This window comes from Oreochromis aureus, linkage group 5 (genome assembly GCF_013358895.1).
Source record: "Oreochromis aureus strain Israel breed Guangdong linkage group 5, ZZ_aureus, whole genome shotgun sequence".
In the NCBI taxonomy this organism is placed as follows: Eukaryota; Metazoa; Chordata; class Actinopteri; order Cichliformes; family Cichlidae; genus Oreochromis; species Oreochromis aureus.
Window position 1 is genome coordinate 27,916,809 of NC_052946.1, and position 144,179 is coordinate 28,060,987.

General features: G+C 38.2%; 1 protein-coding gene across 1 annotated transcript; it reads right to left on the reverse strand.

Moving 5' to 3' along the window:
* Positions 1–4,039: 4,039 nt before the first annotated feature.
* On the reverse strand, positions 4,040–83,476 carry grip2b (glutamate receptor interacting protein 2b). The gene is made up of 25 exons (XM_039612666.1): positions 83,290–83,476; positions 53,361–53,438; positions 50,733–50,868; positions 50,408–50,553; positions 48,982–49,068; positions 48,032–48,107; positions 44,454–44,599; positions 43,844–43,991; positions 42,479–42,648; positions 38,235–38,390; positions 37,617–37,769; positions 37,338–37,524; positions 31,593–31,738; positions 30,197–30,277; positions 26,962–27,025; positions 25,822–25,967; positions 24,758–24,902; positions 13,533–13,672; positions 12,745–12,939; positions 12,443–12,599; positions 10,253–10,367; positions 8,363–8,576; positions 8,001–8,209; positions 6,467–6,613; positions 4,040–6,213 (listed from the first exon to the last, which is right to left on the reverse strand). Exons 1-25 carry the CDS (start codon positions 83,474–83,476, stop codon positions 6,055–6,057), a joined length of 3,588 nt encoding a protein of 1,195 aa, XP_039468600.1. The 3' UTR covers positions 4,040–6,054.
* Positions 83,477–144,179: the final 60,703 nt, after the last annotated feature.

Genomic DNA, 144,179 nt, shown 5'->3' on the forward strand with positions numbered 1-144,179 from the left:
TTAAAAAAATAATAGGGACAAAGACTGGAGACACTGACATTTCCTACTTTTGAAATGTGCAGCAAGACATCATTTTCTCAGTTTCAAGTCATAATTAAGCTGACTGCAATGAAGAAGTCAGTGTTTGTGTTTATCATTGAGCTAAATAGGTTAACTGGCTAGATATCAGAGAAGAAATTTAAGTTAGCTCATCAACAACTGTTATTAAATAGGCCAGTAAGCTAACAAGATATCTTACTGACCCATTGTATAGTTCTCAGCAACAAGCCTACTTATAGCTGGTCAGTTTAAGTAGGCTTGTTGCTGCTCACTTATTGTGGCAAGTGGTGAATAAAATAGCTATAAATAGCTAATACACTGGTTTGTTATGGGTAGTTTTGCTGTCACATTTGTATTTGTTATTTATGTATAACTAATGGTTAGCTTGGTAGGTGCTATAGTTTGCTAGTTGTAACAACTTGCTAGTATTTAGCTAACATTATTTATCTGTTACTGGTAAAGTTCTGATTTGTTGAGTTGACAAGAGGTGACAAGATAATGTAGCTTCCTTGCAGCCATTGAATGTTTTGCTCCCCACACTTGCTGCAGCTGAGGTTCTCCAATTTAGACACTACATGTTAAAAAAACAAAACAAAATGCACACAAAAAATAAAAATAAAGAGCTGAAAGGTCGTCCTGGCTACAGACACTAATAGAAAGGTGTAAGGGGGAAGGGATAGCTCAGTAGGTAGAGTGGTGGCCCCATGATCGGAAGGTCGGGGGTTCGATTCCCCTGAACAGCTACCCTGAGGTACCCCTGAGCAAGGTACCGTCCCTACTGCTCCCTGGGCGCCCAAAGGCTGACCACTGCTTCACTGAGTGAATGGGTTAAATGCAGAGAGGAATTTCCCCATGGGGATCAATAAAGTACACTTTCTTTCTTAATGTAACACAAATATTTGACTGTAGTCTACCAACCAAAATCATGAGTACATGACTGGCTTACGTTGCACATTGACAACCCGTGCGGCAGAAAAAGCAGGATGTGCTCTCTCCCCTACAGGAACTTTTTATAGAAGCATAAAGTAATTACCCAGTAACATTTACCTAGTTTGGCTTTTCTTACTGCTCAATAGCTATGAACTAGCATCCTCTGGTCAGAAGGTGAATCGCCCTTTATTAAAGCTGTATGACAAGTTTAACCATGTTTACATGGTATATTTGTGAGTGATTGAGCAGGCGCGGGCATGTGAAAGGGCTTTACTTTAGCTGATGATGTAATATATGGTGGATTATATAATAACTTATCTAATGTACTGAAATCGCTTAATGGGTTCAGGGGAGTAACGCCAACAAGCTAGTCTAATAAAATGTGGTACACTACCATTAAATCTTCACATTAACATTTTTATTTTCCTCAAAAACGAATCCATAGAAATGTAATAATCTTTATTGTAAATTAAACATAAATTAAAATTTTACCAGAGGTAGGAATATGACTTCTGGATTGTCAATGACTGAATGTTTGTCATTGCTGCATTTCTAACAAGTTAACTATAAAAGCACAGGGAATTATATTAAACATTTTTTGTATTATAAACTTATCCGGGGAACAGTTGTTACGGTTCTGGATTGGGCTTTAAACTGACATTTGACTCAGAAATGCATAGGGAGTATACATGGCCACATACATACATAAAAGAAAAAACAAACAAACAAAAAAACAATTCAGAAGGCTTTTCTCAGCATTTTCATTTTTTGTTGCTTTACAAAAGTTTGTTCCATTGTACATGAAAATACTTACAGTGCATGGTATTCAACAGTGTGCTTTATATTCAGCAGTAAGTGCTTGGAGAGAAGTAAATGTCCCTTTTTTGTATGTGTGTTGAGTTTACACTATTTTAAGCCTTATCCGGTTTTTGGAAATAAAAATGTAAAGGCCCACAATCCTGGAAAACCTCACTACTGTACAATGAAATGTACACAAATTAGTTTACACACACACACACACACACACACACACACACACACACACACACACACACACACACACACACACACACACACACACACCTCTGAAACAGTGTATGCCCAGAAGTAGTGGATATTTTTTGCACATACATGTATTAGACAGAGAAACGTTGACAAATAGAAGCTTTCTGCAGTCATGTTCACATATGTTTTGTTATTCACACACCCATACAGACATGGAAATTCTTATAGGGTGCCGCTGGATTCTGTTCCATAACAACATAAGAAAATGGTAGGAACAGGGGTTGTGACTGTCTCAAAGTTTAGGTTTTTTTCAGTCTTGTTGAGAACAAATGCTGTTCTATTACTCACTCATAATAAAATCCCTATACTGACAATGTATCCATCATATACTCCATATACTTTTGTTCACCATAATTCATGCTAATATGTGCACATACACAACTGTGCAAAGGATGTTTAGATTGGTTTTTTCTCAAAAAGAATGATGCCAGTTAGCTTAAAGTGTAAACGATTGGTGCTGTTTTGGTGGAAAATGGTAGCAAAACCAGAGACTGATTTTAGTTTTATTCTGTTTACTGCAATTTATTTAAGTGAACTGCTACTTCGTAGAATTTAAGCACCTACTTTTGCACAGCACATACATACACTGCCAAGATCAGTAGGAGGGAACAAGAGCCAGCCCAATTTCAGTTAATCCAAAGATAATTGGAGCAAATACATTTTTGGCAGGAATAAGAAAAAATCATGAGAAATTAGGGGCCTGAAGGAAATTGAATTAATGTCTGGGGTTGTAAAACTTGAAGACTTGTAAGTTCTAAAGTTTCTGTGTGAAGGCTATTTCAGTGCTCTGGCTACTTTGAGCATTCTGACTGCTGTTAGTTGGACGCACGCACACTGCCCTTCATTATAAAATCAACCACCCTGAAATTTAGTTTTAGGGAAAGTCAAACCCAAAACAGGTTAGTATGATGGCTGATGAGTGACAGCTTATGTTGACACAAAGAAGAATAAATTAAATAAATAAATACATTGCAGCTGTGCAAGATGATGCTAGAGCTAGGACTAGCTGTGTTAAATATTCATGGTGCACCACTCCAAACTAAAAAAAAAAAAAATGCTACTTGTTGTGCTTCTGACCTGATGTACTGCCTTTGGCCTTGGACACTGACGCCTCATTCATTAATGAGGCGTCAGTGGTGTAAAAATACAGATTGTGTGTCTAACCACATTGCAGGTGTAAGGTTCTAGTTGGTTGTCTCTTGAATTAGAAATCAACATTCCCTTAGCAATAGAAGTAGAAATATAGTAGAAATATTAGGGCTTTAAAACAATCGCACAACTAAGATCAGCTTTAGTTCAAGAAGGGATCTGTAAGATGTGACAAGGTTGCTAATCAAAAGTTACCAGGGGAGGCTTTAGGAAGAAGAGAAAGGTTTACTATTTTCCTAGTAGTCAGCATTATGTGAATTGATTAGAATCTTGCACTAATGAGCTGTCAGTCAAGGTAACCACAACACTTTATATGTGAAGGTTAATAGTGGGAAAACCAGCTCTCAGTCCTTGACATAACATTTGGCACATAACTCTGTTCTAACTAATGTTTGTTCTCAGCTCAATCTTGGATCCATGGTGAAATTGCAAATGAGCACACACAAGTAGTCAGGAATGCTCACAGTGCTTCAAAGGGTGCTGACCATTAAAGGATAGTGGCTCAATTTAACTCAGGCCGAACTCTGGAAATTTCCAATTGCACCTTGGAATAGAATCTGCTGATACACTCACATACAAATTACACATTATAAACAGACATCCATGAAAGACACAACAAAATGGCTTGATAACAAATGCATACACACACACACACACACACACACACACACACACACACACACACACACACACACACACACACACACACACACACTGCACGGTTTCATTTCCTTTGTTATCAGAGCCTTTTGTGTAAAAATGTGTGTGTCGGAAATTTGTCCATAGTCTGGCTTCACCAGCAACCTAGTGTAGTAGGTCTGATAGCATATGATGCTATTGACTTTGTTCATAATCTTTGTGCAAAAGGGTGAGTGTTACCAATAAATCCAAACAGCAGTAGTGCTCTATAGCTATTATTTGAATGAACTGTGTATCCTAGTTTAAAAGGCTATTAAATTAAAAGCCACAACAAAGATAATGTTACTTCTTTATGACTTGTTGCTTGTTGTTCCCACTACCTTAACATCTATTCAACTGCATAAATGATCCATGACAGTGAGACTCTTCAATAATTGAATCATCCTCAAGGACCACATAGGGTTTAGTGGTGAGGCTGCAGATCAGCAAGCAACTGTATACCACTTCCTTATTAGATGTGTAGAAGAAATAAAGATTATATAATAAAAAAGAAAACAAATAAATTGAATATTATCAAATATTCCAGTTTGGTAATATTCCAGTTCTGGAACAACTGTGTTTTGTCTCTTCTGTAAAATATGGCGGCACGACACTTGGGCATTACTGAAGAAGACCTATAGCCATAAATACTGATCTCATGCTGGACAAATGAAAACACCATGATTCATACTTATAGGTGATACGCCAATGGAAAATTAGGAATGTTCTAATTCCTATAGATCCTCCTAAATCACACTTGTCATTGTGTTGACACTGCCTGCTAGTGGGAACTGCTTTATTCACTGCTTAGGCATTTTTCTCCAAGAATGGTCCCAGTGGCTCACAGTGTATATTAGTTTTGAGGTTGCTGGTAAGTGAAAGGATCCTTTTATTGTTAGTTTATATAAATCAGACTTAACATTTTAAAATTAAACTAGCTGCTAGTAAATTTATTCTGCGGCACACATCCTTACACAAATATGCCATTAAAGACAAACAGATGTTACATTAAATCACTCTGAACCTCAAATCTAATAATTTTGCGATTTGAAATGAATTTGAAATGCTACTGTTGTTTGACATTGTAGTCTTGCAATGAAATATGATGAGGTGAACCCAGTGATCTCAGACAACTATTGATATAGTGGATAATGTCATAACATTTGGCACATTTCAAATGCAGGTAGATGTTCTTCGTTTGGCAATACAGTTTGTTCTGGGGCACAGCCACATGCCATCTGCTCCTTTATGGTGTAGCAAAAGCCGTGATTGGTCAATTCCACTTAAGACGCCATTTTTCATTGGGAGCGGAAATTACACCCTTCCCTCCTTTCGCTTTCATTTTATGATACCTTAAAACAAAATAACAGTTTGGCAGTTGTGATGGCATCACTGATGACATCATCATAAATCAGTGTTGTGATGTCACCGAAGTGACATAATAATGTGCAGCAGGATCCAATAGAGGTCTGCCTTGAAAAAAAGAGCTATACTTGATCACTCCAGAATTTTGTTTTTTCTTGGTAATGTCAAGTGAGCAGCAGTGTCTGAGCAGAATCTTAGCAGCATTATGAAATTCTACAATGGCTACATTTTTTATAGACACACTCCCATTATGAACTGTTTGTTCCGTTTTCTGTTAGTACTTAGTAACCTTCCGTGAAACAAATGGAAACTCCAAACTGAGAATTTTTCTCCAGTAAAATCACTTACAATATTGTATAAGGCAGATCTCTCAGGTGCAAGTACTGCAGGTTCATGGGAGCATATGGCCTTGCAATAAAAACTGAAATAATCTTACCCGTATTGCAGGTTAAAATGAGTAAAAATGGCTATTTAAAGTGCCGAGTAAGTCATTGTTGAAGTTGAAACAACACTGTGAGTCCAGCCAGTTATCGGGAGAGCATTTGGTGTGTTTTTCTGTATTGTGGTGATGCTTTCATACAGACCATACTGTATAAAAGCAGTTCAACCCAGTGTAAATGGGATGGGGAGACTGTGTGAGCATGCAAGTGTTAGGATGTGTGTTCCAGCAGGAGTCTCTGTATTTAAACAGAAATACAGCAAGCCGGTGGAGTGTGTGAGTGAGTGTGTGTCTGTGTTTTTGGGCCAGTTCCACTAGATATTAGTTTATGCTTCATCACCAGTTACAATATGTCTTCTGTATGTTTTGTGCACGTGTATGTATTTGTGTTACAGGTCAAGTGCGTGGTCTAAAGTGTTGTTATTGTCCTCTGGGTCATCATTGGCAAGTGGGTTGCGGCTGATGACCAGTTCCAGTCTGTCTCCTGCTTCTGTGATGAGAGGTACAGCCAGACAACAGTCAAAGTCTCTCGTCCTTACATGGTTCACCTGAATACAGTCAAAAAGATGAAGCCAATGGTTAGTAGTAATTTGCACAACTGTTGACATTTTCAATTTAGCAAACAAAAAAAGAGGGGAATGTGAAGATAACTACATGTAAGCATAACAAAACATGATGCAAAGAATTTTTCCAAATGCTGAGGATAGAGTGAGATTTTTTTTTCTTCACAACAAAAAACTATATTAGAATTAGGGATGCAATGATGGGCAGTACACTAATTATTATCATCATCATCATCACCTGCAGGATCCTGTCATAGGGTCTAAGCCCGGCTCTGTCAGCAGGGCCATCAGGTCTGATCATGTTGACATAAACACCTTTTTCCAAGAAACCATCTGACACGCTAAAGCCAAAGTCATCACTCTCTGGGTCCTTTATCACTGTTACCTAGTGACAGAACACAAGGATGTGAGGTTGAGTAATAAAATTTAATTTGCTAGTATCTTGTGCTCCTAATCAAGACAACAGAACAAAAAGACCATTCACATGTCGACCTGTCTGATGAAACTGTCTCAAAATATCTGTTGTGTCACTGCAGGAACAATAAGTTTCTCTGTAGATGGGAATAACACTTGTAACCATGATAACTGCACACAAACATAAAGAAAGCTGCGCAACACATGAAATTTAGACAAAGAAATGTCACTGATAAATAAACAGATTCAAATTTATTTAATCAAAGTACAAAAATTTGTCTAAATTAAAATTTTTGTATGCAGATTAAAACCAAACCAACATCAGATGCTAAAATAAACAGATTTTTAGCCTGATATCCAGATGCAATTCTAACTGGTTTAAGATCCCAAGCAGAATAAAAATGCTCATTAAACAGGACGGCCAGAATAAATGCACACAAACTGACATTTCAGCTTACTTTAGGGTGGAATAAACTATTTTGTAAACTGATCCAAATAAATATTTTACCATGTAAACATTTTAACCTGATTGCTTCCTGGTTGTGTATTCTCAGCTGAAAGTTTATTTGTAATACAAGGTCCTAAAGAATAAACGGAAAAAACAATTATGACAATTGTGCTGATAATAGACGTCTTTCTTCAGTGAGCTGCCATGCATGTGCCACAAAGCAGGAACCAAAAGCCGAATAAATGGACAAAGCCATATAATATAATGAACAACTGTAAGATAAGGTCTTTATTATTGGTAATGCAATCCAGATTGTTTGCTGTACCTTTTGGTTACAAAAGCAAAGAGGCAGCAGCATTATGACAGTCATCTGAAATGTTGTATGATCGATTAACGAGGCAGGACTTGTGATGTATTTTCTCTCTATGGATAAAACATGTATTTCTCATTCTGGCTCTGAGCTGTACATGTTTCACTAAGCCCTCGTCTCCTCAAATTGTGATTGTAAATTCGTGGAAGGCTGAACTACATGTAGTCACTTGCATAACAGTTGCCCAGGGAGGCTGGGTATTTATACTGTATTACATAATACTCTGCACTGTAAAAAAGAACATTTCAAACCTCATAAGAGTAAACTAGAACTCACTATGCATGTTAGCTAGAAGGGGGGTATTATTAAAATTATTAGTAATGAGAGTGTTTTTACTTCTATGTCAAGTCAAAATGTGTACTTTAAAGTTTGGAACAGATACCAGTGCATACAAACTTTAACAGGAATATCAGCTTGAATGGTTACATTAATATTTTTGGTTGAATTCTAATTATCTACTGCAAGTTTACCTAATATTCTCAATATTTCATCCTAACCCACATCAAAAAACATATTTTGTCCAGTTCTCTCTGAACTCACTTTGTGAAGCTCTAGTGGTGTTGGTGACAGAATACCCTGCATCTCCTCTTTGATCCGACGGGACTCCCATGTCCTCTCTGATACTCTCAGTGAGGCCTTTGACTTGGGCTCGTGGTGCAGGAGAGGGGATTGGATATCTTGGTGAATGTGGACCCCTTGTTGTAGGTGCAATTCCTGGTTGAAATGGGCCTCCTCGTGCAGATGGGGGCCTGAGTGGCAAACATATTGCAAGTAAGTGTTTTTCACCAACTGTTTAACAAGTAATCCTTCTATACATGGTATAAAACCATATGTAAAATTATACTTTATTTATTTAAAATTTGGAAGCAACCACCCTTGGTTCTGTCATATCAGTGACTAACCTTGGTGAAGTTGAGCCTCTTCATGCAGGTGGGCTTCCTCGTGAAGATGGGCACCCTGATGGAGGTGTGTTCCCTGGTGGTGCAAGTTGCCTTGATGCAGGAGAGAATTTCGCCGCAATGGGCTCATCCTGCTGTGGGTCAGTATGGGCTCAGATGGAGGCTTGTTGACACCATCTACACCAAGACTGATGGCTGTGCCTGTCATGATGGATGCCTGCAACAAATTGAAACAAGTTGAGTTACCACTTTGTAACCAACCATTTGGAAACATTGAGTGCTTGCCAATGTGATTGTTTGACAAACATTCATACGTTCAGCACAATCTGTTACTGGTTTAAATACTATTGGTCAGACTGGGCAGCAACACCTCATCCCCCGTCATAATGAACACTGGTGCTCCACAGGGGTGTGTACTGAGGCCTCTTCTGTACTCACTCTACATCTACGACTGCACGGCCACTAACAACTCCAACATCATTTTGAAGTATGCGGATGACACTACAGTGGTGGGTCTTATCACCAAAGGTGATGAGACGGCTTACAGGGAGGAGGTCAGCGCCCTGACCCACTGGTGCCGAGACAACCATCTCACCCTCAACGTCGCAAAGACAAAGGAGTTGATAGTGGACTTCCGGCGGTGCAGAGAAGCACACATCCCCATCACCATCAACAGAGCTGCTGTGGAGTGAGTGAGCAGCTTCCGTTTCCTAGGTGTACATCTGGTGGAGGATCTCACATGGTCAGTACAAATAAACAAAACAGTGAAGAAGGTGCAGTAGCGCCTCTTCTTTCTCAGGAGACTGAAAAGATTCGGCATGAGCTCCCGCATCCTCGAGACCTTCTACCGCTGTGCCATTGAGCGCATCCTCACAGGATGCATCACCACCTGGTATGGCAACAGCACCGCTTACAACCGCAAAGCGCTCCAGAGAGTGGTGCGGTGTGCCGAAAGGATAATTGGAGGTGTGCTTCCCTCCCTCCAGGACATCTACAGGAAGCGGTGCCTGAGGAAAGTTGGGAGGATCATCAAAGAATCCAGTCACCCCAGCCATAAACTGTTCAGACTACTTCAATCAGGCAGGAGATACTGCAGTATCCAGTCCCGAACCAGCAGACTGAGAGACAGCTTTTTCCACCAGGCCATCAGACTGCTGAACACTTCATAGACACCTCACCTTTACTGTACATAAATGCCACTTGTTTTGCACAATATCCAATTGATTAATCCAAATTGCCACATAGGTGTGAATGTGAGCGCGAATGGTTGTCTGTCTTTGTGTACCCCACCTCTCGCCCTATGACAGCTGGGATAGGCTCCAGCGCCTGCGTTATTGTTCTTATGTTATTGTATTTTGCACACCTCTGTCGCTTGTGAAGCTTGCACACAAGAATTCGCATGTTCAAGCACTCGCATGTGCTGTACCAGTGTACCTGTACATGTGATGTGACAATAAAAGTGATTTGATTTGCTATTACATCAATGAGTGTACATAAAGGTGGATTTATAATGCTATGTTGAGGGGTTATACGTAGCAGAACTAAAATGCCTGCAATCATATCCACTAAAGCCTTGCTTTAGTCTTTACATGCTGCTCTTCAGTATAAAAGACAAATTAGCTATGAAGTGTATATACAGATACTGTATGAACAGATATCCACATCAGGCAAATAAACATGCTGTACATTAAAGTAAACTGCAGATTAAACATGATGTTTACAACTATTAAAATATGAGGGTTCATAAAAACCTACGACAAAACTGTTGTTAAAACCCTTTGACTCAAGTGTAAATCCACTTAGGTGAGCATTGTATGCTGATTAAGTCCGGTATTCATCTTTGATGCCAATTTTACACTTGAGGTCAGACAGTTGTGAAAAATACTAACTAACCTCTATTTCTCTTAGTAGTTCTGACTGGCCACAGGTCTCCAGGTCCTCCAGAGCTTGACACCAGAAACTGTCTTCTGGATCCAATAGAATGCCATCTGGTTGCTGGCCAATAAATCTGCCACACAAAAACAGACACACACACACACACAAATAAAACAAGTTTCCGCACCCATTTTGCTGGATTTTCTCTGTTGCTGGGTACTATAAAAGGGGAAAACCATGCAAAGCAAGACAAACATATTTAAGCTTTATCTTCATGGATCTGCCTTTTGATCACACTTTGTGTATTGTGCAAAATTTATTTTTCTCTTAAATATTTAATTATTTTAATTATAATTATTATAATTATAATATTTATTTATCTAAAGTGCAGAGAATAGTTGGCTACATGACATGCAGTGTGCCTGATTTAGCACTTTAACTTTCACTTACAAAAAGGCGTTAAGGACACAGAATCTGTACACACACTGTCTGTATCTGTCATGGTTAAACCGAACAAAAGTAATCATTTAACCCAGAATGTCCCCAACTAACACGATTAATTCACTTTCATTGTTTTACTGATTTTTCTTTTTTCCTCGAAAATCCCTTTCTCTCGCTGTACACCCTCAGAAGTGTTATGTAACTTTAACATGCTGATAAGCCTTAGCCTTCTGACTCATCACAGCTATACACAGAGATACACAAAGACACAGGTACTACAGATTCACAGTAGCACTGACTTCATGACTCAATCTCTGCAATGAGGTGTACCCTTCGCCATGAGCTCTTGGTGCTGATACTGGCACAGTAAAATAGTGTTAAAGATAAAATCCTTTCCTACAGAAAATAAGCTCATGCATTTTGAAGATCTATAGCTGTGAAATATATCATACCATTCCACACCATACCATAGCACTGTATTCATAAAACAGCTTTAGAAACATCAACAGGGCTGTTCAATACCACCAAACATAAAAGACAAACACGGGCCAAAGGGTAAAAGATACAGAAAACAAAACATCTTTAGAGTATATAAAAAGTAGATTGAAATCACAGTCAATTTCACACTGTGTCAAAGGCCAGGGACTAAAAGTGAAGGAGCCTGTCTGAGCTGTATTGGCAAATCATTCCACAATATAATAATTAATATAGAACTGACATCACAAAAGCAATCACCCCAAGGAGCTTTATATTGTCAGGTAAAAACCCTACAATGAAACAAAGAAAACTCGAGCAATCTGATGATCCCTATGAGCAACCACTTGGCATCACTGGGAGGGAAAAACCTCTGGCAGAACCAGGCTCAGGGAAGCACAGTCACCATTGAGCAGTCCAAGGTAAACAACCGTTAATTTAAACCTTTGTAATATACACTTTGTACCTGAACAGATAGCTAACCTATTAAATAAGCCCCTAAGTTCTGAAATTGTGGCTCTTTGTACAGATGTATTAAAAAAAAAACATTTACAATGTATTTCATTTACTTAGAATTAATTTCGCTCTAAAATAAAGCAGGGCCAAATGTAAACTAAACATTTTAACATTAACAAATATAAATGAAATGTAAAACTTTACAGCTACCTTTAACTAATGATTAACAGACTATAAACTGACATTATTACCAACACTAGCACACTATTGTTTGCTTTGAAGTGTAAAAGTAACAAAAAAAGAGCATTAAGCCGCATTAATTAAAATATCAGTTAACAGTTAAAGCAACCTGTATGATGGCTGCATTGTGCTCATTGGAAAGCTCATCAGCAGATTAATAAAAACATATTATTCATGTTTGTTTTGGGATTTTTTTAACTATTATTTTATTAAAAATACTATAACTAGATAAAAATAAAAGTACTGGTGACTACTTGTGCTTCCCCTCAGCCTCCTAGTAGATGCACCCATGGTATACATTTGAATGTTCACAAATTTTGAGAAAACCTTGAGGTCAAGCTCAGATCACCTTGACCTTGAGGTCAAGGTCACCCCATCATTTCTTTTTACAGCTGAGGGATAAAAAAACACACACACACAAATAAACTGTACAATCAAGTGAGTGCAGACAGCCTACAATGGCCCTTAGTCAATAAGTCAACATTTATATGGATTTTTATACATAAAAAAGGTGATATCAAAAGAAAAGTGTATGATACACAAAAAAAAGACAGTCACAACGAACAGCTTTGTAGCTAAAACTAAATTCAGACCTACCCTGGTGGTTTGTCCCAGTCATCCTCACTGAAGCCTCCGTCACTAAACGGGTAGTTCTTCCGACGTCCAGGAGGAGGCGTGGTACTTCGTTGCTGCTTGGCACTACGCCACTCATGCGGGTGGAGAGCGATACCAGCTGCTTGATGGGTGTATGTACCTACAAGAGGATAGATCAAATGACCAAATACAAGAAAGAGTGCTTTTAAATTCCTTCTTTGGTAAGTGATTTTCATTAACATATTTCGTACAGGGTTAAGACATCCTGACATTTCACTTTCTACACACGCTCAAACGCAGCTTACCCTGGCTCCCATAGCCTGCATCCAGCCCTGAGCCATCCCATGACTCCATAGCAGAGTCAACGCTGGGTATTGTTGTGGAGTAGAGCTCTGATAGCTTGTTGGTTTGTTGGCTGTCTGTCAAATCGTCCTCCTCAGGGTCACTGATCTCATTTTCTGTTGTGTCCTCTACATCTGCTGCCTTCCTGTCTTCTATGTCTTGAAGAAAAAAAAGAGGCCAATTTAATTTAAAGGTTAACTCTAATTGTTAACTTGGTAAAATACATACGTGAAACTTTTACTACATGTATACTTTTCAACATTAAATGCTTATAAGAGACAAAATGAAACTTGAACTGGTTAACCTACTGACCTCTTCTCTGCATTTACCTATAAACAGGTTTTAAATCAGACCTATTAGGATATGAGTTGCAAACAGCTAACCTGTTACATACCACTTATAAAGTACAAATATTGTATGCATGTTTTAAACAACAGGGTTTCCATATCTTTGCCCCGCAAAAGCTGTATTGCTGTATTACTTTCCTATTTTCACCTCCTGCACAGGAACTGAAATCATCTGATTCTACGCAAGGTTTTTGTTCTATTCACCTGGTGTGCAGATAACGGAAGAACCTTTGTAATGCAAGTAACATGTTATTTGTAACTGTGATTACTAAATTTAGCACAGTAACGTGTTACATTACTGCAGTACTGAAAAATGTAATGTGGCAACGGTAACGCGTTAGCCAACACTGCACACAAAAGACAGATTTAAAATGCATCTTACTGTTACTAGTTTATATACTTACTGTCAAGCTGTTTTTTTATTTTGAGAGTGACCGTCTCTCCAGCCATCTGCAGCAAGTGGATGGCTTCGCTCAGCGGCTTCCCTTTCAGGCTGACACTGTTGATAGCCAAGATCCGATCACCTACATGTATAGCCCCTGTCCTACATAGGTAACGAGATACACAAAGGTACAGAAAGTAGAAATTTGTATTTATTCCCACACAGGAAAAGTAAAAAATGTTAAATCTGACACATCATTATTCAAGAAGATTGTTAATAAGCCTAAAAAAGGACTCTAGAGGGGTCCGAATAGTATTAAACCATTAAATATCTACCAAACAATTTATTTGTGAAAATATATTTTGACCTCTAGTGCACCATGTTAGTATTTTTAAATAATACTGCAAAATACACTAATATAAAAACTTCTCATTTTTTACAAAATCAAAGATCAATTTACAAAACAGCAGCTGCAGTGTTTACAAATATTACTGCTACTGGTTTATTTTTAATTACAATTTTTCCAACTAACACAGATTTTTGCCAATTCTGATTTTCTAAAAAATTTAACTGACAGCATGTACAAACAAAAATTAATCTTATCAGGACACACACCCATTTTTGCTTTTCCAGTTATCTCTATAATTTTCCTCATAACTGCTTTGCTAATATAGAGGCAAGACACTTGTCCTATGTTAGCTTCTTTAACATGTCCATATCAATTGGGTGAAGATGATTTAAGTGTCTGACTAGATTTTTTGTTGCCATTTTTGTGTGTGTGTGTGTTTCTGTCACGGTTCTGGGTCAGTGTTGACCCAGCTTTTTGAGTTTCTTATATTTTGGTTTAATTTTGTATTATGGATTGTTTTCTTATTCTCTTGTAGTGCTGATGATGATGATGATGATGATGATGATTATTTAGAGTTTCATGTTTCTGTTTATTCGTGTTTTAGGAATTGTGGTCATGTATTGTTTGAGTTCCATGTGTTATATTCTGCCTCTCAGTCTGCGTCCTTGTTTAGTGGTTTATGGTTTCCTGTTTTGTTTTGAAGGAGTGTGCCTCATGTTAGTGTGTGCAGCTTTGTTCCCCCTGTCTCGTCGGCCCTGATCTCTCCCAGCTGTGTCTGCCTTCTGTTGCCCATTCCCTCATTACTACCCCGTGTATTTAAGCCCTGTGTTTTCCCGTACCCGGTGTCGCGTCGTCACCATCAGATTATGCCTGTGTGTTTCCGTGTCAGTGTTTCAGTAGTTTCATGTCAGTACCATTGCTCAGTTAATGTTTTGTTTTCTGCCAGCGAATAAAGCTGTGGTTTTCTGTTGACATTTGGCTTCACGAGTCCTGCGTTTGGATCCTCACCTCCACCTGCCGCACACAGAGCCCTGACAGTTTCCCCCTGTGGTTTTCTTTGGAGAACCTTTGTGTCTTCACTCACAGCGAAGAGATTCCATGCTAACGACATGTTAGCATATGGCTATAACTGTGGCCGTGACTATTTGCCTGTGGTGTTGTGGAAAGTGTGTGAAATGGATTGGCTTTAAACTGGACATATATGAGGCTGACTGTTGAATCTCAGTATGAGACAATTATAATCTAACAGAGGGCAGGCGACTGGATAGTGACACTGGAGCTGCACCACAGTTGTGTTGCTCATGGCTATATTCATATTTTAGGAAGGCTTTCTGACCTGTATTTTATTATTTTATACTTGGATAAGAACAAGCAATTAAAGCTAGAGAAAAAGAAAAGCAAATTTGTATTTACCTTGGCTCCATGGTTTTCAAACTACTGTAGGGCACATGATTGGATAGAAAAAAAAATATAACAATGGTCTGCAGTGATACAGTGTTACTACAGTGATACAGAGTTTCTATAGATAAGATCTTAATCTTTTATGTTCATACAAAACTAAGATAAGATAAAGTAAGGGAAAACTAAGATAAACCACCATATGACTGGACTAAGGTCAGAACAAGGTGAAAAGAATAACACTGCCTCCCTTGAATATCATTAAAACTTTCACTTTCTTGTAAAGCCCTATAAGAAAGGAAAAACTGTCTTTTATATTTCAGCCTAATTTGAGGAAGATATTATTCATTTTGAGGTCTCACACACAGGCTCATGAAAGCATATACTAAACGTACACGTTAAACACTTTTTGAGAAAGCCTAGCATAGCATATAAGGTTTTCTAAGGATGTAGGGATGGTGTTCTTGTGCTCATACTAAGCACTCCTTCAAAGTTGATGCCAAAGAGCTTGATTTTGGTTTTGTCTTACCAAATAACCTTCTCCCAAGTCTTCTCTGAATCATTTAGATTCAGATTTAGGTTCACTGGCAAACATAAGATGGGCCTATACATGTGCCTTTTTGCTGCAGTCCATTACAGCATAGTGTGTTACCAAATGTCTTCTTGGTGACTGTGGTCCCAACTGCCTTTAGGTCATTAACAAGCTCCTCCCATGTAGTTTTGGGCTGATCCACCACTTTTCTCATAATCATCCTCCCAATTTGATGTAAGATCTTGCATGGAGCTCCAGACCAAAGGTGACTTATGGTCATTTTATATTTCTTACATTTCAGAATTGGTACACAACTCACTTTTGCCCAGGTTGCAACAAGGCAGAGCCAAACCCAACCCAATCATAACCTAGGCTTATCACCAACTCTGTTTTCTGATAAGGATGAGCTTAAATCCTGGAGAACAACACCTATCCTTGCCAACCTCACCAGTGGATGGATCCATCTGTGAGCCTGTGCTTCCTTGATGGTGTTACTTGGCTATCTATTGACTCAATGAACAAATGTTTTTATCAGGATTTTGCTATAATCTATAACCTGGCATCCCCATTCATCTTGGGAATACATTTTATAATCACAGCTCTATTAACCCTGCACAAATCAGAAAAGCCATACTCTGCTCCTGGGAAGGAGTGTTTAGCTGTGATTTGAGTTCTTGAACCTTTCAGATCTTATGCAAAGGGCCTCCATGTAACTATATATACAGTATATATAGATTACAACAGCCTCAAGTGGCTAATGTTTCGTCCTGATCCCATTGGCCGACTAGCCTGCTGGTCTTTGACTCCAAAAGTTTGACCCTTTCCTCCTCATTCCCACAGATTTTTTGCCAGAGTGCAGCATCATTGGTAGTTTATATTGCCATACTGTGCCTCCATTTTTACTGACAGATCGTGCACATATTAAACAAATGCAGTTAGATGACCAAGTCACTGCCCAGCTGTCCAGAAATCTAGGAACAGACCCATGTGCAGACATGAATGGAAACAGTTCCTCATCATCTTTCGTTTACCATGGTCTACTCTCCTATAAAGACCCAAAGCACAGATGTGGGTTGCATCAATTGAAATACCTTAAACACTGCATGGTACCTTGCTCAGTTACTATCATGACCACCCCACTGCACGTCACCGTGGTATTTCCCAAACACTCGTAAAACTGTAGTCGAGGTTTTTGTGGCCAGAAATGGCAGCGGATATCAAATTTTATGTTGCTTCCTGTTCAGTCTGTCAGGTTATTAAATCAAGGTAGGTTTTGTTGACAATTTCTCCAAGTAGATTAAGGTGTGTGTGGTTAGAGGGGCAAGAGCACAGGTGGCAGCCAGTAAGTTTGTCAGTGAAGTATTCACCAGACACAGTGCCCCTACCTGTCTTAGAAGCTCGCCATTTGTGACTGAGCCGTTTGAGCATGTCAGCTCCACCCTAGGATCCATGCATTACAGCCTATGACCCTCAGACTAAAACTGTATTATAAGCTTATGTTGGAATTTTATGACAATCAAACTTCATAGAATAAGTTTCTTTCCCAGATCTGCTTTGTATTGCATATAGCTCCTCCTCCTTCATGGATGGATACATAGTGTCATATCCAGAAACTCTTAGTGTCATGATCCTGGGTCCTTTTGACCCAGCGTTTTGTGTTTTTCTATTGTGATTTTGGTTCTGTTCTTCCTCTGTTTAGTGTTTATTCAGTTCTGCCCAAGTGTTCCTGTGTTTAGTCCGCGTTTCTTAGTCTGTGTCCTTGCTTGTGTAGTTCCTGTTTTATTGTGAAGGTCTGTGTCTGATGTCAGTGTGTTCTGTTTACGTTTTCCCTGCCTCGTCAGTTGTGATGTCTTCCAGGTGTGTTCCCCTCCTGTTTCCCTTCCCTGATTCCTGGCGTGTGTATTTATAGTGTGGGTTAGCTTGTCCGCGTTGCTGTTTCGTCTGTGTTATTCCCCTCCATTTTCCTGCGTATTCTGGCCGCATTATTCTCCCTGCATCTCCGTTTCATGTTTCAAGGTTTCAGGTTTGTTTTGCTTAGCTTTTCCCAGTTTAGTTCATTCTTAGGTTTTGGGTTTTCGCCCACCTCTTCTCCGTTTGTGTCACCCTTTGGTTATTAAAGCTCGCTCACCACTTAAGCAGTCTGCATCTTGGGTCCTTATCTACACTCCACACGTCTGCCACATCGGACGTGACAGCACGAAACAGCCAACACATGGATCCAGCAGACTTACCCGGGAGAGCGATCTGATGCGAGTCCAACGCCTGGTCGAGTGGATAACCCACACCTCGAATATGAGAGCTAGGATCGTGGGGATAAATGGCATTGAGGAGATCCTCAAAGGAAATCCCTATCTCCGCCAGGTCAGAGGATGTTCGGACTTATTGGCCAACTTGTATGAAGCCCGGGAGGCGGCGCGAGCTTGGGAAATATCGGGCGTCCAGCAGCAACAGCCAACAGCCACCCCGAGCAGCCGCGTCAGCCTCACCTGCCGGATGCGAAGTTTACCCGCCTGTCGGTGCCGGCTGCGGGAAGAACGTCGATCGCGCCGCCGGCGCGCCGCCCCACAGCCGGACATTCGGACTTCTACATCGTCGGCTGTGGTGGGTGAGGACTCTTTTTCCGTTATGGATTGTGGAACTGTTTGTTCTGGGGCAGTGTTTTGTGCTGCAGATAGCAATGTAAACAGCTTATCGCCTGCTCAGCCATTCTTAGCTCAGTTAGCTGCCCAGCTGCCACTCTCAGCTCAGTTAGCTGCCACGCAGCCGCTCTCCACTCAGTCTCCAGTGTCAGTCGCTCACTCACCGTCTACTCAGTCTCCGGTGCCACACTCTGCTCAGTCTCCCGTGCCACACTCTGCTCAGTCTCCGTGCCACACTCTGCTCAGTCTCCGTGCCACACTCTGCTCAGTCTCCGTGCCACACTCTGCTCAGTCTCCGTGCCACACTCTGCTCAGTCTCCGTGCCACACTCTGCTCAGTCTCCGGTGCCACACTCTGCTCAGTCTCCGTGCCACACTCTGCTCAGTCTCCGGTGCCACACTCTGCTCAGTCTCCAGAGCTCCCAGCTTCACCCTCAGTGCAGTCTCCAGAGCTCCCAGCTTCACCCTCAGTGCAGTCTCCAGAGCTCCCAGCTTCACCCTCAGTGCAGTCTCCAGAGCTCCCAGCTTCACCCTCAGTGCAGTCTCCAGAGCTCCCAGCTTCACCCTCAGTGCAGTTTCCAGTGCTCCCAGCTTCACCCTCAGTGCAGTCTCCAGTGCCGCCTGTAGTTCAGTCTCCAGTGCCTCCAGTGTCGCCTGTAGTTCAGTCTCCAGTGCCTCCAGTGTCGCCTGTAGTTCAGTCTCCAGTGCCTCCAGTGTCGCCTGTAGTTCAGTCTCCAGTGCCTCCAGTGTCGCCTGTAGTTCAGTCTCCAGTGCCTCCAGTGTCGCCTGTAGTTCAGTCTCCAGTGCCTCCAGTGTCGCCTGTAGTTCAGTCTCCAGTGCCTCCAGTGTCGCCTGTAGTTCAGTCTCCAGTGCCTCCAGTGTCGCCTGTAGTTCAGTCTCCAGTGCCTCCAGTGTCGCCTGTAGTTCAGTCTCCAGTGCCTCCAGTGTCGCCTGTAGTTCAGTCTCCAGTGCCCCCAGTGTCGCCTGTAGTTCAGTCTCCAGTGCCGCCTGTAGTCCAGGCCCCAGTGCCGCCTGTAGTCCAGGCCCCAGTGCCGCCTGTAGTCCAGGCCCCAGTGCCGCCTGTAGTCCAGGCCCCAGTGCCGCCTGTAGTCCAGGCCCCAGTGCCGCCTGTAGTCCAGGCCCCAGTGCCTCCAGTGTCACCGTTACTTGTAGTTCAGGCCCCAGGGCCACCTGGTTCACCCGTTCACTCCACGCAGGGAGGAAGTCTTACGTCTTCTCAGTGTACTTTTCAGGGGTTAGCCGCCGTTGGTACAGTTTGCCACCCAGGGCTCCCCCAGAGGCTAGGTGTCAGGCCCCAGCTAATTCTGGACCCTGCAGCTTTTAAGCAGCCCCTGAGTACCACCTCATGTCAGCGTTGCCTGGGCAGGGCCAGTGCTCTGGGCAGTGCCAGTTGCTTTCATGTGTGCTAGTGGCCTCCATGGCTGCTGGCTTAGTGATGGCTTCTGCTGGAGGGTCCGTGGGACCGCTCCGGCCTTCGTCTCGTGTCTCCGCTGGAGGGTCCGAGGGACTGCTCCGGCCTTCGCCTCTAGTCTCCGCTGGAGGGTCCGAGGGACCGCTCCGGCCTTCGCCTCGTGTCTCCGCTGGAGGTCCGAGGGACCGCTCCGGCCTTCGCCTCGTGTCTCCGCTGGAGGGTCCGAGGGACCGCCCGCCCGCCGTCATCAGTCTTCGCTGGAGGATCCGAGGGACCCGCCCAGCCTGCAGCGCCCGGCTTCCACGCCGCCAGCTGCAGCGCCTCCGGCTTCCACGCCGCCGCCAGCTGCAGCGCCTCCGTCTCGGCTTCCACGCCGCCGCCAGCTGCAGCGCCTCCGTCTCGGCTTCCACGCCGCCGACAGCTGCAGCGCTTCCGTCTCCGGCTTCCACGCCAGCTACAGCCTCTTCATTCACGCCAGCTGCAGCGCCACCGCCTCCAGCTTCCACGCCAGCTACAGCCTCTTCATTCACGCCAGCTGCAGCGCCACCGCCTCCGGCTTCCACGCCGCCGCCTGCACCGCCTCCGGCTTCCACGCCAGCTGCCGCCTCTTCATTCACGCCAGCTGCAGCGCCTCCGTCTCCGGCTTCCACGTCAGCTGCCGCCTCTTCATTCACGCCAGCTGCAGCGCCTCCGTCTCCGGCTTCCACGCCGCCGCCAGCTGCAGCCTCACCATCCTCGCCAGCGGCAGCCTCACCATCTACGCCGCCGCCTGCAGCGCCTCTGTCTCTTACGCCGCCGCCTGCAGCGCCTCCGTCTCCCACGCCGCCGCCTGCAGTGCCTTCGTCTCCGGCGTCCACGCCGTCGCCTGCAGTGCCTTCGTCTCCGGCGTCCACGCCGTCGCCTGCAGTGCCTTCGTCTCCGGCGTCCACGCCGTCGCCTGCAGCCTCATCCGCTACGCCAGCTGCAGTCTCCGAGTCTTCAGCGTCGCCTGCTGCAGCCCCGTCTGGTCCAGCCTCCGTGTCTTCAGCCCCGTCTGGTCCAGCCTCCGTGTCTTCAGCCCCGTCTGGTCCAGCCTCCGTGTCTTCAGCCCCGTCTGGTCCAGCCTCCGTGTCTTCAGCCCCGTCTGGTCCAGCCTCCGTGTCTTCGCCTCCAGCTAACCGGCCACTTTCCAGGCCGCTGGCCAGGCGCCATCACCGTCGTGGGCGGCCCCCAGACTCCCTTCGCCTGGGTCCCCACCGTTGCCGTCCTCACGGCCGGCCCCCTGAACTGTCCGGGCTCCTGTGTTGTCGGCCCCCGGGCCGGCCCCCTGAACGGTGCCCACGTCGCCGCCGCTGCCGTCCTCATGGCCGTCCCCCTGAACTGTGTCCACGTTGCCGTCCTCACGGCCGGCCCCCTGAGGTGTTCTGATTTGGACTGTTTTCTTGAGCTCTGGTGTGTTTCTTTTCTTTTGGTTTTGGGACTCGTGTTTTGTTTTTTGCTGTCTAGTGCACCTGTTTTGTTTTGCTCCGAGCCCTCCGTCCTGGACCCCCGCCGCCCGCCCTGGTCGGGTTTTCTGTTTTTCTGGCGGTTTTGTTTTTCTTGTTGGGCTGTCTGGGGCCAGCCTTCGAGGGGGGGGTACTGTCATGATCCTGGGTCCTTTTGACCCAGCGTTTTGTGTTTTTCTATTGTGATTTTGGTTCTGTTCTTCCTCTGTTTAGTGTTTATTCAGTTCTGCCCAAGTGTTCCTGTGTTTAGTCCGCGTTTCTTAGTCTGTGTCCTTGCTTGTGTAGTTCCGGTTTTATTGTGAAGGTCTGTGTCTGATGTCAGTGTGTTCTGTTTACGTTTTCCCCTGCCTCGTCAGTTGTGATGTCTTCCAGGTGTGTTCCCCTCCTGTTTCCCTTCCCCTGATTCCTGGCGTGTGTATTTATAGTGTGGGTTAGCTTGTCCGCGTTGCTGTTTCGTCTGTGTTATTCCCCTCCATTTTCCTGCGTATTCTGGCCGCATTATTCTCCCTGCATCTCCGTTTCATGTTTCAAGGTTTCAGGTTTGTTTTTGCTTAGCTTTTCCCAGTTTAGTTCATTCTTAGGTTTTGGGTTTTCGCCCACCTCTTCTCCGTTTGTGTCACCCTTTGGTTATTAAAGCTCGCTCACCACTTAAGCAGTCTGCATCTTGGGTCCTTATCTACACTCCACACGTCTGCCACATCGGACGTGACACTTAGAGCCTTCCTGCTGGAAGCCCATGACAAATTTGAACTTTTACAAAGTTTTGTATCCTCTTATGTCTGGCATAAAACTAATACAGCATTTTATAAAAAGAAGATCAAAGTCAAACAAGATGGTGTTAGTGTGATGGTCTGGGGCTGCTTTATTGCTTCAGGACTTGAATGACTTGCCGTAATTGATGAAACCATGAATTCTGCACTATTCCAGAAAATCTTCATGGAGAATGTCTAGCCATCAGTTCGTGTCCTAAAGGGCGGCAATGATCCAAAACACACCAGCAAGTCTAGCGCTGGACGGCTCAAATAAATAAATAATTAAATTTAAAAAAAAGAGTTTTAGAGTGGCCTAGTCAGACTTTTAAATCTGACTGAGAATCTTTGACGTGATCTTAAACAAGCCATTCATGGTCAAAAACCCTCCAATGGGGCTGAGTTACAGTAAAATAATTCTGAAGAGTGACTTGAGAGACTCATTGTCAGTTAAACGAAATGCATGAAATCAGTTCTTGCTGCCAAGAGTGGCACAACCAGGTGCAAGGGGCAATTACTTTTTTCACATAAGGTCGGGTAGGTTGGATAGCCTTTTTATTTAATAAATAATATCATCATTTAAAAACTATTTTGTATTTGTGTAGTATTAAATTGAGTGAAATATGTGCTATAAATATAAATATGCCAAAATTAATTACATTTTTTTAAAAGCACTGTAGATGACTTGTAGAAAGAGGACTGCCAAAAAGTTAAACTTAGTGCTACTTGCAGAAAATCATGTGCCACTAAAAAACAATATCTGGAAGAATGCATTTTCTTTCTTGGTGAACAGTATGTACGCACACAGATAAGGTAGACCTAAGTTATAATGGTCCTAGTTTGTGCCTGGCCCCTACGTCCTTTGGTGGTTGAACAAAATTAAATCACTTGACCGAAAAGAAAAGGAGAAAAACTGGGTCGGTGTAAGATGTAGCACTGTGGTTATCGTATGTATTCCTGCACTTTTATCTGTGTCAAGCTGCACCAAGTTTATTTGTAGAGTGCTTTTAGCCAACAGGTCTGAGTGCTTTATCGACAACAGTTTAGAATGGGAAATAGAACAATTACATCACAGACTCAGAGAAATGGGGTCACAGTGTGTGTGTATTTGGAAGTGGGAAAGTAGTATGTTGCCTCTGTGGGCGTAGTTTGATGGAATAACACGTGAGCCTGTTATAAAAGCTGAAGGTGCTGTGTGGTGGAGTGGATGTAAGCTGAATTTACCAATGGATGTTTATGACTCAGGGAAAACATTATGTCATCTTTCTCTCAGTCTTGCTTTGGACACTAGCTACCATCTCGTGTTCAGAATATCACATCTGTCATTACTCTGTGTCAAATGGCACTTGCTGGACATTCAGCTTCTGGTGTAGAATCTGGAAAATGGATGGATGGAAGGAAGGAATATAGGCTTGACAAAAATATCAACACATGAAAATTGGAGATGCACTGATTGTTTGGTTTATATCTAACTGGCTCGGACCAATGACTGGTGGATCGGCAACTGATATATCCAATTCTGTGTTGATGTGACACAGTTGATATTAACCATTGCAGAAATGTAAATACATGTCACATTGACGTATACTTCAACAACAGTAATTGTTCTGCTTGTTAGCAATATGCTGTGCAAACATGCAGTGAGCTTTAATTGTATGTGGCTGCCTTATGCTAACACAGTATCCTGTTATCTGCCAGTGGACATGTGTGCATTTCTGGTTCATGTTTTCTTCTATCTCATCCCTGTGTCTCCTGTGAGAGTCTGTCATGTTCTCTGTGTATGTTTCCTCGGTCATGTCTGTATCTCGGTAATGTCTCGTCTCCATTTACTGTCCCCATGTTCCTCTCCTTGTGTTTCATCCCTCTCGCTCCCTCGTCCTCTGTGTATCTTAGTTGTATCGGGGTCTTTCGTCCCCCTGTTTGTTTATCCCCGTCTCTGTGTCAAGCCCAGGTGTCTTAGTCTATGTCTCTGTGTGCTTCCTGTTATATTTTGACAGTCTCTCGTCCCGTGTTCAGTGTGTTTAGTTTAGCTTCCCTTGTGTTGTTATGTTTATTCATCCCAGCTGTGTTCCCATGTGTTTCCATCGCCCTAATCATCCCCGTCTGTGTACTCTGTGTCAGTTTTCCTTTGTTCCTTGTCAGATTGTCTGTTTAATCTTCTGTGTTCCAGGTTTTATGATTTCCACATTTCTTATTTCCATGTTTCTCTTCTCTTTTTCCAGTTCAGTTAGAGTTTATGGTTTCCTTTGCCTTTGTTTTTGTACCGTTACCAGTCAATAAATTGGCTCGCTTTTGGTTAATTCCCATTTCACGCCTCGTTCTGTCTGCATTTGGGTCATCACCTCAAACTCCAAAAGTCTGCAGCCATGGAGCATGAGTCACCTTTCTTTTGGAGTTGCTTTTTTTGTTAAAATAACTACATTTGGTTAATGTAAAATAAAGCGAGCTTCAATGCTGGTACTGTTGTTTTTTTAGTTACAGAGCAACACAGACATGTAAAACATGATAGACATAGTGAGATATTCAATTCATTTTCATTTCATCAGTTTTTTAGATTTGGATTTATACAAAAATGCTCTATCCAGAAATCTAGGGAATTTCATTTAGAGCTACAAAATGGCAACCTAGAATTCCCAGAAGAGATTTTGTGTGTCTGAGTATGTACCTTTCTGCAAGGCCTCTCTTAGTTAGGCCTGATATAGTGATGGGGTCAAAAGGCTCCTCAGTGCCAGAGATGGTGATACCCAGAGGGCCTCCGTACCGCTTCAGTTCCACTGTGTATATGATGCTGCCTGACGTCTCCTGCTCATCTGATACACACAAACACACATACACGCAGTCACACACACAGAGACACACACACATTAATCTAGTGTTTCAAGTCTGAGGAGTACATTATACCGTCTGATGGATGCTTCTTATCTGATGCACACGCACACAAAACACTTCAGGTCACTAAGTAATACTGGATCACATTACCTGCTCGCTGGAAATGCGCACACACACAAACACACTTGATTCCAGAAGTAGGTCAAAACGCTTCTTGAGACTACACTGGTAGGCAAGACAGTTTCCATGGTAACCAGGGAAAAGACTGCCTTGTCATCATATAGCATGCACACATGTTATTTCCTCCTTGTGTGTGTTTGTGCCTGATGACTACAGTCTCATAATTTACCCTCATTACACAGTCCCTAACTTAGTCTGTGTGTGTGTGTGTGTTTACGTCACATTATATAACTTAAATGTGTTTATGTGTATAGATAAACACAAGGTGTAAGCTGTAAGACTGTTAAAGTGTGAATATGTGACCATGCACAAAGGTCCTTAGATGGATTAGAACTCTAGGCTGCTGCTTGTTGTTTCCAGTACCCATAATAGGTCACCGCACAGAAGAACACAATTTTTCTATATAAAATTATACTATATTGTATAAACATGTTGGATTTATGTTGTAATTTATAATACATTCTTTATTGTCTCACATAGGATTTGCCTGTTTCCATTTTCAAATAGCTTCAACAGTGCTTTTATGAAGACCATTTTAGTTGTGTAGGTGTCCCAGAGTTTTGGACAATAGTGCCACCTTGTGGTCAAACCCCATTAGTACAGCTTTCTTTTTTCTGACGGCAACTGAAATAATAAACTAAAGAAAACCTAAAACAATAGCTTAACTCAGGTCAGAGCTCTGTCCCTCAAATATAGAAATAACTATATTCACAAAAGTACCTGAGTTGTCTTCATCTTTACGTATTTTTAATTTGACGAGTTCCTCACACTGCTGGAGGATCTGCTCTGCATCATCTTTGGAACAGTTTTCAAGTCTGATGTTGTCAATAGCCAGCAGCTTATCTCCAGGCTCCAGTGTTCCTGTTCTGGTGGTGAGAGAGTGAAAGAACAGAGAGTGACAAAGAAAAAAGTCAAAGCATTTGAAACTTTTGTAGATATTAATCAAACGCTGAAGTAAAAACACTTATGTTACTAAGTTGAACTCTATCATTTCAAATTTAAAAGGGCTCAGTGGAATTCTAAAAAAAAGGTGTAACTTTATGAGTGTATGATATGACATGTCTTGCTCCTCAATATATTAGTTGGAAAATAAATACAACACCCATAAACCCACCCACCTAGAAAAAAAAAAACTGTGTTGAGCTGGCTGGTTTTAGTGGTCCTTGCTATGTAAGTCTCCAAAACTCTATATAATTTTTATTGTTAGAAAATAGTAGTGCTCACTCTTATTACTTACTTATTAAACAAACTTATTAAGCTGCTCATTAACACAAAAATCTGAGCCCATCCACAAGGCAACAACACAGTGCACTTAAGTATATAAATATAGTCAAAATGATCCCTTTAGTATTAAATGGCCATCATTTAAACATAGCCTGAGTATAAGATCTACTTCTTTATGACTGCAGTGTACCTGTCTTCTGATGTTAGAAAGGTGTTTGATACTATCGTGTTAATATGGACCAAAAACTTCGTCCAGTGTCCAGCACGTTGCTGAATATAGGACACAAAGGATTAAGGCAAGGGGGTCTATGTTAAAGCTCATATCACTGTAATTGTGTATTACTGTGAACAAGAGAAACACACATGACTAGTAAAGTCTGGTGTCCTAGTTCTTAGTGTGCAATTTACTCTAAGATTAAAAACAAAACAAAATTGCCCAGAAGGTGATACATTGTAACAAGTGTCATAAAACACAATTAAAAAGTGAACTATAATATGGATATAAATTCAAAAACAAAAAAACCCAGAACAAAATGAAATTGAAAAGAAATTTTTTTTAAGGTGGCAGAAAACACCCCCCCAAAACAAAACATGCAGTCCTTACAAAGGAATATAACACTAGTCCCTATAAAATACCTGTGAGCCATGCTCCCCTTCTTGATGTCAGAAATGATAAGAGGCTCTCCTGGCTTCTTACTGGCTGTTAAGGTAGATGAAACCATAATAAGATTTAGCAGGAACAGCAGCAACAACATCAAAATATAACATGTCAGTTAACAAATAAAAATAAAAACAACAACAACAATGATAATAATAATAATAATGATAACAATAATCAGTTCAATATAAATAGTAACATTAAGGTTGTATATTCATCCATCCATCCTCTAATATCACCTCAGGACAAAGTGCCTGCATGCAGATTTGTGTCAATAGCCAAGACTCAGGGAAGAATTGCAATAAGCCAAGAAGAATTGCAATAAGACTGCTATATGTGCAATTCTTCTTCTGACGAAGTTGTGTTTTTGTATTTTCCTACTCAGTTGTATATAGTATTTGTATTTCTATTTTATTCTATTGTATATATTATTCTATTCTATTTTATTCTATTGTACATAGTATTTTATTTTATTTTATTTTATTGCATTCCAGTGTTTTCTAATTTCTGCTACATAACTTTGCACTTTTGCTGTAACAAAACAAATTTCCCACCTGTGGGACTAATAAAGGCCATCTTATCTTATCTTAACATTTTGGGTTCCCTGCTCTCTGAGGGTAAGCCCAGCTAGCTGTGAATATTTTCTGTTCAGAAGGTGGCACCATTGCACCATTCTCTTGTCTCAAATGCGGCCAAGGAACAACGTGCTTTATACCATTTTATATAAACCATACATCAGAATTGTGACAATATAACTTAATTTGAGGTTATTATCATTAGTCATTTAGATGGTGACAACTATAACACATCGCTACAATGTCACTGAAGAACAAGGGAGTAATTAAATTTAAAAAATCCTGCGTTTCAGGGCTGAAAATGACCAGAGGTAAGACAATTGGTTTGATTTGGACATTTGATATACATGATAGCTCTAACATCCTGTCTCTTTAGCCAGGAAAGTTGAAATAAGGACAAAAATATTTTTATGCGCTTAGACTCTCTATAGTTACACCATAGTATACTCTCAGTTATCCTGTAGGACTGGTTTGCAGAAATAATTTGAGAGAGCTACACTGTTTCTGCAGTGCTTATGTCTTCAGCTATTTTCCTTACACGATATATATACAGCACTTTTAAATGCAAATGTGTGGCAGGGATATGAAATGTTGCTTGGTATCAGCAAACATCAGAGACAGGCATAGTAGACATGTGCAGATACACACAAGGTGCACACAATGTTTTTAGCATTGATGTCTAATGTAAGAAGGGATAGAGAGAAAATAAGAGAGACTAAAAGAAAATGAGTACATTCACAGTTGCATCTCCTTCAGTATCCCCCCCCCACCCCACCCCAATCATGTTGAGTGGACAAAGGGGGCATGTGGATCTGGCAATGCCAAAAAGATACACAAAACCAGGTTTTCTCTGAGGATTTGATGACAGCATTTTTACAGGCAGTCAAGACAATCTTTAGGAGCCAGATATCACACCTCGATTTAGTATTGACTCCAAGATACAGACAATGATTTACATTAACATTAAAAAATATATAACATATTAAGTTAAGGCCCCAAATCCTAGACATAAAAATTGCATATTTTCTTTAAATAAATTCAACATAGTGGACAAGAAAAAAAATAGGCATTGCCTGCTTGTTTTCTTCCACACAACCTCCAGCAAAATTGCTGGGGCCCAGCCGTCTTCAATTATCTTCTCTTTAAATATTTAAAAATGTGTCAGGTTCAGTAGTTCTCCTGTCACTGAGCTAATGCTACTTAAAATAAGCGTGGAACACTACAATATACCCACATTCAAGGCTAGGTATAATTAAACACTGAATGTAGGTCATTCCCAGTGAAGAGTGAAGACTGTGCTATAAAGCTTTACAGATACAGTTAGCGTGTGATGAATTACTTTCTCAATAACCACTTTTGACTGGCAGAATAATTCCAAGTCTGCAGGGTAAACGCTCAAGTGTGTGCTTTTATTTTTGATTACAAATATTTATTGCAACATTATACTGTATACACCACATGACCACTGATCATTGCACCCATGTGTTCTTTTTGAACATCAATTTTGGAAAGGCTCTATGGATTCTGCAACATAACTTTACTCCTATTTATTTAACACACAGTGAGGTTGACCACTGATGTTAGCGGGTAGCGCTCAGCTCATAGCCAGTATTTTTGTTCATCTCATAGCATATTTAATGATGCTGAGAAATGTATTTCACAAAAACTAGAAAAATTAACCCTGACCTTGTGCACTCGAATTCAAACTAACATCAACCTACGAACTGCTGCCACAAAGTTTAGCTTCAATTTCTTTTCTTTATTGCAGCGGCACTAGGCTAATCAGTAATTCAGATGTCCTTTTACAGTTCCCTGCAGGGGATTCCCAGACGCTCCAGGTCAGATGAGATATATAATTTCTCCAGTGAGTTCTGGGTCTACACTTGGATCTCCTCCAAGCCTGGAGAATCTCTAAAGGAAGGTGCCTAGGAGGCATCCTTATTAAATCCCCGAACTACCTCAGAGGACATCTTTTGATGAAAAGGAGAACTAGTTCTACTGCGAGCCCCCTTAAAATTTTGGAACCTGTCCCCTAATGCAGGGCTATATATTAGGCTGTGAACATAGACAAACAACAGGTGAGCAGTCATTCATGCTATTCTGCTTTGAAGTCCATCTAATAATTGCATGCATAGTTATTGCATAGCAGTGTGGTGTCTGAACCCAACAGATCTATGGAGAAAACTGATTTTGATCACTTAGGATCTCTTTCTTTTGGTCACCACTTAAAGCTCATGATCATAGAAGTTGGAAGATACAGGAGATGGAATCCAAAGTATACCTTTTCCTCTCAACTGTCTCTTCTCCACAATGCCACCATTGAGGTGAAGTTCAAAGGTTAGTCAAAAAACATCACTGTAGAGATTTTGTGTAGATTTTCCTCAGTTGAAACTAAGTGACTTAGCTCTAACTGAAAAAATGCTGGACACACAGCGTGATGCCAGTGGCACCAGAAAGACAAACAATATCTATACCATTTAATAAACATTGTTGGAATTTATAGCTTAGCTTCTCTGCAGACTTTGTTATCATAAAAAATGCATGTGGGTGGTCGAATGAATTTTAAACATTCTGCCAGCAGCTGTTCAAAACAAAAAGTGGATCACATGAAAAATGTTTCAAGTGTGTGTGTTCCTACCACTGATGGTGAGCCCCAGTTCCACTCCTCTTTTCTTCGGCAGTTTGACATGGAAAGTACCACTGCTTGGCACCACTGATTCTGCAACAGAAACACAGACACTTAAGCATAACCAGAGAAACAAGTAATGTAAAAAGAAACAGATAATAACTCTTCTACATGGCAAACGGGGACTGTAAATCCTCATTGTTTGCCTACAGGAGTAAATACTAATTCTACCAGTCAAACACCTTTAAAACTGTAAGCACAGCAACCACGTAAGGCTGTCTGACTCCTTACTTGGATCTGTTTCTTACTTTAGAGTTTGTTTCACTCACCAAGAAAAGGTAATTTAATTTCCTGAACAGCTTGTGCATGAAAGCAGACAACAAAACAGATCTACTCAAAGTAGTTAAAAAGGAAAACAAACTAACAATCAAGCAAACATAAACCAATATAAATATAACACTTGGTGAATACGTACCACCCAAATTTAGGGTTATTATCAGTAGATCTAATAAATCTATTCTTTTTAATTTATAGAGTTAGTTATGAGCATCCTTTACTTCGAAATTATCTGCTGGTCATATAACTCAATGAGTGAAAAAGCTACTATTAATAACTGCAGAGACCTCAATCAAACACTTAAATTGTTTGAAAATTCCCAGTGACTACCTAAACTGCACAGTACTTCATTTTTTTATAAGGACTTTTTACACTTACAGGTGTAAAAGTAGATGCCTGGATGTATAATTCCATTATACTACACATTTATTTTTTACCAAGTCTTTGAATGATTATTATGAACAACAACAAAAAAAACCAAAAAAACAAAAATGACTTTTTGAATAATTGTATCAAAGTTAAAAACAAAAGCAGGTCATTCAGCCTTCACTTATTAGAATGATTAAATTATAGTACTGAACAGATTCCCTTCAAAACAAGCACTACACTGTATTTATTTAATGTAATTTGATTCTTAAAAAATAATCTTGGATTGATTTAATCCTAATCCGAGTTTAACATTTTCCAAAATGGAATCTGTTGAGACTTTTCTTCTACAGAGAAATCAGAAATAAAGACCCTGAATGAACTCAGAGTACTTTCCACAGGAGTTGACAGCATGTCAATGGTGCCATGCTCTGCAGTGAAGAGCTGTATTTATTCTGTCTAATCCTGCCTTTGCTAACACAAAAGCTCGCAGCACAGGAATCTCACCAGTATATCCAGTCTGTGAAAATGAGATTATATGTGCTTTTTAAACAAAGGTATGTTTTAAATGGGAGCTATTAACGAACACAAAGGTGTCTTTCTATTCTGTGAAAACGTTTTTCAGGCTTCACAAATTAGCAAGGAATATGTATGGTGCATGTATGACACGGTATAAGGTATAAAACTTTTTGCTAAGTTTACAAACCTGCTACATCAAACTCTATTTCCAGTGTGACCTTATTGGTCAATGCAGCATCTCGGAGGAGCTGATTGGCTTCCTCGAGTGTTCCGTCTTCTGTGGGGATTCCATTGATCGACAGAAGACGGTCTCCTACCTGCAGCAGGCCACACCTACGAGAAAATCAAGATGCTTTAGTGACTGAAAAAGCAATGCTTCCATGCTTGACAGGTTGAAGAGAAAAAAGTGGAAAAAACAAAACAAAAACTCTACAGCCCTCATTTTATTTTACCAGTGCAGCAAAGTGTGTAATAGTTTCTCCCTTATCTACAACTTCCAGTAAGGGTTTTGTTTTAAAATGATTTATTTTTTTCAGTTTTCTGTGATGCTCTCAGGATGTAAAAAAAACTCTTATAAAACTGCAGAAAGACTAAAAAGCAACAAATAAACAACACATTTTCTCTTTGATTTGTCATTCACATGCACATGCATTGTGCTGAGAAAGTTGGTAGTATTAACTAATAACCAGTGTGAATTTGAATGAGGTTTTCTTGCTTTTAAATCAAAACTCATAAATTCTGGTTTCACACTGAATGGATTTAAAGTACACTGTGGACTGTTGGATTAGATATGAAGAAGTAGTCCACAGAGTACTCTGACAGAAACTTTGCAAAGACACAAACAATGGTAACAAAAAATCTATCTCACCTACAAGAGGGCTAAATGTATTTAGTGATTTTCATGGGATAAAGCTCAGAATTAGGGTTGGGGTTAATATAATGATTAATATAAACATAAATGTAAAAGTAAAGATTTAAAATTTCTGGTCCTGTTCCTATATATATCACAAGAAAAGGATACATACAAGCATGTAGTACGACTCTACATATAATTAATTTCCCTGTGTTTCATATCGATGTATCATCAACAATGAGATTAAAAACAAAGTATATGTTTTCATAAGGCCTTTTCTTGATAGACTGTAATCACTATTAGGACTGACATCTTACTGGGTTTTAAAAGGAAGAGAGGTTTTTTCAATGGAGAGGAAACCTACTGGAGTGGTTTCAACTAAACTTAAGTTCTCCAGTTATTTGTTTACGAGGACGATCCACTGGAGCGCGAGACAAAGGTTTCAAGAACTTTCCAAACATCAGCTCACTCAGGCAGTACACCACACTCAGCATTATGTTCACACAAGCTGTCAGATCCTGCTGCCTGAAATAAAGCCTGTTTGTCTCGCTATTGTCTGTGCCTGTTTAATATGATTACCTCCAGGGTCAAACTGGTCCCAAGGGGAGAATAAAAATTCAAGCATTTATGTTTGCTAACTGTCAGTAGCTGCCCTATCTAGATTTCTCCCCCCCCCAATTCGTTTTACAGACAGATGACAGGAGAGTAAGCTTATGACTCCCCACTGTGTTAAATTTCACATTATTTTTAGATACTGTGGCTTTTATGCTGCTGTTTAGCTATTATTTCCAAAATACACCAACCCTGGCTGCTCATTAAATAGATGACTGTTGGAATTAAATCAAAGCACATTACCTGTGACTATTAAATTCAGGAATCATGTGCCTTTTCTGTTGATATATTATCCTGTGATATTATTAATATTCCACTGTTTTTTTCAGAATTAAAGCAATTCCAGCTTTCTTGTTTTTCAAGGATCTGGAAGGAAAAACTTGATGAAAAGATCCCTGTCTGTGAGTCAGAACCGTGCAGCAGAAAACAGCAGTGGGGTTTCAGTGGGTTTCCTGAAACACAGCGAAGTAAACCTATAATACTCCAGCCTAACAGAATAAGATAGCTCATGCAGTGAGCTTCAGAAGCAATTAAAAACAAATGCAATGTGTGGCTATGAAAAGCAAAGGAAGGCAAATATTTGAGTAGCTTAAACGTGTGACTTTGAAACACAAAACTGGCTATACATCTAAACAATAGCAACATTGAGTGTTCTGGGTAACTTTTGTTAACAAAAATACAAAAGCTGCTAGTATATTTTATGGATTAAGGGTGAAACGTCAACTCTTAGAATTGGCCCACTGTCATGTTCCTTTTTGCAATGAAATTATTACAACAGTTATCCACTTCTGCACCAAGGTGACATCTGACAGAAGAAAATGAAGATGAGATGTTTTTGTCTCAGTTTAATTCGGCCTCACTGTAATGTAGTTGGTGCCCTATAGATTTCCAGGCCATCTAGGTTTTCCTTTTATGTGACACAGATGCACAAATGAGGCACTGTATCTTCCATTAAGCCACGAGTGGGTGACTTGTATTAATATACAGCCAGACATCTTCATTATGATTTACCGAGGATAAAATGGTCTGCCATAGCTCTCATTCCTGTTGTTCTTTCTCCTCCATTTCCCGTTAATTGTTCAAGAAGCCCAAGTCCTTTCTTCGCTTTCGTTGTCTCATTTTTTCATCCTGTTTGGTGCAGCCCCATGACTGCCTCACTGTCGTGTTACTTTACACTAATAATTTAATTTTCATCTTCTAACCTTAACTGAAGCCAAATGATAAAAGTTACTTTAACAACGACTAGTCATGTTTATAATCCCAGGCAAACTTACATCATCAGAACTGTAAATGTGCAGAACTAAACAAGTTAAAATGGGATTAGGATACAAACAGTTGTTTTGTCAGACTCATGCTGCTTCTAAATTTGGCACAATATCAAGTTTCAATTATTACAGTGAACATCCACCTTCAAACTGCTGTTTGATAACTGACCCATTTTTGTGTGGCTGTCTGTGTAACATTTACTTTACTGTGTTTTTTTCTGTTTTTAGTGCTCTCTGTTTGCTCATCACTATGCAATCTTCCATTGTAATAGTTCACTGTGCACTTGAAATTTGAAAGTAAGACAAAAATTAGAGTATTTTTATTATATATTAAAAACATATAAAATACACTCCACCTTACATACATCTGTATGTATGGAGTTCTCATGGTGGTTTGTGGAGTACACAGGCAGATAAAGTGGCTCACTGCTGTATTAACATTACTCTCTATGCCATTATCATTTTGGGGGAAAAGGGCCAAATAAGGCAAGAAATTACTGGAGCATAAGTAGGTTTGTGCTTTTTGAATCTTTTATTAATAGTCAGATTTTTTTTGCCCCCTTCCTTTTTCAAAAATAAAATAAACAAATGTAGAAACCTTTAGTGCTACAATATACACATTTTAAATTATGGTAAATGGTCTACCATTTACAAAACAAATCTTCCAGCATTAGCAGCACCAAAGGAAAATAATTACAGGTTAAAACCTTAAAAAGAGCTCCACAGACCACTGCTGCACAAATTGTATAGTTTTAAAGGCTATAAGTTGTGGATAAGTGTAATTCGGGGTGGTGTAAAGGGGGTTATTTGGATTCACACTGCCAAGCGGAAAGAAAGGTATTTATTGATTCCTCCAGAGTGGGCAAAGGGAAGCTAGCTAATTAGTGTTGTTAGTGTGGGCGCTAATGGAGTAGGGAGTGTGGCCTCAGGGTGCCGAAACACACCCAGCACTTACAGAAGCTGTTAATATGATGGAAACATCAACATCAATCAGTGGACACGGACATAAGCACAGCATCATGATGCAGACACGACTGAGAATTCATACAGAGACTTAAATGAAGTTGTGAACAAATTACTGAGAAACAGCAAACACAAGCATGCAGAAGACTGTGGGCACGGACACACTTGCATGTCAGTATTCACAAAAAAACTCTACCTACACTCATGCACAGAAATTCTTCCAAACATTTAAACACCCACACATAATACAGAGCCAAGAAGAGCTGTTAATACACCAAAACATCAGTCTAACACACCCACCCACACTAACACTGACATTCAAATACACACAGGGAAGCTAAGTAAAGCTCTGTTAATGCAGCATTAAAGTCAGCATTTGTCCTCAAACAAACAGAAAGCCATTCGTACAGTTGTTGTACAACTCTAGAGAAATTACACAAATACAGTGAACATCCTGTTACTGAGTTTTTAAATTACACATCTATATTTTACTACACTGTAAACGTGAGGAAAGGTCAGATTTGTCCGTGTGTATTTTATAGGAAGTAGAGTTCAAAGGGTACTTTGACATTGCCACCAATGTTTCTACCATATTTGCTCCAGTTTCCACAGAGACAAGCAACAGTTAGTCTTTGAAATATCATGTGGAAATCTCAAAGCAGTATAGGAGTGATAATATATGGTGCATATAAGTCACATAGTTAATGAATACACATCTAAATTATACTATATTTGCACATTTTGCATCTTGCACATGTCTTCGTCCTGTCTCGTCTACAATATCCGGACAATAACTTGAACCTGGTATTCAATACCTACCCGACAATCCACTTTGTATTGTCTCTGTCCTGTCTTTATTTATCGTACATTTAGTATTGTATAGTTATCATTATAGTATTGTATAGCATTGTATAGTTAGTAATTAGTGCCTTTTTATCCCTTAATTTTCCCTTAATTTTACAGAAATTTAGCATGTTATTTATTTGTAAATCCTAGTTTTATATCGCTTGGAGATATATCTTTTATACACTTATAAATGCACCATGGGGGGCTTGGGGTGAAACAGCATTTCGGTACCTGTATACTGTGTATACTGTGTATTGACAATAAAGCTCTTGAATCTTGAATCTAAAATAGTCATAATAAGGTAAGAGGGTGTGTTGAAGGGTGGTGCCTTGAAATAGACACGACATCTGAAATAGGGTGGCGTGGTGATACAGTGCTTAGCACTGTCACCTCACAGCAAGAAGGTTCCCAGTAGGGCTCTTTCTGTGTAGATTTTGCATGCTCTCCCTGGGGCTGTGTGGGTTTCTTCTGGCTACTCTGGTTTCTTTCCACAGTCTAAAGACATGCAATTTGGTTAACTTGTAATTTTAAATTGCCCACGGGTGTGAGGTACGGTGCTTGAAGTTGATGGAATAAAAGGAATGTCTGTATGTATGGTTAAAGTGTGACTTGTAATTAGAAGCACTGAGGAATCACTAAGACTAAGAAAGCACAATATAAATTCAAGTACTTGCATAGTCCAACTACTGCTGTATTTTCAGATCTCAGACATAACTGTGCTTATGGCATATTTATATTTACTGTAGGGTCACTTTTACTCAAATTCACAAGATGAGACAATGTGAGATGTTATAGTTTTTTTCACACACAGGATTGTTGCTTAAAGGAATGAATTATTTGAAGAGTCCTCTTTCCACCATGTTTGTATATACTGTGTGTCATGCCTCTTATAGACAATGAGGTTGAAAACACTTGTACAAAGGATACACCTGTGCACCTTCTATATATCCCTTCTGACAAGCCACTTCTGTCCTCTCTTTTCCAGATACATTTTGGAATTGAAACATCCTTCAGTGTAGCATACTAAAATTGATTTTTGGGTCAATGATAAGACAGAGAATGGAAGTGACTCAGAGGCACAAATTAGCGACACAAGAAAAGCCTGTGACTATATATCCACAAAAGACTGACTAAAGACACAGACACAGGTGGAAACATGGCCAGCTGGGAACACTTCACCAGAAATGAAAACAATGACGGTGGGGCAGTGAATCACAAAGGAGGGAAACAAAAACAAGACTTTTGACGTTGTAGTGCCAAAATAAAAAGAATAAAAAAGTCAGACTAAATTTGATATTGTAGTGAAAAAGCTACAGATGACAGTTATTGTAGTTTAGATTTAATTTATGCTACAAACGTGCCTCTGTATGACTGGGTCAACATGCACGCTCACCTCTCTGCAGAGCTGTCAGGCTCTATGAATCGAATAAGTGGTGGTGCTGACAGCGTTTCGGTGGCAAATATTCCTCCCTGTAGTTGTACACCAAAGCCGTTCAGTGGGTCACCTGTTAAGACAACCTCACTGGTCTCTACATGAACCACCTGACCACCTGGACCCACCGAACTGGAGGCCAGGGACACTAAAAACACACAGACACATAGATTACAGTTAGTTTCATCCCTTCTGGGAAATTAGATCCATCATGCAGAGACACAGGGAGATGGAACCTACAGGAGCTCTTATGCTCTTTCTTTCTCTGCCGTCGTTTGAGCAGTGAATTACGGGGACTCATGGGAACAGTGGGCCTGGGTAACGTGCTCGAGCTCTGGCTGCTGGGCCCAGAAGTGGTTGTAGAGGCAGGAGAGAAACTGGCTGATACAAGAGCTGCAAAAAAAGAGTGAGGGGAAAAAAAAGTTTATTTTCAATATTGCAATACATGAACAATAACTTGGACTTTTAAGAATGAAATTAAAAGACCAAAGAAGTAGATGCTAATACATCTCTTTCACAAAGAGTCAGAGAGCACATGATAAATACCGCAAACATGGACATGTCAGGTAAAATTTTATTTCTTGTTTGGTGCTTTATTTTCACAGCATGGCGGCTGAGTAGTACCTTACAGCTGTTGTCTCACAGCTGTAAGGTACTGGGTTTACATTCTACTGGGCAGCATACATTTGATTTCTCATTTACCCTTTCACAGACATTGCCTGCCATCATCAACAAGCCAAGTACCATTTGGCAATGTACGGACCAAACTCCTAATGCATACAGCTTAATTTAGACTTCTACTAAAAATTTATGGCTATACTTATGTAGTACCAAGTTGTGTTGTTTTTGTGTTCTTACACTTGCAGTAGTCAAGGTTGTTGATTGTGTTGTTGTTAGAGGTGGTCCACGATTTATTGAGGGTGGAACTTGTGTTGCAGAGAGTGGAGTTTGGAGGGGGACAGTAATTAACACAGGGGTCCCAGGAGTGGGGATGGTCCGACTTCTGAACCTTGACTGCAAAACACATGCAATGAAACATGAGCATTGAACTTTAATACTTCTAAAATCAATGGCTAGGTGTAGGCTAAACCAACTCTTACATAATTTTAACCTTAATAAAATTCAAATGTCTGAACCTAAATTAAAAGTTCCTAAATTTTGTGTACATGTAGCATTGCTCTTCCTATGCTATCAGCCCACTAAATGGCTTCTATCAGGCTAAATCATTGTCACAGATATAGGTAGGAGGCACCCTACCATGTCTGCTATTTGCCAAGAAGGTGAGTTATCATCCATTCTGATCACTGATAAGGAGAAATTGATGCAGATGTTACATAATTGCAATTTATAAAATTGTTAGTTAGAGATTTGGACATAATAACTCATCTATAACCTATATAATAGGTATATCTCTCTTTATGGCAGTCTTCCTGTTATGTGTGTAGCTTGTCTTGCCCCGTGTCTCATCCAAATATGATCACACAAAGCACACATCCCATGAACTTCATGTAATTTTGATTGCCATGGGCTGTCACAGACAGTATCTGTATATTTTTCATATTAAAACCATTCTAACTGCTTGCTGTTTAGCTAGTTAGCTGCACATTATCTACTTTTTCTGAATGGATTGAATCTTTTAGGTTGATACTGATTGACGTGTCGTTAGACCTCAGTGTTTTCTTCACAGAGATCTTGTAACTCTCACCTCACCTTGCCGCTCACCCTGGACCAATTTGCTTTGACCCTACCAGGGGCAAAACGACCCTACATCATAGCCACTCGGGTCACCACTGCACATAATAGTTCAAATGTCACCAGCAAATTTTCTCACTATCCACTTAAACCCTATATATGTTTGTCTGTGAAAATCCCAGGTGATCTGTAGTTTCTGAAATACTAGGAGCAGGCATCGTCTGGCACTGACAACTATGTCATATTCAAAATCACTTAAATCACCTTTCTGTCACATTCTGAAGCCTGCTTTGAACTTCAGCAGGTTGTCTTGGCTACATCTATATCCCTCAAAGCATTCAGTTGCTGTTTGGTTGATTAGATATTTGTGTTAATAAGCACTTCAACAGATGTACCCAGCAAAGTGGGCTGTGAGTATCTAAGGCAGTGATCACATTACTGTTCAGCTTGATTCATTCATTTATCAGTTAATCTCTACAACAAATTTCATCTGAACTGTGATTAAAAGAGATATAAAACTTTTCGGGTTACTAACACGCACATGCCAACCAATCAGGTGAACATATTTCCAAAAATACCTATTATATGAGAACATATAATTCAATACCTTACTGTATTGCATTTAATCCAAACTAATTTCATTGTCACTTAATTAGGTCCATGAAAAAGTGGCTCTAAGCTACATTCAGCTGCTCCCTTTGTCACAAGTGGTGACCACAACAGGTGGCTCCACATGTTTGATTTGGCATAATCAGATGCCAGATGCCCTTCCTGACGCAGCGACAAAGACAAGTTGTGTTGGGAATTGAATCAGTGACTATTTGCTTGTCAAGTGAATGGGTTACCCATTACACTATGGAGAAAGAAAAAAAATGAGTTGACTGTGTTATCTGCTAAAAATGTGCATTCTTCAGTTTTGGGGGAAAAACTCTTTTGAGGAAACTCCCACTGAGAACTTAATGATACAATCGCGGCTGACAACCTGACAATCTACACAGCTTTGTGTGTAATTCCCCTTTACGCTAGTGTATCTAAACTCTGAAGTTTATCCGAAGCTACTCTGCGCTGCCACAGCCATCCAGCTGAGCTTTTGTTTCCTCGACGTGTGAGGCCTCTTATCTAAACTACTCTGATGGCAGGACGTGTGAGGAGCGGAAGTGTTGGGCAACCTCGGGGTGAGATCTGTGAAATGAGGAAACATTTTTTCATCTAATCCTCCTTGGGTAAAAATGAAGTCATTATGTCCAGTGAAACACACCGGAGAGACGGTCCTCCTGACAAGGAACGGCAGCAGTAACACACACTGTAAATGCCCACAGACAGCAGACACATAACAAAGTCACTTTGAAATCACACTTATGCTCATTTACACATGATATATTATGAGAAGATACACAAAACATGAGAACATTCTAAGACACATTTGTGTCTAGATTCACCAAACGTAATCTATGTGGCAAGAAAACCGACTGAAATATAACTCACACACACAACTGCAAAACCTTTAATCAGAGTGTCTATTAATAAGGCAGCTGCAAGCTGGCTTTAAGGTCTGCTGCAAGGCCATCAGTATCCTAATGAGCTGTGTTCATTTCCTAACACACACACAAATGCACACATGTACACACAAGGGCGGTCACAAAACTGTGATTAGAAGAAGGAAAGAATAAATTTAGCTTCTTGCAGACAAATGAGATGAGATGGTGACCTTTTGAGTGAATAAGTGTGTTTGTGTGTGCTGTGTTCACACGTGTGACTCCAAGAATGTTATTAAAAATTTGTCTTTTTGTCACTTTAAAATAATACCAGAACACAACAGAACTGTAAAAGAGAAAAAGAGCGAAGAGGAACACTAGAAAGTAATTTCAAAATGGAAGGAGATGAACATTTCTGAGATGAGGTACGTGTAGCGAATAAGAGAAGTCAAAGGCGGAGATTAACAGTAGAGAAGAGAGGAGAGGAAAAGGACAAGGGATAGGAGGAGGTTGCAAGCTGTAAGCAGTTTTTGACAGCTGGAAGAGAGGTGTAGTGACTTTAATTAAATCCCATCTTGCCTTTACACTACCTGTCACTCTATTTCTCATTCATGTGCCATTTCTCTTTTCAGCATTCACTTTTTCTGCTGTTTTCATGCTGAGAGCGATCTTCCAACACGCAAAAATTTCTATTGAAAATAGACTAATAGAAAGGTTTTAGTTTAGTTCAAGTCTAGAATATCTAGTTTTTCTTCTCCGTCTTAAAGCCGTTGCTTTAATCCCGTCTCTGTCATCCTCTCCTGGGAATCTCTAATCGACCGAAACACATTAAAGATTTTCTTCTAACAAAAAAGATTTTTTTTAAAAAGGTTTTGGGGAAAAACAAAATAAAACTATACAGCGTCTACAAGTAGAGGATCGTGTTGACTGTGATGAGTTTCTATTTATTCACAATATTCATTGTGTGAGTGTGATGTGTACACTTGTCATACTTAAGCAGCCTCAGCTGCAAGCATTAACATATGAACATATTATAAAAAAACTAGTTACTGGAATCAGGATTTCCCCTCTAAATCCATTGGCACTAATTCTGTCACAGATGAGAAGCCATCACTTGGCTATGGGTGAGCTAATTAGGAACAAAGTTGCCATTACAGCCAAATTATCCCTCAAGTGGAGTTGTATTTCAAAAAAGAGGCTGAAAGACACCGGAATGAATGGGATTTTTTTTTTTTTTGCCACTCGGATTTGCTAAATATGCATGGGGTGACTTAATTGTGGCGAAGACTAAACAAACTCTCCTTGGTGGTTTTTACTCTGCTTTTATTTTGGAATCCGACTTAATAGTTGCCAAATCAGAGCTGACCAGGAATTAATTACACAGTTGGTCATTGTTCTTCAATAATTAGCATTTGTCATGCTAATATTACAAATACTGCCATCTAACTATGTTTCCTGCTGTTAAATGTCAGTATAACAAGCTCTGGCAAAAAATTTCAGTTTAATTTCATAAACATGTATGCAACAAAAAAAAAAACAAAGCAAGTGAATTTGAAAATAAATAAATAAATATAATCATTATGTGATTCTGAAACTCTGGCTCAAAAGGTATACTACACATGAAGAGTGATGAACAAAGCTGTGCATGGGTAGAAAGACAATTTAACAATTTTAGGAGTCATACCTATTCAAATAAGAGCAATGCAGCAGGCTGAAAAGATGGCAGCATCAGCCATCATAGTAGAGGCTTGAGCCCGCAAACAGAGTTGATTCATCATGATTTAACAAGGTTGTTCCATAATTACCAGTGGCTTTTTTGTTTTACTTTTACCCCGATGACAGATAAAATATTGACAGATAAAACTGTAAAATTTTGATTAATAAAATAACCAAAGAGTTTACTGTGAATCTGGTGGTCCTAGCTGTTACACTCACCTGTGTCATGCTGTTTTCCAGTTAGCCTCGTTTGATGCGAGGGAAGAATTTCTAATTTAACCAGTTCTGTTGTGCTTGCTATTAATTGTGTTGCCTCCAGAACCGTACAGTGCTCTGTTGATGTCCCATCTATAGACAGCAGGTGATCCCCAGCATGCAGTGCTCCACATCTAATACAAAAGAGACAAAGAGAGAATAAGCACAAAATGTTATCACCACAATACACTGGATAAATAAACAGAACACAAATAGCTTCCATTCTGTTTCAGAAAAGCTTTTTTTTTGTTCTTTTGCCAACAGTATATAAGCTACCCACATTAATCTGCTTAGCTCACAACGGCATGCTGCAGTGCTGGTCAGAATGATATCGCTGCTCTTCACACAGGGGTTAGATTTTACAAACTGACTTTGCAATCATGTTGGAATGAATAGTGGCAGAGCATAGACCTCTGCAGTCAACTTGTCCTGTTGACTGAGGTTATTTTAGTGCTCATTTCAGCACTGACACAGAGTTCAAGTGCTTCATGTATATTTTAGAGGTAGACTGGAGCTGAAAGCAATATCCCGTCTTCTGCTGTCTGTGTAAGTTATAAGGTTGGACACAGTCTATGTGTGTTTATCTGTGTCTTTCTTACACAGAGAAGATATGCTGTAAACATAAATGTAACCACTGCAAATCTGTAATCCAACAGCAGAATCAAATTAAATCTTGAAGGAGAAACTATAAAGTCAACCATTTTTCAACAAAAGAAATATACAGCTGACAGATGTTTGCAAAAGTGTAAACTATATATTATTGTGCACTAGCCCTGTTCTCAAGAAAATATTTTTTATAGCATTTCAATACATAATATTCTTTTAATGGTAAGTTTGCATCAAACAAACCAACCAGACAGACAGACAAAATGAGGAAACAGTTCTGCAGAGTGAAAACTGTCCATGAAGTACTTACTGTGGTATTAAACTGTACTGTGCTACAATGTTGTCTTAATATCTGAAAGCATCTCAGAGCTTCTTTCATCATCTGTTGTAGTTTGACAGATAATAGAACAAAATTCACTCAGAACTTAAAGGGTAAATCTAGGCAAAACTACAACTGGCATGTATGCAAACACATACGTGCCAGTTGTGTTTCTAAGAATATTAACTCTGTTTAGTAAAAAATTACAATTAGCCAGCATGTTTAAATGTGACACCAAGGGTTCTCTTACATATGATAAGTTAGACTGAGGCTGGTTGCACTAATTTCACTGTCTAGTGCATCACAGCTCCCACACCAAAGGACACTTCCTGTGGGTCTGTAAGACATCAGTGGGTTTCAAAAACTGAGAATGCCTGGAGAATGAGTAGCATGTAGACACATACCTGTCCACCACGCTGCCAGGTTTAACCCGGTCGATGACAATGACCTGTTTGTTTTGATGATTGGCTGATGTCAGCGTGATGCCTAGTGTTGCTCCTGGAGACTTGGCTATTTCCACTAACAGTGGACCAGATGCATTTGCCAGTGTGTCTGAACGGGAAAGAATGAAGTTATTTTAATAATTTGACCTTTTACTGCTTGCTGTTTCTTACAGTCTTAAAATGATCTTAGAGTAATCTAGCAAAGTACAAATACCTTTAAATATCTGCTTCACCAAGAACAGCACAGTGAAAAAGTTTAAGAGCATATATGTCCTTCAAAACATAACCAGACATGATTAGCAGGGGATTCTTTGCAGTGCTTTTCGGGCAAGTTAAACTGAGCTGTTTTACCCAGAAAAAAGGCAGACGTTAGCCTGAGGCGGCAGAAAATGCCAACACATCAACAGCAATCACAACAACAAAAGAATCAACCCCCCAAAACCATTTTTTAATTTCACTGGCATTTGAGAAGAAAGAAATTTTGCCGCAAGCTTTAATTTGTGTCTCTCTCTGTTATTTTGGCTTTTTTTTTTTTTTTTGCATATGTCTGTGTGTCTACGTGTGGACTCACCCATGATAGTTACATCGTACTCAATTTGGAACAGGGCTTCCTGGCCACATTGAGCCAACATGCTGAGGGCATCGCTGTGGTTTGCGTTGTGTAGTGGCACACCATCCACACTGAGGAGACGATCGCCAGGGCGCAGGGTACCTTCTCTGCACGCAGACACACACACACACACACATCCAAAAAAAAAATGACATTGATACAGTGATTACAGAAGACAGGGATTGGAAATTAGAATTTGCATTTAGTTCCAGCTTTCTTCCTTCCAAAAAACTGTAGCGTGTTTCATTTCAACACATCAACAGTTTATTGTCCTTCTTCACTATTCCTTTTACCATCAGTATTTCAATCATTGACTTCAGATTTGCCTATTTTGTGCGGCTAGGAAAATATTGCAAAAGCAAGCATATAATGTCTGTTAAAAATGACAAAATATCAAATGCCAAACCTTCCCTTTTTTTCCTAACATATTCTGTGTTCTTCATTCCTTCCACTCAGCCCTGTTTCTTCTTTTAACATCTTAGTTCTTCATCTTGCTCATTTCCTTTCTGCCCAGCTAGATCCAAGCCTCTTTCTTCTCCCAGCTTTCACTTCCGCAATACTGTCTTGTGATCTCATCATCCTCTTTTCTCTCCTCTTATCTATCTGAGACTTGCAGTAAAAATTCACCTTCATTTCAAATCGAGGACACACATGGAAACAGCATGAAATGTCTTCAGCATTTAAAATGTTGGTCTGTTTTCAGTGCGTGGTTAAAAAAGAAACAACAACAAAAAACAAACAAACAAAAAACACTTTTACAGACAGATCCTCTGTGTTTTTAGAGACACTCAGGAGGACTGTTCAGGCAATTTTTTACTTCCACAAAAATGGATATGTAACATTTTGAATTTTTAATGCACCGCGCCGCATTAGAGCACTGATAGATGCTTTATGCTGATGTCAGAGTGTGAGTAACACTGAGCTGTAATCATACCAGCCAGATGTCTTCAAACAGGATGCTGATTGCCCTGAAGCTTTTCAACATGATGCAAGCTAAGCTATAACCCAAAGGCTCTATTGTGGCAGGAATTACTCCATGTGACAGGAGTATTTCTTGACAGATTTACACATTTTTCATCGGTTTTGAATATTGGTGCAGAATAACATACGTAGTACATACAGGGTGTTGGATAAGCACATGAAAAGGTACAATACCAACAGGTGATTCTGGGAAAATTTCAGGGAATTTAAAATTTAAAGGTTCTACCATATGTTGATTGAAACAAATAAGCTTTTAGAACTTGACTGATATTTAACCTGTTTTTAGACCTGCAGGGTATCTTTCTATCTGTATCTGACAATGAAGTGAAAGCAGTTTCTTTGTGGTCCTGTAAAAAAACACAATGGATCTCTAACACTTTCAGAGAAGGCACTTTAATTCCCACTGGGTAATTCTAAAAATGTAGACACTCCTGGGACTGTATGGTGCTGTGGATTAAGTTTTTTTTTTCCAATTGGCATATAAATGGGATATAAAACAGCATGAATATCTCATTCGTTTCCCCAGGACTGACCCACATTTTGAAGACGATTTTCTTTAGAACGGTATTAGATGAGCTTCAGGGTGAAATAACTCAATAGTAAGAATTTAATCTTTAATCTTTGTCCTGGTCTGCCAGTTCTGTCTGTGAACTAGTGAAGGTTCAGTCAGTCTGTAAGGCTGTGTAATGTGTGATTATTTGGTGAAGGTTTACACTTCTGTATATACAAATGACCAATTTGGCAACATCATTATATATCTGGTGGGTCGGCAGTCGCTTTGACAAATCTAAGATGGATTTACAGCCACAATCAAGCCCTTATGAATCAAACGAAAGCGTAAAATGTCTTAATCAGTAGAAAGATGAGGCATTAAGTACTCAAGCTTAGTATTTTGGCACTTTTGCATCTGCTTTAAATATTGCTGCAGAGCAATTTCAAAACAGGACCTGTCAGAATAAAAATAGCAACTTACAGTTCGAATTTCTAGGAGGAAATGATTGCAGCTGCTAAGTGATCAGAGAAGAAGGTTATATTCCAATGTTTTGTTGATCAGGGACAGCTGAGTCAATCATATTCTTCAAAATTGGAAATTTTGGGTGCTGAAGTTTGCCTAATGCTAGTGTTGATGTGTGACAAACAGATGTAAGATATTGCTTTAATGCAAACCTCTAAAACAGGCTCAGTGCTCCTTATTGTGAAATAAATGGCATTTCTATTTTGTGTTTTAATGATGGTGGGTGACAGCAGATCACTCTTAAAGCTCAGTGATTCACTTGTAATCACATAATTTTCACATTCAATCCATTCGTTGAACTGAAGTCCTTTGAAGCACACCGAGTGAAAAACTAAACTGCTTTTCTTTTGTCTTTTTTTAATGACTTTTGTGCTTTTAACTTTAAAAATGGTTTGAAAGAAAACTTCACAAACAAACCTCCACCAGAATATATGAGGTCTGGCTTTCTATAAATGGTGGACTTTCTTTGGCCATCACAGTTATGGATATCTGTATATCTATATCTATATCCATTTTAAATATGGAAATTTGTTTTATTTCTAAAACAATATTATTTACACCATTTCTAGATGGTTTAATTATTACTGTGTGAGATCATTTAAACAGTAGCAAAGCTGACATTTATATGAAAATGTCATGTATTATGACTTAAACATCAAGCCTGAGACAGACACATGATGACAACATTAAAGGGATACGATGATTCATGCCATTGCAGCTATGAGTAACACATAACTGTCGACATACCAGTGAGGGTCACTGGAAATGACACCATTATCCTTGGGGTCTATTCGCATGAAGGCACAGACAAATCTCCCAGACTCCCGACGGGAATGGGTTGAGCTGTGCTGCTGTTAGTTTACACTCAATGGAGGCCACTTCTTGTCTGGCTTTTATTTCTCCCAGACATTGTTTTTATGGGAAGACATTGCCCTTTTCACCTTCCAAAAAGACTAAATAATCTCTATTTCTGGGTCTCACTGCATGTGTTTTCTTATGTTTGTTTAGATATGTCAGTGTAACTGTGCTGGAGTATTTGCATTTACACATATTGATGCATATGTGTGAATGCAAATGCATTAAGGGAATAAGCGAAAATCCAACATGGCTGGTCTTAATGAGTTCTTCCACCATTATGCACCGCCAGTTTAAATGCACCTTCTTTGTAATTCTGTCTGAGGGATAAGATACTGTTCTCAGAAAGGATATTCTGTTATTTGGTGTGTTTTGTAGGTATTGGAGAACACTGTCTAACGAGACAGCATAAAGTCTCCCATAGGTGCTCAACTGACTTTAAAGCAAGTGCCTACAGAGACCATAGAATGCATTTCATATATTTTTATACTTATCAAGCCATTCAGTGACCCCTCAGGCTGAATAGGGGCTATCATCAATTACACCAAGTGTATTGGCTTGCAGTGACACTGCAAACCCAAACCATGCTCACTGGAGCACTTGCTGTAACACAAAAGGTTCAGCTTTTTCCTTTAACTCATCACCTACATGTGTGCCAGTTATGCTTGTTTAATCATGCATTCAGTACCTGTCTGCAGGGCCTCCTGGCCTGACATAGGTGACCACTAAAGGGCGTGATTTGTGCCAGTCCTCATGGGTACCGCCTGTAAGAGGAGCAGGGCAAAGCTGTTTACACTAAATTCTGGAGACACATTACAAAGAAATACCACATTAGCTTATGTTTTAGTTATTTATTTATCTACATTGTAGTAAATAAAAATGTGATACAGCATTGCAGCCAGGAGGTAGTTTTATCCTTATCCTAAAATGCTTTTAAGGTATCATTTGTTGAGAAAATCTAAGAATAAAATGTAAACTTCAGATCTTTAAATACAAATTTAGATGAACCAACAAAAACAAAGCAAGGGGAGTGATGTTGTCTTTCATTTTTTCCTTTTAGCACAAAAGTGATATTCCTTTAACCTCTTAAGACCCGAACTCTTTCATGGCATGCATTTTTAATTTCTCTTTGCTATTTGAGCTGATTGGGACCTGATGAATGTAAGAACAGAGAATTACGTGATTTTTTTTTTTTTACCTCATTTTTGTTTCTGAGAAAAATGAGATCCACAAATGAGGACATTTGCTTTAAATTTCGATAGAACAGTGCCAGTATAATGTCCTCATAAGTGGATATTTTGGTCTAGACAACCCAAAATGTGATGTCCACATATGTGGATGCCAGGTCCTAGGAGGTTATCATTAACAAAGTAGAGAAACACTGCCAAACTACAACCATCACAAGAGTTCAAAAATATTCCTCTCAGTAGAATGAGTAGTATGATTAACTAATTTATTCCTATATTTATTAAGCATAGACAAAATTCATTTCTAATAAACATGGGAACAGCTACTGTACAATATATTGGAACAGTTCAATGTAGTGTAGATGACACCATTTCAGTAAGATGTTACTCCTAACTAAGTGCATAACCATAAAAAACATACAGTAATGGGCTTTCTTTAAGTGACAGATACCTCTCATGACGAAACCAAAACTGTTCCCTTCTTTGTGCAAACAGATGTCAATTGTCTTTGATATAACCCCTGAGGTGCTGTCTGGTGCTTTGAGTAAAGACACACAGAAACACAGAGAGAGAGAAAGAAAGAGAGAATTGAGGGATTAATCCGGCACAATTAAAATGTATCAGCATAACCTGAAGTTTACATCATGACATTAGAGCACTGATATTTAATGTAGACCAATTAAACAATAATAATTACTTGAATGCTCTTCAATTACAACACTACAAAACAAAACAGAAACACTCCTGTATTAAACTATGCGTAGTATTTGAGTGTCAATTCAGGATTCCCTTAAATTTCTATACTTAAAAACTACACTATCGTAAAATTAAATATCCTAAAATGAAAATAATGTTTTGAAGAGAGATGTTGAAGGTTCAAACATCCATCAGTGTTGTTTTCTGAGGCAAATCTATTCAGCTAGCCATAGCCTATCAAAATACAACATTGTACGGCTCAATTTGGTTGAAAAATGAAAGGTGAAAAGTTGTCTTCTCAGCATATTAAAAATAATCTAGTTAAATGCCATTCCCATAGAGCATTTTTCCTTTTAAATATTAAAACCCCCTCATTTGTATCATCTATATATCTTCATGTAGACTTTGTTTTTAATTGGGTTATGTCACATTGTGTGCTGCACTGTGAGTATAGTTGAGCAGGCCTCTTGGGAGTCTGTAGGGCCCATTGGTAGTGTAACGTTTGGCACTGCTTTCTTGTAAGAAGATCCTTGGTTTGTATTGTGCTGTTTAGAGAGGTGTTGAAGAGGAAAAGTATCCTTTTTACTTTTCTAACCAATTTAAATGATAGCTTGTCTTTTTGTGGGAATCTTTTCATTTAGTTTTTTTATAGGATGGACATGTTCAAATGAAATTATTTTCCCTGTGTGTGTTTCCTCAGCATGTGCTGTAGATACAATAAAATAGATGAGTGTAATAGATCCAGCAGTATAAATATTGTTCAGATGACACAGGACAAAGTTTTATAACGTTAAATAATCTAAAGCTATAAAATGACTATCAGTAAATCCCTATGATTGATAAGTACAGTAAAGACAGGACACCGTGCCAAGAGTTTAATCATTTAAATGAATGAAGGAGCTGTCTCTTGGCAAGTAAACAAATGTATCAATATCTAGCGCCAATGTTCAGTATCAATGAAGAAGTAGTATATACTATACATAGTGAGACCTTGGTGCGAGTTTTGTGTGTACCTAGCTGTCATTTACATTTACTCTTCTATTCAGAGTTACAGTATTCATTCCAGTAACCGGCAATTTCTAATGTGATATTGGATAGGACCTTACTGACATCACTAACTCATATCTTAACGACTTTAAAAATCATGTAGAAACAACCAGCCTAGCTGAACAAATACATACCTGTGGGGGGCAGTTCATACTCCACCTCCAGCAGAACCCTCTCTCCTACATTTTTCAATAAGCTGATTATCTCTTCGTGCCGCAGTTTGGTCAGATTGATCCCATTCACGGATTTGATGTAGTCCCCAACATTTAACTGGTCACTCCTGCATAAAGAAGGGACAAAAGCATGTAAAGGCTTGCACAAATGAGAAAGGCTTTAACCACATGTTTCTTTTTCCTTTTATTAAATGACCCATTTATGGTACAGAATATTGCTGAATATCAAGACAGTCTGAATCTATGTATTCATCCTCATCTTTGAGGTTGACTGTGTTTCACTCACCTGGCTGCCAGTCCTCCAGGTCGTAAGTTTGATACACGTGGTTTTCCATCCTTATCAGTTCCTCCTGAGATGGTGAGGCCCAGTGTGCTGCCTTCTTTCTTCACCAGCTCCACCATAGTCACCCCCCGCAGAGCTTCTAACCAAACACACACACACACATAAAAACGATACACACACAATACAGGCAGAGGGAAGGACATACCAATATACACACAGGGATGTGTACACAGACATATGTAGCCACACTCAAACATACAAAATACAGGAGAGGAATAAGTGGTTAGTGTCTGTTCATTCATTCCAATTCCTGGATTAAAGCTTTAATAGTTTCTAAAAGATAAAAAAAAAACTAAGACAATTGTTCCTGTTTGTCCTTGAGTGAGACACTGATCTTGTGTTGGCTTAAAAGAGCTGAAATGACTTAAACGTAATGTGAATTTCAGACAAGATAAGAATGAGATAATGATAATTAGGAGTGCCCTTTGTCTCTTGTTGTCACTCCACTTGAAGAGTTCCTGGCAGGGATGAAAAGGTCTTTAAAGGTTAAAGTACACCAGCAGAAAACAGAAGTTTGAATCAATTTTCTCTTCCAGCTGAGAAATTAACAAAAGTAATCAACACTGCACCTAATATACTTTGCTGCTAAAAAGTTATATTTTACAGAATCTGCAACTCTAACTGTCCTTTTTAAACAAACAAACAAATCAACAAGCAAACAAGCAAACAAACAAACAATTTAGTAAGTATACTTATTTGAAAAAACTGTCCACAATATACTACATTTTCTTGACCAATAATGTACTTTCATTAACTTTGAAATAGCTGTTATGTACAGTTAAAACTCTAATGAATCCACTGAAAGGAACTTGTGATAACAAGGATCAAGGATTGGTGGACCACTCTGACTCTTTCAACATGAAGACAAAAGAACTGTGTAATGCAGAAGAACTACTTAATGCAATATTCCCTAAACCCCTCAATAGACTACTCCATGAACCAAAGAAACACATCATTCATGAGAATTACATCAAAATTCTAACACTTATTAAAAAACCATTTTTAGAGTGAGTTGAAGTTGTGTGATTTTTTTCGGTATTCTAAAAGATATAAGGCCAATTGAGTTTGGTTAAGTCATGATGGGAGTAATTATTATTGATAAAAAAAATGGCACGAGTAAGAAAAATGTAAGACTTTCTAGGTTCATGAAAAGGCTAAGGAATTTGGTTCAAAACAGCCAGGGGAATCTTGGAAGATGAGTAAGCCTTTACCGAAGTAATAAGTAAACTAAAACCCCAGAGCTGTCATGACATGGAGTTGCCTTCCCATTTGTCTGTTTGTATCATTACCATTTACATAGACCACGAGCGTACAGAAGCATTCCCATACACACAAACACATCAACACACAAGCAGATGAGATAAAGCTTTTGTGTGATAGATGGCTAGATTAGGTACATCCCTCAGGCAACACTCAGGATCAGTGAAGTGCTTCACACCACAGTTATCTCTGATAGGCATTACGCAGCATATACAGGGACATGCACATTATCAGCAGAAAGGCACTCATTCATTCATTAGTCCTTGTGCTATTCACATTTGCATAAAAGCAACGCTTTTCCAAATGTAGTCTGGATGACGTGAACATTTTCTGAAGTGAATCCATCACTAAATTATTATTTTTTTTCTGCAGAGGTGCAGAACTGAGTATGTTGGAATTCATAAAGTTTTGATCTTGTAGAAAGATTTTTATACTGCACAAAAGAAAACTTGGAGAATGATTGATGTACTACAGAGAAATGGGAGGAATATTATTGTACATGTAATAATGATGAGATAAACAGAAACACTTAAAATACAATAATAATAACAATGATTTTAAAATTAAAATTAAAAATAAAAAAAATCTTAATTTTTAAAGCAAGCAAAGTGACCTAAGTTCTAGAAATGTAGCTGACTTATGTACAAATTGATAAAGATGTGACCTAAAAGATGATCAGGAAGAAGTCAAAGATACATAGCACAGAATAATAATAATAATAGACCTATTTAAAAATTCACGGGGAAACAAGCAGAAAACAATTCTTTTTTTAAAGATTCCTTAAGCCTAGAAGAAGTTAATGAAAAGATGATGAAAATATAACTGAAGAAAGGCTCTCAACCTTTCATGAGCCATAAATTACAGTTTTCATTCATGTTGTAAATTATAGTGTATTGTTGGGTAATCATCAATAATGAGGAGGTTATAAAACAGCTAAAAAACTAAGGGGAAAAAAAAATCAGTATTAGTCATCAGCTCAACTAAATGTGTAGTTTTGGACCACTTTGGTTAGTCATGACTCAGATATAAATGCGTGCTTTCTAGAAAAGCAGGCAACAAATACTTACAAAGCTTTCTTCTGTAACATGTTTACTTTAGAAGACCAAGTTTAATTGTGACCATTGGTAATTTCCAAGAAATACATTTTTTTTTAAAGCATTGGCTACTTGCTACATCCCTTTAAACAGAATTTTCAGGATTTACCTTAAAAAACACAGACAGAGAACGAGAGAGAAAGTTACAGACAGAAAATTACACATACACAGAAATTTATAGGTATGTAGGTAGTGGTAGTTGGTGTTGGGCACTTACCAGGTATGCTGTGTCTTCTTGAGGCCATGGTATGCTCTGGTCCAGAGATATCCTTAGTTTTCCCATATGGTCCATCATCTAAAGAGAAAAGAGACACATAATTGAACTTTAGTATTTTTAAATTTATTTTGGAACAGTTAAAGCTTCAATATTTTGACTGTGACAAGGCAAAAATGATTAGTTTATATGAACCCGAGGATGAATTATCAGGTTTGCTTGGGGTGTACTGTACGTATGGCTATCTGACTCAACAGAAAGTCCTCAACACAAATAATGAAGGAAACCACAAATGAATAACTACATAAAAGACTAAAAAATGCCATTTATTAACAGTGCTTATATACTGTAAGCATACACCTAAAGACCTATTTAGCAAAGCAATCATGCTAACACTGTCGGCACCTTTTTAGCTCACTTTCAACACCGGAATCACATTTCATATCTTAACTGACTGTGGTGTCCTCCCAAACTTCTCGCATGTGATACTGAATATATGAAATTTGTAGCAACATAATAATACCCCTGCACAGTAGTTTATGATGACCATAAGATGATCATAAAGCTCTTTTGTTTTTGATTTGGACTTTGTTATTCGGATATATCATTTCATTCACACTCTCATTCACGCATGTACACAGCTTCCACAAATTGTATTGCTTGTCAGTGATGGTATTGTAGAGTAATGGTTTCTGCTCCCAGTTTCAGTTGACACTGGTCTGAGCATATCTGATGATGATTCTGAGAGGTACAACAAAAATTTCTGATAGCTAATCCATGACTGAGAATGTAAAGACAAGCCTGCAGCACTGCATCTGTTACTTCTATCAATCTTTTTTTCCTCAAGGATCAAAGGGGTTTCATGCCCCAACTGAACAGATGCAAACACAGTTGGCCTTCCTGCCTTTAGAGCTGCAAATGTTCTCTAAATGCTTCTTCGGGGGAATTTTCTCTCTTGTAAGAGTTTTTCTTTTTTTAAAGAAATGCTGTGTAAAATGTTGAAAAAAAAAAACACCCCACATTTGTAATCTCCTTACCACAACTGCAGTTGCATCAGTTTTGCACACTACTGTGTGAAGATTACACGTAAGGGAGATTTTCCAGTTACCTACACACTGTCACTTTAACTAACTTTAAGTAGGTTGACACATTGGCAAATACCCAGAAGAGCTGTTGAAGGAAGTCTCCTGCCAGGTTGGACAATGAAACAGAGGCCAACACTATATGTCACATTTGGGGGAACAGATGTCCTGCTTTATAGTCTGTGGCAGAGACTTTCTGGCAAATATCTAGAAGACATTTAATATTTTATTTTTTCTTCTTCTCAGATCACCACAGCTTTCTAAAGGTGTGCTTTTTTGTTGCTAAATTAAAAGCACAGGAGGGAATCTTGTATACAAACTTAAATTAAATGTCACAATGCCTGCCTGTCTACATACTTGCAGTAACCACTTTCCTTTAATTGGGAGGTTCTGCCAATAAAGAAAGTGCTTTTTGAATACAATATCAATGACGTGATCATGAAAATGAACCAGTTGCACAGCCGCAGTTTCCAGTTGTAATTCCTGTCTAGCTAACAAAGATAATAGTAATTCTGCCTGTAGGTGGTGTCAATGTGCTCTATCTACAAGTGAGCCACCCGCTGACAGCGTGACTGCAACTTTTCTTTTTTCTACATATCTGCAAAATTAATTTGGCTCTGCATGAATTGTTCAGGACTGTCTTTCTGCTTTTTATGAAGAAGAACAAAGAGGGGCAAAAAAACCCCAGATATTATTGCAGATATAACTAAATATCACTGAATATATGTATTTGATGAATCATAATGTCCTTTTGGCACTAGTATGACACAATAATGCAAATAAATCGAAGCTGCTCTTTTCTTTTCTACCATAGAACAAATATAGAGCTTTTGTGTAAGGAATCATTAATTTGTTTACTATAAATCTGCTTTTCCTTTTGAATCTATTATTGAGTACAATTATATTAATGCACATATTTTAAGGACTCATCTATGATATATTAAGGATATTAAGTATTTTGCTAACCCACACTCTTTAACTTAGTTTGACAGCAGCTGCGACAGCAGAGCTGAGCTTGTTGTTGTTGTTGTGACTCTGAAGGGAGAGGATGTGTCCTACTTTACAACCTCTGCTCCATCAGAGGGATGGGATAGGTTTAACAATTCATAAAGCACTTCCCAGTTACTCTAATTCAGAAGTTGCATTAAAACCAGGGACAATTATGCCACAGCTTAAACATAAATGTCTTAGCTAATCTTCCAAAATAAATGCATATTTGTAATGCTGTTCCAGAGCAACATTTTAAATCAGCTTACTACCATTAGCAGAGTAAGCAGTTAAAAAAGATTTGTAACAGTACCAAAGGAACTGCAAAAGTTAGCTGGCCGATTGTGTGACATATTACTTTAACAGCCAAAATTAACAAGGCATTTGCTTTCTATATTTTACTAATTTACTAACATATTTTACTAATATGTCAAGAAATCCCTGTATGTTGTCAGTCTTCACACTGGGCAGGTCTAATGCTAGGGGTCAGAGTAAGTGCTGTAAGTTTTATTTTAATCATCAGAGGCAAAAGTAACATCATGTTCAGACAGCTCAGAAGGTAATCTATATTCAATTCCACCAGGATCAACACATTTTTTCTTGTTTTTTTTGCTGTTGTCACTACATGTTCCTGAATTTATTGACATTCTATGATCTCTAGTTGCCACATTGCTGCATTGCTGCTAGTGTCTTCCTGTGTGGTAGCGAGTTTCCTGTGACATCTACCTTCCCTGATACTGACAGGACTAAAAATAGTGCCAAGTAGGAGCAGATACACATGTGAGGTAGAAGGATATAAGTACACATTTTTAATCACTACAAGTGTACGCCTGTGAGCGCAGAAACTCCATTCATATTTAAAAGAATTAAAATCTATACATTGGTCTGGTGCTTTGCACAGTTGACTAATGGCTCATTCAGTTTACACCATGAAAGAGCAGAAAGGTTAGGTCAGCATATGAGTTGATGTTTTTTTTAATGTGATTGTCTGTTTTTGAGCTTGCCTATCTATCCTTTTACTGTGTCTAAATATCATAATTAGTTACAATGTTTATGTTGTTTATTCAACATATGCATAACTCCTTCACTGTCAAGGTTTTGGCCTTTAAACAAATTGGTGAATTAAATTTTATTGCATAAAACTTCATTGTGTCTTTAACCTTAATTAATGTGTCACTTGCATTTATGTAAAGCACAATTACAAAAATCAATATTGCCACACAACATAAAAATATTTTAAAAATCCATGGTAGCATATTTAAAGTGAAGCTTATAGTTTTACCTTTATCGACCATTTGATGTCTTTACAAGAAACAGTTCAGCAATATGTAAAGTGATATCCTCTAACAATTTCCATACATGACACAATTTCCTGCCTTCTAACAATTTCAAATATGCAGTGCTGTCCCACTGGAAATGCTTAGAAATCAGTTCTCTTCCCAGCAGTAAAAGTTAAAAGGAGGCCATTGTTGTTGTGTCTCAGAGTCTAGAGATCTTCACAGAGGTGTAATAAGTTTAATAATTCATAAGTTGTGGATTCAATTTAGCTTTAAACTGCTTTCATAAGTTATATGGCTGGCTGTTCCTGCTGTGGGGCTGTCACAAGTATAATGGACCCTAAAGGCTGCTCATCAACACACACACACACACACACACACACACACACACACACACAGACATAAAAAATAGTCCTTCCACAAACTAACATGTGTGACCCTCTGCAGCAGAAAGTGATGCATACATAAAAAAAACAAATACAAAAATGATTCAGCCTCAAAATGTATATGGATATGCCTACATATGCACCTAAATATGTGCATGAAAACAAAAGTCAAGCATGCAAGAAAATACAAACGAACACTTGCAAAGACATCAGGAATGCTTTCAGCAACTTGGCCATCTCTGCCGCACTGACTGGATGTAAGACAAACTGATTTAGTCACAACTTAGCCCCTCGAGCACTATGAATCTGCAGCTCTCATCCTCCAAACCCACATATCTCCAGTGCCAGAGTTTGTGTGACTGAGGTATCAGTTCACTACAAACTTGTTTGTCATAACCGGCATTTGGAAGCATAGCACATCATCTGCTAGCAATACTAGTCTTTTTCAGTGGATATATCATCTTCACACTGACACTTTTTCTTTTTAAAACCTCTTTGCTGCCTCTCTTCTCGGTTCCCCAACACTTTCTGATAAATTAGTGTCTCCTAGTGAATAATTTGAATGTGATTAGGCTAATGACTGCCGGCACTGTCAGCTCACCGAACAGGTTGAGTTACAGAAGAGGCGTCAGGCCAGATTTCCTCCTGCAGCAGAAGCACTGGCATAATGCTTACAGCATGAGCATCTTTTCAAGCAGAGACAGTAATGACTTTAGCATGTGCTAGGCAGGTTTTACAGAACAAAGGATGGATGTCATTGGACAAATACAAAGTAATTTTTATACAACAGGTTTAAAGTTCAGATTCATTGCTCTGTAGCAATAATGGAACAACTGTTAAATGTATGTTTTGACATAAAAATGGAAAGGAATGAATTACTTTAAATGCTTATTATTTTCCAAACAAAACTAAACAGCTGAACAGAAACTGCAATATCTGTATGTTGTTACAGTTACAGTAGATGTAGTATGCCAACATTTCTTGTCAGCTAAATGTTCACTCAGAATTTACTGCACATGCAATATGCTACTGTATGTGACGTGTGCATGTGTGTGCCCCACAACAGATGTTACATGTTTAGCGTTGCTTTCATTTTGATTAACATAACTTTTTTTTAAAAACTAAAAGAAGTGAAAAACTCATAGTGATGCATTTTTAATGCATGTATTCACTCACTGTTGGCTGTGTGAGCTGATGAAAAAGTGAGTGACCAAAATAGTGACAATATAGCCTACAGCTCTGTGCTATTCAGAATGAAAACTGAACAAGACACTGATTTCTGTGCCACCCTAAATTAAATTCGAGCCTCAGCCTGGCCACCACCACAAAATTCTGGCATCTCCATTGCAAATAAATGAATGAATAAATTAAAGGAAACAGAAAAAAAGAATTAAAAATAGGATGCTGTTTAAATGTTAGCCTATGAGTTGTATGTCTGCTACTCAAAATTCCACTGTTGTGTAAGTGTGAACAAATAACAGACTATATGATACCTTGATACACAAATAATTGTACGTTTTGGTGCGCACACACAGACACAGACACAAAGTAGCACATTGCATGTATGCATGCATCTATGATATATTTTAAGTGTTTTATGGGGTTGTAGGTCAAAAAATTTACCTCTCAGCTTTAAAGCATCCTGCTTTATACAGAAACACCTTCTAGACTTTTGCAGGTATTTCTGTTTGTGAAGGTGTCTTTATATGTATGCATGCATTCATGAAAGGAATACAAACAGACACTTTTCTGGAGAACCTTGCACGATTCTTAAAATCAAAAATTCTAAAATTCACAGATCTGGTTCATTTTGTCACTGCACAAATTATGTATAAAGCAATGAATAACCTGCTTCCTGACAATATTCTAAAACTGTTTTCTAAAAGGGAACAGGGATACAATTTGAGGGGGGAATTAAATTTAAAACATCCTTGTATCCGTACAACATTAAAAAGTTTTTGCATCTCTGTGTGTGGAGTGAAGCTGTGGAACAGACTAAGTAAAGATATGAAGCAATGTCCGAGCATGGCGCAGTTTAAAAAGCGGTTTAAGGATATGGTTTTTACAGGGTACAGGGAGGAGGTAGAGATTTGATAGGGTATTCTTGTCCAATATTTTCATGTGTGCGGGTGCACGGGTATGTTGGTATGGGTATATATATCTGTAGGTTGTGTATCCTTTGAGGTGTTACTGGGGTTATTGAAAATGTGTATATGTGTGTATGTGTATATACGTATGTATGGATAGATAGAAACACACATATATATATATATATATATATATATATATATATATATATATATATATATATATATATATATATATATATATGTGTGTGTGTGTGTATATATATAAAAATTAATAAATAAATAAAAAAAAAATTACACATAACATATAATGTAATTGCAAGGAGGTATTCTGTAGTCTATTGATTACTACATAGTGGAAAATGGGTGGGATTAAATAAGCTTATGCTTCTTCCTGCTCCTTTTTGAACATGAAAGTTATTTGTAGTTGTGGTTGCTCGTTTTTCCTTTTGTTTTGCTTTGTTTATTTGTCTCTTTGAATTCTATGTTGTTGTACTTTTTCAACATGTTCAAAATAAAGATTCAATCAATCAATCAATCAATCAATCCCCTAAAGCTTTTACTCAGCCTCTCAGACTACTGCATATATGCAAATATTTATTCTTGATAAGGATCTTTTTTTTGTAATTTATACAACACTTTTTTCTGTTTTGTTGCATTTTGATGCTTATAACTTTTGAAAGTGATAAATTTAGCATTAAATCAAACTATTAGAATATTTCCTAAGATCAATTTTAAAAAAGAATTTAGAATAAAAATTGATTTTGTCCTACTAATGAAAATATGTTCATTTGAATTAATTTTACACTCCTAAATTTAACTGGAGTTCTTATGTAACAAATTATTGCATCAATGTGGCATGGGAGAAAGTTGCTCCAAAGGCATTTTTGAAGCCCAGGTTTCTTTGACAGCAGCATTCAGCTTATCTATACTATTCTTGACTCAAGGGTCAAGAGAACGGGAGAGAATGGATACAAATATATAAATATATATACGTAACGGATATATATCTGTTCTCTTCCAGTTACCCTTGTCAGTATCACGGGGGGGCTGGAGCCTATCCCAGCTATCATAGGGTGAGAGACTGGGTATACTCTGGGACAGACAAACATTCGCACTCACATTCACACCTATGGGCAATTTAGAATGACCAAATATAAATATACTCAGATCAGGAACATGGTAATAACATATAGTTTTTAACACTGAAGACAGGTACCAAGTCATGCTGAAAAAAGGGAATCGGAAACTTGTCAGAGGATGGAGGCATGAAGTGCTCTAAAATCAAACAACCACAGCAAGCACCTCAAATCATCATGTCTGTGGAAATTTCACACTAGACTTAAAACAACTTTGATTTTATACTTCTTCACTCTTCCTCCAGATTCTAAGATCTTGATTTCAAAATGAAATGTAAAATTTACTTTTATCTGTACAGAGGACTCTTGACAAGTAGGCAACAGTCCAGTTCTTATTCTCCAGTCTCTGGTTCAGGAGTGGCTTTCAGAGACTATAGTTTAACATATAGTTTGAACCAATATGGAAATATAGTTACTGCTGAAATGACCCAGATGCAGATAAAAGAGTTGCCCAGTTTTAAACTAGATGTATGAAAGTCTTTGATCTGCAAATTGTGGATATTTGCATTTCAAATGGTGACTCTTCCTAACAGTCGTGCAAGTCATCAGTGTCACATGAATCAAGTTTTGAATTAGCAGAAAACACTTGAGAATATGGTGTCAAGATAGCAATGCAAAAAGTTAATTGGAAAGTAGCAAAGGTTTTGAGCAAAACAATATTGGGGTATTTTTCATGTGTCAATACACCAAGCCGATATTTAGCTTACACAACTAATCCTCTACCTCTCAACTACAGATCAAATCAATGTTGAGCTTCTAATCTGAATTTGATAAGTTGATATTTACTGACAAGCATAGCACTAAAATGAATACATATCATGTCAAGAGTACCATAAACATTGCAGATAAGAAAGACCCATCAGAAAGAGGAAGAGACAGAGCCTGGGGTAGTGTAGAAAAATGTATTCATAGATTTGCACACACAGCCATCCCCCCGAATGATCATACTCTGACCTACAGTTTGAAAGCACATAATTAGGAAAACACCTTCTAACACACAATCTTAGTTTCTTACCATTTCTTTCTTTCTTTAACAGTCACACAAAAACACTCAGTGGTATATAACAGTACTTACTAGAGACACAACACCCCAACATCTTAATCATAGATATACATACAAACATACATGTGGACTCAAGTACACACAGAGTGATTTCTCCAAATGTGACAACAAAGTGGATGCATGGGTGAATCTACATGTTATCTCACTGTGCTTATTATTATACACATACATATACACAGCAGAGCCTCTTATTGGTGAGTTGATGTCACTCATTTAAAGGCAATTCTGTAGAGATCCATCACTGAATATAGAGAGACAAAGGGCTTTGTAACTGCAATAAACTAAGTGAACTTTGTATGTTTTCACCCCTGGCTTTCATTTGTAGTCATGAAAAAGTGAATCATTTCCATAACAAGAGCAAATTTGCATAGGCAAATATTTGTGACTAGTTGCAGTCTGACCGTAGAGATTTAAGAATTCATCAAAATCTGTAAGCTGAAATGAATGAAAATCTGTCACTGACAATATGTTTGGAAGAACACATCAATGTCAAGAATGTAGCAGCACTGTACACAATAGTAAATATTAACATAATAAGGTTTTATTTATGATGTTTTTCCTGGACTAATATGCATAATACACTTGAATGAGCTGAAACTACTGGAGTGCGCTGTGATTGCAGTGAGCAGCTGCCAGGTACAATGTTTGTATGAAAGTGGAAGAAGGCTTCATGTGAAAAGAATGCACCACTACTCAGCCAGGCTTCTCAGGGTTCATAAAAGAGAACACAAGATGCAATTGAAAAGAAGTGAACAGAGTAACTCAGCCTATTCATTTTGTTGAATAAGAAATTAAAGCAAGTACACTATTATAATCATCTGCTATTCACTAAACCACCAAGTAGGCGTCACAAAACAAATGAACGAGCGTGCTGCTGAAGTGTTCGGAAAAAGAGATACACCTGTTTGTTCAATGCAGGAAGACTGGAAGAATAAAAATGAGAAGAAAAAGACAGAAGAAAAACTCATGAGTATATGCATATTTTTAAGCAAACTTTCATAAACTAGCAATGACACTTTAACTTTATCTTAATTTTGATTTGCAAGAAAAGCAAAATGCAACGGAAATCCAGGAAATAGTCATTCACATCGTCTATATGTCTGCCATAATTATTTCTAGATTCCTTAGTGTGACCGACAGGTAATGGGAGACTAACTCAAGATAGCCATTATCCATGTATAAAGGCCCTGCCCTGACATTAACTGAACAGTGTCTTGCTGTGAGGGCGCAATGAGTCACTATACATCTATAGAATAATCTTAATATGATGGTGTAGTGTATGTGTGTAGTACCTGTATAACCAGAAACATACAGCTTAACCTTTAAAATTACCCAACAAAGATCTCTTTTAACCTTTCTTCAGACTTCTCAAATTCCAAGTCTGGAAGAGAGCTGTGCAGCCTTTAAATTGTGTTGTGTTACTCTAGACCATTAGTGGTAATGTTACTAAATATGTTTGCTTGTTTAGGTCACACAACCTTGAAATTGTTACTGCCCTTTAATGATCATAACAACAACAAATGACAGTGTATCTGAAGAAATAACATACATTTTTCCTCTGTTACATCAAGTTTCAGTGTCATACAAACACCATAAAAATCAATGACCCGGTCACTGGTATATCTTTGTTTCACATGCACTGTAGGGCTATTTTGATTTTTTTGTAGTGGACCCTGATTGAGTCATTATAAAGAATTGATATCTTCAATAGGAATGAATGGAGATGACAGGTAAGAAGAACACAGAGAAAGACTAAAACATCATTTGTTCTGGTCTTATCATGAAAATTGTTCACAATCTGCTTCTTAGGTCTGATGACATTATCCATTTCCGGGTCCAAACTCTTCTCGGTTACCAAATTAAACAAACACTGTGGTATCACTGAGAGTTAAAAATGGTCCAAATTCTGTCATCTCCAATGAATGGTCAGTGTGGCTGTTCTCCCAGGTGTTACAATGCAGCCCAACGCCCAACAATGTTGGTTGCTAGCTTCTATCTAAATACCATGTTCTCACTGAAGGATTTCTAAAATAAAACTCCCAGTGTTTGTAGGTTAGGCTAGCTGAAATATAATGTTGTGCTACCTGGTGGCTAGCTACAGAGGTATGGTTAGGGTACTATAAACGTATTAGCACAGTGAAGATGGGGAATTAGGGTTAACTTTTTAAGTTAACATGTGGATACCCAATGGGCAGAGACAAAAGCAATCAAATGGAAGGTAAAAGATGTTGAAAAAAAACCCCAAACGTCAGTTAAGAGAACATCTGAGATCCATCCACAATCTCAGCCATGTGAGGGTGATTCTTTGGTCAAATATTTGGTGCCACACCATTGGCTGCAGTTAAATCGTAACATTTTAAGAACTAAGCCTAAAGATCTATGTGTTTATATTACATTAAATTCCATTACATTTACTTCATTTAGAATTCCTTTTAGAGAATTTATAGAATAGAACTCTTTTTCCAGTATACTACACTATTAACATACATTTCCATTCACAATATATGTGTTAAAGTAGCTGATAGAAAATGGTATGGTAGCCAGTTTAGAACCACTACAAAGTGTGTGTGTGTGTGTGTGTGTGTGTGTGTGTGTGTGTGTGTGTGTGTGTGTGTGTGTAGGGTGTGCGTGTGTGTCTTTGTGACATGCATAGACACACACAGGCTCTGGGTTTTTGAATACTAACGCATCTGATTGCTGCCATTATGATGCTGAATGAAATTGAAGATGTGTAATTAGCTATTGTTCGTGACAAAGCTAGTACACAGATGGATAAAAAAGAGACAGAAAAAAAACAAAAACAAAAACTACAAAATACCGCACATATGAACAGTAACCCCCCCACCCACCCACTCACTCACTCAGTAAATATTAAACAGACGGGGGAAAAAATGGCAAAAATTGTGTGTTGTACATGTGCACACACAGTTATCCTGACCTGTACACATACAGGTTCTGTCACCTCTTGCACAATTTTTTACACCCACTCTCCAAACACACTCTCTCTCTCACACACACACAGTTGCACTGAGTAGATGTCTCACCCACACATACTGAGTGTCTATGGAAGGAACAAGCAGTAATTAGGGTGGTTAATAGCTTGTCTGTTGTGGTAATTGCTGCCTGTATGGATCTGGTTGGAGGGTAGAATAGGGGTGCAGCAGAGGGGTCTCATCAACACTTTAGTTCTAATGATCTCATGTCTCTCTCTCTGTGTGTCACCTCTTTATCTCTTTCTTGCCAAGCTAAACTCTTGCTAAAGTTTATCTGTGACAAACTTTCTAAAGCAGATGACACAGAATATTCATCAGTACAGCATCCATCTGAAATAGACAGTTAACCAAAAGATGTTCTTTTTTGGGTATTTATATTTATTATAATGACCGAAACTGCTATAACATAATTTGTTCCTATAATATTGTTTTACTCTCCCAGAGTAAAATGCTTCACTGCTCACAGCCTCTCTTTTTTTTGCCTCATCAGAAACAAAACATATTTTTAAGGACATCAAGAACAGTGCTATAAGGGCAAAAAAATGTTGTTTTTTAAAGATCTGTAATTGCAAAAAAAAAAGGACATTTCTTCAAGATATGAAGAAAATCAATTCAAAAAGTAGAGCTGATATAAGTTATGTAAAGGAAAAATGGCTGGCTTTCACTTCAAATATGCCACACAAAAATACTGAATATTGTGCTGAAATGTTACTTTATATCATGGCCTCACTGTTAAGCACAGGCACTGTGATACAGAAGTTTATCTCTGTGGGTTTTAGTCATAGTGAAATGATTAATAAACAGGTGTTTTACAAATTAAGTCCAGAACAACATTATCTGCCTGTCAGACAGTTCTGATACACATGTTGCAAATAAAGATGTATCAACATATTCTTAAAATCAAAACCAATATGTACAATATGTGCTCTGAATGATACAAGAGTGAAAGTTTAGCATTCTCATGACAGATAGCTTTACTGGTATTGTTATTTAACAATAAAGCTTAGAAAGGCAGGAGATATAAAAGACAGAAATAAGAAATTTGAAGTCAAATATTATGTAGTAAAAAACGGAGCCACTCAGATTCAGGTTGTACAAATAGGACTTTTTAACGATAAGAAACGCCAAAATTAAATTTACTGCTTATGATTTCCCAACCAAATTGTAAGATTTTAACATTAGTACCTCCAGCAATGTGGAGAATATTGGATATTGCAAAGAAAATATTAAGTTACTGAGTTAGGAGGATTTTGTACACCGTCATGAAAATGGCAAAAAGCAATTCCATGACTGAACTAAAGATTATTGTAGTTACTGAAATTACAAGCAGGCATCTCCTTACTTCTTGCTGTGTTGAGCTGCACACCGACACTGTGATAATGCCAGTGCATAGCTGATGTTAATTAATGTAGAATAAAGTCCAAGTATAGAAGTCTTCCCTCAAATGTTTGGTAACTTTCTGAGCTGATTATAGTAACAGGCTGTGTGGTCCATTCATTCAACAGTCATCCTGAACTGTTCAGAGGATGCAAGGAGTCTTTGATCTAATTGCTTTGTTTAGTTCCTTGGCGTGCCTGTTTTGTCCATGAACAGCGGGCATTTGCGACCCTGACAGGTTAACAAATCACTAAACCCACTGATGTCTACACATCCTTTAACCACCGAAACATTCACATCACATGCTTTGCTTCTTCACATAGCATGTACACTTACTTGCATTGGAATGAATGTGGGCACTGAAGGTAAACGGTGATAGGGGTTAAAGGCCTTGTGACATCATGAGAGAAAATTGCCAGAAACTATAAAACAGTGATGGCAAACTAATTTTACGTGCAGCCCACTTTGCTCTTAAGTGGGCTGAACCAGTGAAACTACCTGATAAATGTGGAAAATCAGAAAAAAGTTTGTACAAAATATACAGTTTTTGTTCATGTACAGAAAATGTTAGCTTTTTGTTGATGTTTGTTTTGTGAGGGGTGGGGGAGAGACAGGGCGGTGGTCTTTATCAACAGGAAAAGCTAACTGTAAAACACATGAAAATACAGTTTGAGATTCAAAATCTATATCCTTTGATATTTTCCAATGCCATCTGGTGGGCTGGACCAGAGTCTTTGCCAGGCCAATTCTGCCTTATATTTGACACTCCTGCTCTAAAAGCTTTATCACCACACACTCTGAAAAACACTGCTGAAAAAATGTACTCCACATCAAGTCAGGTCATCTGATTATTGCCATAAAAATACATTAAAAAAAAACTACATTGTTGCACGAGATTTGCACTTCAACTATAAGACACATTAAACGTCACCAAATCCACCATAATAGGAGGCAAACTTCCCTAAAAACATGACAAACAAAAGTACTGTTGGATTTCAACAAAGACAGAAAAATCTCACAGATGAAGAAAATCAGGCACAAGGAGAAATCAGCTTGGCAGTTGTAGGGCAGGAAAAAGATGTCAAAAACACCTTTGAAGTTACAGTTTTGTTTCTTGTGCCAACACATCTCTGTAGCAGATTCAAACTGATGTTCAGTTAACTAAGTTGAGTTGGTTTTATCAGAGGACCGGCAAAGGGAGAGAAAGAGAAGAGTGATGAAAATGAGAAATAACTGGGTGTTGTGATGAGAAAGACAGTCCCGTCATTAATTAGTCACATGGTTTGATCCCCCGCACACGCTGCCGTGATGCACCTGGAGTGCTTGTAAGCTGCTTGAGGTAAGAGCATTATCTAACTGTCTAAAAATGTAAATGACAGGGAAGAGAACGTAATGTGTTAAAGACACAGTAAGAAATGTGCTGTTCTGTCGCTGAAAATATTCAAAAGCAGTTTTCTATTTTCATAATTAGTGTTATTAATTACAAATGATCAGTCTGAACAATTATACATTCAGTAGTCCCTTTACTAAGTCTACCTTGTTAGTACCGGGTTGGGCCCTTTTTCCCTTCAAAACGGCCTTAATTCTTTGTCGCATAGATTTGACCAGGTGCTAAAAACATCCCAGAACCTTTTTCAGCATTATACTGGCAGGACTAACAAAAGATTTTGGTCTGTATTTACATTACACTGCCATTCCACCACATCCCAAAAATGCTCAGTTTGACCGTGGAGACCATTACGAGACACACTGTGTCCATAAAGATGGTCAATAGTACTCAGGTAAGCTTAAACAATCCACAAATGGTACTAAAGGAGCCAATGTTTACCAAGAAAATATCCCCCATATTATCTGAATGTTTTAGCAGAAAGCTGGAAACTGTGTTTCCAGTCTTCTGTTGTCCAATATCAGTGAGACTGCTGGAACAGTTGCCTTAGTTTCCTGTTCTTGGATGACAGGAGTGGCAGTTGGTGTGGTCTTGTGCTGCTGTAATGCATCTACTTCAAGGTTCCCATCTTGTACATACAGAGATGCTTTTCTGCATGCGTCGGTTTTTCCCCATTTTGATTCTTGGTTTGAACTTAAGCAAGTCATCCTGACCATGTTGACATGTCTAAATGTGTTAATTCCATGTCATATGCAGACTTGATATTTGCATTATCTAATGCAAATGTCTAATCGTGCTCTTTATAGTTGCACAGGTGTACTTATTAACAGAGGCCAGTGAGTGCAGATTGCCACTGAGCACTCATGTCTGCATTCTGTTTAGCTGCATTATCGTCATGCTTGTAATCACAGAACAGATGTCCTGCCAGAGGAGTACAGTTACAACTTGCTGAGGAAAATGCAGTTTGTAGGAAACAACAGAGAAATATGAATGCAACATGCAAAGCTGATAATAATGTCTGACATACTCACTGCCTCACAACTGTCACTATTAACAGAGGTGGGAAGTAACAAAGTACACATATATTTTCATTGTACTTAAATAGAATTTTCAGGTAACTTGTGCATTTTTTTTTTACTTTTATATCCCACGTTTTCATATATGGGTTGTTAAGTTTAACGCATTTGAGGAGACTTATTATTTTATGTCACTGAATACCTTCTGGATATCAACTCGATTTGAATCTAAATGGAGGGAACAATAAAACTTAGAAGACAACCTTGGTGATCCTTATTGCAGACTAAAGGCAAAAACATATAATTATGGACCAGAATGAATAAAATTTCTGGTGCTACAAAAGAGGAGCAAGCACAAAGGGAATCATCCTTTGTCCAAGTTGGACTGCCTAAAACATAAGTCTGATCCTTTCCATGTTCAGTCTGAAGGTGCAGGCATGAATTAAAATTTGTCTCCACAGCACACAAATGCCTATGAGTCCTCCTCTCCTCCCCTACATAAAACATGATTAGGAAAAATGGGACTATCCATCTCAGCCACTATATTAAAGCTGGTGGGGCCTTTGTAATATTTAATGGATTAATTCAAAGTGCATGAAAATGCATCAATTTGTTGGAAGACGTACTTACATAATAATCACCATATATTTATGAGGACGATATTCTTTTTTTCCCAATAAATAAACTCAAAAAATGAATGACTGGACCTTTAACATGATGATGCTGATTAAATTCACTCACTTAATTCTACCTACAAAATGCTTTATACTGCTTAGAGGTTGAAAATACCAAAGAGCAGTGAATTTCAGAGCAGCAGCACAAGTTGGCTCATCACAGCCTGCATACAAAATCCACACAATGGAAATTATTATGACTTATTTTTAAGGGACTTTTTCCCCACACTCCACTACTACAGCTGATTTTGGGGTTCCTCACCAAATCCTGACTATACATATTTTCATTTTTAGATGTGGAGGCAAACTTACCCACTTGCAATGTAGGCAACAACCTGTGCTCTTTTTTTTTAGCTTTACTTGAATAAAGAAGTTGAAAGAGTACTTTAACTTTCACCAATGTATTTTTAAGACAAGTATCTTTACCTCCCCTGAACTGAAGAATGTTTGTACCTTTGCCAACTCTGAATATTAAATTATCAGTGTGGTCAAAGCTGTCGCCAGAAAGCCAATGTGGTGATAAAGCTCTCATCATACATTTATTGTCTATTTCTGCTTTATATCCTTATCCCTTCAGCAATGATGAGATTAAATCAGCCCCACAAAACAGTGCAAACAGCATAAAGAAGTGAAAAACTGTCTATTTGGTAATATTCTAAGAGACATATGAGAACTACAGTATCAAACTACTTAAAAAAAATAAATTAAAATGTTTTTTTTGTCACAGTCTTTTAAAATATGCAGTGTTAGGGAACTTAACTTTTCCGTTTTAATCTTCTGTAATAATGAATCTAAATTACAGTAATAGCTCAAAGCATGCAGTGAAATACGGAACCTCTACTGTGTCTGTATCTACATAAAACTAAAAGAAATAAAAGCACCTTTGTGAGTCTCACTGCATTGTTATCATCTTGGTTAGTCTCTGAGGCCATTTCACAGAATATATCTCCCACTATGTTCATTCGTGCATGAAATAGGATGGTGCTCACCTTATTAATACTCCTGATGCATCTCGTTAACTTTACTACGCTAATGTACTGTATGTTGTAGAGGAACAGAATCAGAAATGTGTTATGCTGATATCATGGTTGCTAGTTTTGTTTCTTGGCTATGACACCATGTGGAATACTTCAGATTGAATCAATAGCACATAATGTTATAAAACAATATGATACTTTTTCCAAAAGCATTTATACCACTTTGTCATGTAGCACCAGTAATCTGCAAAAGTGTTCTATTGCTGATTAAGTGGTGATCAATTGGTGACTGTAGGTATGAATATGGGCATAAATAGTTGTCTGATGTGTTCGTCCTGCAGTAGACTCATGACCTGTTCAGGATGTATCCTGCCTCTTGCTCATGACAACTGTGATAGGATCCAGCAACCCTATGACCATGAATTGGAGAAATGGTTTAAAAAATCTGCATCGATGCATTCGCTTTATTGTTGTTGTTGTTGTTTTTTTTCCTGAGCAGGAACCTGACCTCATACAATAGATGTTGATGCATCTTCACTTATCCAAACGTTTTCCACTTTAAAGGGCAAAAAAGTGCACATACAGTATATAAACAGGATGGATTGGCAGACAGCAGTTTGAGTCACACATCTTATTGGGATCTTTTATTTATCTATTTATTTATTTTATTGAAACTACTTAAGTTTAAGCAATAAAACCTACTTAGTTTGGTTTAGGTAATACAAAATACTTGGATTGGTTAAGTCAATTTAGTTGAAATATGTTAGTTTAAAAATTGATAATATATCAGTTTCAAAGTCATGCTAACTCCAAAAAAACTTCATATTTTGGGTCTATGTACACTGATTGTTTTTAGGGATACCTTAACAAAGGGGCTCAGTTGCACCTGTTCAAATTGTTTTTTGGGGGTTTTTTTGTTCCAAGCTTATTTTTCACTATAAGCATCCCATTGGATTAATTCAATATGGCAGAGAGTTATGGACTAGACTATGGACCCTACCAATCAAGCTAATTAACCAGTGGTAGTGTTCACCGATACCTTCCTGGCTCTAACCTCTTCTCCAAATGTGGTCAAATCAGATTCAATAAGTGCTATACATAAGACTTTAAAATGATACTTCACAAAACAGCTACAGCCATCTTATTATACAGTCTATGGTTAACACATATTAACCATGATGAAGAACCAAATCTTATCTTTGCTCTGCATCATACAATTAGTATATGTGAACATGATCGTTTAAGGTATACATGAATTCACAAAGTAGTCCTGATAATAACAATCATGGTTTTTCTTCCATTCATGGTGAGAATACCACAACACCTAATACAAAAGCATAAATCTGAGACAAGAAAACGGTGACCAAAGATAATAAGAAAAGAAAAAAAAGAAACACTCCCATCAAATGTGACAAGCATTGTTGTTTGAAATGAGAATAAATAAATAGAAAAAAAACACATACAAAAAACTATATCAATAGAAAACATGAACAAAGCTGAACATAGAAAAGAGCGCCACCTACAGAAAACTGTTTTTATTATACGAATTCCCAAACAACAGGATGCATCATGGAATTATTGAATGGGAGGCAATTCCTGGGAAATGTAGTTCAATCAGCACAACAATGCCACCGATAAATAAATAACAAAGAATACAAATTGCAAAACTGTTGAACACTCAATAAAATAATTTCCCTCTTGGGCTCCACACTCACCGACACTGTTTGCCCCAACGTCCCTTCTCAAGCCACAAAACATGACGGCAGACATTGAGTTTTCCTTATTAGTGTACCATCCACAGAAAAGGCAGAAAGAGACAAACAGAAGCGAAAAGATAAGAGGACAGAGAAAAGAAGAGACAGAGGGAGAGATGTGGACTGCCGCGCGCTCAGGGAACACAGAGGCGATGATAAGAGATGACTGGCGCTTACGTTACGACCACTCAAGCCCCAAGAGGGAGGGGGTGGGGGAGAGAGAGGTACACAATGTGAAGGGTGGAAGAGAGAGAGAGAGAGAGAGTAGGATGAGCTTAGGGAAAAAGTGAGCGAGTATTAAGGCGCAAAAAAAGGAGAAGGAGATTTTGAGAGCCTGTGTGGGAGAGTGAGCAACAAAGAGATAAAATAAGGTGAGAAGGAAAGAGAGTGAAAAACAATTCATTCTATTATAGAAAAGCCAGGAGAGAGTATGAGTTTAGTGACTCTGCCTATTCATCCACATATATTTCAAAGGTGGGTGAAATAAAATAAAACCCTGTTTTAGATTTAGAGTTCTTTCTCTGAGTTAGCTTGGTTCCTGTAATTGCCTAATTTTATAGACCATGTCATATTTTTGACACAGTTTAGGACAGTAATACATTGTTTAGTAACACATTTAAGATTAGTTATGGCTTTTCTGAGACACTCAATAAGATCTTTGTGAACCTGTAAAAAAGCTCTAGGTGATCAGGCAATAATTTAGGAGTGGGGTACTGGTGCAAGGATACAAGCTATTTGTTCTTTGATAATTTGTTGCTGGTCTATTTGTTACTGCAGCTTGTCTCAGTCATCCTTCAGGTCTTTGACAGGTTACATTCCACCAGAGAGGAATCAGATACCTGGAGAGCCATTTAATATTCATGATCTCAGCACGACTTTATATTTTGAATTATTTTTGAAACACAACTACTAGAAAACTTAATTTTACTAATGAAGTGTTTCAGTGTTTGACATTATATTGCCTCCCAAAAGGAAGAGAAGCTTCCCCAGCCTTTAAATAGCACCCCTATCAACTTACATCTCTAAATGTTAATGCCTGGGGTGCGTCTCAGCAAATCAAGTTAGCTGGGTAATTCTTCCAACAGAAGAATTAAGAATTAAGTATCTTGGGGTCTTGCTCACAAGTGATGGGAAAAAGGAGCGGGAGAACGAGAGATGCAATGATGCGGACGCTGTACCGGTCCCTTACCTATGGCCACGAGCTGTGGAAAGTGGCCCAAAGAACGAGACTGCAGATACGAGCGGCGGAAATGAGCTTCCTCCGAAGGGTGACTGGCCTCTCTCTTAGAGATAGGGTGATAAGTTCAGCCATCCGGGAGGGGCTCAGAGTAGAGTCACTGCTCCTCCACATCGAAAGGAGCCAGTTGAGGTGGTTCAGGCATCTGATAAGGATGCCCCTGGGTGAGGTGATCTGGGCATATCCCACCAAGAGGAGGCCCCGGGGCAGACCCGGGACATGCTGGAGAGAGCTTGTATCTCTTGGCTGGCCTGGGAACGCCTCGGTGTTCCCCTGGATAAGCTGGAGGAGGTGGCTTGGGAGAGGGAGGTCTGGGTTTCTCTGCTTAGGCCGCTGCCCCCGCGACTGGGCCGCGGAACAAGATGGATGGATTCTTCCAACAGTCTATCATGCACTCTTAACTTACTTTTTTTTCTGAGTGAGTTTTACCACACATGATCTTCCCGCAGAAGAAAGAAAATTATGTCAACTAATGTCAACTGATTTTAAAGGCATTAATAAAGCAAAATCAAATTATTTTGTTATTTTATCTACAATGTCATGTTGAGGAGAGACAGTTGTATCGTGAATATTTGTTTTGTGGACATAGATATAAAAACATATGTGGATGTAACAAAGCCAGGTAAAGAGAAAGAACATACAATAGTTTAAACAGGTAGGGATATTCTTCTAATGAAAAGTGCTGAGTATAACACAGCAAATAAAGTAACATGCTACTGTAGTCACATTACATTTTTCTGTAACTCACAATTGTAGTGCTGTACTTTGTAATCTCATGACAGTTACCTATCAGACAACCAATGCTGTTAATTGTGTTACAAAGGTTCTTCAATTATCCACTGAGAGGAAAAACAGTCAATTAAGGTTATTTTTTTTCCCCTGAACTACAATCAGATGACTTCAGTTCCTCTGGAGGTAGAATGAAAGTAGCAAAGTAGTCTACAATGTTTAGGATTGAAGACATTAATATTACTTTCATTAAAGGACAGCTGGCAGATGGTAGCACAGCATGGGCCAAAAAGAACTATCCTCCACCCTACGACTCAACCTCTGCCAAACAGCCAAAGCTTGATTTTCAACAGGTACCAAAAGCAGTGATATGCAGTGAGACATGTGGCACTGAACCCTTCATTTCTAACTATGCCTGTTTCCACAGCAGAATCACTGTGGCCACAACATACTAGAGATGGCACGATACCACTTTTTTATGTCCGATACCGATATCATAAATTTGGATATCTGCCGATACCGATATGAATCCGATATAGTGTGTTTTTTAATCAATAAAACTGTTTTTTTAATATCTTGCTGCATTTTGTATAAGTTCATACTCAAGTTGAAATAAACAACAACACTAAAGCTATTCTGTTATACCTGTATGTAAAAAATACATTGCACCCAAAATATTTCATAGTTCAGCAACACTGATCAATCTAATAAACTTAAACCTACTCCATCCTCCCTATTCTGGTATTTTAAAGAGTACTTAGCAGAAATATTAAGCAACCTAACTAATAGGGTTGCAAACTCCCAGCAAAAAAAATAGGGAACCACCCCCCACCCTCCACCTCATGATGCTTAATCGACATAATCAACTTTAATTTGATGCAGTGTGAAAAAAATGCACAGAAATAAATTATTTTTCAAGAATAATTAAATAGATTCAACATCTTTCTTCTACAGAATTGCAGACTGCACAGATGGTACCTTCCCAAAGGAAAAAGTACTATAGCTTACTAGGGTATATTAGACTTAACAGTTACTATATACAGTAATGGACTTCTATACATTTTACATCAGATTAAAACTTTGGGTGTAAGATTCAGATAATTATTTATTAAAAGTTAGACATTTTAAATGAGAATAAGAAAGAAAAGTCTTTGTGCCCCTTTTCCTGTTAATGCCCCTATCGGCCCCCTGGCTAAACTTTGCTAGATCCGCCCCTGCACAGTTACCAGCCGTCAGCTACGTAGAAAAGGATCCTGGTCTAGGAAGTAATATTAAATACATTCTAACAACAGCTTATCAAGGTTAAACGTGCTGCTGTTGTTCAGCCGCTGGTTTCCTCTTTCTGGTGCAAAGTGGGCCAAAAACAAAGAAGAGAGACGGACTTGCGACAGAAAAGCCGATCAGCTGATCATTGAGGAGTTTCATGAAGTAGCGGCAGGAGAGGGAGAGAGAGAGAGGCAGACGCTCCATATATCGGTGGTTAAGCTTAACGCAGGTACGCTTTACAAACATTCAGAGATGAACTTACACACTTGCTTTACTTCTCTCTGGGATAACTTCCTCGGAGATGAATTGCTGGATTGCTAGCGAGGCTACAAATACACACAGCCGCTCTATCATGTGAGCACACTGCTCTGACTGCTACGGTTATGAGCCGAGTTACGCCGTGTCGCAAGTTTTGTGAGGTGCTTTTTTGATATTTAATGGATCGGATTACATTTTTTATTTTTCGCCGATATCCGATCCAGTAATTTACGTCAGTATCGGACCGATACCGATACCTAATATCGGATCGGTCCATCTCTACAACATACTATGTAATATTTGAAGAATTTAAGAAACATCTTGTGGTTTTCCTCACCAAGAAAGAGCATTGACTCAGTGTGTGGGACTACGCCTTAAGCTTTATATTTTTAACTGGTAAATATGTGGCATTGTGCAAACAGGGATGACAACAAGCAGTGTGTAGTGTTAATATGCAAGAAAGTGTGGACTAAAAGTCAGAGTTACATACAGGGAGGTAAAAATATTTGAGAGCAGTGAGTTTGTGTGGAGGTATAAAAGAGGTGAGCAGTGATTAGAGTGAAACAGCAAGAAAGGACTCCTTCCAGACATCCCACTTCTCCTTCCTCTCTTTTACACTCATATTTTTGTGATACTTCCAAAAAGTCAAAACACTCAACAAGATTAACTTGCTAAATAACTCAAATTATAAACTATCAAAAATCTAACTGAGAAAAACATGCCCAAAATTTGTTGTTTAGGATTACGTGTTAGTTACTGCATTCATGTTTGGTTCAGTTTGTAGAAAGACAGGCACCAAACAATTAGAAAAAAATGTGCAGATATGTTAAATTTCCTCAGGCTTTTTCTAACTTCTGAGTTAATGAAAAGAAAAACTTTATCAAATAGAAATACGAGTGCTTAGGCAATGAGTTATTTACTGAGAGAATCTAAGCTAAATAATAGTGAATAATTAATAAATGAAATATAAAGGGTCCCATATCAGTTTATTGTTACCTCGTATGTATGTTTTTACATACGAGGTTATGTATAGTTGTATATGTTATAGTCCCTTTTCTCAGATCATTTATCTATCTCCTTTTTTCCCTTCCAATCGTCTCATTTTCCTTCTCCTTTCTCCAGCTCTCCAGCTATCTGCCTGAAGGTTATTTTCTTTTCCTGCTGTCTACAGTCATCAAAGCAATGCAGGGAAACACACACACATACAGTAAATACAAGCATATTTGGAATGGTTTTACATACATGCATTCACAAATGCTCTGAATGCACAAAAAACATGGATGAATTTGCTGGCTGAGTGAGGGGGGTAGACACTAATAACTGTAGTTATTGCTCTCTCTCTCTCTCTCTCCCTCATGGCTAGTTAGTTGTGAAGGTTGCACGCCCTGAACAGCGTGACCTAGATTCATCCAAAACAGCTCAACCACACATCTTTACATCAGCAGAGGTTCTGAGTCACATTGCTCAGTCTAGTCTAGCTACAAATCACTCAGCACTCGATGCCAGCAAGACACACAACTGTGCACATTTTGTTCCTAGAACAGTTAACCTGGTGGATTATATAACATGCTAACTTCACCATATATACTTTGAGCTTGCTGCTTTGACATCTCCAGCAATGTTGGAACAATACAGAGCTGTTCCAGGTTTGGTTCCATGACCATAAACTGAAATTGCATGGCTCCTCCTGGTTCTAAGTTTTAGCAACGAATTTCCAAATCTGTCACACTAAGAGGCACACAGGATCCTACAATGTGTAGAGCTTTCAGCATCTCAAGGCAGCTTTCATCTTGCGACTGTGGAGCTTCTTAACTTTTAACTACCTCAGAAAACATCGCCATCTATATATGGCAGATTAGGCCTTCCCTGAATTTTTGCACTCTGTCGTCTCCAGAGACGAAGAGCTGCATAGAGCCCCAGTCAAACCTTGCCAACCCTGCTTTTGGTTACCACTGACACTCCAGTTGTTCTAAACTGCATTGCTCCTCCTCAACATAAAAAAAATAAAAATAAACAAAAAACACTGGGCTCAAACGCCTGCCTTGTTCTGCTCATCATCCACTCCAGTGTTGCCCACCAGTGGTTTCAGCCCTTTTACACATTCTTAAGTAATTGCATACACTTTCAAGTAACAATTTTGTCTTTAGCTCTACATCTATAGAAACTTCATTTGTACTTCTGAAGCTTCATCCATGTACAATACATTTCTAGAAACATGGCTTGAGATTAACCCTCTAATCTTAACTGCAAGATTTTGAAGTCATAACTACTCTGTAATACTGTGCTTGTCACAACACACAAGACTGAATGTTAAGACTTGTTTTCCACTCTATGTTTCATTTTGATGAGCCATTACGTCATGTGTTTTTTTTATGTAAAAATGTTTGTGCCAAAAGTCAGAAGTAGAAACTTTGGTGAAGAACCTTACCCTTGTATTCTGTAACAGATAAGCAAGTCCCATCTTTTTCTATTTGTTTGAAGAAACTCATAAAACCATACCATGAAGTATGGTTGCACACAAGCTGTCAGACAAGGTTGAAGTCACAGGGATAACATGATTGTGTTCTTTTTTCAGAGTAGCTGTTTAGTTGAGCAAGTGCTGTGAGGCTCTAAAAGTTTTGAAACTGGTATGAGTCAGTGTTTTGAAGATTACTTTTGGCACTTTTACAATTATTAGAGAACTCAGAGACTGGATTGACATAAAATAAAAGTCCTGGAGTATAACTGAACTCATACAAACACACACACATAAATGAACACACACTGCTCTGCTGACAGGGCAACATAAAAGTGTAGCAGCTGTCACAAAAAAAGAAAAGTCATTGAGAGTTTTGTTGCGACAGAAAACCGCAATACTGTGTGCCGAGAGACATTAACTTGTGTAGTTATTTGTGCCATATTTACGCTATATTTACATGTTTGTTTACCCCAGAATGAAGTCAATCTACATGAGAAAAGCAAACAGCTAAGTAAACTGCTGTCAACCAACAAGCAGTCATATTAATGTAATTTCATATATATATATAATCATAAGTGAGTCAAGTGGGAGTTTTGATGCAAACAACATAATACACCAGGAGTGCACGATGTTTGTTTGTAGCTGTCTTGTAGTCAGCTTTTATTGGCCTAACCTGTTTAAGCATTCCTTAGCTGCCATGCTATCATTGTTGAGAGCAAAAATCACACTGCATTTGTCAAAGTGTGAAGTTTGATAAGGATTTTCCTTTTTAAACTCCTTCAAAAATATCTCCATTTGTAAACAGGTGACAGCAAATTCTTAACCAAGACAGCTACTGGCTCTTCAGGAACGCCAGTGACTAACAGATAGATCCCAGACTAATTTAACTAAAACACACTAAACTAAGTTGCCTCGTACTGTGCTTAAACTCAACTGTGTGTACTCCCCTGCTGGCCTGAACCCATGTTGCCCTCAATGAACGCATCAGTTTGTCTCAGCACCTCAAGTCTTTCCTTCCTGCTCTCTTTCTCTTTCACGGAAACGTGCTTTTTTAAAAGCACTCATAATCAGTATGAATGACTGTTTGTATTTTACCGCCTAATTGTAGAAGTGATGACACAGTCCTTTCACGTATTTGTTAATTACTTAACAAAGCCAGTTTTACAGATGTACCTGCCACTGAGGAAGCATTTAAGATCTGTGTTGGGACACACACAGCGATCACACTACGTGATCTGTGTCCGAGTCCAGCTGTATTGCAGCAGGCAGCAATCACACTAGTTGAACAAATTGCACTCTTGGGGCGAACACGCTTGGGCATCATAGCCTGAGGGTGTGACATTAAGCTGTGATGGCTAGACAGACACTTAAAAACCATGAGATAACATCATACACACCACAAATCATTTTTTCCTGCCCATATATAACACAAGCAGGCTACGTTACTAAATAGCTACTAGAGGAAGGTTTCCAAAAGGTTTGACCTAAATGTAACCAAATATGGACAAAAGTAAAACACATTTAAAAAAAAACTACATTTAAAAAAAATTGTGCATCAATTTGTGATGAATAGTACAATCTGTTAGTTAGTTTCCCATGCATGAATGAATCCCAACAGGGCATCCCTGTAAGAGCTTTCCTCAAAATTCCTCCAAAAATTAAAAAAAACATGAAGGGAAGATGAACATACACGCTATAGTAAAGAGAGAGAGAGGTGGAGATGGAAGGAGCCAAAATTGTCAAGAATATGACTCATGTAATCTTGCTCCTCCAGACACACACAATCCAGATACTCTTGAGAGCACATTTTATGTTGCACATGGTCAGAGTTTTTCCTCAGCTTGCGTTGCACTCGCTCTCCTCTCCTGGTCTGCTTTTCCCTCCTTCTCTCTCTCACTCTCAATCTGTGGGTTTCAAGTGCAAATGAATCCACACAGGATTATGCATAAGTACTTTGAAGTGGCAAATGATGGCCTCCTGTGGCTCAGTGCAGGAAACACGCAAATTGACAGACACACGTAACATTGACTCTCACACCCGTGTGTGTGCCTGTACACGCATGTACTTTTATAGATGGAATGGTCACTTCATATCCACTCATTCACACATACAATAATAGTATTTGGTTAAGAAAACACATTTATATCTGTATCTAAAGGAGGACAGAGCATGGAAAAATAAACATATATGCAATGGTCAGCTATCTCATCTGCATTCTTGGACAGAAGTACCACATGCTAGTTAATAATTTGAGTTTACGGAAATGGTAGACTCAAATAACTAAGGTTAACTACTTTTGCCAGCATGCCCGTTTGCTTGTGTAATAGAGATGGTCAAGTGTGAAAAGTTCCTGGTTGAAAACCTTTTTATTCTATTAAGGTATTCGTTGTCCTACTATAAAGCCGCTTGTTGCTTGTTTCAAATATATGTTGCCACAAAAAGCAGGGCAGGTAATTGAACATACACCCACCTAAACTTCTAATTTGACCAAAAAGTTAGACTATGGCCTGTAAATGGCCTGTATTTTTGTATAGCGCTTTACTAGTCCCTAAGGACCCCAAAGCGCTTTACACATTCAGTCATCCACCCATTCACACACACATTCACACACTGGTGATGGCAAGCTACATTGTAGCCACAGCCACCCTGGGGCGCACTGGCAGACTAAACGTTAAAGTAATTCCATTTATGCTGGAGAGCATGTTGCTTAATGTTACATGTTTTTGGTGGGGTTTTTTTTTAATAACACAATTTAAAGCTCAGCTATTTGATTTGTCCTGCTGAAATGTACTTTGGGAATCATAATTTCGATATCTAAGGTTTCTTACCATGGTTCTTGGTAAAGGAATAGTTTTTAGTGGTGTAGTGCAAGCTCATAGAATAACCTTCAGGATGCATTGTAAGTTTCGTTATTTTCTCTTTTTCAGTGTAGTTTCAAGATAATGTTGTTTTTGTGTTTGCTATGAGCATCAAATGTATCTGTCTGCTTAACATTTGCTCTTATTTGAAGCCCTGTACCTCCATTTCACTCTCTTTAATTCCAGTTTTCTTTCTCTCTGAGTCTATATCTCCCCCTGCTGTGCATCTCAATTCTATCACTCTAATAGCTCCCTACGCTGCAGGACACAAATGAGGACAGATGGAGACTAAAAATCTGTCTAAGAGCAACACCAGAGATGGAAAATGGAGAAAATAGGAACACAGAAGATTAATACAGGAGTAGAGAAAGCAAGACGGCAAGAGGTAGCAATTTGAAAAATGGGAAGAAGCTTGTGATGGAGAGAAAAAAGATATGACAAAAATAATAAAATGTCACAAAAACATGGAAAATGTTAAGATATATATTGTAATGCCTTAAAGTATATTTTTTTGCACCACTTTCAATGAAATTTTAGAAATCACTTTACTGACTTATCACTTCATTTGCAGTTCATGATGTTTTCTCCTTCTTGACTTCCTCATCTGTTTTGTGCACTACCAATAAGCGTGGTTAAAAAGGAAGCCCCATGTATAAAAAAAATTCCCCACTTGCCCCCGCGCACGGTCTTTATCCTTCAAATTCGGGTCCTCTACCAGAGGCCTGGAAGCTTGAGGGTTTTGCAAAGTACCTCTGCTGTTCTTAGGAATGCTGTCTTCTGAACAAAGATCTAAAAATGTTATCCAGAATGCTCCGATTACCACTGGGACCACTGTTGCCTTCATCCTCTTCACATCTTCTTTAGCTCCTCTCTCAGCCTCTGTATTTCTCAAGCTTCTCATGTTCTTCCTTCCTGATGTTGCTATCAATTGGTATAGCTACACCTATCGCTACATCCATCTTCCTTTGCTTGCCCACCACTACTATGTCCAGTTGGTTAGCCATCACCAGGCTTTCTGTCTGTATCTGGAAGTCCCACAGGATTTTAGCTTGGTCATATTCAGTGTTGGGTAAGTTACTTTAAATTAGTAACTTAGTTACATTACTAGTTACTTCTCTAAAAAAGTAACTCAGTTACTTCAAGTTACTCGTTACTTTCAAAGTAACTAGTTACTAGGGAAAGTAACTTTGGTTTTACTCAGAATTCTCTTGTTAATGTGTTGCTTCCGTAACTGGATACCCAGCCAGACTGCCAGTCTTCTAGCTTGCTTACTTGCCACAAGTGCACTGTGCCACCTACCAACAGAAAGGAAAAATAATGTGCACATTTCCACGAGAGAAATCACGCCTGGACCGTCGTTGACCGCCGCATGATTCTAGCCTGCTTTTACATCCAACACAAAAACTGCAGTCGTGGTGCTTTTGATTGTACTCAGAACTTGGAAATTCTGTCTTCTGAATAGGAAGATGTAGGTAACACCAGACTGCAGATGAGCTGCATACAGAGCTGGACTGGGACAAAAAAATCGTCCCGGGCATTTTGACTAGAGACCAGCCCACCATTATAGGAAAAATCATAAAGCCTTTGAATGAAAATAAACGCTGTTGTGACAGTGATGTACACTGTTCTGATGGTATATATGTATCAATCTATCAATTGTTTGTTGTAAGACTCAGATAATTATTTTTTTAAAAGCGAGACATTTTAAATGAGAATAATAAAGAAAAGTATTTTCTTGTCCCCCCCTTTCCCTGTTAATGCCCTACCTGGCCCCCTGCTAGACCCGCCCCTGCACAGTTACCAGCTGTCAGCTACATAGAAAAGGATCCTGGTGTTATTGGTCTCTCAGAAACAGTTCATAACTTCAACTCATTCATGTGGCCTAAAAGGTAAACCTGTTTCTACATCACCTGTTCAGCGCTGATGATTCAGTAAGGACATCTCCTGGTTTCATCTGCATGTTTCCCTCTCACCAGATAACCAAACCGATATCATGACCAGCAGCTTTACAGCTGTGGCTCCAGCAAACATCAGCTGATACTAGAAATTAATATTAAATAAATTCTAATAACAGCTGATCAAGCTTAAACGTGCTGCTGTTGTTTAACGCGACTGGTTTCCTCTTTCTGGCGCAAAGTGGGCGATAAATAAACAAGAGAGAAAAGCCGATCAGCTGATCATTGATCAGTTTCGTGATTGAAGTAGAAACGGGAGAGGGAGAGGAGAGAATGAGAGAAGAATAGTCAGCTGTGCAGCTTCAGCTTTGTGTCTTTTTCATTGTAGCTGAAGTCCGGGACAAACTGTGTTCCTTTTCACCTCAGTACGAAACGCGTAATATTTTCTCTGAATACCAGACGATTCTGTTTTTTACGGGACGGTTGGCAACTCTAATAATTAACCGTATGAACAAAATAAAGTTCAACATCAGTAATAGCACCCACCCAGCTGTATAGAAACTCCGTCATGCTAGCTAGCACGCAGTACGAAAATGTCAGCATACCGAAAATAAACTCCACCTAAACTTGGTTTATATCTGACTCAGATAGACTGCAGGTCATAACTTCTTACCTGAAGTTCAGTTCACCTGACACGCGGACCGGCGGCCGCTTCGGGTCTCTCCTCTTGCCTCCCTTTTCCTTCATCCACCTGCTGGCCTCCACCACTTGCTAATGTTATTGAATCTGTGGAAGCTCCGCGATATCCACCACACGAGCCTATCTAAATCCCAGTAACGAGTAACGCGTTCCTGGTTTTGGCATAATAACTAGTTACCGTGCTCATTACCACAATAATAACGTAGTTACTGTAACGCGTTACTTAATAACGCGTTAGTCCCAACACTGGTCATATTCAACCACCCTAGGGGGCATATCCCATTTTGACCTTGGGACTTCCAGGCCATTCTCTGGACAGATGCTCCTCAGTACGATGCCAGACACTGGTGGTTGCAACTTTTCTAGCGGCCTCTTCATGGTTTTCCATTGCCTGTAGGATTCCCACGTAGCTGTCATCGAAGTCTGCAATGTTGCCTTCTAGTAGTCCAATACCCTCAATCCTGACTACCTTCCCTCTCTTTGTTACCATCCGACTATACTTCCCTAGTTCAAATGACATTCTAACGTCACTGCTGTAGATCCTAGTGGTGTGAATCAGTGAATCAATGTCTCATTCACTCCTGGCATACAGCTTGATGTCATCCATGTATAGTAGTTGGCTGATGATTGCTCCATTTCATAGTCAGTATACATAGCCAGTCTTGTTAATGATCTGACTGAGGGGATTCAGGTCTATGTAGAACAGCAGTGGGGACAGAGCATCTCCTTGGCAAATCCCCCAATTGATGAGGACTTTTGCAACTGGCTTAAAGGTGGTTCACCACATTCCTACTGAATTCCTGGTCAAGGCTCTTAGGGTCCTGTTGATCTTGTACAGTTCTAGGCATTCCAGGATCCATGTGTGTTGCATTGAGTTGTAGGCTTTCTTGTAGTCAATCCAGGTGTTGCACAGGTTGGTCAGTCTGGTCTTACAGTCTCAAGCAACTGTTCTATCTACCAGTAGATGGTGTCCAGTGTTTCTGTCTATTCCTTTCTGTGTCCCAACTTATGTATTGAACAATGTACCTGTTCATCTTAGCTGCTATGATTCCTGACAGGCAGGTTATTGGTCAGTAGTTCGATGGGACCAGTCCCTTCTGGGGATCGTTGGTGATCTGGACTGTCTGGCCTTCAGTTAGCCATTTTGGGTGTGTCTCATCCATTAGCAACTGGTTCACCAGCTGGAAACCTGCAGTCAGCTGAGACTGAAGAAGTCACTTAGATGAGTGACGAAACATTTCTCCCACTTAAAACGCTACGTCCAGATAAACAGAATCAACCTTTTGGGATTTACTTACCTGGATGAGTGAGCATGCATCAAGAGATTTATCGAGTAATTAGTTTGATTAGATTTAAAAAATTCTCTACACAAATTCTTTGCTTCGATGTATAATGCACATCTCTGTAGTGCAATGATGTGTGAAATGGTGTAAATGCGAGAATTTCACCTGGATTTGCAACTAACAGACCTGCAACACAAACGTATTCACAAGCGGCCTATGAATAAAAATTTTGAAAAAATTAAGCCCATGCAGCCCCCAGTTTTAAACAAAAATATTGATAACACAACGGCAACAGTGATGATGATGCTGGCACAGTTAAACACAGATGTGAAGAAAAGCTAACTTTTTAGCTCCTCCATCCACTGCTGTTTCTTTTACACAGCAAAAAAATCTGCAGGAAGCCTCCAGAAGTTGTATTAAAATATGCAGATAACGTGTTAACCTAGGCTGATACCAAGTTTAAATTATACTACTTACTGAAGGCTGACAGCAGCCGTCCAATTTTGCATGGAAGCAATACCTGCAGCAAACAGGGGTGAGTCTAAAGGGGGACATCAGGTGTATTAGACCATATTAACTTCAAGACTTTCATACTATTTTTCAGATTAAAAGTGAGATGATATAAACTATTTTATGAATTAAGTTGCATTAATATTTAAAAATATAAAAATTAAAGCTTTTTTCACAAGCCAGTAAAAATGTACATGGGCCATTAAACTGACCTGAGGGTTGTTAAGTTGGACACTGCATTATTATTAATATTAATTCATGTCTGCACCATCATAACATCTGTTTTTAGCAGCACAAAAACTTACCTCCTATTAATGTAAGAAAGCTTTCCAAGAAGACAAAAAGATCTTTTTTTATGCTTTAGTTTAGATTGCGTATATATCTTATTTTATTTGACTTTGACCTTTGACTGTATTAGATATTATTTATATATTTTTTGTGTTTAAGAAATTGTTTTCTTTAAAAATGTAATTTCAATATGGGATGTACATACAATCAGAGGGTTTAGTTTGGGGTTATTTTGACAGATTTTGTATGAAACAGACAGAGGCAGACCTGGTTGATGCTGTCCCTCAACCTCCAAGATTCAGACCAAAAAGAACTTCCAATGTTCAACCTCCACTCATTGCTGCACAATAATCAGGTGAAATCTTCTCAAATTTATTTGACGACAACGTCCTAAAACACTTGTGTGCAAACACAAATGTCCAGTGTCTTCGGGACATTCCAGTAACCAATTGCTTTATTATTCACAAAAAAATTGGTTATCAGCAGGCAGCAGAAAGACAAGACTCGCCAGGCCTTCCAGGAGGAGCTCAACGCACACCTCCTAGGTGTTCATTTTGTGCCAGGCCTGAGTCCATAAGTCAAGGACACTTTCCTGTCCCCACAAGCACAGAAGATGAGAGAAAAAAGGAATAGAGCAAGCATGGGAGGAAGGAGTACACTGTCTGCAAGAGAAGCACTCCTTAAAAGTGCCAGCAGTGCAATGTAGGCCTCTGCCTACAACTTGAAAGGAACTGCTTTCTGGTGTACCACTAGGGGCCAAAAACGCCTGGTCTTATTTAGAAAAAGAGACCCCCAAAAGCAAATTATTGGGACAGAGTTTGTATACTCGGTGTTGTTAAGTGTTTTATAGTTCAAACTTAAAATTGTAATTCTAAAGCTTTTTTTAATGTACATTTTGAATGCCTTATTTATTAAAAACCTGTCAAATTTCAATTTTGTTTGTTGTATTTTTCTGTTATTAATCCCCAATTACACACTTATAGTATACAGAAAGGCAAAACAACTACCAGATGTTGAAAGAAGTAGTCCTGAAAAAAGGGGCCAAAGCACATACTCGCAGCATACTTTATGAGACTTCTACAGCTAAAACAACAAAATAATTCCAGGCGGCATGCTTAAGATTATAGGGGTTAAAGGGTTAAACTTAAAAACACTGCAATTTTTAATTAAGAAACCAATGAGCAGTTCATTCTGAAAGACCTGCGTTTTTTTTTTTTCTCTGGTGAATATTTATCATTGCTCATTAATAAGACAAAAGTATTTTCTTTAATCCGATTACTCGATTAATCAATGTAATCGATAGATTGCTCAATTACTAAAATAATGAATAGCTGCAGCTCTAATATATTTATAAATATATATATGCTAGCCACTAGTTGGACTATTTGAATGAAGAATGGGAAACCCTTAAAACTGCATCTGCATTCACCACACATATGCATTGTTGTCCTCCAGCAGTGAGAGAGAGGTGGGAAAACAAGTCGTATCATAGTCTGAACTATAAACGAGCTGAAGGGGACAATAGTGATTCAGTACAGTGAGTTCACTTTAGCAGTCCATTAATAAAGATATTTTTCCTTCAGGTATTGAATAACGCATTAAGTGGTAATCACTTTAAATTAGGCAACTGGATTTTCAACAAATTTCATTACACTCACAGGCTCATATTAATCAAAAGAATCAGCTATTACAGCTTGTGACATAAGTGACAGTAAATCAAGAAAATAGTGAAAATTGAGATAGAGATAAAAATGAGACAGAGAGATAGAAGAGAGGAGGAGAGTGCAAATCAGCAGATTTCTGGCATTGCAGCCTAGGAGTCAGGCGAGTCTGAAATGCAAATTAACCCCAAATCTGTTTTCTGCTCTTCCTCTATGGAATCACAGCTTTCTGCCGTGCCAGCTACCTTACCTGTCAGTCCTCTCATAATTCACTCTTCATTCCTCCCTCTGATCATCCTTTTTTATTGTGCCTCTTTTCCTCTCTCTCCTTTTGCAGTCCTCATGTTTCCAATTTGGGTTAAACCCAGAAGTAGCAATGTTTTTTCTAGGTGGATATTTTATGCAGAGAGCAATAATAACTTGAAGAAAGTTGTGTTTTAAATTAATCAGAAGTATCTTTAAGTCTATTTTTACACTAATGCTAGCTGGCATATTTATTATCTCAGTATTATATTTGTATAGTATTTGTCACGGTTTGCGGGTGCAAGCCGTGTGGGAATTAATTAGGACCGGGCAGCGGCAGCTCAAGTGCAGGTGAGGATTTATTAACAATAAGGCAAATAAACAGAAATGGCGAGTGACACTAACAGGTAAACCTAAACTGGGAAAACTAACAAAGCAAACCAGAAACGAAGATGCAGGGAGGTCCGAGGAAACACACATGGAGAGACGCAGGGACATCGAGGGGAAACAACACAGACGAACCAGCAACTAACAGAGGCAGACACGAGGTTTAAATACACAGAAGGATAACGAGGGAATGAGACACAAAAGGAGGGCACAGCTGGGAGTAATCAGACCTGACGAGACAGGGGAAGAGTAAACTGAACACACTGAGATAAGACAGAGACTTTTAAAGTAAAACAGGAAACACATGCACGTAATGACACCGACTCAAAACGCAGACTAAACACAGGGATACACTGGTAGGAAAGAATGAACACTAACCGAGGAAGAACCAGAACCAAAATTACAATAATAGAAAACACAAAACGCTGGGTCAAAAGGACCCAGGATCATGACAGTATTCATATATTACTATTCTAAACTGCTCAAAATAACTTGAGGAACACTTAAATCTCACATGCAATCTTAATGAAGGAAACATTCATGATGAAAATCTTAACTATATTACACAATTTGTTCAGTGTAAAATCAAGTGCATGTAGCAAAGGTCAGTGGAAACCAAGATCATTAGCAGTCAACCACATTCTTTTCTACTGCCCAGATACTCAGTTCCCAAGATCTTTCAGCCTTTGTGTTCTATGCCTTCCAATCATTGTGGAAAAATGGCAGGAATGCATCATTAGAAAACATATATAGTGACTATGTGTTGCTTGTTGACTTGCGTGGAAGAAATAGTCATATTAGTCATATAATAGTCATATAGTCCTGTATTACTTAAAGGACTCTACAAGAGCGACCCCAAATAGCAGATGAAAGCTTTTTTATTTCTTTAAACAGCCAAAACATGTTCCCATTTAACTTCTATGAAAATCACTGTCTTCTTGCAAAAAAATGACAGATGAAAAAAAATAATAATATGTAATCTAATATATATAAAGGCAACACTAATTACATAAAAATGTATATATTGATATGAGCTTACTCTACAAATCTACCTATGAAGCTTTTTTTTCATCCTCCAAGGTCTCCAAGGTAAACTTGGTGTTAACCGTTGATGTTAACCATGAGCGAAATCTCTAAATATGTTCAAAACATCAACTGTCTTACTCATGAGCAGTAATAAAAATGCCCCTGTCATTCATTCTCTCTTTTTCTACGTTCTTTTGAAATATTTCTGCCCATGGTCTCTTGGAACCATGCCTTGAAATAATGAGGCCATAGTATCAAAAGTGTGAAACCTCTGTCTTTGTTTCTCTTTGTCTCGCCCTCTTGCTGTCTCTTCCTCATTTTTGCTTTGTTTGTAGGCTGTACTTTTTTTTTTATTATTCTGTGGTGTTATTGTTGTCACTGGCAGCCAACTCAGGGAGCTGAGAAAGGCCAAACAATGGTTTTGAAAAGGTTTCTGAAAGTGCTTCTTGAAAACGTCAGCCTAGGCTCTTATCTGCCTTATACCACCAAACAACACTGGTGCTTGTCAGTGCTTCATTCTTTACCCTAACATGCAACACAACCTGCCATTGGTTCCTGTAATACTCTCTCTCTGTCTATCTGTCTTTCGCCTCTACCTTTCATTTCTGTCTTATTTTGTTTTCCTTCCCTCTTGCTTGCTCTTTTTATCTTGCTCATGTCCTCCAGACTACCCCCCCTTTAATTTTTCTGACACTTATTGCTGTTGCCCCTCCGTTTGTCCCTCTGGTATTTCAGACCCTTTTTTTTCCCGGCGTCACCCATTCGCTTCTATTTTACCCTCTATTCTATTGTCTTGCTATTGCTATTGCTGTTTTTCTATTCTTTTTTTATCACCTTTATTTCCTTTTTTGGTTCTCCCATCTCTCTTTTCTGGTCTCAGTTTTATTACCTTAATGTCTGCCATGTATCATGTTTTACTTTTTTGTTTCTTAGCACTTGTGTCCTGGTATCATACACAAAACAGGCAACACTACTGATGTTATAGAATAGAATAGAATAGAATAGAATAGAATAGAATAGAATAACCCTGTATTGTCATTGTACACGTACAACAAAATTGTGGAATCATGTATACATCAGAAATAGATACAGCTTTGTTTGTTTGTCCCTGAAGTGCAACCTGAAACTACTTCTCATCAAGTCTGCCAAGATTTGGGAACTGGCAGTCCTTACACAGCTTGTTCCTGACAGATGGGTGGCATTTTGAAGTGGGAAAGCCATAGGATCCCTTAGTCAACTCTACTAATCATCAATAAAACATATTTTGGTGCGGGGAAAAAGAGTGAGAGTTCAGTAACCATTAGACATGTATTGTGTGTGTGCCTTAAATGAAAACAGGCTAATCTAACAGTTTATTTCATTCCTAATTGTAACCAGTGTGAAATTAAGCTGACCACAGTCAGTGTCTTTTGCACATATTCTAACTTATGCTGGGGTTTAAAAGATTGACTTTAGTAATCGGACCATGTTTCTTTGGATTTCAATTAATAAACCTTTTAATATTTTGCTCACAAAAATACCATTTAGTTAATTTCACCTGATTACTTTCTTTCTGTACATATCCACCACCTTTAATGGAATACAAAAGAGAAAAATAAAGAGATCACAGTTTTTGACCTGCAGTGGTCAATGTGAGCAGTTTAGTTTGTAATATAAAATCCTAAGGAGTTTTGAAAAAAACAGATATCCATCTTCAAGGCACTGATCAGGCATGTGCCTGAGATTGCATTAAATCACATTCAGTGTAAATATTTGGCCTGAAATTTGTATTCAAATAAATAAAAATCAAATCAAATGACAAAAAAAAAAAAATTGCATGTATGTGGATGGATGTCACTGACTATTTATCTTAGATTCAACCTTCCAGTTACACCTGAATGGGATCTCCAGCTCCCACGACCAGCATGGTGCCACTGTGAGTGCACTGAACAGCAGGTGAGTGCTCAGTGGAGGGTTGCGTTACTTCAGCTGCTTTTCAACAGACTTTCAACAATTTCTGAGTATGACATTACTGAGCATATTCAATTTTTAGAACAACAAGACAATTTTAACAATTTCTCTGTCTGTCTCAATAACATGTGATGTGGTATGATGTGACCCTAAGCCTGTATGACATTGTCGTCAAGCCTGCATGTGTTAAAGACTTTCAGCTCTTTTTGGAAAAACGAGTAAAAAAGTAATATGAAAATCAGAGATTATCTGCTGCTTGGATAGTATACATTGGACGCATGTTCCTAAATTTTATTTATTAACAAAAGCCTATTAAAAGTTTCACTTGTTTGTCAGTTTTACTTAATGCCTTGTAGTTTAGAAGCATTTGCTGCAGAGAGAGGTTTGAGCGTCAGAGAAGCCTAATTGTGACAAGAATGTGCTCATTTTGCAGTCTCACAAATACATCTTTTATATTTTTTTCTGTGCTTGCTATAGTGAAATATCATTTTGCACTAAACATCACTCATTGCTCCCTTTCACTCTCTACTTATCACCTTGTTCTGCATCTCCCCATGGGCTTTGTACCATTCTCTTAATCTTTTCTCATTGCACCAATGCCCTTCTTGCTCGACATCATAGCCTTTTTTCCCACCCATCTCCCCGTCTCCCACCTCTATGTCTGTCCCTTTCTCACTTTGCTCTTTGGATGCTTTACTTACATGATGAATTATCACTTGTCACTTTCCCGTCTCATTTCTATTTCATTCCCTTCTGTGTCTCCAACGTTCTTTTACAATCATTCCTTAATCTCACTCTCTTTTCTCACCTTATACCCTTTTTCCTCTGTCCTAGACTCAACAGAAAATTGATTGCTTGTTCTAATACCCACATAAATCTACCAACCACAGGTTGTGGCCACACAGCTCATTTTGTAGGAAGCCATACTGTCTGGATTATATTTGTGGCAACATTTTTCTACTGTAAGAAGTGACTCATTTCAGTGAGACAGCGGAGGTGGGGTTTACATCCTGAGCCCTATGTGTGACTAATGACCTATTTAGTTCGAAGGACTCGTTCTTGCTGTCTTTTATTGTGTCTTCCTTGTACCTTTCTGGGGTGTTTTATGTCTCATTTCTCTTTTTATTGTTACACAGTCTCTTTTTGTGGCGTCTTCGACTGTTTCCACTTCTGCACTTGCCTTTTTCTCACCGTCTCCATTTTTTACTGCATGTTTTCTCATCTTTCCCCTTCGCTCCTTCTCTGTTTCACTTACTGCCAGCTTCTTTCTCCATTTCCATCTTTTCTGCTATCTCACCAAATTTGTCTTTTCCCGACTCATCTCTGCCTCTGTTGCTTCACTCCCATTTCTCCTTCTCTCTTCTTCTCCTCATCTCTCGCTCTCTCATGCTTTTCTCTCCCTGCTGGAGGTATAAATAGGACTCCTAATAAAGTGCTAATTAATCTCTGGTGACAAAATCAAAGAAAGCACATCTGCATTGCTGAGAGGCGCGACGGAGGGAGAGAGGGGGAAAGGAAAGGGGATAGACAGGAAGGAGGGGCAAGGCAGGAGAAAGGAGAGAAAACATGCTAATGAGAAATTAGATGTGGAAAGAATTAGAATACAAGGTGAGAGATCGAGAAACAGACTTAGGCTTTCAAGGTTTAGAACATCTTTTGGGAAGTTATAATTTAATCATGTAAATATAATATACAGCCTTGAGAATTTGAACTTCTGTATTCTTTGAAACAGGAAAAACCAGCATGTGTGTTTCTTTGTGTTTCTCAAATCAGGTTGGTATACCCAACTTTATGCAGAATCATTTTTGTTGACTGTTTAAGTGATAATCTAACTAAATCCTAAACTTTACCCTAAATTTTTTTGACTGCGTTAAGTCTATATGGCAAATGTCAACACATCACAGTCAGCAGGATGAAATATATAGAAATATAACTGCTGACAAAATAAATGATGATAGCATTGGCAGTGAGAGACAGAATGAGGTAATATGTTAGAGCACAGGGGGTGCAATTATTTTAAAAGAGATGCAAATGGTGAGAAGATACTTCCCAGACCAGTCACTGAACGATATGTTGGAAGTGACAGAGAACATTCAGAGCCGTCACAAGGATTTTTAAAAGGATGCAAAACGTGCAGCATAATTTGGAGACACATGACTCATCTATAGTTCAACTTTCATTTAGATTCAGCAAGCTAGCAACTCAGTATGGTCGTCAATCAGACAATTCTTGTAACTGTGCAATTTAAGTTCACATCCTAACCATGTCTAGTCATCATATTTCTATTGTCCTTTCATTGCCTTAATGCATTCTAGTACTTGGCACAACATATTGTATTACTCATATTATATCAGAGCAATGAAAAAATGTCTATCACCAAGGGCTAAAAAAATTCATATCTTATACACCTCATGTACTTGCAAAAAAAACCCTCCAATGACTTTAACTTAAAAAATACATTATTGCAGCTCTTATAAATATATATATGTATATGTTTGTATTACTACCAAAACTCACTAACAGTCAACCACCTATGTCATTGTCATGTGTATTGACATATTAAAGGAAAAAAAAGTGTCAGCCACCACAAACCACCAGGACATGTTCAACACTGTTCTTGAAAAGATTTGGATATTTGGGTTAGGGTTTTGCTGTGACAGTCTGTTTCATTAAAAAGAAAGGTAACTACAGATAATACAAAGATAAACTTCATCATATAGTGAAATATACTGAGATATACTGAGAGGAGTATCCTCTTCCAGGATGATTTAGCATCACGTGATCTCAACTCAAACAATTAGCTTTTGGAGATTTTTAATCTATTTCACTATATGATGAAGTTTAACTTTGTATTATCTGTAGTTACCTTTCTTTTTAATGAAACAGACTGTCACAGCAAAATGACGTTAAAATAATAACAGAGCCAAAGTTTGCATTGAACCCTTTCAACTCTTTTAACTAGCAAATTTCCTGTGAAAAAACAAATAAAACCAATAAAACTTTTAACTAAAGCAGTTCACATAAGATAAGATGGCCTTTATTAGTCCCACAGGTGGGAAATTTGACCCAATTTTACAGTGTAGGTTGACATTGCCTGTCCAGCTCTTGTGATTTGTAAACTTAAATAACACTATGTGCATATAATCATAAAATAATCATAATGCAAATAGTATACATCAACCAATATACACTAAGAACACGTTCATCCGAGTGTGCAAAACTTTGCAGCTTTCGTTTTTGCTTGTTTTAAAGGCTCTCTAAGCATGAAACTGACTTTTCTCCTTCAGGATGAAGTCATGTACAATCAGTTGGTCTGTCCTTAAAAAAGGGTGAATGGGCAAAGTGAATAATTGAGACATTTCTAGGGAGCTTATATATTTTGCTGCACAACTCTGTCACTTTCTGATGTTAGAAAAACAAAAACCTACCGTAACTCAGCCACCGCCGGGCTTTTGCGCAGGCCTGATAAATGTGGAGGCTTAAGTCAGGCTGGACAAATATAAGAAAAAAGACTATTTAAAACCTCATTTAAAGATTGAAACAGATGACCCACTGTGATGACACTACAAGGACAAAAAGGCAAAAAGAAAAAATGGCCTAATGTACTCATTTTATTTCTGTTCTTTCTACATATTATAAAAGAAAAATATAAATCCTGTAATTGTTTTGACTAAGGATATAAAAAAAATGATTATTGTTTATTTGCAAAACGGACTATTTGAGAATAGATTTAGTAGGGAATTAGTAGAGAATAACACATGGCACTTTTATATATTCAAAAAATCAAGTGGACATATTCTTGGACATTTTTTGTTTCATTATTTAAAAATTGAAGATTTCTTTAAACACTGTTTCCCATTTCTCTTATATATAAAGAATAGAAGGTCTTTAAAAGTGTGATATATTTCCCTTTGGAACTTGCAGATATCCTGAGCAAACTTGGAGAAAAGTCAGGCGCGCTTGAAGTTCCCAGCCGACAGGCAACTTATCAGCAAAATAACCATTAGCTATCTGAAGAAATGATAATCAGTTTTCAAAGCTACAATTGTCCTTAGTTAGTTAGTCCCCGAAGATCATTGTGTAATGGGCGTGATGTGACTTCACAGGCAAACCTGAATTACGAGTCAGCAGTGAGACATTCTGGAGGAAAGAAATAACAGACAACCTGTAGCCCCTGCAGCACTACAACGCTGAGCTACATTGTGGACAAACACCAGATTTTGCATCAACAACTAGAGGGTCTTGGTTTTTTGAGAGTGAACAAAGGAACAGTTCTTACTTGGAGCAATATAGAAAGTGCCAGAGAAATAGGTTCCATGTTTTGGCAGAGATGCATCTTGCTAACCCACGACAACACAGAGGAGATGATAATCTGATTTTTTTTTTTAATCCTGCCAGACAGGACAGCTCTGAATGCACTGTTGTGCCAAACCTGTCTATAATAATAATGATCTGATTTTAATTCAGATCTCTGAGCTACAAACAGGAAAAAAAAATATAAATGTTAATGGTTTTATATGTTTAAACTATTGTATTATACTTATTGATGTTTTATTAAAGAACATATGTAAGTTAAAGTGTCCTGTAAACAGCAGATGCTTGAGTCCTATAGAGCATATGTTACAAAGCATACTTTTTCAACAAGATTTTTTTAGTGTTTTCTTTTATGGTTCAGTTAAAAAAATAAGTAAATAAATAAAAACAAACAAATTATAGCCAATTAGGAACAAAAACACGCAGTGGTACTTTGCTCATATTCTTGCTGTACTATTGTGAAAAAAATAAATAAGAATATTATGTCAGTTTTCAAACAATGAAAAAGCCTTTGGCAGTGCTGGTAATGAAACACTGTTTCATTAGAATGTAGCTGAATAAAATCTTTAATGGGGGAGACTTTAAAACAGGAGGAGTTGTTTACCAACTAATGAGGCAACTGAACAATTTAAACTTTATGATACCCTTTTTTCAAATACTGATTATTGGCCCATTATGTTACTCTAGAAATTCTAGTTAAAGTAATATCCAATTTAAACTTTCAGCTGTTGTCCAGTTTAAATCTTGCATGGGGCACAGATCTTATGTAAGGTTTAGCAGACGGAATTTAATTTTACATGCCTGCCTAGCTTTGAACAATGGCATGCGTCACTGATCTTTATTACTGATTTTTTCCAAACTGCTGGAGAGCATCTATCTAATTTAGTCATAGTGTATCTAACTTCACAATATTAATATGTGCAATCCTAATCTGTTAAATCTGGAGTATTTCATTTATTGTACTCTTTAAACTGTAGATATTGTGAGTGTGGAAGGCAGTTTAGACTGCTGACTGAGGAAACCGCTGCAGTAAAATATCAGATTTGTTTGCTATAAGTGTCACAGGCTAAACTCTGTTTTAGTTTAGATTAAAAAATAGGGAATATGATAATTTATATTTAAAATTGCGGTGCAGTAAAGCAACTTCGTCTTTCACTTCCGCTGGGTATTCAGATTGTTATTATTGTCATAATAACCCCAGGGTGAGGTGCAGTGCGCCCTGACAGACCAATAGGCGGCGTTTTGTCCCCATTTGCTTCCCTTTCCACTGCGTTTTCAGACTTCACTTCAAAGCATTAGATTTCCAAATTCATAAATAAATCAGCAGTAGAGGGAGAAAAAAGAAGGGAAAAAAACTGCATATCCCTCTCCTACCAACACAGACAGAAACGACTGGAGGAGCGTCACATGCACACGACTGAACCAACGATAGAAATCCCTGACAGACGTAATAATATTGCTGCATCGGTGCAAAAACTGAAAAAAGGAGCACTAGAAAACATCCCAGGAGGCCACTTTAAAACGAACTTTCAGTGCCACGCTGCATGAGGTGACCAATGAAGATCAAAGAAATATTATCCAAGCTTCAAACCCATCAAGTTAAAGTCCCTTGAAACTCAACACCGACTTACAGAATCTTAGAAATACTGCATTAGATCGATGAGAGCAAAATAAATAAATTAAAAAGGCTATAATAAGTGTATTATCATATCATCATATCTCAAAATTGATAACTATATCTATCGTAATGCTCCATCTGTTAGCGAGAAGTGACACGATGAATAAATAACTAACTTTAAATTAATTTTGTTTCTATCTTTCTATGATCGATACAAATAGGCTACAAAAAATACACAGCGAACCATTTACTATCACGAAGATCGAGATACCAAACTGTAAATTTATCGGTATGCTCAACAATTAAAGTCGGGTCACTTATTTGCTCATGTTTGTGGGAGGTGGAGGGTTGTTTTTAGATGTGATGACTTAATCTAACCAGTAACCCACAAGGCTTTCTCTCGGATTTAAAAATATTAATAATGACTGAATTCTATATGTTTCCTGTCTATGATAGCCGATAAAGGAACCACTAACGCCCATATAAAGTGAGAAATATGTGCCCAGTAGGGGGAATATTGTGCTACTTGCATCAAGCAGCCTACAAGTCAGAGCAATCAAAATGTGATCGATGGCAACGGACGTGCGACGACAAAGTAGCCCCGGGCGGTCTGGGTTCTTCAAGTTTGCAGAATGCGCAGAAGAGTGAACAAAAAGTCAAGCAATGAAGAGAAATGAAATAAATATATATATCATTTTTTACCTTTTTGCAGCAGCCTTCTCTTTAATATAGCCTGAAGAAAAAGCATTTTTCCCCACACCGGTTCCAGACTGGATGGGTAATTCTCTCCTCATGGAAGAGCGGAGGAGGAAGAGGAAGAGGGAGGCAGAACTTCAGTCTGCATGCACTCCCTCCTGCTCGCTCTCTTTTTCTTATCCTCCCCCTCTATCTCAAAGGGACCCCCCTCCCTGTTGACACCAGCTGAACTGTAGGCAGTGCGCGTGTTTTTAAATACTCCGCAGAAGAGAGGGGGGAATTAAGAAGCCCTATCAATAATCGACTTTAATCAGGAGTGTTCTCACTCTGGTGCTTCTACCCTGGTTCTGTTCTGACAGAGCTCATCCGTGTTTTCCCATGTTCTCCTCCTCGTTTTCTTTATGCACTAATTTAATTACAGCATTCTCTCTATCTTCTCCTCTCCCTCTCTCAGTTTCTTTCCTGATTATGCAAAAAAATCGTAGCTCAAAGCCTTCGGGACTTTTGATGTCCTAGTTTTTTTTTTCTTCTTCTTCTTCTTCTTCTTCTTCTTTTTTCCACCCAAAGTGTGTGTCTAGTGGACTTGTATGTATAGCGAGTTTCTGTGTGTGTGTGTGTGTGTGTGTGTGTGTGTGTGTGTGTGCAAGAGAGAGGTGCCATGAAAAGTGTGGCCAAAAGATGAAAGCTTCTGCCACTGGAACCCACCACATCATGACTTATTTCTCGGCTCCCCTGTCGTCGGTGATCACAAGTTGGCCAGTGTCGCCTGAAGTGAAATGAAACCGAGAAACACTCTGTCCCTCTATACACAAATCTGCCCTATGTGTCCTTCTATATCATCGTGTTCAGCTTTTCACTTAGAGCAGAACAACATCCTGCGTGGAACCAGTACAGCAGGACCGCAGCCAAGTTTTGTGTACACTTGCCATCGAAATCACACCTGAAAGTACAAATTTGAGTATTGTGAACAGGTTGTTTTAGCTGAGGATGAATATATTTTCAAAATCGAGTTCTAAATCTGAATTAGAACAATATTCAGTGAATGAAAACATAAATGCTTGAGTGTAAACCTGTAGCTTAATTGTGAAGATATTTTATCCACCTTTATTTCATGTATAGAAGCTGCAACACCCCTTTTACAAAATCTTAAGGGTGTAACAGGTTTAAAGACCTGCAAACATTTGAACACTTCCTCACTATCCTAAATGTGAGAGTCAGCAATTTATCTTACCCTCTGTGTCCATGTGTTTTAAAACACATACTGTATTGCCCCAAATGCTTATATTTCACACAACAGTGGAGTTTTCAAGATAACTTGCAATGAGGGATCGCAGGGATAGCTCAGTAGTAGGTGTTCGCCCCATGACTGGAAGGTCGGAGGTTCAAATCCACCAAATGGCTACCCCGAGGTACCCTTGAGCAAGGTACTGTCTCTACACACTGCTCCCTGGGCACTGGATTGGTAGCTGCCCACTGCTTCACTGAGTGAATGGATTAATTACATAATCCGTAATCTATACATTATTATGTATAGTTTACTGAGATTATGGTTCTAATGTGCACTGTATCCCCTTATGTATACACAGAAAAAAATAAAATACATGTATATTTTATGGTTTTAGACTCACACCTGCAGAGGAGACAACAGAACCTACAACAACTTGCACAGCTGCGTTCAATCTCTGAGCCAGTCTTTCTGTGAGGCACAAGTTGATCTAGCTTTGACACACAAAGTGACAGTTAAAACATGGGCTGACAAACAGTTTGTGCATCTAGTTTACACCAATCTGCTGTTTCTGCGAGCAAACCACAGAGAAGTATATTAATATGCGAAATGAGACACTGTGCCACCAAAAAATGTTAGCAGCTTGGAAAAGTCTGGGATTTGAGAACAAAGAAACAAAGTCAGCTGAATAGATTAGACATACGCTTAAAACTTGGTACTGTTTGTCTACAGTCAGAAGGTGACATCAGCTTTTTTTTTTCACTTTGGTGTCACAAAGGGCTGAAACCTTTATATTCCAACACATACTGTACATTTAGCAGAAGGTAATAAGACAATAAGTCCTCACACACAATAGACCCACTGTGTCTCTTTTTAAATTTCTTTACTCAAAAGTTAAAAAGTCTTGAGTCCACAAGAGCTTACAGTGGTGAACCTGGACAATCAGTAAGTACTGTATAGCTCTGTTGTAATTTCTGTGTACAATTCTGTCATTGAGCTCACAATAAAGCACATTTATTAAATGCAGTTAAGCAGAACTCTAGAAAAAAGGAAAATCCTCCAAGCAGTTAGATAACAAAAATCTACTGTGCCACCACAATGCTGCCAAACAGGACATTGATTAACCAAGCAAATATTAAGCAAGTCAAATGAAAGCGCATAAATAAAACTATAGTCGACAGGCTTCTGCATCTCATACATGGAGGCACAGTCACACTTGTCCAAAAACTGTCACAAAGAAAAGTTTTACAAGTTTCCGTCTTAGGAAGGAATCCTTTCATCTTTTCATATGTCAAGAGGATTCGTCAGATTGTTTTGATGAGATATACAGAAATGCATGAGTGACCGTCTATAAAAAAATAAGATGTGTTAAAGGAATATAGATCCTTGGCTGCAAAATGGTAAAAGGCTTCAGATCCTCTGCAAAATGTTAAACAGTATTTCTACAACAATGAGCCGAGAGAAGCACAGATGTTGTTATACTGCCACTGGTTCTAACTGGTTCCAAATACTAGAACAATGAATGCAGCCTACTGTTATATCATTCAGGTGTGAGAAGTGAAAGTGGAAATTTGTGGAAAATTCTTTCTTTGTGCCACAGAAATAATGAAGAGCAGATACAGAAAGTGCCATCCATCCATCCATTCGCTTCCGCTTATCCTTTCCAGGGTCGCGGGGGGCGCTGGAGCCTATCCCAGCTGTCATAGGGCGAGAGGCAGGGTACACCCTGGACAGGTCGCCAGTCTGTCGCAGGGCCAACACACAGGGACAGACAACCATTCACGCTCACATTCACTCACACATTCACACCTAGTGACAATTTGGATTATCCAATTAACCTATCCCCTCAAACTGCATGTCTTTGGACGGTGGGAGGAAGCCGGAGTACCCGGAGGGAACCCACGCAAACACAGGGAGAACATGCAAACTCCACACAGAAAGACCCCGGCCTGATGGTGGAATTGAACTCAGGACCTTCTTGCTGTGCGGCAACAGTGCTAACCACCGTGCCACCATGCTGCTATTATGGCACAGAAAGTGCCATAATATCAAAATGGCACAGACAGAAGTGAGAGCGTGGAGGCTGGTAAGCAACAAGGTTCTTAGAAGAGACCCCAGTCAGTAGTTGATTGAAATAACATTTAAACTGCTACCAAACACATGAATAAGGACATCTAAACAATACAGTAAGTTTTAACAAAACATTTATATGCTTCACATAGTTGCAGTGATGTTGCATTAAGTTACATTAGACTGCCAGCATAACAACAGACATTAATGTTGCTGTGTCCATCCCCTGCAGTCTGAGCATATTTTTGGCAGATTGACTAAATGGGAGAATTTTAAAAATCATCACTTATTCATCCAGTATGATGCAATAATTTCATTTAGTCATCAGTGTATAGATAGCTCTTGGTTTTTTTTCCATTTCAGTTTTTTTTTTTTTTTTTTTTTTTTTTAACTTGCAGTGACACTGTACCCAGGAAAGGAGTCAGAAAAGGTTTTGCTGTCTGAGGGGGAAAGTCTTTTCATCTTTTCCTTGGTTAACAGTGAATCATCTGACATGAGAGGTCCTTCGAGAGACAAAGAAAAGATGTAAAAGTCTCCTGGTGCTTGCACTTGCTGTACTTTTTTTTTATATCTCTCATCCACAAGCACAGTGCATGACCTAAAACTTCATACTAAAAACTATCAGTTTTTACAGAAACCCAGCATATTTTAGCAATGGTTTAATCCAAGATTTGACCAGAAGAACTGTGATCTAAACTTACTTTTATAAGGCATGTACTACCAAGTGAGGACTTTAATGGCTTAAAGAGGTATGGTGAACATAAAGCCAGTATTCAGTGTCAAAAGGTGGCTCTCTTTTTACCTGGTTAGCTCACAATAGGAATTTATGCTTAACACATAATGTGGTCTGGACCAAGTTACGTTAAGAGTTTTGGATTAATATTAATATAATTTATCCTCTGAAGGAATGTGTTTTATACATGCAGCCTACAGAGACACACTGTATCTTACTAATACCAACCAAGAAAGCTATACAGTAAAGGTATATTCACAGAAATATGTATGCATTGGTTATGTAGGAAACTGATTTCACTTTTATCTGGACATAAGCTTAACTGATCATTAGGCTTTGGTTGCGTGTCAGACAAACACACATATTTTATAATGTATCAGTTTTAAGGTTTCGGGGTACTAATATGCAGCTGTCTCCAGTACTGAGGGATAAACTAAATATATTTACTTGTGAACTGAAAATGTTCTCCCAGCATCTTGCCTTATTTACAGCACAAAAAAATACAATTTGCCAAACATTTTTTATAGCCTACTTTTTCACCATTTCTTTAATAGTTCTTACTACGTACTTCACTTTCTGACTAACATAGGCAGAGACAAAGTTCACTCACACATACCTATTATTTCTGTCTGGGGGTTTTCAGTTTTGTTAAGCTGTTTTAACTTGTGTTCCCCATAAAGGCTGTGCAGACCACATGAACTTATGCTAAAACATGGGCACTTCTCCTACTTCTCATATTAGGGAAATACAGATGAGCAGAAAAACACATGTACATACAAAAAACAACAATACAAAATATCCATATCTCTAATAATTTTTAAAAAACTGTCATATTTTATTTTTTCACTCCCCATGGGCTCTCTTTTTGCATTCAGACATCACTGTTCAGTCAGATAACTCACATTTGAAACGATTTATTACAAGAGAATATATTTAGAACCTGGCATCTAGTTTCTGAGCTCATCCTTCCACACATATATGTTACATATAGAAGTTGGGGAATGATGGGTAAGGATTCCTCCCTGGAGCCTAGAGATGGAGTGGTGGAAATGGTTGAGGAATAGAAACAACAGGAAGCGATGCAACAGCAGTGACACTGACATGCCAGAGGGAGAGATGGGAAATTTTGCAGCATAAATAGACCATAAAATTGTTAGGGTGTGTTTGATACAAGGAGAAATGCATATTACACATGTAGGATAGAGTAGGTTACATTTAGGTAGCTAGTTCACAGGACTGACTGTATTTGTGAAGTAGTATAGCACAAAATCAATAACGCTGTCCAAATATATGCATGTCGATCTGCTCATTCATCCTTGTCAAAACATTTAGTCTACAGCACCCACAATGCAACTCAAAGCTTGACAAATTAAAGATTTTGCTGTGTATTATTTTTAGCATTCAAACATATTTTAGTAGAATAAACTCAAGGTGACATAACTTCATCAGCTCCCCTTAGACGTATAGAAAAGGCAGCGTGAGTTAGCGTGTTTCTGTAACAACTATATCAAAATGTGTAATTAGATACAAACCCATACAGATCAAATGTCCTGTTTTGCATTTTAGACTATACCTTAGTTTCAGTGACAAGGCTCATTTACTCTTTTGGATTAATTTCCCACATCTTTGGATGGTTGAAACACAAACTCATGCACACACCTTCTGTCTTTCTCCATTATAATCAGCCTTTAGACTAGAGAAGACTAAGAGGCCAGCTAAACTGTCAAGATGCAGCATCAGCCATGCCCAGAATATTATTTCCAATATATTCTATCATCATGGCAATCATCAACACACATCATACATTGTGAATAAGAAAAATATAGCAGATAAGATTATAAATAAATAATGCTACAATATGACAGCATTATTATTATTTTATTTATTTTTTGACCGTCGAGTCATTACCATTGAAACAGTCACTGATTAAAGCCAGTTTTTAAACTTTTAACAATCTGTCAAAGTTTCCGTTTGTGTCATGGCAACATTTTCTGCCACACAGGGATATTTTTTTAGGCTATCATACCACTGACCCAATTTTCTGAGACAAGGCTCTAACTCAGTTTGATATGGCTAAAACATCAGATCCAAGATGATATATAAAACAAGTGCTCCTCATGTTTATTTCATCCAGTCGAACACTTTTGTCTTTCCTCAAGGTTTTTCACACCAAGACAAAGTGAATAAGCCTTATGTAAATGCAAACATTTGCAAAGAAACACAGGCTGCTGTGAGAGTTGGTCTAAAATTGTTTCCTATAGTTTACTTTTTACATTACATGCAATTGATGTTACAGAAAATATGCATTAAAAATTGATGCAAAAGGACAAAAGATGTGAGATATGTGGCTTTTTAGCTGTTGTATGTTCTACAGTAGCTTGCATCAGCCAGTCTATAAAGTCTTCCGTTTCTGCTTTTTGGGGTCAGTCAGGCTTTGATATAATATATAATTCTTGCTGAGGATGAAAGTTATGCATGTCTTTCTTATGTGAGCAGGAGCTGAATCAGATAAAGTTACAGCTGTAAACCAATGGCATATAAGTTACTAACCTTTAGTCTGCATGAACCACTGCTCTTAGATTTACTAATTCTGCAATTTGACTTTAGTGACACTTGGATTTATCCTCTTCACCTAATGGATTCTTAACCTTTACAGGATTGCATAAAGGCTTTGGTCTTTACAGTGTCAGTGAACTTCGTGTTGGCTGCCTTTACCTTTGATGGTGAACAAGTGCTGAACTCTTACTGTTAACTGAACTGTTACTGTTTTTGTACCGATTGAATCACACAGGACCATGAGTCATAACATGATTCAGAATAAGTGAGCAGCTGATGTGGAGGCAGTATTTTCTTTTCTTTTACACTTGCAAAGGTGCAAAGTTAACCTATTAGAACATCCTCTGGACTTTCAGTATCTGTAGTATTTCTGCACAATGTAATCCAGTATGTCTTCATATGGTTTTATATCACCTCGCATACCCTGTCATTTTTCCCCATCAACCTTAGAGGTTTTTATAGCATGATGAATTCAAACTGAATCTAGCCACAGAACAGCTTCTTTTCCTCAAGCTTGAGCTAGATTGATTAACTCTGTCCCACCTGGTATGTCGGGTTGATTAAATCGAATGGCAGCTTCTATTGGAGATAGCAGTTGACAGGAGCAAAGTGTTTATCACGCACACGCACACACACACACACACACACACACACACACACAAAGAGTTAAGGTAAATAGAACTAACTTATACTGACAGGTCCCAGCTACTGACAACTTCCTGTACAGCCACTCAGTCTGGCAGGAGTTTAATTTTATTCGACAATCAAGAACCCCTGGTGTAATCTAACAGGACAAGTGGGACTAAAGTCATAATCTAATTGGGCAGCTTCTCCTGATAGGCTGGAATGGCATTTCTGAAACATGCTGGAGGGATGTTTTTTAAACACTTATTCTATAGGTCAAATAATAATAATAACTTTTGCTTATTACACACTGCTCAGAAAAAAAGAAAAAAAAGGCATACTTTTTATTCAAAGTATAGCTTCAAATCAGTTACATTTCTGGGATATTGATCTGGTCAGTTAAGTAGCAGAGGGGTTAGTTGATCAGTTTCAGCTGCTTTAGTGTTGATTTTTTCACTAGTTTTGCATTTGGCTGGAGTCAGTGTCACTACTGGTAGCCTGTAGTGATACTTAGGACAGTAGTCCAGATCCTCCAGGATCAAAGATCAAAACATGCAAGGATGTTTGCCATGTCTCCCAGCACAATCTCAAGAAATGTGTTTTCAAAGTGATCCTTTGAGCAGTGTATAATATTATACTTCAGTATATTTCTAACTAATTAGACTGCTCATTCTTGTATACTTTCGGTAAAGGTATCATTTGTTTTGGACTCAACTTAAAAGAAAGGCAGATGTGAAATGGAAAAGTGAGATCAGAGGTCAAGTGTGACATGGTATTTAGATGCAAACTATAATGCGATGTTTAGAGTCCTTATATACCAGTGTTGTTTCCTAAATGTTGGCAATAAAAACAAAGGGTGTAGAATTTTAAGCATAGTTTTAAAGATAAAAGACATTTTATGAAAGTTTAACCTTATTTTAACTTTAAAGATGAAGTCAGAGGTACAAAGTACATGATATTTAAAATCCCCATATATATTTCCATATATGCCTGTATGTTGTGAATACAAACAGTGGCAATGAAAAACAGTTTTAAATAGTTCTGTATAGCTTTATTGTCACTTTTTGCCAATTTTCAACTGATAAATCATTAAATTGACCTTAAAGGCCTTGTTGGATGTAAAGCAAATTTTAATGGATTTTTAACATGACCCAGTTATACACCCCTGCAAAGTTTTTTTTATTTCAGAATGCTATCGTGTTCACATACAAAATAGCATGCAAGCACACAAATGCTTCCAAAAACATGACCTCCTTGGCAGAGGTAATGATAATGTATGTTCCTTCTTTTCCCTTTTGCAATCATGAGCCTTTAAACAGCTTTTGTAAACAACTTTGATTTTGCATGCATCCCATATGGTAGGCAGTATTGGCTGATTGTATGGTTTTCACATACGTTAAAAATTTTTATTTATCAATTTTCCACATTTTCTTGATGACGATGGAGGATGAACTCTCTGTGGAAGCAAACAGTCCTCCACAATTGCAATGTAACTGCAAATAACAAGTGGTTTAAGCAAGAGGTTTACCACCAGTGTGGATGATTGTATAAATTATTTTCTTTAAAAACCAACAATTTTAAGATTTTTCCTTCTGCACTATGTAGAAGGGGACAGTTTATGAAATATTCCTTTTGCTATAGACAAGGCAATCTATGTCCTTACTGGCACTCAGTTTGAAACTGGATGTGAAGTGGGAAATCATCCAATATGAAAGTAATTTCGATATTTAGTTAGCTCCAACTTTAAGCAATACTTTGACTCTGGAGTATTATCTATTCTACAGATATTAACCTGACCAGAAGTGAAGCATTGTGTTTTGGCTGTGTATGACAGGGATGCTCAACGCCAATGTTTTGTGAATTAAATTTGTTTCATTTACAAAAATGTAACATACCTCTGAAATAATATCTTTATGCCAATTCTGGATGTAGGTCAGATGTCCTCCTTTACCCCTTCACTCACAGCTTTATACATATTCTAACCAATTTCTATTCCAGCTAAAGAGTTGTATATTAGCAAGTCCCAGTGACGGCACATCATACTGAAAATCTCAAAGACACTGATGGACAGATTGGGTGATACAAAGTTCGTCTTCGCTTCAACATCAGCCCTCAAAGGCTCTAAAGACCACATGCTGCCTTTAAACAGCTACTGTAACATCTAAAAGATGTTAGAGCTGCAGCAAAAACTTCAGAAGACTGTGATTAACTCACAGAGTACATAAAAGATTAAAGACGTTAAATTATTCTTTCCTTGACTATTTTTTTATGTTCTTTGTGTTTCTCTTTCTCCATTTTTCTCCGACCATTATCTTTTTCCTTTTTTGATTGGTTTTGAGCTGGACATAATCCCCCACGCTATTCAAAATGGGCAAAATTACATCAATTTTGCCGGGAAATCTGTATTTTAGAGAAATTAGAATTGTTATTGTCTGTTAACTAGAAAGGATTCCAGTGACATGTGTCTAAAAAGTCAAAGTTTAACAAAAAAAAAAAGTTACATGTTGAGAGATTTCCGCTGTCTACCCATGTGAATAATGGATTAAAGATTTGCTGACTTAAAGGTGTGCTGCTGAAGAGATGAGTACTCTGAATCCAGTTATTCTGCAGCATATCAAATCTCCTATCAGGCCATGGCAGGGACACATGAATAATTTGAATAATTTTTCTTCGCCTGTTCTGATTTTAATCTACTTTTTCTTCTGCCCATTTCTTGCCTCTGTTTCAAGATACAAATACATACACGTGTCAAATTTAATCATAAAATGTTAAAAAATACAAAATAATAAAGATGGTAAATAAAATAATAATTCAAAAACAATAATAAAAGTAATAATAAGATGTACTTATTCCAGATTATTTTGTTATGTTAAAAGAAGTCAGTAAGTATTAATGAAGTATCATCAGAAGTTATAGCACAGTGTACGAAAGATTTCTGTTTATATACACAGAAAATAAAAGAGTTGTATCATTTCCCTGGATTCTTGATTATGTCTTGATATTGGTGTGTGTATAAAAAGTGACTTTATTTCTCCTGCTATGCATATGTATACATTTTCTGCTATTCATATGTTTAATGAAAAATTAATACTTGCATGCATGCAGGAAAAGTTCTGCCACAGTTAATAATGATACCATAGATGAAGGCACACACACCAATTTGCCTACACATAAACATAAAAAATTCATAGTGAGTTCTGTTAGACCTAATTAGCATCATGGACACGCACTCAATAGATATTCCACAGTTAATGAAGCATTCTGGATGTGGTACATGGGGCTCTTAATTTGAGATTTTATTTGAATAAAAAGCAAACAAAAAGTGTTATAAAATATAATAACCTGCAAAATGATTTTGTTTCACTGTTGATTTATATTTTTTTAGAAAAATTCTGGCTGACATGCTGCATTACATGCACCTTCAGGTTTTTCTTTTCCTTTTATCTGGTGTCCACAGCATCAAAGAATCTATTCTCCTGTTGTTGTTGAGAAACTCCAGTTTAATGCCTCTGTGCTGTCCTTCAGTCCAGCATTGCCCAACTTTCCCAGTGGCCTGTGGGATCCCCAGGTAGTTGTAGCTGTCCTCAATGTCTGCAATGTTGCCTTTTGGTAGTGCAATTCCCTCAGTTTCGACTATCTTCCTCCTCTTTGTTACCATCCGAAAACACTTCTCCAGTTCGAATGACATTCCGATGTTATTGCTGTAGATCCTTGTGGTGTGGATCAGTGAATCGATGTCTTGTTCACACTTGGCATACAGCTTGATGTCATCCATGTAGAGGAGGTGGCTGACGATTGCTCTATTCCTTGGCTGACACCCAGAAATCCTACAGTGGCTGGACAAAGCTGGACTGAAAGACAGCACAGAGGCACTAACCATGGCAGCACAGGAACAAGCTCCAAGCACAATATCATAGAGACAGTTGTCTGCTACACCATGCTAGATCCCAAGTGCAAACTGTGCAAAGATGCCCCAGTCCAACACATAACAGCAAGGTGCAAGATGCTAGCAGGCAGGGCATACATGTAAGTGGCCAGCATTGTATACAATAACCTCTGTGCCAAGAATGGCCTGGAAGTCCCAAGGTCAAAATGGGACACGTCCCTGAGGGTGGTTGAGAATGACCGAGCCAATATCTTGTGGGACTTCCAGATACAGACAGACAGTCTGTCTATCTGATGATGGCTAACCAGCTGGATATAGTAGTGGTGGACAAGCAAAGGAAGATGGATGTAGCGATAGGTGTAGCTATACCAATTGATAGCGACATCAGGAAGAAAGAACATGAGAAGCTTGAGAAATACCAAGGGCTGAGAGAAGAACTTGAGAAGATGTGAAGAGGATGCAGGCAACACTGGTCCCAGTGGTAATTGAAGCATTCTGGATAACATTTTTAGATCTTTGTTCAGAATAGCACAGTCCTAAGAACAGCAAAGGTACTGTGCAGAACCCTCAAGCTCCCAGGCCTCTGGTAGAGCAGCGGTCCCCAACCTTTTTTGCGCTACGGACCGGTTTATGCCCGACAATATTTTCACGGACCGGCCTTTAAGGTGTCGCGGATAAATACAACAAAATAAAACTAGTACCGGTACCGAAAAAAAGAAGATTTATTCATAACACACGTGAAAAGACCCAGGAAAACCGAGTTAACGATAAAAACGATAACAAAATAACGCTGAAAACCGATAAAAACCCTGAAAACTATACATTTCACACCTGAGCCTCAACTCTTGCGGCCCGGTACCAAACGACTCACGGACCGGTACCGGTCCGAGGCCCGGGGGTTGGGTACCGCTGTGGTAGAGGACCCGAGCTTGAAGGATACATACCGCCTGCCTGGGCGAGAAGGGATTTTTTTTAATATATCCATCCATCCATTCTCTTCTGCTTATCCTTGTCAGGATCATGGGGGGGGGGCTATCCCAGCTGTCTTAGGGTGAGAGGCTGGGTATACCCTGGACAGGTTGCTGTCACAGAGCTAACACATAGAGAAAGACTACCATTCGCACTCACATCCACACCTTTTTTCATATATATATATATTTTTTACTTTCAACAAACAAAGAAGTAAAAATTGCGTTTTGTAATCAAAAAAATCATGCTCTTAATAAGTGGATAAGTTCACTTAAATATGTGATCAGTTACTACCTTTAAACAAGTTGCACTTTTGCAAATTCCCTACTGGGATAAAAGGGATCTAGAAAGATGTAGGGAAAAGAGTAGCCTGACTACCACTCTAAATAAATATAAAAATAGTTATAAAAATAAAACATTCTTAATTAAACTGGTCTGCATTATTTGTATCCACATGCAGTGAAAGCCTTTAGAGAACATTTCCTTAAAACGTACAGTCACATGAAGTCTAAGTGGATATTTAAAACCTGATATACTGGTCTATAAAACAACAAAAAAAAAGAAGACAACGTCAATAAACATTAAAATTAAAAATGAATTTAGAGCATATATACATGAATAAAGCATAAATTGAATATGAATTAGTTGAAAACAATGGATCTGGCATGTCTGCAAAAAATGTAGTAAAAGACAATATTATTTATTTGGCAAGGTTAATTGTTTCTTTGTCTCGCAATATTCCTGTAATTAATCTTTAAAAACCTAGATGACCTTCTTCTTATTGACACTGTAAACGCCATTAAACTACATTAAACTAATGTGGAGTTGCAAATTACAATAGTCTGCATTGCACTTTATGCAACACAGAATGCATCAGCTCGAGAAATCCTGTGAACTGAAACAAACAGGGGTTTTCCACAGTGTTAACAGCTTCATCCATAATAAGCCATGAAGGGAAGCCATGCATGGTTCACTGTAGATGGTAGACACATCTATTTATTAAGCTAATATGGGGTGAGAGCATTCACTCGCATGAGTCTGTAAAAGACTAAAGCTAACACTGTTTTTATCCTCAACATCACAGTTGCCTTTGTCTCCTCTAAGCAATATTTTGAGATAGCAACAGTTCTCTCTATTCTAAAATGTCATTTTTTGACCTTCACATGATGAAGTGGAGCTCGGTATGAAAAGACCAAAGGGGGAAGTACGGAAATATTGATGCATTATTCTTACAGCTGCAACGAGAAGAGGTCAAAATGAATGGATTGGTCAACGAAACAGTTGAAACAGTTGAAACAGACTCTTGTTTTTGTGATCTAAAACTATGAGTCAGCATTATTTTGTCATCATTATGTCCATGAAACCATGAAAACAAAAGTCCTCATATTTCAATGAAGTACCAAATGTATCATCTTCCCTCACATTTTGAAATTATATCTAATAGCAAAAAGTTCTGAGAGGCTAAACATTAAGTAGCAAAGCTATTAAAATGACAGTAAATTCTTATTGTTATGTTCTGAACAACACTGTATGATTAAATTAAAATGTGCCATTTAAGAGTAAAGAACGTTCTCACTCACCCTGTCAAAGTAAAAAATGTGATTTTTAAAGTGGAAGCTATTCATATGAAATTTCTTTTTCAGTAAAGTGTGAAAAGTGCACTTACTCAAGTTGAATGATTAAATAGCTAAGGAAGGTTTGCTGATTTAAGGACATCCTTTGTCAAAATGACATTTTTAGAAGAACAGATTGTAGGCTGGCTTATTTGCCTAGATTTAGATCTACTTGGATATACATAATATAGTTTTTTCAGTATTTTAAGAGTTGATTATCCACTTTTACATTCTTGTAGAAAATGCTTCTTATGTGACTGGTCATATTTAATGCACTAAACAAAAATCTTATTCAAGAAAGAAAAAATATCCATGAAAAATTACAATAACTGATGGATTTAGCATTTTTTTTAAATAAAGTTCTCTGTCTAAACCAGTCTATATACCTATTTATCTGTCTGTCTGTACATAATACATACAATGTGTGTGTGTGATGCCTAAAATGGACAACTATGGATAAAGTATGCAAGTTGTGTGTTGCTAACAGTGAAATTCTTCAATTCTTTATAGCCACTTTAGAAATAATGCAACATGCCTGGCTGGATAAGGTCATGTTCATAGTCAACTGTCTCGGTTCAGAAGAGAATGTCTACTTAGTAAAGATGTAAAGCTGCTTTGGGAAGCAAATTAGAACTCCTGAAATATCAAACAAGTCTTTCATAGCTTCTTAGTGCTGAATAAGTAAAGTGTCCACACAGAGAAATTGGATCTGCTGGAGTATGTTTGAAGTTTTGAAGTCACAGCGTGGCCCCCATGATCTTCCTCTCCCGATACAAAGAAGCAGGCTCACTGTTGGCTCAGCTCCATTCATGAGCCACAGAATTTGCAAATGAACGCTTGTGACTCATAGCCGCTTCCCCCTAAAATACACCATGCATCTTTAAGGAAGGAGGGTATGAAACATTTTGTGAAATTCGCTGAATTTATGGCTGCTCTGTTGTTTCTTCTGGCTGTTTTCCAAAATCGTTTCAAAGCAGCAGGTCCATAATTTCCAAATTATCATAATTATACCAGTTGGAATTACTGTAATTATAGAATTATTGTAATAATTATTAGATTGAACATTTCCCCCCTTTACATAATGATTGTGTTAGTACTTGATTCAAAGACTGACAGCAACTTAATTGCTGCTGCTTGTCTCTCTCCTCTCTTGTCTTTTATTCTGACTTTCGTCATCCACTTTCATATGCAAGAATATCCATAACTCCTTAATTATCTTTCTTTCCCAACCCCTTTTCTCATACTTAACGATCACCCCTTCGCTCCTTCTCTATCTTTAGGTTTTAGAGCTTATCATCTTCTCTGTGGTGTTTCTTTCATTGTTATTTTATTGTAATTATTTCTTGTCAAAACTATCTATCCATCCATCCATGTGTCCTCCCCCTCACTCTCTCGTTGCTCATCCATCTCTCACCTTCCTTTTCCCCTAATGAGCAAAATGTCGTCTGTTTCTGCTCCAGATATGTCAGAAATCTCCCCTGACAGAATCAAACATTCATCACACACACATATATACACACACAGCAGACTGTGCTTCCCCTCAACTCTGAAGCTTCTGAGAATAGTTTGATCATCTGATCAGGACTAACATAGGATTTTTTTCTGGTTTCCTTGTCTACTCCCTTTTTTGTCTGTATACACAGGTAATGGTATGTTTAAAATAACATATCGACCTTATGTTCTCTGAGGCAGTGTAGCCGTTTCCACTGCAATTCAAACAAATGACAATTTTGATCCCTTTCATGCAAAACAATATGTGACAACGCTAGGAAAAAACTCGCTTATATCATCTAATGTATAAAAGAAACAAAAAGCTAGGGAGTACAAAGTCAATCAATGCAGACATATATATAAAATGCAAGACATGGGACACAGTTTGTAGTTTGCCAACTGTCAACGCTTTCCCAACACTAGATGAATGAATACTACATACCAAGGCAATATTATTACATCATACATTCATTTAGTTTGTTTTGACTGTAATGGTGGGCTATGCATGGACTTACAAGTAACTTTTTTTTATTTCATCTTACTGAAAAGAAAGCACTGGATGTAAACCTTGTGTTCTTTCTGTCACATCAATAGAGAGGGAAGGTCAGAGTAAGCTAAAGGCTTGCATGAAGCTAGATGTGCTTTGAAAAAGGTGAAGATGCTGAATCTTTGCTCAATTCCTGCTCTAAAATCAACATCATTAACCTGTATTGGAAAATACATACTGTCTAAGCTGATCAGTCACCCTTCCTGTGGTCCTCAGCTGATTTCTCCATATGCTCTGTAGCCTTAATTTGTAATTACATTTTTGAGCCACCCACAGTCAGAATCCATATTCCTTCTAATCACAGCTGGATTTCTGCCCATGGGATGAGTTGAGTTATTTGCTCAGCAGTAAGACCCTAGTCTTTGTGAGCCATACAAAAGGATTACAAAGCAATTCACAGTCTTAGTAGCAACATGTGAGACTACAGTGTTTAGTTTGTCTTTCTTTGTGGTCTTTTTAGCAGTTTGGTTCTAAAGACTTCTTGATTAAGGATTTAATGTCTGAAGAATAAATTAATCACATATATAGCAGTGTATGATTTAGGTCAAGGGCATTCAAAATGTTGATGATTACTTAAGGGAGAAGACAGCAAAGAAAAAAAAAAGCACACAGTAAAGACTTTGTGGCAGTCTGTTCCCAGAATTATGATGTTGTTTTTGTTTTGTTTTTTATAATTACATTATTGCAGTTTTTTTCCTTTGTTCTTTTTTTTTTTTTAGTCAGTTGTAGCTTTCAGTGTTTAGTCCAGAAAGTTTAGTCTGGTATACTCGTTTGAGCAAAAGTTAAAATGAAAGAAAAATGTCTTATTCCTGATCTGCACCGTTGTATCACAGTATAAAGTGTGACATCTACAACAATTCATTCTTTTCCTGTCACGCTCATTAGCTTTACATAATAATACAAAAGGATAGCAAAGCATTAAGTGACTTTGGCATGACATGCTCATGTATTAGATAATGTATTGATATACTTGATGATGCATGTAACAGCTGATACATTAACTGCCTTTTTGTTTCTCACTAATGGCAATTCCACAGATGGCTGCACAATGATGTGATGAACCTTGAATTAATATTTAATGGTTTAGAAACTTCACACTACCATGTGACAGTTTCACTTGGAAAAGTTTTTTTTTCCTCATTGGGCTTGAAATTGTTTCACCGATTATAGAATTGCAAGGTGAAAATAATCACTTAAAAATACATTAGGAAGGAGTAAACATGGCACATATAGTCAAATCTGACAGATCACAAAAGTGCAATAAATGAAATGGAATTAATCCGAAATGGAAAAATGCACAAGGAAAAATGGGTATTTTCCACTCAGACATGAAGGAGAAGTAGAGCTAGTCCACCTCAGCAAGGCCACTGACTAGCATCCCCAGTGGAAATGAAGACTTTGCTAAAAGGCACCTGCTGAAAAGTTACACAAAGGTGTTGTAACAGAATGTGTTTCTTCTCTGGTGTGAAGCTGCCACCAATCAGCAGAGGGCACTGATGGCAAAGAAAGTGGAAGAAGAAGGAGACAAAAAAAAGCATCTGCAGGGAATATTAGATGGATGAAACAGAAAGGAAAAGGAGAAAATTACATTTAAAGAAAGGAGAAGAAATCTAGAACTGAAGATGGGGGTGGAAAGGAGTTGAGGTGGAAGAAAATGTTATACAGTAGGGAGGAAATAAGAGGGGTGGATAGAACAGTTAATGAGAACAGTAGGTGAGAAGATGCAAAGAAGGACAAGAACTGTAATGGAGTTAGAATATATTACACAGGAAGAATATAAAGAAAAGTGGGGTGATAAAACAAGGAGCATAAGGAAAGTGAAAGACTGTAGAAGAGGAGAGGATGGAGAGACGAGACATAGCAACGAATGTTAAAATCTACATACTATCTGTTTACAATGGCAGTGTTAACATGCTGATGTTAAGCAGGTAATGCTTATCACATTAACCGCATAGATTTAAGTAATCTAGATGGCGGTTGCTTTCACCAAGGTTAGTAACTGTGTTTATTAAAAAAAACCACACAACTCTACAAAGCACAACTGAAGGTAATGCTGGTTTTAAATTTGATCATAAACGTCACAACATTGGTCAAAATAATGTTCTCATAGTTGCTAGGTGACAATGCAGTGCAATACTAAATTATAATTCACTCAAAAGATGAACAAAATATGCCAAAGCTTGCCTTGAACAAAGGCACAGACACACAGACAGAATAATAATTTTTCTATTCACAGGGTCATGCCCTAAGTGTGACTCTGAAAAGAAAGAAAAGTACGATGAAAAGCATTTAATCACAGTTCATTAGCTGTGGAGATTTCCATTCAGTTGCATCTCATCTCATGGTCTTTACACAACAAACTTTGTCATGTCAGCTCTTCACACTTCAAGACTCTTGTTTCAAGTCTAACATGTCCTTAAGCTACATGGCTACATAGGTCAGTTGTCTATATGACCTAAATGAATGTTTGCACTTTTTTACTCAGACAACTGACAGTTCAAATGATTTAGTGCAAATTTATCGCTCCCACAGATATGTTACATATAGAAATTGGGGAGTAACGAGTAATTTCTTTCTTCTGAGAGCCTGCAAATGAACATGGAGATGGTGGATGGATTGAGACAGTGATACAGGGTAGCAGTAGCGCTGACATCCGAGAGGGAAAGATGGAACATTTTGTGGAATAAACAGATCACAGACCACCACACAGGCCATCAGTAGAGTATGCTAGATATATGATATAAGAAGTAATGTTCAGTAGGGACACACATCATTTAATGTCATTGCTGTGATGGGATGGCATGGTGGAAAGTAAGGTGAAAGGTTTTGCAGTATTTAATAGATTACCAGACTGAGGAGGGTGGGGGCAATTACACATGCATATGAAACAGTCAGGCTTGAGTTGACTGAACTACTTTGTAGGCACTTCCTCCACATATCGATGTTTTACTGCTCAACTATTATAGTAGAGCTGATGGAAAATGTCATTCTGCAACATTACGTATGATTTACAGTTCAAAATAACCATCATTTATCCTGCACTGTGCTTTGGTGCAGCCTCAGTTCATTCACTGTCAGAAACAAACTGCTTTAGTTCCTCTCCCTTTGAGGACACACTCTGTTTAAGACAACCTGATTGGCTCCCCATTGCAAACATGAGGTGTGAACAGTAGGTGGTAGGGGATGATGTGTTTTCACATAGACAAAGCTGTGTGCTTGAGAAGACCATGTCAAATAGTTCACCTCTAAATAAACGGCATAGCATCTGAAAACTGAGCTTTAAATTCATAGGGGTTAATTGTAAGCATGCACGAGCATCCAGTATATTAACAGAAAATAAGGAAAACAATATTAGGTTCGTTTTAACTTGGACATATTATGATTCTCTGCTTCTCCATTCAACATGTTAAAGTGACCACTGACCACTTAAGATACTGGACATAAAATTAACCCCTGTTGTCAAACAAAAATTTAGCTGCCAGTAGGACTGTGAATGTCTGTGTGAACATCTGAATCACAGGCAAATCATAAAGGACTCTGTCCACTGTGAAAACACTTTACCTCTAGTATAATGGAAACGAATTCAAGCTGACAGCTGCTATTCTCTACTCAGAAGTCAAGCCTGCAAGTGGTATAAGATCCACCAAATTGCTTAAAATATAAAAAAAGACGACAAAAAAAAATAATAGTGACCCTCCAAAGATAGCTATTTTTACCATTAGAAAAGCAAACAGATTAACTGTGTAATTATGTAAAAAAAAAAAACACCAGGAAGAAATTGCTCATTGCTCTCCTCAGTTCACAGTGGTATTATACCCCCCACCCACCCCCACCTCGAGCGAGTAAATAAAAAATTTACAATACAAATTATAAATGGTGATTATGCAAACAGACACAGACACAATATGAAGATGGCTTCTTTCACTTGTTTCACTGTCTGTCTAATGCTCCAATCAAGTCACATAATGACTGAGTAAAATTAACTGTCTCTGACTCTCTACAGTGAAATAAAAGCTATGCATAGAAATAATATATCATCATAATGTGAAATATACAAATAATATGTTTAAAATGGCTGTATGAATGGCACAGAGTAAAATGTTGTTTTTATATTACAAACAATGCAAGTTAAAAATGGAAGCTGTTAATGTGCTGATCAAAGCTGAGTGTACACCATATACATCCTACAAAATAAAATTAAGCGTGAATATGTTGCACAGCAACAATTAGCTAATCTGAGAACACAAATTAATTAACATGTTGTCTTGAGGTGTACATGCAGACTGTTTTTTACATAACCCATATGAGAACTGCCAAAACACATTATAGCAAACATGCTTCATTTGTGACTGTGACAGGAAAGAGAAGTGCTAGTGAGTAAAGACTGATTTTACTTCAATTCAGTTTTATTCATATAGTGGCAAATTACAACAACAGTTTGTTTAAGATACCCTGAATAAAGACGCTATAATAATCCAGAGAAAACTGAGAAAACCCAACCAAGCAGATGACCCCCTATGAGCAAGCATTTCAGTGAAAGTGTTTTTTTCTATTTTGATTTTTCTAATATATCTCAAATTCACCTTTTCTTCCTGTCCTTTGTGCTGCTGTAACAAGGGGATTTCCCCTGTGTGGGATTAAATAAAGTCTATGTCTATGTCTATCTGCCCCAACCAGTTGGGGCTGAGAAGAGGAAGACAGGACAAAAGGCACACTGTGGAAGAGAGTCAGAGATTAATAATAACTAATTATTAAATGGAGAGAGGTTTATAAACACAAGGTGAGCGAAAAACTTGTGTGAAGAAGAAACACTCGGTGAATCACGGGAAGCTCAGAGCAGCTACGGCCTATTGCAGCATAAATAGGGGAGGTTTCAGGCTCACCTGATCCAGCCCTAACTATATGCTTTTATTTTTAACAAACAGGATTTAGGATATTTTAAAATTACTTTTGTACATCTTTTAGATGAATAAGGATACATCTATCTTTAACAGATCTAAAGGATACAGAGAGATTGGGGGTAACACAGAATAAAGTTTTGTTTCCATGGCACCCTGAAGTCACAGGCGCCCAGACAAGAGCTGACACTGTTCCCATGCATTTATTGTTTATTGCGCATTATTCCTTCAGAAAAGCAAAGCTCTAACAGTGGTTTGGGGCTCCATCCAAAGTGTGAGCAGCTGTAACTGCTTTGTCTGGCTGTGTCTGTGGATATGCCTATTTCTGGCTCTACAGTGACAGTTGTTGCTATTTCTATGGTGCTTTGGCTGCAGTGGTTGTGTGCGGGTACTCTTTACTGCTCCTATTAGCATTAGATGAGAGAGCAGTGTAAAGCCAGACACTTAACCAGGTGTTTTCTGGCAGATATGACAGATGTGTTATCATTCCCTCTGAGGAGTTCACCATAATGCTCAGTCAGCATAACCCACAGGACAGACATCCTACTCAAACTGCATGTAGTCAGTGTTAAAGCCTTTAACAACGACTGTGACACTGATCATCACTAAAATCGAAGCCACTCTCATGGCTACAGTCACAATTGAGAGGACAGAGCAGCAAAACTTCAGCTGACAGGACATACTGGGTATGCTGGATTCTTCCTCTGGGAAGAATCAGAATGTTAAATATCAGAGAAGACTATGGTACTTGTATTTGCAAGTAATATTTGTAAGATCTTAAGATGACACTGTAATCATAAAAACAACAGCTGATGATTGTTTTGTTTTAGGTAATATAGTTACTACACCACTAAAACTTCAGACCTATGCAATTGTTTCTTGATTTTATCTTTGGCAGTAGGTTTCTTTGACTGTGTTTTGTAAAGCAACTGATGAACATTTGACACATGCACCTAAAACGCAGAAAGCACAGCCACTGTTGCAGACAGCTCTCTAAATATATCTGCTATGAATGGACCCTGTTAGCCATTATTCCAGTACAAACTCATGTACCATTCAGGCATATTTGCCCTAATATCTGTCACATTGGATATGGCCTGATCCTCAATGCATGTACATTTATCACATATTATAATGACATTCTAAATCAGTGTGAGTGTGTGTGTGTGTGTGTGTGTGTGTGTGTGTGTGTGTGTGTGTGTGTGTGTGTGTGTGTGAGACAGAGAGAGAGAGCCAGATGTCATAATACTATGAATAATATACGATAGGACTTTCACACTGCAGTGACACTATAAATAATATATCTTGTGAATTGCTCAGGGTGTGCGTGTGTTTGTGTATGTGTATGTGCACACACACACACACGCGTGTGTGTGTGTGTGTGTGTGTGTGGGTGTGTGCGCCAGCTGCTGATGTTAGGATCTTGCTGAGCAGAAGTAGCAACAGTGAGAAGTCTCAAGAGCAGACTTAATACATTATGTTCTCACTGTTTAATAAGGATGAGCTTTGCTGACATTGTGTGGGCTAGCACCTCCATATTAAAACAAAAAGCATAGTCAGATATTAAAGACAATCGGACCCTCAGTCTTCCATTTCATGCTGAAATCTCATCTACTCACCAAAACTAAAACCAGTCTAAAATTGTCCTAATAGTCATCGTTCCTGTCTACCTACTTTAATCTGCTTTTGTTTTCTTTTTAAAAAAATCAAAATGTGAACTTATGATAGATGCTAATTCAGAGGTCACCGATGGGCCTCGTATTGTTGTGGTAGCTTTCACCTGTCTGTGAGTGTCAAAATACATTAAACAAGAAAAAATACACATTTAAGTAATGAAATACAAAAACACCAGAACTGCAACAAAACCAATCAGAGAGCGCAATTCCTCCTGAAGGACAAGCGCTAAAACTAAACTTTCACTAAAAACGTCATGTTTTGTTTTTATTACAACATGCTGATGTCAGATTTTTATGGCATCATTATGATATCTTAGGATGTAGTAAAATTTTAAAATGTGTGTTGTACAGCTCTCTGGATGAATTTTTTTTCCAAGGTCAACGTTTACCTTTGACGCAAACAGTTAAGGTCAAGGTCATGTCCACCAAGGTCTAGTACGTTGTTTTAAAGTTTGAAGATGATCCATCAAAAATTGTGAGTAATGTAATTTTTTTTTTTACTGACTACACATTTGGTGTGACTTTAACCTTGACTCAATTTTCACCGAAATTAAATCAGCTTGAGCTGATATTACTATTGTCAAGGTTCAGAATATTGAGGGGAAATCCAAAAATAACCACAGATCCAGCCGGGTGCAAATTAGACGGCATTTTAATGAACACATGTGTGAGTTCAAACGCTGTGCAGATTTCAGCGTCGAACTAACTACAATAGTCAGAACAAAGACTTTATAGGGTTGGCAGTCTTCCTGTTACCAGGCAGACTCAAACAAAGCATACGTCACTCCAAAACCACAATGACTTTTAACATAGTTAAAACAGAACATCTTCTTCGGGTCGAAGCCAGGTGCTTCCTCTCAGCTGTCTTCGCTGTCGCTTATCTTCTGGGACATCTGGTGTACTTCCTGGAACAGACTACCACGTACGCACCCAAACTTTGCAGTTATAAACTCTTACCTAAATGAGTCTATCTAATATGTGTGTGCGTGCACGTGCGGGGGCGCGTGCGTGCTGTGTACTGCGTACGTGTCATGACCTCTCTCACTATATGGGTCTGTATGTGTGTCTCGCCCTTAAATGCTCTCACATCTCACCCGCTGCACTTCTGACCTTTCACCAGAACAGAGGCTCATCCTTACATATAATAACCTAACTGGAACTATATATGTAATCTACTGAATAAATGTTTTAATCAAAAGCCTCTACTAAAAGCTTCATACAGTTTCATATCCTACTCACAGTACTTGCATTCAGAGTCTGCTTTCAGTTTCACTTCTGCAAAAGCATGCCTTGCAGACGTGTTTCCTGTCCCTGCTCTTTGAGTGCTTCACCCACTGAAGACTTCAGTATAAGAATATAAAAACATTCAAAAGCCTTTAAAATTATAGATTCAACTCAACAATTTAAAGTGATTCTTCTTGGACCTGCAATAAAGACTAATATAATACCCATATATTTGAACATCTGAATGCAATATCAATACCTCTTGTATCAATACTCCTTGTATACATATGCTTGCTATATGATTATGATGCAACAGTAATGACAGTAATAACAGTAATAACAAAATAATAAAAATAGAATTAATAAAAATAAAATAATAAATGGACATAGTAAAAATGACAAAAAACAACACTTCGTTCCCAACACTATCTACCATCACACACAATTTGAAAATGATGTACATAAAAACGGGACTGCAAACAAACAGACAGATTAAAAAAAACAAATGCAACCGATTTCATACTCTGACCCTTCAAAACCAAACAACATCATCATCATTATCCAGTTCTCCTGGGTGACACCATGTCCTTCCAGACATCCCTGTTAAGCTTGGCAAATAGGAGGCCGCTGTTTTGCAGTCCAACATCATCTACGATCAGATTCTTGAGGACCAGAAATGGTCGACCATACCTCCTTTTAGCATCTGGCCCCCCCACAGCAAGACCTTTGCACCTATCTCATCTTGATGCTTACATAACCAGCAGGATCGAGACGGGGATTGTGGATGACGCTTAAAACCTTTGGTAGGCTACTTTAGATCTGCATGTTGTTGATGTGGCTCCTCTGGGAAACATTTAGTGTAGCAGGAAGCATGCCAGCTTTTCTATTCAGTTTCTTGCTCAGACCCATACCGCAGGATTGCCTCAACACATGACTTCAACAAGCTTGTTTAACTTTTAAGTCAAAGCCTTCCACATCTTGACAAGGGCATGAGAAGCTCCCCAAGCTTGGTCCATTCTGCAGCTGATGTTGTAAGCCATGTTCATGTAACTGCTGAAAGTGTTTTAAATCTTCTACATGTTCACTGTTTAGGACTTGCACTGTGAGCAGAACTTGGCCTCCTCAGATTGAGGCCATGAGTACTGCTGACCACCTTACAAGGTGAGTGATGATATTACAGATCCTTTGGATAATCAGTTGTGAAAAATTTGTATTACCTTACAATAATTTTTTCATCATTGATGTATAATTTGTGTTGTAACAGTGCCTCACTGAGATAAAACAACCCAGTTTAGTGCCCACTTTTGGGTAGCACTATGCCCATTTCTAGTACTACAGTCAGAATTGTTGGTAACAGTGCTGTAGACATGGATAGAGCTGCTTCTTTTAATATTACATGAGAAAGCACTGTAATGCCAGACACTTACAGCATGGCTCATCTGTCAGAATATGACAGATGTGCTATCACATACCATATGAATTCACCAAAATGCTCAGCCAGCACAACCCACAGGACAGATTGACACCGTTCAGTGTTATATCGTTAAAACACCTTCAGGATCATACCGTCTTGCTTGTTGAAGTTAGATCAAGATGTGTGAGAAATCACACATGTATTAATTAGCCATAAAAACTGAAAAATTATCATTAGGAAACAAACGTCAAATGAGGACAACACTTAAAAAGACAATGTCAGAAACCTCAGGTGAATTGTGGAGAAAAATCGAAATATGGCCCCTCTATTTTTCTGCTGACATTAGTATCACAACGTACGCATGACAGTGTCAGCAGTTCTGAAGTTTAGCATGTTTCCCAAGTGTCAGGTAATAAGTGTGAGTGAGAAAGAAAAAGACAGATGTGAGAAAAGCTCAGGGCCACTTTCCTTTTTGTCAGAGTGAAGAAACTGCACTGTGAGGCTCTGTCAGGAGGCTTTTTCTGTTTCGTGACTACAGCAGAGTAAATACTGCAACCTTCACTCGAGTCCATTTAAAGCTGATAAGACTTTCCCCTGGTCAAAAATAATCTAATTCTATACCAAATTTGCATGTCATAATTTCTCTCATAAAATTGCTGGTCTGGAAACGTTTTCCCCACAACTAATCTATTGAAGAGGCTTTTATAAATGTCTTTACAGACCTAAAAAGTTCCTAACTTTAACAGAAGAAATCCAATTCCAAAAAACAGAACACACTGTAAAACACATTCTTCTTTTTTCTTCCTGTTTTTTTGTTTTTAAAACAGGACTGTTCTGCTTTAGTCAATTAAGCTTCCCCTTTGCTTTTTTAACATCAAATATGACAAGTTTAGTAATATACTTTGACTACATTAGGTTGTTAAGAAGTGGGCAATAAAACAGCCTCCGTACATAATTTCTAATAGTTCTAATAGTGACCAACCACCACACTCACACTGAAAACATGGTACACAAGGTTTTTTTCATTTTGAAGCAGACTAGTGGCTGAAGACTTCGTTCTGGCCTGCAATCCAAGGCCCAAAGCCACCACGGTCAGAATTATTAGCCTGGTTACAAACAGGAAAAAGTGGTCACTCAGAAGATTCGGAAACCAGTATATATTAATCTTGCATCTTCCTGAGAAAGGCTTTTGCCTACCTTGATAGGCCTTGCAGTGATAGGGAGTGGGTTTACACACCAGATCCTGAAAATTCAACTCTCAAGCGCTTCCTCTCCAGGTCTTGAGCAATTTCTTCTTGTTGGTTACCTCCTAATTACAGAGGAGGCTTTTCCTCCTTAAACTCCTGCAGTTTTTATAGTTGTTATTTATTTGTTTACCTTATGTCTTTATTTTGTTGTACTAATGTAAGGTGAATGTAAGGTGTAAGACTAAATAAAATGTATTATCATTATTATTCTTATTATTATTCTTATTATACACAGGTCCAGTGGACCAGCTGTTTCCAATCCAGTCTTTTATCACATCAAATCCACATAAATCCTAATTAACATGAATCCTCCTTCCGGTGTTATTTAAGTATGTTAAAAAAACAAAACCATCCAGGCCAGGTTAAAACTATTTTCCTTTAAAATGTCCTCTTGTCTCACCGGAGTTTCCAATGTCAATCAGCTTCCCCTACTAACTGTGTCCTACAAAATAAACCCCCTTCCTTCCCACTTTCTCTCCCCTTTATAAAGAAGGACTGAAATCATCACCAATCAACTACTCCCTGCACTCAACTCCAAATAGCTGGGAGCTAGACTAGAGTGAAATCTCCACTCCCACATGGGTGTGGCCTATATCTCACACAAAACACAAAAGGATGCAATAATTGAAATGAAAACGCAAATAATGCCAGCCCAATGTTCAGTGGGATTTTGTCTCAATTATTCCACCATGCCACATTCTACAACAAGGTCTTCATGTGAGACTAAATGATTGGATTGTAAGCATGCAGCAGGATTCTAATGGAGAGAATTGATTAACAAAAGCCAAATGAGGTTAATGAAGTTATGGGCCTAAATATCAAGTCCAGTAAACTGATGGAGAAACTGAAGAATTAATAAGAATAATACTAAGTGATTTTACCAAAAGGAAACCCAGGAAGTCATCGAATTCACCAGAGTTCCCGTTGTACTGAAAATGAATATCTGCAGTCAATTTCAATCCATCCAAGTCGTGATGAGAAATTTCACTTCACCCAAAAACCTTAAATGTCAACCTAATGGTAATGGAAGAAGTCTGGGGGAGTTGCCAAAAGTTACAGAAAACAAGAGTCTGGATAGAAGTCATATGAAATATGAGGACCCATAAGTGTCTGCAGACAGTGCCAGATAAATCCTTGGATTGAGGTTTAACAATATTCCTCAGTTTTTAAAACTTAATTCCTGAGTCTTTCATATTTACAGCATCAGTTTAAAATATATGCTGCTTTTGATATTGACATGACAGCATCATGGAGTTGCTGCAGATTTGTCAGCTGTTTATCCATGTTGTAAATCTCCCATCCCAAAGGTGCTGTATTGGATTGAGATTTGATGACTTTGGACCTCATTTGAGCTTAAACTACATCTTAAACTACTTTAAGATGATCTGATTAGAAGTTGGGTACATTGGGCTCATAAATGAATCGACTTGGTTGTAACACGTGGCTATTTGAGTTACTGTTATCTTCCAATCAGCTCGAAGAAGTCTGACTGTTCTCCTTTGATCTCTGACATCTACAAGGCATTTTTGCCCCGGGAGCTGTCACTCACTGAATATTTTATCTTCTGGGAATAATCTCTGTAAACCCTAGGGATAGATATGCTGGAAGCTCCCAGCAGATCAGCAGTTTCTAAAAAATTCAGACCAGCTTGTCTGGCACTGTGGTTTGAGTTGCTGCCATGTGGTAAATGGTAAATGGACTAGTTCTAATATAGCACTTTTCTACTCTACTTTAGCACTCAAAGCACTTTATACAACATGTCTCATTCCCAGTCATTCATGGAAGCACTTTTTATATGTTTCTAACATTCACACACATTCACACTCCGATGAACACCTCAGGGTTCAGCATCTTCCTAAGGGCATTTTGACATGCAGACTGGAGCAGCCAGAGATCATACATCCAGAGCCACAGCTACCTAATTGGCTGAGTATACATTTGAGGTAACAGGCAGCCACTTGATTAGGTACAGGTTTGCCTAATCAAGTGATTTGGTACTGGTGTACCTAATCACTTGAGTGGCAATATGTACAGAAGGAAGTTTCTGGAGTGTAATATTTTGGAGTAATTACAAGAACCAAAGTAGGATTAAAAAGTAATCTAGTTGTACACAAGATGAATTGGAGCAATAGGTAATAATGCAATTTATATTTGAAGGCTTTGCTAGTGTTGATTCTAAAGATCTGACCACATTGACCTTATTTCAGATGCACTCCATCCAGTTTCTTATTGAATACAGTGCATCTGAATTTCTGCAGTAGTGGGAAGAGATAGAAAATATATACACATGAAATCTTGATGATATCGAAAGTGAGCACATATATTATAAATGAGCCAGACGGTGCCTCAGTCACAAATCAAATCGAAGTCAGCTGCAGCTTAAGTGATCTTACAGACAGTTATGTATTGGAATTTTTCTTTAATATTTTAGAGTTTAGTTTCAAAGTGATTTATCTGCTATTTGAAAATTAGGCCACTTAGACTGACAAAATGACTGCTGACATCAAAGTAAAACATACTACAGATTAAAGTCATTTGATATATTTCAGATGATGAACTGCTTAGCTGTATTATATTTTGCAGTAAAAGGTACAAATCCCCCCCCCCCCCACACACACACACACACACACACACACACACACACACGACTCTCACCACCAATGATGCTGAAATCTAGATTTGGCAGGATTAATCAAAAGTCATTATTGGATGTTTGAATGGTCTATAGATTTACTATTTCTTGTTCTTCTACTACTACTACTAATAATAACAATTAAATCAATGTTATTTACATAGTTTAAAATCACACCGGTTAACTTAAGGCACTTTATACTGTACAATAATACAGACAAAACCCCATCAATCAGACGACCTCCTAGGTGCCAGCACATGGCAACAGTGGAAAGGAAAAACTCCCTTTTAACACCAAGAAACCTGGCTCAGGAAGAGCTTGGGGTGAGGGAAGGGAGATAGGACAAAACAAAAGTCAAACTAATGATGATAATGAGCATTTTGACTTTTTGTGGAACATACCATTATGTTTTTGTATGCAATTCACATATATTTTTGCAGACTAAAATAGTGGAGTTTGTATATACAGTAATATGGCTTGCCTGTCATGGGCGTGGGTCTGGGGACCCAGTCCTCATGCAGTATTCTTGGGCTTAATTAATATTATAAGTTCTATTTGACTATCTGGATTGTTTATTGTTGTTTGTTGGCGTGATCTGCTCCTGGCCCTCTTTTCCCTGTGTACACATTTGAGTGGGTGTGTGTGCCGTGGTGTGTGAGTTTTGCTACCACACCAGGCCTGGGGAGTCTTCCCTTCTTTTAGCCAGTCACACCTGGGAGTAATCACTCAGCTGTTACCGATCAGCCTGACTCTCTTAAGCCCTACTTAAGAGAGTAGTGGAGCGGCATTCAGTGCGGGATCATTAAACTAGAAACACAAAGGATTGTGGAAATGTGTGGAGGGACCAGAACACTGACGTACATAGGACTGAGGAGGACACAACACTTACCACAAATCATGGTGGCTAATCACTGCATAGGAATTGGAAACGAGCGCACGGAGGACTCACACACTGTGGATTGTTGGCACTGTTTTATGGTTTTTTCATTGTAAATGCTTCTTCATTCTGAAAGTCCTGCGTATGAGTCCTACTTCAACCAACCCTGACATTGCAGCGTTGTGTCAGTTCATTGAATACTATGTAAAGTACCTGAAAGGTCCCTGTTAATGTATTAGTGTTACTGTTCTCTAATATAGAAACATAATACAATACACCTGTGGCAATAGTTTATTACAAGCGAACAATTCCCTGCACACAGTGAGTACTGAATATAACATCATTTGGGGTCCTCGGCAAGATTTTACCGGGAGGCCCTTTAACCAAAGCTCCTCACCTTTAAGTTATAAATAATCTGACACCGAAAAAACAAACAAGCAAGCAAACAAACAAAAAAACTGTACACTTAACTGAGTCACGTCACAGCCAGCAGAACTCACTTTACATCGGAAAATAATCAAAATAAATAATGTAATGCTAGTGGAAGTTATTTTATTCAAGTCTTGCTCTCTCTCTTTGTCACACAGTTGAGGCTAGTCACTGGGCTAGACATTTAGCAACATTTAGTCATTAAGTGTTACATTATTATCTGTTCCACTCAGCACTATCATGTTTTTTTTCTGCTTATCCTCTTTTTTTTCTTCTTTCTTTTTTTCAATCCCATAAGGATAACTTGTGTTTCTCCTAAACTTATGCAAACTGCACAATGCCACATTATAAAAAGATAAAAGTTTATCTATTTTTCTTTTTTTTGCATACACAGTAGGGTCTTTACAGGTTCATCAAAGATAGAAAATTATTCTCAATAGAAAGACTGAGTAGCTTTTAACCCTTTTTATATGCACTAATATGATACTTGTGGAAACAGAAGTAAAAAACTGAATGCTCCAGAGGCTTCATGTTGTGACATCTGAAAAGGCTTGAGGATGGAATCAAAATGAGCCATGACAAATTAAATTAGCCGAGTAAGAGAAAGCAATACAGCGTCCTTTAGGCAAACCCAGAGACACGAAATTAATTGAAATTCAAATTAACACTGAGAAACTATAATATACAGAAAATAAATTACATATAAATTCAGAATTTTTAAAAGTAAAACAAAAGAAAAAAATCAGAGTACTAAACCCACTGGAGTTCCCATCATCAGTCTCAGTGCACTACAGCAACTATATACTACTATATTATGGTTTAGTCAGTGCTGGAGTGAAGAGCGAGTGATCCAACTTCAATCCCACTAAAACTGGTGACAACTTGTGATGTGCGCTAACTTTGATTTCTTCCCCATTAAAGCTAAATTAATAAAGAGACCTGAAACTTATTTTCTCTAATCAAATAATTGTTAATCCACAGAGACTTGTTAAACTGAAAGAGAGCAATGAGATGAATAGCTGAACACACTGAAGATGTACCCAGTGGCAAATAATGAGCTTACTGATCTCTCCCCAAACCTTTATGTCACTATATACTGGTTTTGCATCATAAACAGGTAAGTCTGAGACCAGAAGTCTCAAAAGAAATGCATGCTATGAAATTCTACAGAGCTTTTCCAAAGACACAGAGATGAGTTACAGCTTACTGATGAAATTCTCTCGAATCAGAGAGAGCAAGCAGACAGAAAATGTAATGATGAAGCAGCTTTATTAGAGTCGCAACGGTAATCCTGCAGAGCAACTACACAAGATACCCTCTGGGCTCTGCTTCACAGAGCATGACTCTGTGGTTCCTGTGCACCTCAGTGGGTGGAACAAAGGGCTAACACTGAAAGGGTTAGGGGTTGAGCTGTCTTTAGAGGTAGCTGAGATAAACAAAGGCTGAGGACAAATGCACTCACACTAATGTTAAATAAAACTGATTTCTTTCTATTAACAATCAATAAGACATATTCAGTAGATGTGTCAGGCATGTTCTGAATGTGTTCTTTGTGGGAGTGACAAGTCACTCCCCTTAAGCAACAATATGTCTCCTTTATTTATCGTCTGTTTTTACCTCAATTATAAAAATGTTTGAAAGGATCTGTCATACCCACACTGCTCTAAGCAAATATTCATTAGAACTACTGAATTTTCTTCAATTGACAATTTCAAAGTATCAAATATCCACTTAGGATTCATTCAGAATTCATTGTTCCTTTTACTCTTTTTCTTTCTTTGGCCCATCTTTCTTTGCTACTTAGTTCAAATCCTGCTCATGGCTACCAATCACCAATGCTTTAGACAATATCTAATGCCAGTACTACTTTAAAACACCAGCAGCACAAGTAATTCATCATCTACTACTGATATACATAGTTTCAGTCTGTAGAAATCTTGCATTAAAAGCTATAACATCTATTCTTAAAAACTGGTCCATGGGTGACAGTAGTGTGAGAGACAGCAGCATAGAAAATAAAGCAATAGCAGAGTTTTTTTTTTTTCTTTAAGGTTACAGCTCCTTCAGGACTGACTGATTATCTCAGCCTCAAGTTAGATGACAGTTTACTATAATGAGTGAGACACACTCTGAAAGAGGAGAAAAGGGGGTTTTGTGCTCCCAAAGGCTATCACTAAGGGGTTTTGCATCAGGATACTCTTCAATAGAGGTTGTTTCCTTTACAGGTGAGCACAAAAAGTATGCGTCTGATCTTTCCTTTCCTCTGTGTTTTAAATATGAAAAATACCGTTTGTTTTTTGATTAGTTCAGAAGTCAAGGTTGGAAACTTGCACTGAGTGCAAGCACTCTCATGCAAATTACCACCACAGTGTGCATTTTCAGTGCATCACACCCATTTTCTTGTTCACTCTCACCTCATTTAACCTCTTGCTAATGTGCTCCAGAGGGAGCAGACGGCGGTGATGCATCAGGATGTCACTTGTACAGTCTGTTCAAGTGAAAGACTGGGGCTTGTGTATCTAATGCCTTTTCTCCATTAAGTAGCTCTTTTTGGAGCCTCAGGGCTTGCTGAGGGGTGCTAACGAATGGCAGAATTTGAGAAGTGCATTATGTGCACCTTAGATTAGAATGCACTTTGAACACAGAACTGAGGCAACAATGAAGATACCAACGTCAGTATGAGTCAGATACATCTTGGAAGAAAAAAAAAAAATAGATATATTCGAGAAAAAAAAGGAATATTCATGAGTCTTTTCTGCCCATTCAACAATACACAGATGTCACGGCAGCTTTTTTCTGCTAAACCAGAAAGCACTGCATTGTGAAGCATTTCTGTTGGAAGTGGGGCATATTAGGCATGCAAACACACTCTCTTTTCAGGCTCACATGTTCTCCAGACACAAAGTAAGTGCCAAAGGATGCTGTGAAAGAAACTCAAACATGTTTTTCCAGTAAGTTTCAGGAGATTCTGAAGCCTTTTATCTGTCAACTGACTCTGTTTGCTTGAAATGTTATTTATGTTAAGTTAGGGGCTTTTCCAGATAATTTAAAAATAGCCAACCTATTATAAAGTAGACGAGATCATTGTTTGGTATAAAATTACATTTTTAAATTATTAGTTTAGTTTAGGGGACAATTGGGTATACAGAAGTCTTCTTTGGATATTTTACCTTCATTAAACATAAATAGCGAATAAAATATACATTAAAAATGAGCTATGCACAGTTCTGTATTAGAAATGCAGTCAGTTCTATTTTGACTGTTTAGCCACAGCAAAAGCTAAGCAAATGTACAGCAAATGTTTCTCACAGAAATGATGTGAAAGTATAACGAATAACCTTGCAGAGCAATAGATATAGTATAAATATCAGTATAAATTTACAAACCGGTGTCATTGTCAATTATTTCCTATATTTCTTTAATAGGACATGTCATAGTCATTTTATAGGCATCAACATCTTATTGCAGTTATTAATATATACCAAATTATTTGCTTTTTTTCTGTTTTTTTACATGACATCCTGGCTAAGGTGAATGCAACTGCACTGAATATGGTGGTCTAGTGTATCAAATGTTTTAGTGACTTCCCTTTGGCTAAATTGATGAAACACCTGAAAATATAGGTCAACTTCTTTAATAGGGCAAGCTAGTTTACATTTAGCTTTTTTATATATGTAGATAAGTCAAATTAGTGGTGAGATTCAAAAATAAAAACAAAAATTAAAATACAAAAAAACATTACTTTGACAAGTTGAAGTTTGTTGTTTTTTTCAGTTTTGAAAAGTAACCTACTTTTTGTAGCATTTTCAGACTCCAGACTGAATCCAGCTGGACTTATTCCAGCACAGCTGTTCCTGGGGTTCATTAATCAGCAGAATGACTGAAATCTGTCCAATCAGGCCAGTTTGCACATTTGAACTGGTAAGGCTCCTCTCAGCAGGTCTTCTTCCATCGAACTACACAAATCGCTCTTGATGACTAAACAGGCTTTAGTGATGCCAGTTGTTCTAGTTCATTAAACTGACCTAAAGTGAAATGTTCATTCAAAAATAAACCGGTATTTAAAACCCCCTCAGCAAGCCTATTGGAGGTGTTTTTGCTTTTAATCAAAGAAGTTAGAGAAATACTGTGTTTCTTAGTGAGAGTAAGCCAGGCAAATGGAAAAATCTGTGGATGCCCCTTTTAGGAAAAGAAGCACTCCTGCTTGGTTCTTTACCAGGTTCTTAAGCCTTTGATGGTTCCTCTGCCATCACCGCTTATACCTGTTGTTAAACCCTCTGATACAGCTAGGAATAGACAGTGGTGGATTAAATGTATGGCGATTTGACAAAATCATCGGAAACCTTTGATGCTCCCTCTGCTACATTTCACAGCTCTCACACAAAAGGACACTATGATGTGTGAGCTGCCAGGGGATACACTGTCATGCCTGAGGACATTTTGTCAGCTGTTGTTTTGGTCAGTTTAACTTAGAGGCCAATCTGTTGCCACTTCTGTTTATACACACAGTGTCAACTATAACAAATGGTGTTGCGTAACAAACGCAGTGAGCTAGCACCCAAGAGTATGGGTTATTTCAGCCCAACTACAGCAGCTGTTTTCTTTCAGATTGGCTCTGATTTTTGCTGTGGGATGAAGGTCAGAAAATAGTTCAAATAATGTATCATTGTGTATTTAAACAACTTGTGTTGTGTACCTAGTTGTCTACTACTTCTTTGTAAAGAAATACATCTACTCTTTGATGACTCTAAAAGCTAAATATAATTTGGTTTGCAATTATCTTAAATTCTGCTGAAGACCATCGGGGTGAAGCTGATTTGCAGTTCATTCTAGCTACAGAAATGATGCTCCATCTCATATTCTCTGTTCTAACTTTCCTTGATGGGGAAATGAAAAAGCACTTGTGTAGAAGGATCCATAAGGGATCACATTATCTGTACAGTAAGGTATAAACATACCCACAGCCAGACTTTACTAGAATGAAAGAACAATTCTGATATCTTGTCTTATGATGTGCTTGTTGTTTTGTTGAACCTCACAAACTTCGTCATAGCCAAAGTATTTAAAAACAAAGAAACTGACTACAAATTGCATGTTACCTAGCAACTATGAAGCAGAGCTGTTGGGCTGTGAATGCATATCCCTCATTCACCAGAAAGCACGGAGGAGTTCACACTTGATAAACACAGGACCCATGAGGGCATCTGATATGTGACCTTTCTATTTCTTTCTATACTCTTAATTCAGCTAAAAAGGCAAGAATAAGAATAGAAACAATAATTTTGTTTCACATTATTAGATATGAAAAAAAAAAATGTCAGACATTATTAATACATGCTATTATGAATAAATCTCTGTCAAAATACATCGTGAAAATAGTAAGGTTATGTTTCAGACCACTACAGAATGTGTTAACCAAATGTACATGTAAAATAACAAGTTCAGCACCACGGAGAGCGTCTGGAGGCCAGAGATCAGCACAAGGGACAGCACCATAGGCAGAAGACTAAGTCAAGTGTGACAGAAAATCTATTTTCCAGTCCAGGTGCACCAGCCTATTGCATTAAGGACCTGGAGACAAAACTGACCACTCAGTAATCAGCAGTAAAACCTTTTTTATCCAGCCATGCTTACAGGGGAAGCCTCTGTTCAGAGAAGGAATTACAGCTAAACAGCAGATGAGTCTGGGGCTAACCCTTTCTTTTTAATTCAGCAGGATTGAAGCACAATCATATTCTGAACTTTCAAATGTTGACACATCCATTTCAACTAAAATTTCTAGAAAACCCTAAAATTATCCTTGACTTGATTAGACACTTCATAATTAACTGACATGACATCTATGCAGTACAGTCATCTATTGGTATACTCTTACTGTTTGGTACTCAGAAAATTCAGATCTGTATATACATCAGTTTTAATGTTACTGCTCTGCCAAGTTAAGATGGAAGGTGTAGAAATGTTTTCAGCGCTGTATCTTTGTTGGTCTTTCTGTGAGTGAGATTATGCAAAATCTACCAAGGGGATTTTCATGAAACCTGGTGGACAGGTTGCTTGGATCCAAACCTTTGAATCCCTCCACTCCACCGAGTTGACTGAGTCATCTAGCACTAACGATTAGCCATGCTTCGTCGTTTCTTACCAGGCTTGCTTTTTTCTTCCAGCACCCTCAAGGCATGAGTACTGAACTACAGATGCACGGATATAGTGAAATGTTTTTACTTCACTGGACTGCACTCTTAAAAGGCCAGCAAATCCTGTATGTTGGCATGACTACACATCAGCGTGGACATAAAATGAAGTTAGATTCAGGCAAGCACTTTACTCCCAAGTGAAGATGGATGATAGAAGATGGAAAATGGAACAATTTGAACATTTTATTTGAAATCGGGCAAGTGGAGAAGTGGAATATGTGCAATATATTATTATATTATAGCTGTATGTTTGACTGCCATCCATACTGGCATTTCTGGTGTGTTTCAAAGAACACAGTGTGGCCAGTAGCTCAAAAACAATCAAACAAACAGGTTGGATAAGAATATAACATATGCTGGATATCAAATACTAAAGATTTCTCCTAATGTCTTGAGGTTATTGCTCATTATGCACATAGAATGAATGACTCCTCATCTCTGAGAAGAGTTTGAATATTCATGGTTACAGGTTTAATCTGCATAATAACCACATTTTGTGAGGGAATCCACCATCTGATTAGGCTGAACTCCAGCAATACAACAGATGGTGATACTGAACTTGCAGTTTCGATTGTGATCACCAGTGGGAAACCTCCACCTTCACAGAGTGACGAATCACTTAAGAATCCAATAAATTGTTTCATCCTAACAAAAACAGCTGAGCAATACTTTTATGACAACGGTGCTAAAGACATCTTATACCCACTCAAGCCACTACCAGCCAACATCAAATCCAAAGTTTATATTTAATGATGTCTTTCGAAGTTTAAAAAGTCTTACAGTTTAATATATGTCTCCCAGGGGACGTGAAAATTGTTCTCCCTCTCTCTAAGGTTTGCTGATTCGGAGGAATCTTTTAAAATTCACCTACAGACAAATCTTTTTACTCGAGCATTTCAGTAGCATCTTTTGTACCACCGTGTACAGTGTACTTTTGTCTTTGACTCTTGCACTGCTTCTAAACACATGTCCTTTGTGACCTTTATCTGCCTTTTTTAAATGTTGTAGCATCTCAGAGAATATTTTCTCTAAAGCACTGTGTGACTCCTGTCTGTGAAAAGCACTTTATAAATAGTTATTGCTTGGCTGCTCTTTCTGTACAGTATATTTAAGGCGTGGTGTCCTAAATAAAACTAGCAGCTAACACAAGCAGCATATAAAATCAAAGATTCCTGTGAATGTGAACTGATCATAGATGACACAGAAGTGTGAAGAAGTAATAAGCTGATTAGGATTCTCATTTAGATACAGTAGGGAGTTTGATTTCTCTGAACTGTGCAAACCACTTATCTAACACAACCAGGGACTCCTCTGCTCTATTGATTTTTGCACCTACTACTAAGTGATGAATCCTTTATATGGGAGTTTTTCCACACAAGTCATATCTGCCTGGAGCTGGAAGATGTTGCTCTGACAATAAAGCTTTTTTCCATACAACAAGTACTGTGTTTTGGCCGCTTTAGACACCCTCAGCCCCATCCACACCCCACCTCCAATTGCAAGTACTAGATTTTAAATTGTGCCCCCAGTCTGCTTTACCCAGAAAAAAAAATGAGTTTGCTGAGTACACCATTCTCTTTTTCAGTGACCTCCTTTAGATTCACACATACTTGGCCCTGAGAGGAAAGCAACACTTTTTAAAGCACACCAGTCAATATGCTGCAATGCTAAATGGGTAAAACACCTGTGACTCTCTCGCACATTTTATAATAGCATTTTCAGGAGAAAATGGAACCTTAGCACAACCTTATACAAGTGCTTCAAATAATAGATTACATGGGAACAATTAGGCTGAACATTAACAGTGAAACGGCAATAACTGAAAAGAATGTGCTGGCACAAAGTTGAAATTCCCAAAGAATGAAGAAGGAAAAAACAAAAAAACAATGATAGCAAGTATTGCAGCCGAGAATTAGATACCTATAGAGAGAGGCACAAGTCTTTGTGATAAGCTAAGTTAGCTTTGGCTCTGCTCAGCTTTAATTTTGGTCTTTTCCACCCTTATTTGCAAATATACTTAATTTTGAAAAAATGCTCATCTTTTCCTCATTTCAAAGAAAACACTGGTAAAATACAAGTTAATATTTGGAGCAGTCATTTCAGTAACAGTAATTTGTCCGTTAGGTTTTGTAATTGGATTTGAGGAAAAACGCTAAGTAGTAGCGGTTCCGTGAAATGCTGAACAGTGAATAGTGAGATGACTAATGAGCTGTATTAGGGCACATCCTCTGTTGCACACTTTTCTCTCCATTTAGAATAAACATCACTCATCAAAACACACAAAAGCACAGTGTTTCATGATACATGCCACACACACACACACACACACACACACACACACACACACACACACACACACACACACACACACAAACAAAAAATATATATATATATATATATATATATATATATATATATATATATGCACATTGTTCACAGACCAAAGATCTCACTTTATGTGCTCGATCCACACAAACACACCTCATACTGGGAGCAGTGGCCTCATTTATAATGAAAGTCAGCAAGCACAGACAGAGAGAAAGAGAGAGAAGGAGGGAAAGGGATAGAGAGACTTTAGTGGTCCCAGCAGCTCACAGAGATTTGGAGATCAATCTTCACCACACAAAACAAACTGGCCCCAAGCTTCAACAGCAACTAAACCATGTATGTCTCTCTCACACACACAGGAGCTCATGGGCATAACACAGGACAACATTCAGTTCTAATATATGACATACATGAAACATCCAACAGGACACACACACAGGTATTGCTGCTGTAGTAATTACATGTTGTAAGACAACTATATTTGCTGCATTACAAACCCATCAATCAAAATCAACTCAGATATAGAGACAAATTAGTTACAAAACCTACAGCTCAGCGATATCAACTTTTCCCCTCTGGTAAACAGTAAACACAAGTTAAATAAGTCACTATTTATAGTACAGGGAAATGGCAAAGATATCAGTAAGACAACGTTAAGAAATGGTGAGAGGTGTGAGAGAGATCCGAGCAACAAGACCTGGAGTCAGTCAGAAAAAACTGGAGGAGGGACCTTGACAAGAATCTTTTAGCACTACAAATTGTACTATTACATGTTCTGACTCTCAGCAGCAGTGGAAGAATATTTGGTTTGACTTGGTTTAGTCAGCTGTAGTGCTCCAATAATAACATTAAGTGGTGTACGGATAGCTTATTTAAATGTTCACTGGCTGCACTGAGACTGGAAGGCTGCTGGTTCGAAACCTAAAAATGGGAAACTCTATGCAGGAAGTGTTTACGCAAATACAAATAGAAATTTTGAGTGCAGATTACGTGATGTAGCTGTCTTTCATGCTTCTGTGCACATTTTCATCTAGAGTAGTAAATTATACAATTTGATGTGCCTTTTTAGTTTAATGGTTTAGTCATGCATAATGCACAAAAAACAGTCTCATAGAAGGAGAGATACAGTGTACGAGATTCAGATACCAACAAATTTTCATCTTCAGACACCAGGCAGATAGAAATTATAGTAAAAGGCATATCCAGGATGTGCCATTGGTAGAAGAAAAAGCAACATATGCACACACACAATCTAATGACCGCACACCCCCACATCCATCCCGCAAACAGACACACCATAAAACCTACATACTCGCTCATTCGGTTCCCACATTATTGTGGAAATTGTGATAAATAATAAAAACTCTAAACTGAGGGAGTTAGTTGAATTTAAACAAGACTCATGATCTTCATATAGTTCAGTCATAAAAGTTTATGACCTGGCACTCATCCAGCAGTCTCACTCTCTTTCCTCTCTCTTTCTCTCCCACTCAAATACTGTAACCATTATGTCTATCATTTTCCATCATACACTGTAGAACATGTCTATGTATGCGAGATGTGTTTGGTAACAGTTGATATTACACCAATAACGCTCTAAAGGCGAGAAGCACAAGCACAGCATATGAATTTATCGCAAACAAAAATACACCAGTATGCTGAAATGTTAACAATAGCTAGTTTCGATAACAATCTGCTATCTTTTAGACAATTAGTTTGAACAAATCTAAATAATAAAAGTGAAATTGTATTCACATTTAAACTGAAATCGAACACTAAACAAGCTAATCCTGGTCAATTTATTTAATTTAAGCAGACTTCTCAAACAAAGAAACATTATTCCCAGTTGGCATGAGATGGTCCCAACTACCTAATGTACTATTTCTGTGCTAAAGACAGCTACATGAAGCTCACACTCCTGTCAATTAGTCCAAACACAGAAAAGCAACCTGTTGAAAAGCTGGTTAGCAGGACTTGGTGTAAGGAAGTAAACTGGTTGAATTATTCCTAGCACCAGCAAAGAAAATTAGCACAGTTAGAACTTATTAACTCAGTTTAAATAAAAAAGCTTATTCAGAATTTCAGTGCTTTCCTGCAAACAGCATTTAAAGCAAAGTCCAGAAGTAAAAAAATGGAGGCTAAAAAGTGAAGTTGCGAAAAGAGAAGAAGAAGAAGAAGAAAAGGAAGGAAAGTGGGACAGGTAGGAAAATAACACGAATCAGCAGGAGGGGAGCGTCATACTTTCCTTTTAAGAAACACACAGACACACGTCCTGACATGCAAATTTACTAGACTCGCACATGCATCCACCTGCAAGAACTCAAACACAAACAACTGTTAAACACACACAAAAAATGAGAGTCCAGTCCCACATCACCACATATCAACTGCACATACTTGCAAATGAATCCATTAAAGATGACACAGATCAAAGATATGATCAAACAAGCATCAAAACCACTTACACACAGAGAGCAGCGTACAGCTGGCACACACAGTGGTAACATGTTTGGCAGTAGTCTACTCTTTGCCACACACACACACCGTACCCTTTGTTCGGCGTCTGATGACCCCTAAGCGGCACTTAAGCGATACAGAGAACATCCTCTCTCTCTTTTTTGTTTTCCTTCTTCCTGCCTTCTTCCTCTATTCCCTCCTCCTCTTCCTCTTCCTCCTCAGTCAGACATAGTGTGAGCCGAGCGAAGGATGGAAAGAGAGAGAGAGAGAGAGAGTAACAGAGTGGAGAGAGAGCAGTATCGGAGCTCCGGCCGGTCACATGGCAAAGAGAGGATAGAGAGAGGGAGTAGCGAGTCCCCCAGTCATTTACCTCTGTCTCTCACTCTGCTATTCTCTCTCTCTCTCTCTCTCTTTCTGTGTGGGAAGTAGTGTGAAATTAAGCTGCCTCCTTGCCTCTCTCCTCCCTCTCTCAATCACCCTCATATTCAAACTCGGTGCAGCCCATGTTACTTCTTTCCTTCTCTCCTTCCTCTCTTTTCCTTTCCACGCTATCTTATCTCTGTCTTTTGTGTTTTGAGTCTGTTCTTCTGGCTTTCTATTTGAAATTAGCAAAAATGTTGAATACTGCAACATTCCTGTAACTGTAAAAGGAGCAGAGAAACCGCAACAATGCTGTTATATATTTGTGAAAATGCACTTTACTCTAATTTAACATGACAATGCATTACAGTACCACCATCTATTGATCTAGCTAGTTGGATAGATACATAGATCCCTAATCTATCCCTTTTGGTTGAATCCGAAAGGGCATCCAGCATAAAGAAATCTGGCAAATCAAACATGTGGAGCTACCTGCTGTGTGACCCCTTGTGAATAAGACAGCAGCTGAAAGTAGTTTTATATTTCAGTTTTATATTGTTGAGGTTGATTTCACTGAAATTAAATCAGTGAAATCAACATTTCTATTTATATCACTCACATTTTACTCCTCAGTCTCGTTCTTTCTGTTAACGCAAATAATGTTCTCAATTGCACTTTCTTTGTTTAACATTTATTGCTGTAAATCATCATCTGTGGGACTCACATTCTTATGATCCATCACTTCCTCTCTCATTACCTTTTCTGCACTACATAAACAATTCTCTACCTTTCTCTGTCATGGTAACGTGGGGTGGGGGGGCAAAATGATGGCGAGATCAAAGCTGCAAATGCCTGGGATCAGCAGAGGAAGAGAAGAATAGAGAGAGAAAGACAGGAAGGAGGAGGATGAGAAGGTGGATGAGGTATTAGAAGAGAAGTGGAGCCAAAGGATGATGGCAAGAGGCTGAAACCGAGGGCACAGTTGAGGCATTAGGAGGAAAAGGGAGGTCAGGAAGTGAACATGCGAGAAGTGACGAGGCAGGAAGTAGAGAAGACAAAGAAAAATGCGAACAGATGAACAGAGGATGAAAGAGGAATGGAGAGAAAAGCAGATGGAATAAAGAGAGAAGGAAAGTGAGCAAAGAGTAAAGCAGTTTAGTTGCGGTGTCATGCAAGAGGAGAGAGCGATTACAGCCCACAGAAAAGAGGAGGATGAAAAGGGGAGACATGAGAGGTGGCTTAGAGAGAGGTGGAACAGAAGATGTGACAGGTAATGTCTAACAAATGGGTGAAGAGGATGAGTGGGCAAGGAGGAAGAAAGAAGAGGAAGGAGAGGGGTGTTTGTTAACCTATACTTTCATTACACTCTGCAAATAAGGACTGGCTGGCTGCTCAGACATTTTCTCAATTCTGATGAAGTTTTGAAAGGAGGAAGCAGAGTTTGGGTTTATAGTCTAAAAGCTGCAATCTGAAGGATTCAGCTCACTCTCACAGTGATATACTGAGAGGATCTACAATCACATAGCAACAGTCTATTTTAGGTACACTATGTTGATTTTCTGGTCTGGATATTTTATATATAGATAGCTACAAAACAAGAAATTTCTATTTCAGTGTCTCTTCTTACTTTGCCTTTGTAGTTGAAGCCTTTTTAATTAGAGTTGATGCTTTCAGACTGTAGACTTTGTTTTGTTTTTATTTCAAATACTCAAGGATCGATAGAACTGTTTGTTTGTTTTTTAAATTTGTTTCATAGATTTTATTTTGTAATCCTCTATAAATCCTGACTAACCAGACCCAGGATTGTTGATTTAGCAGGAAAAAAACACATGTTCCTGATATTTTCTTCTATTTTATAAGGATGAATAACTGCATTTCTCTGACCCCTATTTTGTTTATTTAATGTTGTTATTATAGGCAACAGTAAATAATTATAATATAATGGCACCAAAACTGAAGACTGCAATCTTTATGAAAGTAGGATTATTATAGTATTAACCTCTATTAACATTATGAATAGACACCGGTATATTCTACAAGTAAACTGAGCCATCTCAAAAGCTGGATACAAGATGTTCCTGTTCAGAGGCATCATCTTTTTGAATAAATGGAATACTGCATGTACTGCAGTATATGCAGGGTGGTTAGTGTGAAAAGCACAAGGCTCTGACCTCTAGTGGTGTTCACATGGTGAACTATATCTGGGACTATAAAATGCATTGAAAAACACTTGGTTCAAGGTTAGGGAAAGAATATTGCATTTGATTTCACATTAATAAACAGCATAAACAGTGTATCATATCACTGTGGACTAAATGTGTAGCCTTTAATTACCTTAATTAAATGCTGTGACTGTTTGAATCTAGCAATAACAAGTTTAATTAGGTTCATATTGTATTGCTTGTATGCTTTTAGAATATATTTAGAGTCACAGTATCAGCAGCATGTCACCAAATATTGGTAACATTTCATTAATATGTTAATGAAAACCCCAATGTTCCTTCAAAATGCATTTACAAATGAGTGCTATATGACCATAATTCCTTAGAGACAACCTTGTAAAAAATTATTGTGTCATTGCTCATTGCTATGGTGATCAGCTTCCTAGAAAGGCATAAAAACAGTAATGGATGTAGGCGATGAAATTATATTGCTATATTCATAAACTGCATCATAAGTCTGGTGACAGAAAAAAACAGGACAAAACATGTCAAATAACAGACTAAACATCAAACATGAATGATAAGAAACTTTATCAATTTACATAGCAAATGTTTTAATAAGAATATTAAAAAATAGAAACATTTAAATAGAAATATTAAAAAATAAAATTATTGGTCATGGAGGAATGGTAAGCTGTTTCATTTTATCTTTTATATCTGTTATACCGTGTTAGCGTACTGAACACACACACACACATGCACAAAGTCAAAAAAATTTAAGATTTTTTGAGACCATAATGAAGAAAACAAATAATGCTGCTTGAGAAGTGACTCATTTTCTGTTGGTTCCTCACAGAGACAGATGCAGCATTGTTTGGTAGCAGTGGGCCTTAACTCCCTTCTCCATTTGTTTGAATATTAGCAGCTGTTTGGCAATCCACCACCCATCCAATTCAGCATAACACACAGAACAGAAAACATCAAAAATGTGACCTGCAGGACATCCCTCCTATACCCTGACATAAAGTTGAGTGCGTTACCTTTTAACAAGAAGCATTCGGAGAGCTCCACCATAGCAGTTCACTCTCTCAACAGTATTGACTTTTAAAAGAATAGTATTGTATTTGGATATATTCATTTTGATTTCTTTGTTCTTTTTAGAAATAATTTAGGTACTTTGTAGTCAAAACAAGCACAATGTGCAGACTTTTTATTTGCCCCACTGAAATCAATTTCAATATTAATGACATCATTTTGAAAAAAGGAAACAGTTTTAAATAGCTCTATATAGCATAAAAGATTTTGTTAATTTTCCATAATAAATCATAAAGTTGACATTAAGGACCTTGGTGGATGTAAGCATAATTATAATAGATTGTTAACATGACCCCAATCTACACCTCTACAAAGTTTTTCCAGAATTCATTAACAAACTTTTCAAGATATCGGGATGATATGCATGCATGTAAATGCTACAAAGAAAAACATAACCTCCTCGGTGGAAGTAATCAATCATAGGTAGAGAAAACCATTATTCATGATTGTCCATCCTTTTCACATTTCAGTGACATTATCCTTCCTTCATTTTTTCACACATTTGTAAAGAGCATACTATTTTTGACTGTCTCTACTTCTTATTTGTCAGAGACACAAACCAAAATGATCTACCAGTTGTATGCACATCTTTGGAAAATTGCAGGCAAAGAAGACACCCACACATCTGCCTACATAATGTGAACACACACTGAATATTATATTTGGCTAAACACACAAAAAAGAAAAGAAAAAGATTTGATGAGTAGGAGATACAAGTAAAACAGAACAGACAAACTTCATTCAGTTTATTTTATTTGAAATAAATAAAAAATAAATAAGCAAATAATTGATTCCCTATTTATAGTTACAGTAGGTTATACTTTTTTACGTAACTAAAAGTGATAGTTGAGTGTCGTAGAAAGATCATGTCATAAATAAATAAATTACAAAATAAATAAAGAATAAAAATCTGTGGTCTCTACAATGAGTCAACAATGTTATGGCGTCTAAACTCCAGTCAGTGCTGGAGACAACCAGCACTGACTGGATTTGACCAGATCTTTTTGGACTATTCCAGATAGTCCAAACAATACCCATTGACATTTTAATGTCTTTCATGCCTTGTATGTTCCAATATTTATTTTTCTCGATATATTCTGTAATCCCCTCGATGCTGTTTGCTGATCATGTAGGAGAATACAAATCACATGTACGTTTGTTTCTGGAGTAGTTTGTGAAATACTGCTGAAACAGGCATAAGCACAGACCCCATCATTTTACATTATACCATTTCCGTTACCACAGATAAGATTTTGACCCCAATCTGCAAAAACAGAAGTCATGAGAAATTTCTTGAAGAAGTTGCTAATTTTCAACTAATTTTCACAATTGTAAGTTACATTAAGCAAAACGGATATGAGCATTACGTTTAGAGGTTTTTTTCATGTTACAAATTATTAGATTACATAATGTCATTACAGAAGACAATATATTTTAGAACTTTCTAGTTAACAACACAAGAGTACAATTCCAAATAGATCTAAATCATGTAAATATTGTAGAATAAGAGCTTTATGACAAAGTTGAACTCTGGATAAAGTGCTTATGCTAAAATAAAGGCAATTATAAAACAGACGGCTCACTGTGGTTGAAGTGGTCAATGCCTGCATTTTAAAACTGACCTTACAGCTGGTTACAACAAAATAAGAAACATTTTAATAAAAAAATTGCAAAAGTTTATCATCTTGTTCACATCTGCCTGCAGCATCTCTCTCATCCACGATTCACACTGCTGGTCTTCACATCTTTAGCTCTGAAATTCAGGCCTGAAACCCATCTTATTCTGCTGCTCCAGGTTTCACTGTTTAATTGCTCAGATTACTTCTCCATATTCTGGATTCAATCACTGTAATCAGCTCTGCCACAGCTTAAATCCACTAGCAGCTACATAAATAATAGTAGTAGGCTAATGTGGCTATTGCATAATTGCTAATAGTTATGTGGCTAACGTACACCATGTGCACCTGCCAGGTTAACATTAATGTAAACACTTTAATACTTCAGTGTTGTTGAAACAGGAGCTTTACTGACCTCTTTAAATTCCTCCTAAACTGTTGTTCAGCCTTATGAACATTAATTACTTTCAGTGAGAAGCTAGGTGCCTGTCTGCCTGCAGCAGAGCTGTGTGAAGTTACGCGTTGGCACTCCAACATGGCACTGTGTGTATTGATACTGAGTATCATAATTCAATATAAATCTTAGTACATATTAATATTTAGCTATCATTTTTAATATATAAAGAATATTGTCATAAATTGCTTGTCTGTCAGATTCTAACAGATAGGTATGTCAGTTACAGACTGTAAAAAAAAGGACATAACTACTGTGCACGTAGCGGTGGTTTTCTTAAGTCCCATTTTGAAGCCTCAAAATAAGTGTTCCCGCCATTGACATCTTGGTTGAAAAAACCTGGATGTGACGAGGACAGGTGGGTTTGACAGTGAAAATAACGAGGGTTTACTAAACAGACTCAATGTTTTGTTCAGTATAACTAAAAACAAGTGACTCAGGCCGGGAAATCAGCAGGAAGAATCAAGGGA

Excerpts from the sequence above, each read along its gene's own strand:
- grip2b (XM_039612666.1), bottom strand. The coding sequence starts at position 83,476 with ATGTCATTTGAACTAGGGAAGTATAGTCGGATGGTAACAAAGAGAGGG. Across the intron at positions 37,770-38,234 it reads CAACCTTGACTACTGCAAGT|CTCTTGTATCAGCCAGTTTC; the intron begins GTAAGAACACAA and ends CTTTTTTTGCAG. Across the intron at positions 25,968-26,961 it reads AAGGGGAGCATGGCTCACAG|AACAGGAACACTGGAGCCTG; the intron begins GTATTTTATAGG and ends TCTCACCACCAG.